Below are 144,179 nucleotides of genomic sequence, written 5' to 3'. Positions count from 1 at the left end.
CTCTACATCCCCCAGTGGACCCAGGATCCACTGATGGAGGAAAGAATTCCAGGTCAACAAACACCACCATTGTTGACTATTCAAAGAAACCCAGGAAATGTATGAATTGACTAATTCTCTCCCCAAAGCCATGTCATGAATCAGAACTGATGTTCTTCTATCAATTTAATCCCATAATCTTAGGATGTTGGGAGACTTTTCTGGCAGGTACTAAACTCTGAGAAGCCAGCTTTCCAAAGCCAGAAAGACTTAAGATCCTCCCAGGCATTTGTGTTTTCCCTATCTTTCCAACTTTATTAAAAACCCAATAGTTCAGGAATGGAATTCAGAGCTACCACTGGGCTGGCCTTTGTTTGGAGGACGGCACAGCTCGCTTCTACTCAGGCAGTTTGAATTCCACTGCAGTTGAGTGTAGTTCCATTTCACTTCCCAGGTTTATTAATGAGCTTTCAGGGCTTGGCGTCTGCTGTTTGGGATTTTTTTTCCCCCTTCTTAGTGTAAAGTCAGCACTCCTGATGAAAGAAACTGAAGAATGCATACTGAAGTATGCAGTGTTTTTATGAAAAGCATTGGGTGGGCTTACTTGAAGATGCAAACTGGTTGTGAAAATGTTTAAAAGCTTTTCAGAAAGTAAAGCAATGGTATCTGTAGAGATTTGGGCTTTTCCTGCACTTGGCTAATAGTCCGTTTCTTGAGATACTTTCTTTCAGTATCCTATCTTTTTGCCTTTTCATACTGTTCATGGGGTTCTCAAGGCAAGAATATTGACATGGTTTGCCATTCCCTTCTCCAGTGGACCACATTTTGTCAGAACTCTCCACCATGACCCATCCGTCTTGGGTGGCCCTGATGCTGGGAAAGATTGAAGGTGAGGGGAGAAGGGGGCGACAGAGGATGAGATGGTTGGATGACATCACCAACATGAGTTTGAGTAAACTCCAGGAGTTGGTGTGGACAGGGAAGCCTGGCATGCTGCAGTCCATGGGGTCACAAAGAGTCGGACACAACTGAGCAACTGACCTGAACTGAGATACTTTCTAGTTATTTGTTGCCTCATTCTCTTAAAAATGTGATAAGCCTAGACTCAGGCTGTGTCCCTGAGAAGAAAAATGAAGGTAAAGCTTCAGTTTTTTCAGAAAGTTGAGACCTCTGTATATCTCCCTTTGGAGAAAAACATTTTAGAGGATTTTCTGAGCTGACTTTCTATATTGATCTTAAAATTGTCCAGACTTGTTACAAAGAACCTGCATTTGGCTTCTGCATCATTATCTCTAGTCAGAAATCGTGTCATATCATCAGTAGTTTCATCATTTTCAAGAAAGTGAAACTTTACTCATCTATGTCTAACTGGAAATTCAGCTCCCAGATTTTATTTCCTAGTAGCTGCTACTACACTGAATTTTCACTTTTAATTTTCATCTTTTTTTCCACTAAGCACTACTCGTAAAACATAGTAGGAGCCAGTTCTTTCACTAACTTCCTATCTTGGTCTTTCTCCTAGCCCACTGGAAGTGGGTACATAGACACCCCATTTGTAGGTGGAAGACTAGGCATCAGGACAGAAATGATGCTTGCAGGCCTACCTACTACCACTCGCACGCTGAGCTCTCAGTGATATACCTGTCTCCTGGATCTCAGTCACCTTGTCTGTAAAGAGAGACCAGTATTGCCTGCCCCAGTCCCTTCATAGGGCTGTCAGGAAGATCAAATGTGAAGGTGGATTTACACACATCCTAGGAAGCCATTATTACTGTGATTCACTTTCCCCCATTTCAGGGGGGTAGGGGTGGGGGCTCATAATGTTTCTGTTAATGAAATTAGGTCCTATTAATCAGAAATTAACTGGAGTTCTCAAGAAACTCAACTCAGTCACAGCTTCTTTTGCACTCTGACTGACCTCTGGGCTCTTGACACATCAGATCAATTCCACCCCACTCTTTGCTGGCACCAGCTTGTCTCCACTGGTCTTAAGTACTTGAGAAATAGCCAGCTCTCACACATGAAGCCATTTCTGGTTTCTGTGGTGTCCTGGCTGCGTACTTCCTCCTCCCCAGGCAGAGTAACATTTGGAACCACTGACCCTGTCCCCTGCCTAGCCCACCTGAAAAAGGAAGAAATCATGAGCTCTGTACAATGGGATAGAACACCCAAAACTAGTGTCATTTAGGTCAGATCTTCATTTTGCAACTGAGTAAAATGGGGTCCAGAAAGGTAAAGTGACTTGCTCAAGGTCACCATAAAGCTGGTGAGTGGCCTGGCCCAGGTCAAGCTGTTGACCATACACCTGCTGTTCATTTTGCTCCATCACATCGTGAGGATCAACTAAGAAGGCAAACAGAGAACAGAGCCAATGGCCAGGTAGATGAAAGGTCAACAGTCCGAGGAGCCTGTGCCCACGAGAGAGGAGGCTTTGACAGAATTAAGACAGGGAAGGAGTATGGGGGAAAAAAGAGAATAATGGAGAGAAAAGACCAAGAGGGAAAGAGAGAGTGGTGGGGTTAAGACAGGAAGGATCCAGAGGCTCCAACAGCTGCCACAGGTGCTGGGTGCTGTATTTTATTTACACTGTGTGCCTGGAGTGCTTCCTGCAGTGCTGTCTCTGAAACCATTCAGATAGTAACAACTGCAACCCACCCAGGTCTTCATTCAGATAATCCTTACAGCAACAGCTCACCTGTTGCAGCGTTATTCTACAACAAACGGGAACTGTAAAACAAGGGGACAGTCATACCAATTTCTCCTTCATTTAAACTGAAAGAGAGGGAGGCCCCCAAACAGATGTGACTGTCACCCACACTGAAATAGATGCATTCAGAGAACACCCACATTTTCTAGTGCCCAGTTGTTGTTTTTTCCTGGCTCTATTAAGGGGTGAGCAACTCCTTTATAGGAAAGAAAGCGTATGTGATTTGCTAATTAAATTAGGGAAAAGAAAACTTTTAGGAGGAAAGGAAGTAATTTGATGAGATGAAAATGGCGTGGGGGGAGTAGAGAAAGAGAACCATCCAATGGAAAGCACCTTGGGAAGGGAAGAGATGCCCCGTACATAAGTCCCTTTCCCCTCACTGCCTCAGAGGCTGGCCAGCGACATACAAGCCCCCTGATTCAAGTCCCCTCCTAGGTCGCTTTTCTTTCAGTTAACACCACTCTAGACTGGTGAGCTGCCGTCTCTGGGGTCGCACAGAGTCGGACACGACTGAAGCGACTTAGCAGCAGCAGCAGCAGAATCTGAAAACCTTTGTCCAGAAAGGACCATAATGGCTATCTGGTCCAACCAGCACCTTGCGCTCGCAAACAGGCAGAGCGGCCAGGAGCCTCTATATGTCCACACCTCCCAGCTGGGGATGCCGAGGCTCCAAGCCACTAAGGGCAGTGCAATTTCAGGGTCCCGGCCCCCTGGATCAGATCCCGTCCCTCAAAGATCTCAACTGGCCTCGCACTCTCGCTTCCCTCTCCCAGCACCGCACCCCCCACCCCCCGGTGGGTCTCTCCGGATGACAAGCAGAGAAATCCGCGAGCCGCCAGAGGAAGAGCCCAGAGCTGGAGTCACAGGTACAAGAGAAAAGCGTGTGAGAAACTTGGGACGAGACGTCTCCGGCGCCTGTACCCGGTGCCCTCTCCGTCTTCTGCCCCAGGGCAGCGACAGGAGCGCGCGCCGCTTCTTAAAACTTATCCCAACTAACTTTCGCCGCCGGCTACCGGCGCGGTCCTGCCGCCCCGCGGCCCCGTGCTCGGGGGTGGGCAGGGCGACCTCCAGCGGCCGCGCCCGCGACCCCGGCTAGCCCATTCCTTCCCCATTCATTCCGTTCCGCCCCTGGGGCAGCCGCTCCGCGAGCCCCGGCCTCCGCGCGTCTCGGGAAAGCTGGGCTCGGGAGTAGCAAGTGCCCGCGCATCGAGCCAGGGATGGAGCCGGCTGGCGAGCCCGACTGGCTCGGCCACTCTGGGCACCCACCGATCTGAGAGCCCCTCGATCGCCCCTGGGGAGTAAGTAAACGCGAGAGCGGCGAGGAGCTGTGCTCCGACGCCAGCGGACGACCTCTCACTTGCCAGGAACATTTCGCGCCCCAAGTCAAAAGAGAAAGTTCTTTGCGAGAAAGTTTCTAAAGCGCGGAGGAGCAGCGGTGGCTGGGAGAGAGATTCAGCCAGAGTTCTTTCGAAGCTGGAGGCTGCCGGGCAAGTGCCGGGGGGGGTGGGCGCGGGGGTCGGGGACTGGTTACTAGAGGGGTGCAAAGATAATCAAAGCAAGCCACCCTCGCCGCGCTCACCTCCTGTATCCACTCGGGGCGGCCAGGGTCCGGAGGGCGGGCAGGGTCGGGGTGGGGTCGGGCTGGCTGGCTGGCTGCGGGGTCGGCCGGCGAGCACACGGGGGCTCACGACCGGCGCGCGGGCTGGCGGGTCCGCTGGGGCGGCGGCGCGGGGTGAACGCTGTGCAGTGCGCGCCCTGCGTGCGACTGTGGCTGGCAGCGCGTTGCATCACCCCTTTTATCGCACTCGGGCTGGCGGCGCGCCCGTATACTCTGGGTTACCAATCCCAGGCTGACGTAATGCTATTAATAGCTTCCCCGGGGAACCAGCAGAACTAGGCTGGGCCAGAGGGCGGGAGGGGAGAGCCGGGCGGGGGGAGGGGCCAAAGAGGAGGAGGGGAGAAGGGGGATCGGTGATGCAAGCTCGGGGAGGAGCCGGCAGCGGCGAGTTCTGGGACGCACGCACCCGCCCGCCCTCTCGCTCCATATCAGGACCGGAGCCGCCCGGGCTGGCCGCCAGATGTGCGTACTCCAGGCATGAGCCAATGGTGCCCAAGCCAGCGGCATGACTCCACCGCGCTGGCATCTCTCCCTCCGCTAGGCTGGGGAGGTTGAGGGGGTGGGGGGCGAGTGAGGTTGGAGAGGTGGGTCCTGGACGCTGCCCAGACTAGGTGAGACTGGGGAGCTAGAAACGACCTTTCTCTAAAATGCGTGGTCATTTTCTGGAGCTTCGGGAAAGTACACCCCCGCCTTCCGCTTCCCCGTCAAAAGCCTCCTTTTCAAGTAGGGGACGGGGTGCGAAGAGCTGTGTCATTTCCCCGGTGTGGGAGAAGAGCTCGGAGTCATCCTACGGTGAATCCGCACCGTTACCCGCCGGGGGTGACCCCTGCGGCCGGGACCGTGAGAAGACTTGTCAGCGATCTGCGGGCACGGTGCGCCCACGCCCGGGGCTCGCGCACACCCCACATGGGCGCACACGCGGAACCGCCTCCCGGCGGCTTGGGAACCCGACGCTGAGGCTAGGGCGAGCGGCAGGGAGAGAATTTTTTTTTAACAGCCGCAAAGCGTTTGAAATTGACAGTGAAACGAACAAGCCCATGAAAAGATGAGCGACCTGGAAAAATCAGAGTCAACTCAGAGAAGAGATAAAAGTAAGGTTGAAGCCTAGAGACTAGGAGGAAAAGTTAAGAGAAGGTGCTTTGGTCTCCGCGGGCCGGGCCGGGCGGGGGTCGCCCGGCTTTCTCGCAATGTTGCTGGAAAATACATCTTCGGTATTCGGATGTTTTCCTGCGCCCAGAGCGGGACCTGACCGCCCGGGCTGGAGACGCATTAACCGCATCGAGAATTAGGCTCCGCAACAGAAATCCTTTTCTCCCTAAAGTCGGGGGGCTGGAAGGGCGGGATCTCGCGGCCCAGACTGGAGCCGAGTCTTCATCAGAACTGGATCTGAATCTTAAAATCGAGTTTCCAGTTCTGATTCCCCGACCCCAGCTGTCTAGGACCAGAGACCTTCTCAACTGCTCATGGACGAATGTGGGTGGACGCGAATGTGGCCAGTTCTGTTTGGCACCTGCGGGAGAGGGAGACCCGCGCGCCCGTGGGGTTTAGGGGTACTTGCTTCCACCTGCCTTTAGGGAGAGAGGGACGGTCCAGGGTCCTAGTGTGGCAATTTGGGGTAGGAACTAGAAGGCTCTGGGAGCCCAGATCTCTCCCACAGCCCCGCCCCACTCGGCTGTTAACAGCCGTGATGGAAGGGCCTCTCTGTGTCTGTCTCCCTCCCTTACACACCCAGAGTCCCGCACCCTAGGGGGCTCGGCCCGTCTCCCCAGCCTCTCCGATTGCCCAGCAGCCTGGGATAGATACCTTCAGAGATATAGGTAAAGCTGAGTCCCCAGCACCCTGATTCCTCTCCCCAGAACCCGAGCCTCATCGGGACACACACCCGCCCCCCAAGCTTCGGGGCCCAGGACCCCGCGGAGAGCGGCCTTGGAAGTCGCCCCCCACCCCCAGCCCACCCCCACGCCTGGCCGGTCGGGTAGCCTGGAGGTCCTACGCAGGGTCCTAGGGGATGCCGCCTAGGACCTCAGCGAATTTCCAGCGAAGTCGCGCGGGAAGCTTGGGGCCGTTGTTTTTGCTTTACTTTTCACCCTGGTAACGGACTTCCCGGCCCCACCTCCACCCCCCACACCCCGCCCTCCTGCCTACGCACCGGCAGGTAGACACGGGACGGCCAGGTAAACCCCGGGCGTGTACTCACAACCCGTAGAACACCGCGAGAGCAGGAGGAAGGGCGTTTGCAAATTTATGAGAGTCATTTGAGCGTCTCTACATACCTTTTCTAGCTGCCCGTCCACTGCCCTCGAGTAAACGCCACCCTTATAAAGCGAAACAAGGAGATGGGGGAGAACACGTGAAATCTACCCGCTCCCCCCGTCCCCCAGCACCACTTTTTTTCCCCCTTTGTGAAATGTCTACAGAACTCCTTAACCAGTTTACATTTTAAACTAGGAATCCATTAATACACCCGAGCCAGATTTGTGGAGGTTTATGTCCTGTCGTTAAGAGGAAATGCAGCTTGGAGCGTAGGTAAACAGCCAGACCAGCCTCAGCAACACAATACCACAGAAGGGTAATTAAGCCAGAGAAGTCCACAACTCCTGGTCGGTTTATTTTTATTACCATGGTACCTCCCGCTTCTCTCGCTAAACCTGCTTCATTCTAATAATTCGTGGTTCTGAATACCCAAGTCACACCTGGGTAGAAACGCTGTCAGCTGTTCGCAGAAGTCTGAGCGTCGCCCTCCCACGGAAACTCGAAAAGCGATAACAATCTTGACAGAGAAGTCAGTCCAACCCCTTGTGAATGAAGCTCTTATCCAAGGAAAACAAAAACGACTGCTGCGTGCCTCCCTGCCCCCAGCCCCCAGGAGGACTGTGAAACCTGCCTGGTTGGAGAGAGACACTGGGGAAAGAGCCGCGGAAGGGGACAGCCTCAGGGTGTGTGCCCCGGTGGGGTGATCAATACCTGAGTTCTGTGCGTCCTCAGTTTACCGTGACTTTGAACCCCAACCCGTGTATCATCTAGGGGAGGGGCAGGAGAGGATTCCCAGACCACAGGGCTTCTCTGCACAAGGCAAAGAATGCCTGTCCCCTCCCTGAGAAGGAAGCCTGGTCAGAGTTATTTCAGGGGTTAATCCTCAATGAAAGAGGGTTAAGCAGAGACTTGAATACTGCTGAGGTTTTACGCTGGAGAACACGCCTGGGGAATCCACATTCAGAACCAGCCCCAGTATGTTTTGCTGAGTGAGATAAGAATTGGAAACTTCATGTTGGGACAAGTGCAAAAGGAAGGGGAAAAAGTTAAAAGGGGAGGGGATGGACTAGGCAGCTAAAAACAGCCCACTGTGGCAACCGAATCTAAACATCAAAACATTTGCAGGGAGCCAAAAGAGGGGGGGGGGGGAAGTTCAAGGGATATTTAAAGGTTTTAGCCATTTCTTTGGTCCAGGGAATAGTCCCTTCCCACTCCTTCCCCCACCCTCCATTATTCTTCTTCAAACCTCCAGATTATATCTGCTCACAGCTCTAGAGAGCCAAGTGAAACGCCAGGGAAAGAGCACTCGGAGCCCTCTCCTCCCGGCTCAGCCCACTTCTGCACCTCCAGAAGGGAGTTCCGTTCTTCTCTCTTCTGCTTTCCAAAACCCACACTTTTTATCAAGTGGATTTGCATGGAAAATTACTAATACAAGAGTCTTCTCCCTCAGGAAACACGAGGAGGCATCATATCGTGGGCTCTGAAATGTGGCAGGTGGCGCTTTGATTCGGGATTCAGCCCATCATCTTGTGACACGTCTTCAGCTGTGTCGTCTTGGATAAGTCATTTCACTCTCTGCCTAAGTTTCCTCAGCTGAAAAATGGCCCTCATAATGGCATCTAACACATAAGGATTCCCTGAGGATGGGACACACAGCCAGTAATGATACCAGTAGTGGCATCATTAATTACCAATCAAGGGAGGCATTCTGGGGGAACCCCCGAGTCTCTCCCAGAGTCCATTCTGTCTCCCTGTGTTGTGCGCTCAGTCGCTTCAGTCATGTCCGAGTCTTTGCTACCCCATGGGCTGTAGCCTGCCAGGCTCATCTGTCCATGGGATTCTACAGGCAAGAATACTGGAGTGGGTTGCCATGCCCTCCTCCGGGGGATCTTCCCGACCCAGGGATCGAACCTAGGTCTCAACATTGCAGGCAGGTTCTTTTACCATCTGAGCTACCAGGGAAGCTCAAGAATTCTGGAGAGGGTAGCCTATGCCTTCTCCAGGGGATCTTCGCGACCCAGGAATTGAACCGGGGTCTCTTGCCTTGCAGGCAGATTCTTTACCAGTTGAGCTACTAGGGAAGCCCTCTGCCTAGTCAGTGGCAGAATTGTGGATGAAGTTGAGCTACATCCAGGAATGACCATCTTCAGGGGAGCGGGAATAGGATGCCACAAAGAAAACAACGAGAGCAATGCCCACTTTCCATCGACACATTTTCCTTCCTTTCTCCTCCTCCTCCTTCTCTCTCTTAACATTTCCAAGGAGTATTTCCAAGGAGTTTTATTCATGGATTTGGTGCCTTGCTAGGTAGGAGGGGCTGTGAGAGGAGTATCCAAGGCAGAGATTGCATCTTTGGGGACCTTCTGGTATGTAGTCCATCTTCTGAGCCATGGACACCCACTTTGGACCACAGGACCAGAGCCTAGGTAGCAGCCTTTCGCACCTAAGAGTGGGGATCCTGGAGCCCCGGGACACCTGAGTCCCCAAAGTCAGGGGATTATCAGGACTTGGGAGACCTGGGACCCAGTCGAAGTTTCCCATCCAGCCAATGGTGTGACTTAGTGCAAGCCATAAACACTTCTTCCATGTTCCAGTCTATAAAATTTATTTCATATTTATTATCAGCTGAAGGAGGAAATGGCAACCCGCTCCAGTATTCTTGCTTGGAGAATCCCATGAACAGAGGAGCCTGGTGGGTTACAGTTTGTGGGGTAGCACAGAGTTGGACATGACTAAAGCGACTTAACACACACTCATTGACTCTTTAATATTGACTCCCTCCAAACTGTTGTAAGAAGCAGTAAGATAGGGCTTCTCTGGTGACACAGTGGTAAAGAATCCGCTTGCCAGTGCAGGAGACACGGGTTTGACCCCTGGGCCAGGAAGATCCCACATGCCGCAGGACAGCTGAGCCTATGTGCTGCAACTCCTGAAGCGTGGATGCTCTAGAACCTGTGCTTCGCAATCATAGAAGGCACCACAATGAGAAGCCCCTGCACCTCAACTAGAGAAAAGCCCACACAGCAGTGAAGACCCAGCACAGCCAAAAATAAATAAATATTTTACAAAAGAAACAGTGAGATAGTAGAGTGAAAGTCATTTGAAAATAATTTAAAAAATCGTACTTTAAAGATTCCTTTGGGGGATTTAGTATAATTTTTTTTTAATCATTAAGAAAATTTGGGAAATGAGCAACAGAAAAAGATTACCCATAATCTCAGCATTATTAGCATTTTGGTGTGTTTCCCTCTGGTCTTCTTTCTCATGCATATGATTTTTAAAAACAGAATTGTGATTGGGATTGCAAGCAATGTTGAAATTTGCTCTTTTGCTTATTACTCTGAATTGAATATGGTCTTTATTACCATAATTATTTCTTTTCAAAATTGTTGTTCATTTTGTTGTGAAATGTAGCACACATACAGATGATTATAGAACATATGTACTCATTTTAATAGTAAAACTTCAAGGACCTACCATTTGAGTAAAGAAGTAGCCCACCAGATCAAGTCCTTAGAAGCTCCTACGCCACCATTCCTGATTACGCCTGCCTCTCTCTACCTCCCAGAGGTCACTGCTATCTTGTTACCATGATGGTAACTCTTGTTACCATAATTTTTGATGGCCGGTGGTGGTGATATGATTTATTTAGTCATTCCTCTACCTTTAGCAGACTGCTGCTAGAGTGCTGTACACATTTAGCAGTAGATTTAAATCTTTATTACAGGAGGAGGCGTCAGATTCCATCATTGTCCAGGTTGCTTGCATGGAGTTAGAGAAGGGTCTTCATTTGTATCTTCAAGTGCTACACGGGGCGTAGTGGAAGATGGAAGGATCCCGAATGATCGTGATTACCAGTGCATTTTTCTTGGTTCTTAAGCATCCAAACAAAAAACTCCTGCAAGCACTTTTCCCATGAAGCATCTCCTTTAATCCTTCCACTCACTACTTGGGCTTCTCAGGTGGTACTTGTGGTAAAGAACCCAGCTGCCAATGCAGGAGACGTAAGAGATGCAGGTTCGATCCCTGGGTCGGGAAGATCCCCTGGAGGAGGGCATGGCAATCCACTCCAGTATTCTTGCCTGGAGAATCCCATGGACAGAGGAGCCTGGTGGGCTATGGTCCATGGGGTCATAAAGAGTCAGACATGACTGAGACGACTTGACACGCACGCACGCTCACTTCTTTGCCAGCCTCCTTTATTTTCTGCGTGTCCACCTTAGGATAGACAATCGGGTCTGTGGCACAGGTGAGTGGCACAGAGGCAGAACAGCTGGAGCAACTGTGCCTTCCTATGGCACAGATCGCACCTCAGCTCTGGCGTCTCTATGCCAGCTCGGCAGCATGGGAGACGTGGGTGATGCCAGGTAGGCAGCCACTGGAGCAGGTTCCTGGAGCCTGGCGGCACTGATTTTCTAAACTAAAAACACCAGTGCCAAAAAGACCTTGGAAATCATCTGCTTCCATCAAACTGGGCATGAGCTTGTTTGTGGCTTCACTGTTGGGCACCAGAGCCAGGCAGTAGATAGAGGGCATTTTGCTGGAGGGCATCTGTCTTAATTAATACGTGCCTTAAATATTGTTTTATATGAAACAAATGTGGGTACATTGAATTTAAATATGTTGCACAACAATTTTTAAGGAAAGGAAGGACATCAAATACATTTTGGGCTTGGGATAGGCTACCAAAAGTTAAACTCCTAGGACCCTGGGGGGAGGGGGGGGTTAGTTCCCTCTCTTAAGTGCCTTTAAATATAAAGTAATATGAGCAAAGGCTGTTGTGTAGCGCTCACAGTGTTCCGGGCTATGGGCTAAGCCCTTTACATGTAGTTAACGACTGTCATTCTCATAACAGCCCTATTAGGTAATTACTGTGGACATCTCCATTTTGTAGATGAGGAAACTGAAGCACAGAGAGGGTAAATAATTGACAGAGGCTGCACAGCTAGTGAGTGTAGAGCAGGATTTGAGCTCAAGTAGGCTGGCTCCCAGGTGGGCTTCCCTTGTGGCTCAGTTGATAAAGAATCTGCCTGCAATGCGGGAGACCTGGGTTGGATCCCTGGGTTGGGAAGATCCCCTGGAGAAGGGAAAGACTACCCACTCCAGTATTCTGGCCTGGAGAATTCCGTGGACTGTTTAGTCCATGGGTCACAAAGAGTCGGACACGACTGAACGACTTTCACTTAACTTAGGCTGGCTCCCAAGTCGGGATGCTTGACCATGACACCTACTGCCTCTCAGCAAATGCTCGCAGGCACACTTGGGGAGCTCTGACAAGGTTCAGTGCCCTGATTGGATGCGGTGGGATTTTGGACTCACAGAGGAAATGTGGCTCTCGTACGAACCATAGTTTTTATTTTATTGAAATATAGTTGATTTACAGTGTTGCGTGAATATCTGCTGTACAGCTGTGATCCAGTTATATATATTCTTTTTCATATTCTTTTCCATTATGGTTTACCACAGGACATTGAATGTAGTTCCCTGTGCTATACGGTGAAGTGAAAGTGAAAGTCCCTCAGTCGTGTCTGACTCTTTGCGATCCCATGGACTATAAAGTCCATGGAATTCTACAAACCAGAGTACTGGAGTGGGGAGCCGTTCCCTTCTCCAGGAGATCTTCCCAACCCAGGGATCAAACCCTGGTCTCCCACACTGCAGACGGATTCTTTTACCACCTGAGCCAACGTACAGTAGGACCTTGTTTATCCATCCTATATATAATAGTTTGACTCTGCTAATCCCTAAAGCCTCACCCTTCCCTACCCCCCCCACCCCCTCGGCAACCACAAGTCTATTCTCTGTGTCTGTGAGTCTGTTTCTGTTCCGTAGACATGTTCATTTGTGTCGTATTTTAGATTCCACATATAAGTGATATCATATGGCATTAGTCTTTCTCGGAATTATTTTACTTAGTGTGCAGAATCATAAATTCTTACACTGAAAGGAAGCTTAACAGAAGACCTTTGAGCTCCCCGTTTGCCCTTTGCCCCAGAAGATGCTCCATTTGCTAAGATGGGGTCAAGGTAAAGAACAGCTGCTTGTGAGAGGGATGGGCAACCTTTTGGGGGCATCCTGTGTGTGTGACTGACCACGTGCAACGTCCTTGGAGCTGAAAGGTGAGTGGCAGAGGGGTGGGAGGCAGGGATGGTGGAGAGAACCTTGGACCTGCACTGTTTTCCTTCCCTTGCCTTACTCTTGAAGCCTACACATCGTAAAGAACCCTGATACATCAGAAATGTCTAAAGCCCGATGAAAAATGCCATCTGTCGCGTCGACTTACTGACTGATTTTAAAGGAAATAAAAAATCAATGGGAGGCTAGGTCATATTTAGCAATTACTATATACTGAGCACATGCCACATGCCAGACACAATGGTAAGCACTTTAAAAAATACCCAGTATCTTATTTCATCCTTGTAATAACCCCATGAGGCAGGTATTATTTCAGTTTTATCGATGAGGAAACCAAAGCTCAGAAAGGTTGAATCTTAGGCACTTGACTCAAACACGGGTCTAATTCCCTTCAAAACTTTTATTAAGTTCCACTACCCCCACAATCTTAGAGAGTTTTAAAATATGTTCATTTTCCTTTAGCCTTGCCTCTCTTGTTGAAAAGCCTCCCCCACTGCTCCGCAAGTCTTGTTGAATGCCTGGAACCTTCTAGTGGTGACCTTACCGCACTCCTAAAGTCTCAGAAGTCTCCCATGTGACAAATTCCAGATCCCTGTGCTCTCGTGATACTATCCCGTCTGCCAAATTTGCAATTATTCCATAATTTGCTTTAACCACAAACATAAGCCCGGCTATTGACTGAGTAAACTGAGTAGGGCTTTTCGGACTTTTGTTCCGTTTCCCAAAATATGATGAACTGAAATCATCTGATGATGAACCTGTATTTGAAACTGGAGTGACTGAGGGTGGAGTGAGTCACTCCGGTGAGTTTTATACCTACCAGTCAATCCTTCAGATTCTGTCCTATTGCCAGATCATGTGCTCAGCAGTATGTTTAGACATCTTGGGATTACAAGGGCAATGCCAGAGTATCCTTTGCCCTTGAGGAGTTTAAAATCTTGTTTAGGTGGCAAACGAAGATGCCTGAAACAGTATCCAGCACATAGCGGTTGTTTATTTCAGCAGACGTTTAATGGGTACTTAACGATGTGCTGGGTGGTATGATGAGAGCTGCAGCTTCCCTGCGTGGAAGATGCTCACAGCTCATGGAAAGACAGACTTTGACAACAGGTAAAGCTGATGTCATAAGGGCTAAAGTGGGGCAGGAAAGCTCTGCCCAGGAGAGCTGGCAAAGGCTGATGGACAAAGTGACTTTTGAGCTCAGATGTTGAAGCTGAGCATTTTCTGGGCAGGCGAGGAGGGCAGCATTCCAGGCATAGAGAGAAGCATAGGCAGAGGCAGCGGGTGCCAGGAAGTCAGAGACTGTGCCCTGCTCATCTGTCTATTCATCCCCAGCTCCTTGCCTTGTTCCAGACACGGACTTGGCACACAATAGATGTGCATGCCATGAGTGAAAACACAGAATTGTGAAAACCCATAGCAGGTCTGGAGAATGGTGAAAGCAGCTGTTGAGCAGGCATGTGCGTGGAGGGGAAGGGGATTGGGAGCTAGTGGGTGGGGAACAGTGTGACCGGCTTGAAGGTTGTAATAATCAGTTCGGATTGTGTCCCAGGACAAAGCGGGAGAGGTGGGTCACGGGCTCGTTCGGCAGTGGATGGACATGGCAAATGCTGTTTAGGAAAACTGCTGGTACAAGACTGAGGGGGGACTGGATGGGCGAGGAGGCTGCAGGCAGAAGAGTCAGAAAGCCACAACTGGTCAGGATGGAAGGCCAGACGAACCAAGGAGATGGTGGCACCCCACTCTCACGTGTTGTTCATCCAAAATAAAAATTATCCGTGAACCATAATGTGCTCTTATGTGTACTGAAAGTGAAGTCACTGCTTGTCCCCTCTTTCCATTGCACAGTTGAAGTTCTTTCATTAATGTGGAGCTTATCCCATTTGGAATGGGCTTCCCTGGTAGCTCAGATGGTAAAGCGTCTGCCTACAATGTGGAAGACCTGGGTTCAATCCCTGGGTCGGGAAGATCCTCTGGAGAAGGCAATGGCACCCCACTCCAGTACTCTTGCCTGGAAAATCCCATGGACGGAGGAGCCTGGTAGGCTACAGTGCATGGTGTCCCAAAGAGTCGGACACGACTGAGAGGCATCACTTTCACTTTCACTATTCCATTTGGAGGGCTGTCCCTCACTTGCACGTGCTCAGCTGCCAAGTCCTGTCTGACTCTTTGTGACCCCATGGACTGTAGCCGCCAGGCTCCTCTGTCCAGGGGATTCTGTAGGCAAAAATACTGGAGGGAGTTGCCATTTCCTTCTCCAGGGGATCTTCCCCATCCAGGGACTGAACCCAGGTCTCTTACCTCACTTATATAAATATAGTGGTATAAATTTTGAATTTTTCCCTGGAGAAGGAAATGGCAACCCACTCCAGTATTCTTGCCTGGAAAAGTCCATGGACAGAGGAGCCTCGTGGGCTGCAGTCCATGGGGTTACATGACTGAGCATGCGTGCATGAGGGTGGAGGGAGATGGGTTGGTAGCAATAAACTGGTAGAACTAAAAAAAAAAAAAGTTTTGAATTTTTTTACGGTTCTTCAATTCTCTGATCTTAAGCTCTATGTCCACAGTCAATGATGATGATGACCACGATGGGGATGTGACACTTTAAAAGCCCCTTTTCTCCTTATGTCATTTTCTATTGACCGAGGATACTACGGAAGAGACACCTACCTGGCTGCATAAAAGTTAATCATCAAGGAAGCTCCATATTATCTCTGCCAGCCTGGGACACACCCCCGGCCCAGACAGATTATCTCTTTCCCTCAATTTCCAGCACATAGTCTCGGCCTCCGTTTTCTGACCTGAAAAGTTGCCACAGCCCCATAAGATTACTGTGGGCAATAAATTCACTGACTTATCCATCAAATATTTCTCAAACGCCTGCTTCATGCCATGTATTGTTCAAGGTGCTAGGAAGACAAGAAAGAACAAAGCAGACAAAGGCACCACATTTGGCACTTAGCAGATACCTGAACATTGATTTATCTTCTTACATTTAATTTAAATTAAAATAAGGCTGGTTTGGAAACTCAAAAGGATTCTCAGTTCAGAAGAACCAGTGTTGTCTCCATCACACTTTTTTAAAGCATTAGGCAACAAAATACTGACCTTTACCAGCTCATTGTCTATGTGTTGGAAGGAAGCCAACACCTTTTTTTCCCCTTTCCTTTTGGCCTCGAAAGGGGAGAGAGAGGCTGGGAGAATGTGGACCATGTACTTTCATTCTTCCATAGAAAGCTTTAGTTTTAATTTTCACATTCCCCACAGCGCACCTCTGCTTTGCTTCTGCTACATGTCCTGACATGTAGAACTAAAGGAAACACAGAATGAAAATGAAACAGTGTTCTACCTGAGTCACTGTCTGTGTTTCTCCTTTATCACCAAAGCAATGCACTCCCACACAATTGAGACTGGTTCTATTTAGGTTTAAAAACGTCATCTTTGTAATTAAAGCACACTATTATTGCTATAAAGTAAACAATTGGAAAACACGTTCTTAGAAACATCTCTCTGATTCATAAATACTTGGATCGTGAAGTCACAGAGGTGGAATGCTAACCTTGCTAACATGCTGATGATAAGGATCAGTAGATGCTAATATTACACAGTGAACTTAGCCTTAGTCTGGAGCAGAAGAATAAGGTGGAAAATTGGGCAGTTATTTTGTAAGGATCATTTGGAATAATATAGGTTTTAAAAATACTTTTTCTCTAAGGTTGCAATTCACTTGACCTGTATCTATTAATTCATTTAAGGAATACTTATTGAGTGCCAACCTCCTGACTTGCCACTCCAGGTCCTTCTCTGCCCCTCTTTCCAGCTCAGCTGGGGTCACTCCCACCAGCACTATCGGTCCCAACCACTTGAGGTGCTAGTAGTTTCAGCTTTTCACTGAGCCTTTCACATCACTACGTTGTTGCTTATGCTGACCCTTCTACCTGGAATTTCCTCCTTTTTCCCACAACCCAGCCCTCTCTGCCTGGAAAATTGCTATTGTGTTTTATCTTTCAAAATCCAGTTCCAAAGTCACTTTCTCATGTATGCATTTTTAGTCCCAACCAGGATGAGCTGTGAATTTATAATTTAAATGAAAGCATGAATCTCCTTGTTCAAAAATGAGTAAGAATTTCAAACTGTGGCAGCGGAGCTTTAAGCGTGGAAACTTTAAAGAGTGGTGTGGCAGATCACATATTCATGGAGCCAGTCCTGATAACATTTATTCTGTGTTCCCATAATTCTTAGTCGATATTGTTGTTTCTTGGCCATTCAACATCTATCCACCCCAATTTAGGTCTCCCAGTTTTCCTCTGGGAAAGCCACCATGGTGATTGGTCCAGGAACCCGCTCAGGACCCAATCAGAGCCAAGGAGCTGCTGGGAACAGTTGACTGAGGCAACTGGGGTCTCCCTCCCTTTCCTGCCAGACTTGAATGTATCAGTGAGGGGCGTGGGGGACTGCTGTGAGCCAGAGGTTGCTGGGGTTGTCACATGGAGCAGGAGATAGAGAATTTGAAAGGATTTGTTGCAAGGTGGGCCTGCAGTCACAGGTACCTAGCACTTTTCAGTTAACTGAGCCTATGAATCCCTCCTTTTTGCGTAAGCCATTTGGAATTGGGTTTTCTGACACCTGCAAACAAGAATCCCAGGGAAACACATCTATTTGATTCTTATACATTTTTGTATGTGTTCCCTCACTGTTTATGAGTTCCTTGGGAGCACGAAACTCGTTTGTTTCATCTTACCATCCGTAGGTGCTTGGGATAGTATTGAAATATCCTTTCAGCTTGAAACAAATAGAATGATTGTGATAGTGGATTGGGAAACAACAGTTGATCCCCTCATCTTTATTACTCTGATTTTTGTTGTGAAATCTAAGTGAAGTGAAAGTTGCTCGGTTGTGTCTAACTCTTTGCGAGTCCGTGGAATTCTCCAGACCAGAATATTGGAGTGGGTAGCCTTTCTCTTGTCCAGGGGATCTTCCCAACCGATGGATCGAATCCGGGTCTCCCACATTGCAGGCCAATTCTTTACCAGCTGAGCCACAAAGGAAGCCCAAGAATACTGGAGTGGGTAGCCTATCCCTTCTCCAGGGGATCTTCCTGACCCAGGGATTGAACTGGGGTCTCCTGCACTGCAGGCAGATTCTTTACCAACTGAGCTATCAGGGAAGCCTATGTTTGTGGCACTGCCACACTTCCACTCAGTTTAGTGCATGCTGGGTCCAGATGACCCAGTGATAGGTTGATGGGTTAATTCTGCTCACAAATGCAGACCACACTGTCTTCTTTCTCCTCAGGTGGGGACCTGTGAAGGACCTATGCCCATTAGCCCCTGTGTATCCCATAAAACCCTGGGAAGGGATCAGGGCAGGGAGAGTTATCTCCGTTGTACAGACTGGAAGTTGAAGGAAGAGTCTGGGCAGTTTTGTCAAAATCTAGAGCATCACTGTCCAATACGATAGCCACAAGTGGCTGTTGACCACTTTGAATGTGGCTAATTCAAATAAAGATGTACCAAAAGTGTAAAATGCCCACTGAGTTTTGAGGACTTCGGACACACACACACAAAAGAATGTAGAACAGCACATTAATTTTTACATTAATTGCATGTCAAAATGATACTTTAAATATATTGAGTGAAATTAAATGCATTGTTGAAATGAACGTAACTCATCTAATTTTACTTTTATTAATGTGGCTACTAGAAAATTAAAAATCATCTATGTGGCTCACATTCATGGTTCGTATTTTATTTCTTTTGGATAGCTGATCTAGAGCTAGCATCCTGGCTCCTGCTCTGTTTCTATCTATAGACCCAAGCTCTCCTCTTCCTTCTGGCCACCCTCATCTGAGGCTCATCTGCCCACTGTCTCTCCTCTGCCTTCTCCCTCCTTGATCCTCCATTCTTCCTCCCTAATGGGACAGAATGTGTGAGAGGCAGACTGACTCTTAAGCCTGATGCTTGTTGCTTTCTAATAATTTTTAAGGGCACAGAATAAGCACTACATCAACTTTGAAAGTTATCAAGGTTTGTTGTTTTTTTTTTTAGTTTAAGAATATTCTCTGGATATTTACTTTGAAAAAAATAACTTACCTGTATTTAATTTTAAAAGAAAAATAACAAATGCAAGCTGGGAAGTTACAATAAAACGTATTCTGATCCTTGCCATTCTTTCCTTAAATTTGTGAAGCATGTAGGCTACCTGCGATGGGTCTTAGCCCAGGGCATCATTTCCCCAGCTCCCGTCTGCAAGGTCTGCTGGCCACCTGCTCTTCAGTGCCACTGAGCCCTCAACTAGAGGAAACAGAATTCAACTCCGGGAAGAGGGCTAGAATAGACAGAAGGAATATTTACTCTCATGAGAGCTTGGCCATTAGAACAGACTATCAAGACGATTGAGAGAGGACTCCTTTCAGGTAGGTCTGTGTGGCTCTGAGTGGGTACCCATTTGTAGGCAACTCAAGGACTAACGGGAAATAGAGAGCTGTCTTGGGTGTAATCTGAGAGCTCAAGAGTTCCAGGAGTGGCTATTCAGTATCAGACTGAGCGGGACTATGGGGAGCTTTGAGAATCCACGGAACAAATAAACGACAGCTCTAGGCTGAGCCTGGTGACTAAAACTACATACTCAGAGAGACAAATACGCATGCTTAAGATCACTTACAAAGACTTGAGAACACTAACTTTTTTGAGAGGGAAACACTAATTTTTAAATGCCATATTATCAATGAGTGGGTCAGGCTGGCAGCACCTGAACCCACTGATCTTAGGGGTATCCCTCGAAGTGCGACCACCAGACACCACGGACCTCTTGCTGTGATGTACTAGGAAGCACACAGCACATTAAGGGAACTGAATGGGAATCTAATAATACCCTAGATCCTACCACTGGTTTTCAGGATAGGGGACAGAGGAAATGATTAAATGATGCTATGAGGATGCAATCAGCAAAATTCAGAATGGAGGAAATTCTATGAGTCAAATGACCTTGTTGCTTCAACAAATAAATAGCATAAAAAAAAACAAAGGAGGAATTATCATAGATTAAAAGAGACTGAAGAGACTTATCAGCAACATGTTGACTTTTTACTCCTGATTCAAACTGTAAACAACAGTTCAAGAGATAATTTTGGAACCAGGAACATAACACAGCCTAGCTCATCAGATGACTGTTAAAATCAGTGTTCATTTTGTTAGGTGTGTTGTGATTATTATTTTAAAAGTCCTCATCAGTCTGAAAAAGTAATGAAATTCTGATACATGTTATAGCATGGATGAACCCTGAAAACATTATGCTAAGTGAAATGAGCCAGACACAAAAGGACAAATACTGTTTGATTTCAATCATATGAGCTATGTAGAATAGGTAAATTCACAGGGACAAAAAGTAGAACAGAAGTTACCAGGGGCTCTGGAGAAGGGAGCATGAGCTGTTGTTTAATGGATGTGAAATTTCAGTGTAGGACGATAGTGTTCTGCAGATGGATGCTGGTGATGTTTCCACAGCAATGTGAATGCCAATGGATTGTCTGCTTAAAATGGATAACATGGCAAAGTTATGTGTTGTGTATTTTACCACACTTTTTAAAAAGTACTTATTTATTAAAGATATACCCTGAGGGATTTCCTTAGTGATCTAGTGTTTAACACCCAGTGCTTCAGCTGCAGGGGGTATGGGTTCCATCCCTGGTGGGGGAACCAAGATCCTACATGCCATGTGGCAGGTCCAAAAGATTAAAAAAAAAGATATATCCTGAGATACCCATGATTTGCTTTAAGATGCTCCTACTCTCCCCCTCCCCCATTAAAAACATGTGGAAGGGTGGATAAATAAGACTGGTAAAATATTAATCATTGTTAAAGCTGGGTAATGGGATGTATGAGGGTCTGTAAGTACATATTTGAAAAAATCCCACCATAAAATTTTTTTTAAATGTCTAGCTCTCAAGCGGAGAAGGCAATGGCAACCCACTCCAGTACTCTTGCCTGGAAAATCCCATGGACAGAGGAGCCTGGTAGGCTACAGTCCATGGGGTCGCTAAGAGTTGGACACGACTGAGCGACTTCACTTTCACTTTTCACTTTCATGCACTGGAGAAGGAAATGGCAACCCACTCCAGTGTTCTTGCCTGGAGAGTCCCAGGGACGGGGGAGCCTGGTGGGCTGCTGTCTATGGGGTTGCACAGAGTCGGACACGACTGAAGTGACTTAGCAGCAGCAGCAGCAGCAGCAGCAGCTCTCAAGAGTAAAAGAATACAGTGCAAATTTGTCAGCAAATGTAACTGGGCCCAGCTTGACTGGAAAGGCACCGGCCCCAGACCGGGAGCAGGGCTGTGGAAAGCCTCTTCTGCCAAATCCCCTGTGAGCCTCCATCGGCTATCGCTGTCTAAGGAGTGCTGGTTTTTTCAAGACTGCATCCCTCAGTGACACTGGTTTCCTGACCTCTGCCCTTGGGGGAACACCTAATACCTTTCTCAACCAGTTTGATGAGCTTCTAAATTCTATTTTTTCCAAAGCATAAGCCAAGATATTGCTTTAGATTTTTGCTTGCCATAGTGGCCTGGTGATAATTGCTGAGTATAAAGAACCTCTATTGAGCAACAGGATGCTGCTGCTGCTGCTAAGTCGCTTCAGTCGTGTCCGACTCTGTGCGACCCCATAGACAGCAGCCCACCAGGCTCCTCCGTCCCTGGGATTCTTCAGGCAAGAATACTGGAGTGGGTTGCCATTTCCTTCTCCAATGCATGAAAGTGAAAAGTGAAAGTGAAGTCACTCAGTCGTGTCCAACTCTTAGCGACCCCATGGACTGTAGCCTACCAGGCTCCTCCATCCATGGGATTGTCCAGGCAAGAGTACTGGAGTGGGGTGCCATTGCCTTCTCTGCAACAGGATGATACCAGCTGTTAAAAACACTTGGGAGGAGCCCTTGTTGCCTAAGGTCCCTGAAGAGGCTTCACGGGAGAGGTTGCCTTAAAGAAAATGAGTCTTGAAAACATACCCTTAAGACAATGGAGAAAGGCATTCCAGATAGAGGAATCAAGATCTACTAAGGCCTGGGGGCCCAAAGGAGAATGTCTCCAGGTGCAGGGACCCAGGAGGGAAGAAGAGGCTGCAAAAGCTAGCTGGCATCAGATGGTGGATGCTTTTATATGTCTTGCTAGGAATTTCATCCTTTCAATAAACTGAGAGCCTGCTAAGGGGCACATTCTTTGCAAAGACAAGCAGTGCCCCTTTCCTCCTAAGACGTTTGATTGAGAAGAAAGATGATGAAGGGAAGTGATTACCCACTGTACAACATGATACATCTGGCCGTAGGGTCCAGAGTGATATGTTACACATTGACTCTCTAATTCTCCTTCTCCCATCTTTGCAGGTATGGGTGGGATCAGGGCAAGTAAGAGACACCTGCTTAGGAATTAAAAGATTCCAGACTATAAATAGAGCTTGATACAAGGAACCAGGTTCATAATAAAGAGAAGTTTCTCACTCTGTGCAGCCTCTCCTTATATAAGTGGTCAGCTCTTGTAGCCAGAAGTAAGAGCAACGAAAATCATTATCCTGCTCCCTGAATGTTGCCCATAGCCAATGGCAGCTTCCTCAGCCTCTCAACAAGAGGCCCATTAAGCTTATATTACCATTTAAAGAAGTGCCTGGGAAGTGTGTGGTTTTTGAAGGAATAGTGACACATGGCCATTGCAAAATGAACGTTTGTAGTTTGGGCTCCTGTGTCCACACTGAATTCAACTTTTAAAAATGTGCGCTTCTTCCATTAAAAAGAATGAAATAGTGCCATTTGCAACAACATGGATGGAAAACCATGCTGTCATGCTGAATGAAGTAAGTCAGACAGAGAAGGAGAAATATCACATGACATCCCTTATATGTGGAATCTGAAAAGAAATGATACAAATGAACTTACAAAACAGAAACAGACTCACAGACTTAGAGAAGGAACTTATGGTTGCCTGGAGGGGAAGGATGGAGGGAAAAGATAGTTAGGGAGTTTGGAATGGATATGTACACTGCTGTATTTAAAACAGATAACCATCAAGAACCTACTGTATAGCACATGGAACTCTGCTAGATATTATGTGGTAGCCTGGATTGGAGGGGAGTTTGGGGGAGAATAGATACATGTAAATATATAGCTGAGTCCCTTAGCTGTTCACCTGAACCTATTACAACATTTTTAATCAGCTATACCCCAATATAAAATAAAAAGTTTAAAATCCTTAAAAAAAGGTGTACTTCTACAAGGCATTTCCCTCTTTTACATTTGTAACATTGAAGTAACATATGCACAATATGGAAAATTTTTCCAATAGTTTGGGAGCGTTTTTAAAGAAAAGCAACAGTGTTCACCCTGATATTCATGCCATTTTTCAGAGACTACTATTTTCACTTGCCTGTCTTAAAAATTATTTTTAAAAATCATTCAGATTTTTTAAAAAGCCAATTTCTTGGTCAGTTTAAGACACTGACTCTTGTTGACTCATCTCCATAAAATATGAGGACGTAAGCTTCCTACTCCCTGCCCCCCGCTTTCTGATTTATAATTTAATTCTATTGGTCCCCTTTGCACACTGATACATGCTTACTCCTCCAGTTTCTCTCCACCTATGCAGTACCTTTTAACTCTCTGCAGCGTAAGCTGAGAACATTAGCCCAGTTCCCGTCTTTCAGTCTCTCTCTTCTCCTTCCCATTATCTGCTATCTGTGCCTTTACCTTTACATGTGGAAGGAAAGCATCTGTAGTCAGCTCTGTCACCATCATAAGTCATCCTTGCCTTGTGAGTAGTTTGACTTCAAGAGTGAAAAGCTAATAGAGTTTGCATCATTGCAAGTATGTAAATTGGGATTACAGATCTTCCTCAATTTATGCTGGGGTTACATCCCAATAAACCCCATCATTAGTTTAAAATATCCTTAAGTCAAAACTGCATTTAATACACCTAACCTACCAAACATTGTAGCTTAGCCTCGCCACCCTTAAACACGATCAGAATGCATACATTAGCTTTCAGTTGGGCAAAATCATCTAACACAAAGCGAATTTTATAATCAAGGTTGAATATTTCATGTAATACAGTGAACACTGTACTGAAAGGGAAAAACGGAATGGTTTTAAGTGTATCAGCTGTTTACCCCGGTGATCACGTGGCTGAATAGGAGCTGCGGCTCACTGCCCCTCCCTAGCATTAGGACAGAGTATACGCTGTGTATCACTAGCTGGAGGAAAGATCATAGTTTAAACTTTGAAGTATGGTTTCTATGGAATGCATATTACTGTCAAACCATCATCAAGTTGAACGGTTGTTACATAGAACCATCATAAGCCGACACTGTCTGTACTGATGCCTAGGACCTGCTAGTATTATATTTCCTTCTCTGCCAGCTCAGAATCACCACCTCTCTGCCACTAAACGGAAAACATGCTTAGTCAAACCAGTCACCTGGGTTGTCTCTTTTGCTCAAAGTGATGCTATGTTTATCTGGCTTCAAGTTCAGACAATCACTTTCTTTTTAAAAAATATAACTATGTCTACACGCTTTTGAAAAGGAAGCTATCAATCAACTTTGAAGACAACTAAAATGTGGCATTATTTTGAGCATTTGAAGGAGGGATTATGCAGATGGTGGAGGAAGAGAGCCACATTCAAAATGTCCAGAGCTGGAATCAATACATAACGTCCCAAAACGGAAAAATAGGGAAGTTAGCAGCATAAGCATATTATTTATAAATACAGAGAAGAAATGGCTAAAAGAATGGAAAATAATTGCCTTTGGAGAATAGAAATCAAGGATGGGGCTTCCTGAGCTGGGAGACTCGCATTTTCCATTTTGGAGCCTTATAGTATTGTTGGACTTTTAAAACTTTGTACATGTATTACTTTGATAAGAATTACAATTAAACTTGAAAAAAGAGTAATTATCCCTCTCATCTCACTTTCAAAATACTCACCACTGACCCAATTTAGCAGGTGAGGGTGAGGTTCTATAAAGAGGATGTAGGGGCTCTTTTGTGTGGGGGTGAGCTGCATGGCCTGGTGGCGATGCCCCAAGGTGATGCGATGGGTTCTTCACTGGAAGACCTCAATGTTAGCAACCCTGTCTTTTCTCCGACTTCCCTCTGATGGGGGCTGTCTGTGAGCAGGGTAGGAAGTGGTACTGAGCATCCCGAAGTTCAGAATGTGCAGAGCCTCATTGAAGCTGCTAGTTTTCATCCAAGTCCACACCCTGCCTGGAATCTTCATGTCCTGAACCTCCTCAGTTTCTATTTTCCTTTAAAAGAAGCTTCTCAGGGTGGGAAGGTAGTCACCTGACTGCTGGGGGTAGGATAAGCTACTTAGGGGGTGATCCTCTTGATTCAGATTTGTAAGTTATCTCCCTGGTTTCAGCCTCACCCCTCACTCTTACTCCAGCTAACTGGTGCCCCCAGATGCTGAGCCCCACAGGGGTCTGTGGAGAGACCTCCACCCCCACACCCGCCACTCCCCCGTCACCCTCTACAATAAGCACCTCACTTGGGCTCCTTCTGCTCTGCTAAGTTAATTACCTGTGCCAAAAAAATGTCCCATCCCATGTCCCATCCCACGCCCACTTTCTGTCTTCCACAATTCTGCTGATATCTCTGTTGTTATCTATTATCCTGTCCTTTCTGTCCTTATAAGTTAATGCAATTTTTAAAAATCCCTTTGGTGTTATTTTTCAAAGCGTCTGTGGAGAGAGAATGGAGATTACCCCGTTATTTTTGAATGAGCAATGAGTGAATGAATGGTTAATGGTTAACTAAGTTGCAATTGACTTTAAAGCAGAAAGGCTGGGTTTTATTTGCCATTTTCCCACTCTCTGTTGTGAGTTTACATCCTAGAGTATCACCCTGTAAGCAATACTTTGTCCCTCAGCCAATGGCTACTTCCCTGAGCCGACCCCGTAGGCTTCTAAACGTGTGGGTTGGTCACAAGAAGCCCAGGCTAGAGACTGTGGTTTGTGTCATGTAACCCACCCCCATGGCAGCAACCCCAACTTCTGCAAAAATCCAGTTAAAGTCAGTTGTTTGGAATGCAAAACACATTTTTCTATAGAAACAATATAATAAAGGAATATTTTAGCTCCCAGGCCAGCTTTCTTAAGCTCATAGGTAAGAATATTCATTATTTATTAATGTACTCCTGCCCCAAATTTATTGAACACCAGTTATGTGTGATTTGAGAACTATATTATCATCATAAGATCTTGTAAAACACAGTCTTTTAAATATATCACTTTGTTCAATTTTTGGCTCTCACTGTCTTTAACTTCCAGATGGTCACCCCTTTCCCAAACAGAACCCTCTTCCTCTGTCCTTCCCCCAACTCACCCACCTCACCTTAAGAGAAAGAAGCAAAGCCGGAGTTAGAGTCAGTGCAAATGTTCATTTGTCAGATGGAAGGTCCCCAGCGATGCTCACTGCACCCAGAGGGCTCCTGTGCCCAGGGAGGGCCCTTCTAGAAAGTAATCATCATGCTTTCTCCAGGGTATTGCAGGGACTTGGGTGAAACTGGGAATCAGCTTTTTATCAGCTATCTTTGAGATTTCTGAGTCTGTAGCACTGACACGAACAAAGAGTCCATTTTTTTAAGGCTTATGGCTGATAACCGATGGTTATTTTTTGCCTTCCCATTAAATTCAAAGGTGACTGGAGCTTGTGGCCAGTGTGGCACTTTGCGTGTTTATTTCACTCCTGGCTCACAGAGAGCAGTGCTCTCACTCAGAAGGAGAGGGGACGGCCTCTTCGCAGGGGACATTTGAAACTCTCACCAAACTAAGTTCTTTGGCACTTTCTCCAAGGTTATTCTGGGCAGAAGTTATCCTCCAAGATAGAAAACTCACACTGATATGAGTACCATCTGAAACCTTGTACCACTAACTCTGTATCATCAACTCTGCACCATCAGCTATGTACCATGGCCCAAGAAGAATATTCCTGCCCACTGACCTCCCCCTACCCCAGATAAAGCTCTGCCAGCTTGGGACAGAAGAGAGAATCAGGAGAGGGAGAAATAAGGATGCTGCCTTGTGGGTCTCCTTCCATCTCCAGTCAGGTTCCAGGCTCAGCAAATCAGGGAAACCCAATGAAAAATTGGGTAACCTCAGAAGAGAGGAGACTTGTACTCCCTACCATAAGTAACTTCCCAGCGAAGCCTGTGTGTGAAGGTAAAAAGGTGTGGCTGAGTGATGCACACGGCATGGGCCCAGAACAGGCTCATGGCCTGGTGCAGAAAGAGTAGCCAAGACCCCCCTGCCCACAGGCAGGACCCAGGAGAGTTGAGAGAGGCTGGAGAACCAGGAAGTTTGGGAAAAGGAAGATGCCAGAGACCATGGGAGGCTACAACAAGACCTGGATCATTTGAGAGGAAGCCAGGGCGATGAATGTCAGTGATCAAAGGCTAAGGGGACCCTGCTGCTGCTACTGGTGCTAAGTCGCTTCAGTCGTGTCTGACTCTGTGCGACCCCATAGACATCAGCCCACCAGGCTTCCCCGTCCCTGGGATTCTCCAGGCAAGAACACTGGAGTGGGTTGCCATTTCCTTCTCCAATGCATGAAAGTGAAAAGTGAAAGTGAAATTGCTCAGTCATGTCCAACTCTTAGCGACCCCATGGACTGCAGCCTACCAGGCTCCTCCGTCCATGGGATTTTCCAGGCAAGAGTACTGGAGTGGGGTGTCATTACCTTCTCCAAAGGGGATCCTACACCTTAGCAAAATCAATATTTTGAGAAAGAGACACAAGGGTAGAATGCAAAATTTGACTGAATGGATAATCTGAAATTTTTCCATAGTCATTAAGCTGAGCAAGTTTATCCCAAGAAGACTAGATTATGTTTCTTATGACAAAGAAATTAATAATTACAAAATATAATTGGCTACATTTAACACCTATAAGTACGTAGCCTATACAATTTACTCCTGCTTCACAAACAAGTAGATTTTTAAAACCACACATCTTCATAAATTCTCCGGGGGAAACAAGTGGATAGTACAATGGAGGCTGAGAGGGAGCATCCGTGTTGCAGGGGGTGGGACGCTGAGGGCCCTTTAGAGAAGGCTCTCTCTAAGGTGAAGCGTGAAGGATGAGAAGGAGCCAGCCACACGGAAAGGTGTGAGAGTGCTCTAGGCAAAGGAAACAGCACCAACCAAGGTCCTGAGGCAGGAAAGAGGTTGGCTATGTGAGGAACCACAGGAAGTTCGGTGTGACCAGCATAGTGAGCAAGGGAGGGAGCAGAGGTGAGTTTGGAGTGGTGGAGAAGCAGGCGGATCCAGCTGGGCCTTCAAGTGCTTCTGTTGTTAGCAGCCCCAAAGCCACCGCAAACAGAAGTCCTTCTTCAGCCCATGGCTTCATTCAGAAGCCTCCTTCTCTCCCCACTCTGCTTGTGCTTATGCTTCACTTCAGAGGCCCTTCTCCCCTGTGCCTCTGGAGGCCTCCCTGGTCCTCAGAACAGACCTTCCCCTGGAGAGTTTTCTTCACCTCCCCTTGTTGGTATCTGGCAGGTCAGAGAGGGGACACCATTAGATGGGCAAAGGGCTTAAAAATGGGCCAATTCCTCAGTCTCCCTCCCAGGCATTCTCATGCAGGAGGCCTGGCTGGGCCCTGCAATCTGTACAATTAACAAACTCCTACAAGAGTTTGATGCAGGTGACCTGGAAGCTGCAGCTGGAGAAACTCCAGGTGAAAGACAGAGGTCAGATTTAGGCAGGAAGAAGACAGAGGGGCAACTTAAAGAATTTTTGACTCTAGAGCAATGAGATAGTTAATTTTCTGTGTCAACTTGACTGGGCTGCAAGGTGCCAAGATGTTTGGTCAAAACATTATTCTGGATGTTGTTGGATGAACTTAACATTTTAATCAACAGACTGAGTAAAGCAGATTGCTCTACTAATATGGGTGGGCCTTATCCAATCAGTTGAAATCCTTTGAGTTAAGACTTGAACAGAAACATCAGCTCTTCCTGGGTCTCAAGCCTATTGGCCTTTAGACTGGAACCATACCATCAGCTCTCCTGGGTCTTCAGCTTGTTGACTGTTGATCTGAGAACTTGCCAGTGTCCATAATTGCACAAGTCAATTCCTTATAATAAATCTTTCTCTCTTGCTCCCTCTCTCTCCCTCCTATAGGTTCTGTTTCACTAGAGAACCCCAACTAATACAGATAGTAATAGCTGTTTTCTCTTTTTAGGGTGCTCAGAACTTTGTAATACAGTGGGAAAAACTCGCCTGATGGTAAAAGTTGTTAATGCATTTTGTTGTGAGAAATTGAAAAGTATAATGTGACATGAGACTTGAAAAAATAATTACAGCTACTATTTATTTATGAGTACCCTCTGGTAATGTTTTATCTCCTCCCGCTTGTACTTATGTAACATCTGGCTTTCTTGTATGTATAATCGCCACGAGGGCAGAGATACTGTTTTGGTCACCACTGAGTCTGCGAGAGAAAGCCTGGCACACAGTAGGTGCTTGCTAAATACTTGTTGACTATGTCAGTCGATTTATTCCTCATCTTCACAACGCCACATGCTCAGGACTGCGATTTCCATTTTTAAAAAAGCAAACCGATGCTCAGCTTGAGCTCTCTGATTACAACACCCCACCCCCACCCCTTCCATCCATGTCCGCCTGCTCTGGGCCCAGTGAAGATGACCTCTACAGAGAGATAACCTGGGCTTCTGGCCAGAGAAGGAGAGGCCAAGGTTAGGACCTCTGTTCCAGAGTATAGTTCTGACAGTGACTGTGTCCTCCAGGGCCGGGGCTCCTGTCATGCGGCCCCACTATTTTATGGTCTCGACTTTCAACAGGATCCAGTAAACTCTTCCCTCCCTTGCCCTGCAGGCCTGGGTGGGGGAGGGGAGATCGGGCTCCCTGCTAGTACCCTTTCTCTGTCCTTCATCCTCCCCCGCTGGCTGCCTTAATGCTGCCAGGGCCTCAGGTAATATTGCCTCCATTAAACTCTCCTCAGTCAAACCCCTTGTCTGTGCACTCATTTCCCTGCTGGGATCCTGGCTGATGAAATTAGGTAACAAAACTAAAAGGTGGTGGAGGCAGGATTTGAACCCAGGTGTGTCTAGCTCAGAAGTCTGTTTTCATTTTGTTTTACCTCACAACTGCTACTCCCCTCTCAGAAATGGATTAGGGATGAGCCTACCCCATGACATCCTGTAATCTCTCCTAGAACAGTCTATGAACCTGGCATTCTTTAGACCTCCCTCTTCCCAGAGAGGAATACTGGTGGTGTGGAAATAGGGCTTAGCCTTCTGTGGCCCCAGAACCCTGAATTTGAATCCAAGCTCTGCTAGGAGCTATGTGACTCCGAGCAAGGGGGCTTCAGTTCTCTGAGCCTCTGTTTCCCAATTTGCAAAGTGGGGCCATGCACAGCAGGAGGGAGTGAGGAGTGAATCCACCTGTGTATTTACAACACCAGCTCAGTAAAGTAGGTGTCACCCACCTCTCCCCAGTCCCGGTCTTGTGGCAGTGTCTGAACACCTCCCTGAAATCACTCAGTCTCTTTTTTAGGTTAAAAAAAAAATGCGACTCAATCTCTGTTCAGGGAAGCTGTCAGGGGTCTTGACTGCCAACAGAATACGGGCCTGTTTCAGACGGAGGAGTCCAGAGACTCCGGCTCAGGAGACAGATCTTTTCTCCCAAGCTTTCTTTCAGGCATTTAGATTTGACTCTCTTGTGACATGGTCCAAGGTGAATCTCATGACCAGTGTGTTTCTTCTCCAGCGCTAATGACAGTGACTAAAATAGGGCGTTATGGGGCCAGCCCACACAGCCCTCCCCCTGGAGAAGTTCTAGAGGCTGCGTTGCTTTACAAGGGTGCAGTGGGTTTGAGACCCATTGGTTGGTGATCCTGTTCTCTTTATAAGCCTCACAATGTGTAATTGAAAACACATTCATGCACGCTCACTAGTATCGAGTATGGGGCAGAAGCTGGCCAACTGTCCTGGTGACAGTGCAGAATGAGGGTTAAAAGAAAGTGAGGTGAGGTGGGTAAGGCCTGCCAGGTAAAGTACAGGATGCCCAGGTAAGCCTGAATTTCAGATAAACAGCAAAAAAATTTTAGTATAAGTATATCCTATATGCTATGGCAACCCACTCCAGTATTCTTGCCTGGATAATCCCCATGGACAGAGGAGCCTGGCGGGCTGCAGTCCATGGAGTTGCAAAGAGTCAGACATGACTGAGCGACTCAGAACGCATACCTGCGCTATGTGGGATACACTAAAAAGTCTTCATTTGTATCTCAAATTCCCATTTACGTGGGCGTTGTGTATTTTTATTCACTAAATCAGGAAGCCCTATGGGGTGGGGAAGAGAGACGTTTCACTGGCCTAAGAGAACATTGTTTTCTGGCTCCTCATACACATTCTAGAAGTTCTCTTTTACTCAAAAATCACTGTGCTTTTTATAACTTGCTCCACTGAAAGATGACTCTATATAACATTTTATTAGCTGAGTATCTCAAATTCCCATTTGAGTATCTCAAAATTCCATAGAATTTTCCAGGCAAGAATACTGGAGTGGGTTGCCATTTCCTTCTCCAGGGGATCTTACCAACTCAGGGATGGAACCTCTATCTCTGGTGTCTTCTGCATTAGCAGGCAGATTCTTTACCACTGATCCACTTCGGAAGCCCATATAAGCAGAGAATCACAATGAGGAAGACTTTTGTGACTTGAACAGGAAAGCAGGCCACATTTTGTTTATGTTGGTTATTTCCCTTAAATCATTAACAATTATATCATGAAGTTTAATATTTATAACAGAGCAAACATCTGTGGAATCACAAGTACTTTTTGCCTTTTAAATTCAATGAGGCATGCTTCCATTGGTAAAAAGAACAACAGAGATAACAGCAAAGAAACAAAAATCCACCACACCCAGAAGAGACGCCTTGGGCAGTATACACTTTTCCCAGGGCACTGCTAAACCTTTTGTAGATATAGACTCAGAACTGAATTGTGTAGTCATTGTCCTTCTGCATTCTTAGCTTTCTTGTTTTCCACCTTGAGGGAACGTTGGGGAACAAGTTAGGAAGGTGGCTGGGTTTTTCACCCCAGGCCACACACCACCACCAGCAGCGTGAGTAGGAGCAGAAGCTCCCCAGGAACCCAGGACCAAGCATCACCCTCAGAGGGCATTTCCTGTCGGGGCCAGCAGACCCACACATTGTGTCGATCCCTGCTGGCATCACTGAGTCACCGAGGCATGTGATAATGTTGCAAGTCATCGTGCAAAAATTAAATTATGTTCAGGTCAAAAGTTTTGTCTTCCGTTTCCATGGAGAGCACCATGACACTTCTGAAAATAGTATTAGTGTCCTAAGGATTCTAGACAAATGTCACAGTTTTCTCAGAAAGTTGGAAGACTGCAACTGTGGGATAATTACTGGCTTTTAATGTGCCTGTCCTTAGTAGTGAAAATAAAGTACAATTATCATATTTACATACTACACTGAATATTGGGAAACAGTAGGGCATAAAAGAAGATCCTCCCCCAACAGTTCAAAATCTGTGGAGAGGAAGGATTCAGGTAAGTAATTATGTCATCGGGATAGCCTGGGTTACTTACGTAACAAACAACTCTAAACATCTCGGTGCCTTAAAAACAATTGATTTGTTTCTCATTCACACTCCATATCCATCAACTGCAGATCTGCTCTGTTCTTCTCACTCTGGAACCCAGGCTGACAAAGCTGGACACCAGCTGCACAGAGTGCTGCCATCCAACCATGGATGTTCATTTTATGAAAGAGGAATTCTGGGCTGAGGATGATTAACTGATTTAGCTAGGCAACGAGCAGAGGCATCCTGAAACCAAGGTCTTTAAACTCTTACACCAGTGTCCCTTCTCTTCTGTAGATGCAAGTTATCCTCTGTATTAGATTGACCATGCTCCAGGGGGGCTAGGGGTAAACAAAGTCCCAGGTTCAACTCCAAAATTTTAGTCATGTTTACAGTACACTGGGGCTTCCCCAGTGGCTAAGGGGTAAAGAATCTGCCTGCAATGCAGGAGCCACAGGCAGACATGGGTTCGATCCCTGGGCCAGGAAGATCCCCTGGAGAAGGACATGGCAACCCACTCCAGTATTCTTTCCTGGAGAATCCCATGGACAGAGGAGCCTGGCAGGCTACAGTCCATAGAGTCGCAAAGAGTAGGACACAACTGAAGTGACTTAGCATGCACACATGCATGACTTGTTAGTCATCATTCATTCAGCTTACCGTATGTTGGCATTATCTCACGCACTAGGTATACAGTGGTGATCAAAATATATACAGCCCCTCTCCTTATGGAGCTTATGATTTTATGATGGGAAGTACGTGGAGTCCCTGATGCTGGGAAAGATTGAGGGCAGAAGGAGAAGAAGGTGTCAGAGGATGAGAAGACTGGATGGCATCACCGATGCAATGGCCATGAACTTGGGCAAACACCCAGAGATGGTGAGGGACAGGGAGACCTGGCGTACGTGAGGTTGCAAAGAGTCAGACACAACTGGCGATTGAACAACAAGTACATGGAATTCAGTTTCCCAAACTTGGGAAGAGAGGCTGAGGTTGCAGGGAGTTGCCTGGGCTCTAAATGCTAGAAGTTGCAGGCCCAGGGGTGTAGGAGGATGCAGACACGGCCTGCTGCTTGGGAATGAGTCAGTGATTGGATCTGCTGTGTCCTCGTCACTGCCATATAGTAGTGACCCTGAAATGCCAGCAGAAGCTCTGGTTTGAAGTCGAGAAGTGGAGGACTGAGTGGGAGAACTGCGATCGTGGAAGAAAAGGGAGGGATGAGTGAGGAAGAGAGAGAAAGAAAATGCAAACAAAACAAATCTGACTTCCACCTGAAATGAGCCTGCACATTCAATTCCAAAATACATGGAGAAATTTAATGCTAAGAAAGACAGTCAATGAAGTCAATAATCAGGACAAGATTTTATTCCACATTGAAACTAACTTTATAAATCAGCCTAACAAAGACTTTAGAATAAGTACATCTAAGGTATCTAAAGAGAAGGATAAAAAATATTAGAAATTATAAAACAAACTAGATAAAAATACCAGGTTTTATTATTATTTCTAAAGACTCAACTAGAAATCTCAGAAATGAATAATGCAATCATTGAAATTTAAGATGCCCTGGATGAGAAAGTGTATGGTCTGAGTAAAGTTGAAGAGCACAGTAGTAAGGTGGAAAGGATGGCAGGAACACACCCAGAGTCCAGGCAGAGAAAGAGAAAGTATTCAGAGATGTGGAGGATTGATTTAGAGGCACTCATTGACCATTATCTAAGAGGAATTCTGAAGGAAGGGCAAGGAGAGGACAGTCAAGCAATATTTAAAGAGATCATTCTGAGACATTTTCAGACTTGAAGATTTCAAATCAAAATTACATTTGAGTACCAAGCATGGAAATAAGAATAAATTCATACCTAAACAGACGGTAGCAAAATTTCAGAACATTAAGGAAAAAAAGATAGTCTGAAGTTAATAGAGATAAAAGATGAATTACCTGCAAAGGAATGAAAATTAGTCTGATGGCAGCCTTCTAATGACAACAATAGATACTAGAAGACAACAAATATGTTCCAAGTGAAGAGAGAAAATAATTGTCAATTCAGAATTCAATATCCTGAGAAAGACATTTCAGACATGCCAAGACCAAGATCAATCACTGACTGTCACTAAAAGAACTGCTAAACTAAACTTTAGTAATATAGCCAGCTATTGATTGCAAAAAAAAAAAAACACCTTTTTTTAATATTTAAAAAGAGTGAAATTGCAACTCTGAAACAAAAATAACAAGATAGGAAGCAGGGTTCACCGGTTAACTAAAAAGTGCTGGGATATGAATGGAAATCTAGAAAGATGATACAGATGAGCCTGTTTGCCGGGCAGGAATAGAGACACAGACTCAGAGAATGGACGTGTGGACACAGAGAGGGAACAGGAGGGTGGGACAAATTGGGAGAGTAGGATTGACATATATACACTACCATGTGTAAAATAGCTGGTGGGAAGCTTCTGTATATATAGCACCAGGAGCTCAGCTCATCCCACCTAGAGGGTGGGATGGTGTGGGGATAGGTTCAAAGGAAGGAGCTGTGTGTATACATACAGCTGATTCATGTTGTTGTACAGAAGAAACTAACACAATATTGTAAAGCAATTATCCTCCAATTAAAAAAAAAGAGGAAAAAAAATGGTGCTGGGGTTTTGTTGTAGTCAAAAGAACAATGGATACATAATACCTTAAAAATATATTCAGTAAAATAAAGTGATCAACTTAAGAAAATAGGAACAGCAGAAAAACCTAAACTAGAAATATGAAAATCATAAATATAAGAGGAAAAACTGAATAAATATTTAGGGAGGATGAATAAAACCCAAAGTTGATTTCTTGAAAGAACTTACAGAAATAGACAAACCTTGAGCAAAATTGAAAAATGGGAAAAAAAAAAATCAAACCCCACAAACAGAAAATTGGAATAAAAAGAGGTTAGAAATAGATTCAGTGGAGATGGAGAAATACGTAAAAGAATGCTATTAAAAACTTGATGTCAATAAATATGGAAATGTGGAAGAAATGGGTAATTTTTAAGAAAGAACAAATAAATTTTGGTAATTTATGCAGATGAAATCAGAATAAAGCCTTAGCCAATAAATAAATTGTTAATCAAAAGGTCTCCTTCTTTCAAAGAAACAAGGCCCAAATAGTTTTACCAGATCTTCAAAAATATAAACACTGTTTAGAAACAAAAAAAATAAACTGTTTCAGAGAATGAGGAGAAAAAAGGAAGAGCATTATTTAACTTACTTTTGAGATACTAAAGTCAGACAAGTAAAGAAAAATTTATTTAATCTCACTTTTCATGTAGATTTAAAATCTTAAGGAAAACATCATGACCAAATAGGACTTAGTCTGAAATTGAAAGTATAATTTGAAATTACAAATCCCATTAAAGGTTAAAAGAGACAAAAAGCCTTTTCCTTTATTTTTCATATTTTAGTGTCGTTTTGATAAATGCAGAAAAGATATTTCATGGAATGCAGAATTCATTTGTGGTTAAAGAAAAATGTTTGCAAACCAGGTATAGAAGTTAACTTTCTTTACCTGACAAAGGCTATATATGAAAATTTTACAAATATTATACCAACTGGTTATATTTTAGAGGCATGTACACTAAGTCAGGAATAACATAAGGATACCAGTTATAAGCCTGTATTCAGCATAGTACTAAGGGTCTTGACTTATCTCCTTTGCAATAGCAAAGAAAGGAGGGAGACAGAGACCAAAAGAGAAAGAAAACTGTTCTTGTTTGTAGAAAATGTAATTGTCTACATAAAGAATTCAAGAAGATTCACAGAAAAATTCTTAGAGTTAAAAGTTGTTCAGCAAGGATACTAGATAAAAAGATCACAAAAAATTAATATCATTCTTAGCAGTAGTCACCAGTTAGAAAATATAATAGGAAAAAAAGAATTCTATCCACCATAGTAGAAATTATGTGACACTTAGCATTGAATTTATTAAAACAAGTGCAAGACCTCTGTGAAAAAAATTATAAAAGCATTCTTGAACAATATAAAGACCTAAATAAATTTAGAGAAACACCATGTTCATTGTTTAGAGTATTCAGTAACATAAAAATGTCAATTTTCTCCATATAGATTTATAGGCTTACAGCAATTTTAATTTTAAAAATCCTCAGAATGTGTGTGTATTTGTGTGTGATTCTTAATAATTCTGAAATTCTTGTGAAAGGGACAAGAAGAGTCAAGATAACTTTGAAGAAGAGGGTAGAGAGATTTGTCTTATTAGATATTTTGATATTTTTAAAGACCGTGATGGTATTGACCCAGGGGACAGATAAATAGATGAATGGAACAGAACAAAATCCCAGGAATAACCTATACACATGAGGAAACTCTCTGTACATCACAAGACAATGGGGGGAAACGGTGGGACTGAGAAAACTGGTTACCCATGTGGGAAAAAGGAGAAAACAGACTCCTACTCACCCAGCCATAAAGACTAAAGACTTAAATGTGAAAGCAAGCTTGCAACTTTGAGAAGAAAATATAGGAAAATACATTTATTATCACCAAGAAGGAAAGATTTCTTATATAATATACAACCATACAAACAACCAAATAAGAGGCATATACTTGATTACATTAAATCAAAAGATTATGCACAAGGAAAAAAGACATATAAACACAATAGAAAGAAATTATAAAACAGGAGAAGGTATTTGCAGTGCATACAATCATAAACAGGAGATAGTCTAAGAAGCAGTAATTACACAAGCTGAATTCTTTGATCACAGGGCAATAACACTATTAATAAATAGAAATTAAAACAAAATAACAATTAAAGTATAAGATCATGGCAGTTAGAAGATAATTAAAATAAGAACACACCATATTAAAATTTATGGAATGTTACTAAAGTATCCTGAAAGATGAAATCATGGTCTTCAAGTTTTCATTATCTTTAAGGAAAGGTAAAATGAAAGCTTTCAGTCCAAGGATTTAATAACAACAACAAAAATAAAATCCCTCAAAAGTCAAGAGAAAGGAAAAAATAACAACAAGATTAAATGAGTTAGAATATAGGAAAATTTATAAAATCAATTCGAGGGCTTATTTAAAAAACAATAAAAGAGACAAACTTTAGAGAAAGTAAAGAAAGGAAAAACTTGCAAATAATAAAATAGAAATATAAAGAAGGGATTCAACGTCAGATGAGGAAATAGTTTAAACATAAGATAACACTTAGCAAAATTGTAAGTTATGAATTTTAACTTAGATGAATCATCTTCTGTAAATATACATATTGCAAAAATTGGAAATATTAAGCCTAAATACATTAATCACACTGAAGAAACTAAGAGAAGAAAAGATGGAGAGAATTCCCTCCTGGGAAAAATCATGTAGGCCTAGAAAACTGTATAGGGAAAATCTTTCAGATCTTAAGGACTAGGTAATTACTATGCTTCAGTAATTATTTAAAAACACTGAAAGACTTGGAACGTGTATCTATTTGCTTCACAAAGATAACCCTGATGTCAAAACCTAAAAAAGACAGCTCAAAAAAAGAAAATAATGAATAGAGAACAAATCCAAACACAGGTAACAGAGTATCAAGAGAATAACCCCTAAAGGATTTAACTTTTAGAGTGAAAAGGTTTTATGTCTTCATATTTGAAAAATCCAACAGTATAATATATCACATCCACCAGTTTAAAAAGAAAATCCAAATGAGATTCTCAACAGACGCAGAAAAGACAACTAGTCCTTATTTTAAAATGATCAGAAATTTAAGAACTCCACAGCTAGTCCTTATTTTAAAATGACCAGAAATTTAAGAACTCCTTAACAATAACAAAATATTTATTTCAAACAGTCAAAACTACCCGTGAGAATCAAATACTAAGGTAATAGTATTAAAATCAGGAACAAAGCAGGGATACAACTCATTGCCAATTTTATTTGATTTTTAACTGGAAGGACGTTCTCACCAGTCCTAGCAGAAAACTGCTAAATACACAAAAGAGACACAGAAGCCATAGCTTTTCTACATAGAAATACTATCCAGTTAGAAGGTATAATTTTAAAAAATCAAACTACAGTAGTAAAAATGAGCAATGATGACATTGAAAACCTCTATTAAATTCCTTGGGATAGTTTTAATGAGAAAGTAAAGGATCTATATAATAAAAACTACAAAATGTTACTGACAAATACAGAAGAGAATTTGGATATTGTTCCATGGCAACAATGTCAGCATTTTTCAAATTAGTTTGTATCTCAATATACTTTCAATAAAAATTTCATAAGATTGTTTTCAGAATTGGATATTATCACTATAATGTTTACTGAAAGAATAACTAGGTATAAACACCAAAGAAAATGTTGAACGTGGAAAGGAATGATGAGACAGTGGCCCTATCATGTATTAAACAATTTTAAAAAGCAGGTGTAAATAAAATGGTGTGAAACTGACAAAAGAACAAATATATAAATGTATGAATCAATTGCACAGAATAGATATTCTGAAGCTATATTAACCACAAGAGCTTAATCTACAATAAACACAGCATTGCAAGTCAGTAGGGAAAAATTATTATTTAATAAACTATGCTGGGTTAACTATTAAGAAAAAATAAATATAGAGATTCAGATGGCTCAGTGGTGAAGAATCCACCTGCAAAGCAGGAGACATGGCAGAAGCCATGGGTTTGATCCCTGGATCAGGAAGATACCCTGGAGAAGGTAATAGCAACCCACTCCTGTAGTCTTGCCTGGGAAATCCCATGGACAGAGGGGCCTGGTGGGCTACAGTCCATGGAGCTGCAAAGAGTAGGGCACAACTTAGCAACTGAGCACATAATAAAAATAACATTAGCTGGATAAATAGGTGTAAATATATATAAATACAAAACCATTAAAACTAAAAAGACTAGAAACACGTAAAAAAACTTTAGTAATTTAAGTTACCAAGGAAATGTAAATTATAACTATAATAAGCCACCACTGCACGCTCAACAGAAAATGGCTAAAATGAAAAAGACTGACAACATCAAAAGTTGACGAGAATACGGAGAAACTGAAACTCTGATGCATTGTTGGTGGGAGTATAAAATGATACAACTACTTTGGAAAAAAGTCTGGCAGTTTCTTATAAAACTAAGTATATATATTTATTGTCCTCTGAGTCAGCAACTCCACCCCTAGGTATTTCCCGAAAAGAAATGAAAGCATATATTCACACTGTGTGCTGTGTTTGGTCACTCAGTCATGTCTGACTCTTTGTGATCCCATTGATTGTAATCCATCAGGCTCCTCTGTCCATGGAATTCTCCAGGCAAGATACTAGAGTGGGTTGCCATGCCCTCCTCCAGGGGATCTTCCCAACCCAGGAATTGAGCCCAGGTCTCCCACATCACAGGCAGATTCTTTACCATCTGAGCTACCAGGGAAGCCCATATTCACACTATGACTCAGCAATTCCACCTCTAGGTATTTCCCCAAAGGAAAGGAAAGCATATGCCCATAAAAGTGCATGTACAAGAATTTTCATAACGGCCTCAAACTGGAAATATTTCAGATGTCCATCAGTAGAGGATGGACACTCAAACTGTAATATAGACACATAATGAAATATTACTCTTGACAACCAAAAGAAACTCTTGGAACACACCAACACAGATGAATTTATTAAACATCATGTTGAGTGAAACAAACTTTACACAAAAGAGTTCATGCTGTATGATTCCATTTATATAAAGTTCTAAACCAGGCAAAACTAACTGACAGAGAAGAAACTAAACATTGTGGTTGCCTTTGGTGTAAAGTGGGAGTAAGGATTTATGGGGGAGGGACACTGGGGAACTTTCTGGGATGAAATTAATTTCTTTCTATACATATTTTAATAGTTTTATTTGGATAAAATTCACATGCCATACAATTCACCCATTTAAAGTGTACAATCCACTGATTAATATATTATGTGACTATGTTAATGATTAACATATATTCATCAATATGTGCAACCACCAGCTTAAAGAGAAATTGTACCCTTTGAATTTTTAAATCTTCGTAGATTTATGCATTTTCATTTGTCAAAATTCAATGAATAATCCACTTAAGATTTGAGAATTTCACTGTAAATATGTATGTAAACTTTATCTTTAAAACTTTTTTATTAGAGGGAAATATGAAATAAATTTCAAAGTTCTATCTGGAAAGGGTCATTCTTCAGAAAAGAAAATATTGATAGATCTGAGCCACTAGGGAAGCCCTGATTACTTTAAACCCCAAAATCTTTGTGTGTCAAAAATATATAAATATAACCAACACTAAATGCAAATATCAAGCCAGAGACTAATTATCTTTTTAAAAAATATTAGAAAAGGAGGGTTTTGTCTATATATTTGATATATGTGTAAACATTCTAAATCATTGCAAATATTAAGCTACCAACAGATATGAGGGCAAAGACTCTGAACACAAAGTTCATAAATTGTAAATAAAACTTAACTAACATGGGGGAAATTTCTTCTTGTTTACAGAAATTTAAAATTATATCAGGAGCAATATACACATCAAAGGCCCTAGGACTTGTATGCCTTTTGATTTATTTTCCTTTGAGAAATATATTTATTCTCCTTTGAGAAGAGCTATTTAATGTGAACCAGAACAGTTATGCACAAAGATTTAGCTACAAGAATGTTTATTGCAGCATCATTTGTAACACTGACAAATCTGGTGTTACACAACTGTTTAATACAGAGTGTTAATTAAATAAATTACAGTACAAGACATTAAAATAACTTAGCACTCCTGCACAACCATGTGAAATGATGTGGTAAAATACTTAACGATGTAGAAATATGTTTACACCTTGAGTTAGAAAAAAAGGAAAAAAGGCCAAAACTTCCTTGATCCTGTTAGGCTAACCCATTCCCTTGTATCCATACTGTGGACACACAGGCATTTGGCTCCTATCAACTTTCCTTGTTCCCCATTTCCCTTTGGAAGCTGTTCTGGGAAGAAGAAATAGGCTAGTCTCAGAATTGGGGGGAAAAAAGACACTTAAAAAAATAAAAAGAGAAAGTGTAAAATACTGTTTCAGTTAACCTTTTTTTTTTTTTTTTAATTGGGGAAAAGTATATAGCCACATGATCAGAAACTGAAACCGTCAAAAAGTGCATATGATGAAAATTCTCTGTCCAGTCCCAGGAGACTTAATTAGCTTCTCTTATCTTCTAGATATATATTTTTAGGAAGACATCTACTAAAAGGAACAAAGAAAACATAAGAAAGAGAAAAGAAGGAAGGGAGGGAAGGAAAGAAGGGGAAAAGATATAAAGGGAGAATATGGGGGGAAATTAGAATGAATTTATTCCATAAGGGGTCTAAACAGCCCAAGTTTATTTTAGAATATATGTTAAACATTTGGACCTCAAATGTTCAGCAACTTGCTACTAACTTAACAACACTACTACATGAACATTAAATCATTTACAAATATTTATAAAATATATCAAGATCAAAAGTGAAGATTCTTTTCACTTGAGAACCCTTAATGTATAGGGACTGTGTCATCCAACCCCACATTAGGGTTCCCAGCCTGGCAAGAACTAGTGTACCGAACAATGGAGTAGAAGGTGTGAAATCAAGACTGTCCTGGACATGTGGCTCTGATTGAAACAGCAGTGGGGGTTCAGAACCTTAGAAGCACCCCGCAACCTGGATTTACCCTGTTGGAGAGCATGCCTAAGGCAGCAAGCACCAAATGACAGGCACTGGGTTTCCTTCCTGGCATCATCTTCAGATGTTCGGGACAGGACCATATGTCCTGATCCTCTTTTACAACCATTTTTGGATTGATTTGTCATGAATAAATTGGTTTATATTTACTGCTTGAAGTAAGCCTAAGAATATTACTTCCATGGGTGGGGAGAAGAGAAATCAGTTAATGCAGATAGTCCACAAAAAACACAGCTGGGCCTCTCAGTTGAGGGCAGGTTAGGGTTCTTAGTGTGAGTTTCTCCCTGGGGGTCACCCCCTTTTATTCCATGATGCAAATGTAGAACATTCAAAGGTAGTGTAGTCAAGGGATGAGATTTGATAGAATTGATTTTTACTGCTTCATCAAAGATATTCCGAAGTGAACGGGAGCACTTCTGTGTATGATTAAGCTTGCTAGCTTAAAAATAATTAACAATTTATTTATATGTGAGCTTATAATTAGTTTAAGATGTGTTCTTTTTTACATTAAAAACAACAATAACAGCAACCTTTATTGACCACTCACCACGTGAATGACACTTGGTTAGAAACCCTTAGACATTTTAAAGGATGAGACTAAATGTTTTGGAGAAAAAGCAACATGGGAGCCAGAACAGAAGGAAAGAATTAACTGAAGGATGGCGACAAGGGGGAAAAGAAGGAGACAAGGCCAAGAAGCTGAAGCAGGAATGGAAAGAACAAGAGAACGAGCTATCCTTGAAGCCCGAACAGCATCTGGAGATCTGTTCTTGCCTTATGAACAGGCAAGTGAATGTTTTTCCCATTGGGGAAAAAAAATAGCAGAATTAATCTTTACTAAAAATTTCTTCTTTTATACCTTCAAGCATGTATCTGAGTGGAACTTGTATTTTCCAAGAGTTTATCCGGTCCAACTACGTATCTTTCACCTGCCATCACAATGCCTCAGACTAAGTTGGCTCCATTGTTCTTACGCCTGCAGTGATGACCTCAGTTCAAGATTCAGCAGGTGAAATTAAACCTGCGAGTTCTCCTGATACACGTCTAATGCAGAAACAAAATGACTGCCGTGTTTTTGAGAGAGCCTTTTTCAAAAGAGTTTCTGAGCGGAGTGTTGTACTTCCATCTGATTTTAGTGGGTAGCCCCGAGGATGTGAGCAGTTACTTTTCCTTATTAGTGCTAGTACCTCAGTAGACGAGTCTATTTGCTGAGCCCCCCAGCCCTGGGCAGAAGGAACTAAAGGCAGGAAGATCAAGGCAAGAAGGCCAAATAAACAGACGAGCAGAGCTCTGAGGTTGAAAGCTCTTATTCATTAACTCTGCAAACACTTACTGAGCACTTACTATGGGCAATTTCCCATCAGACATGGGGTGGGGGAGGGGGCACAGTAGACAGACCTTCCTGCCCTCCCGGAGCGCAGGGTTCATCCTCTCCAGAAGGCAGAACACCTGTTATTAACTTTCCCATTATGAGACCAGGAAACTGAGGCACAGGACAGACAGAGCTCTGGATCACAACTGGAGCTCAGCTTTTCTCTCCGAAGATCTAAACAGTTGGCTAATGGAACTCAACTGGCTGTCAAACTTTTCTCTTACTAATTACACAAAGCTGCTTTAAGAAAGTATTCACTTCACCACGGGCTTCTGGTCTGCATCTTTAACATTCAGGAAATGATTTGTGCCCCTATTCCTGTCTTAGAAGAACTAGCCTATTTTTCACCCAACTTTAGAACTGTTATTATTATTAACGCTGGTAATAAATCAGCTTTAAGAAATAATTTGCTGAAATCTTTAAATCCATCTTTCCCTAGAGTTGGTCATATGAAAACTAAGACTGTGAAAAAGCTTTTTTTAATTTTTAATACAAAATGATCAGGCATCCAGGTATTCGCATAAAAAATGCTCCATCTGGACCCTCCTTTGGGGGAACTCTGTGTTCACCTGCCTTTCAAGAAATCTGAATCCTTTCCAAGGAAGAGGAACCCAGAAAGAAAGGCTCTTTTTCCTGAGAGCATTTTCCTTATTCCTTTACTCCTTTCAGCTGTTAGCAGCAGCTGGTGCCCTCAGTGTGCTGAAGTGCTGCCTTGTAAACATTCTCTCTAATACCGCGCATTACTCATAGTTTGAAAATCACTTTGACTTCTGAAACGTAATTATGTTAATGTCAGATGAGTCAGCACGGGGACCACACGCTGCTCCTATGGCAGTCACGCTTCCTGCCAGCCTCTCAGCTCCTGAGGCTTGGGGGGGGGGGGTTGCGGAGGGGCAGAATTTAAAAAGCGAGAAACCCCCTCTCGGGGAGGAGAGAAGAGAAATGAATGCTTATGGCTCAAAGAACGGCTTCAAAGAGTGGCTGATTTCATTTTAGCTGCAACATGAAAGGGAGAGTCGGAATAAAATCGCTAACCCTAGGTTAATCCGTTTACGTGAAGAATAAACAAGAATTTGGCGAGTTTCCTCTAGACGAGCTGTGATTTTCCCGCCGGGATGGGTTGATACAGGTCACTCTGGTGAATACACAGTCATGATGGTATTTCCAGGGCTCCCCTGGGACCTGTTTTCACACCCGTAGGAGGTGATGCTGCGCAGCCCAGGAGGAGCACGGAGGACGCAGGACCATCATCACGGGGCAGCCAGAGGAAATCAGCGGCGGGGGGCTGATTCGCACCGGGACCCCGGGCACTGCCCGGCTCCCCTGGGCCTTTTAGCTTTGGCGATTGCCCACTGGGGAAGCGCGACCCCCCTCAGACTAGAGTTTGCAGCCACTCTCTTGGGCTGTGCTCAGCATCCCTTACAAACTCTCGATTGTTTCCCGTCCCCTAGCTGCTGGGAAATGAAGAGGAACCGAGTAGCACTGGGTTGGAGGTTTTTCGGGGTCTCGGTAACCACACTGCTACCTCCCCCTGCTCTAGTCCTGGTCACAGTCCAGCCCCACAGCAACCCCAGCCGTCCAGTCTCAGCCTGCCTTCCCCCTCCGAACTCAGGAAGTCATTTAAATACATGTTTATGGTGCCTCCCTCCCGAAAAGGCTTCCAGGTTCCTTATCTCACCCATGTCTCATGATAATGCCTATTATATAAGTGGGGAAACAGAGGTCAGGGAAGGGGTGTCCTTGTGCAAGGTCACACAGTGAGGGACAGAGTCACACACTCAGACCGTGGGGCCCTTTCTGCTCTGCCAACAGATAGCCGGGAGTCCATACCTAGAGGACTGGACAATGCCAGTTAGGGTTAAAGGACTCCAAGAGTATATATATTTTTATAGCCATTAAGATTCTTAGTTGGCTGTAATCTACAGAGAGGTAGTGACCTGCCCAAGGTCATGGGCTCAGAAAGTGACAGAAGCTGCCAAACAGGGTTTCCTGACCCCTGATCCAGGGCTTTTTCCCTCTGGCCTCATTATTTCCTCACTCTGGACTTACCCCAGGTTAGACATGGGAAGAGTCTGTTTTCCACAGTTAATCTAGGCATCTACACTGCTGATTAAACAAAAAAAGCATTCTATTGCCAAAGCACAAGGCCCCACAGGAGGCAGAGATGTTGAAGAGAATTTACTGGAAGGAAAGGGTTAACAGCAGTCAGTGGCTTCCCATCATGGTATGACTGATCAATACCCCTGATTAACTACAGCAGTGATCAGTGGTACCCTCAAACCGTGGCTTCATCCAGGCTCATTTCAAAGACATTTCAACATCACCTTCATTTGACCCCACTGTGGTTATGTAACCTATGAGGGGTAAAGTGCCCAATCCAACCTAGAGATTCTTCAGCACCCCCACTCTAGGCCCTCTGATCCCCTTACCCTTGGACCACTCCTTTGGGTGACGTAGAGGTATCACGGGGCTGGTGCATGGAACTCACTTTCCCACTCCTCTCCAGAGTGAGGCTGACCTTGGCCATGCTGGGTATGACCCCCTAGCTAGAGGTTTCCAGACCAAACACCTTTCTGCCATGGCATTTCCCCTGCTTGGCCCCAAAGACAAAGAAAAGTCAAGACTCACATTTTGAAGTGGGTGCCGAAAATCCTTAGGGAGCTGCGGAACACCCTGTTTAGAGGAGGAGTTCTCCTCGGCATGTCTCCCCTTCTGGTCCCATCCAATTTATCCTTGAGGCATGGTTGGTCGAGAAGAGCTAACTCCGCCCTCTGCCCCCCAAAGCAACCAACAGCTGTTACTATATTGAGTGGCAATATGATGTCATATCATAGGTGACTAACTCATCGAGCCTTCTCTGCGAGCCATCAGCTAAATATGACAGACTTCCATCATCCTGACCTTTTCACAGGAGAAAGCTGAGTGAGGGGCTCGAGACTGCCTCTCGGGGCTCAAGTCCATGCCTGGCACTCTGTGGCCAACATCTGTGACCGAGCATGTGAGCACACACATGTCCAGTCCCATACACAGGTGCCCTTCCTGGGAGAAAGTCACTTTCACCCCAGACGACTTTCCTCCACTGGCCTGACTTTGAAACTAGTAGCCATCAGGATGTTTAATAATCAGAGTCATTAAGCAAGGAATTGGAGAGGGGTTTGTATATATTTACTTGTATATCCTAAGTACTGAGTTAGACATTTTACATATAGTTTTTTATTTAATTTTCCAAATGCTCTGAGGAAGACAATACAATCCTGTGGAGTTAGAGAAACTGAGGTCAGAGGGGTTAAGAACTTTCCCAAAGTTGCAGAACTGATCGTGTTGGGGCTCAGACTCCAGCCCAAGTCTCTGTGACCCCAGGATGGACTGAACTCTACATACAGAAGAGTGTCATCAGCTCACTTGAATTTTTTTTAAAAAGACTTTATTTTGTAGAGCAGTTATAGATTTATAGCAAAACTGAGCAGAAAGTACAGAGTTTTTCCCATGTGCCCATTATCCACCCCCACCTACACTCTCCCCAACTTAGATGGACCAGAATGGTGTATTTGTTACAACTGACGAACCTACACTGACATATCATAATCCCCAAAGTCCAGTTTGCATTACAGTTCACTCTTGGGGATGCACATTCTGTGGGTTTGGACAAATGTATGATGACATGTATACATCACTGGATATCATAGAGTAGGTTCACTGCCTTAAAAATCCTCTGTGCTCCCCCAATTCACCTATCTCTCCCTTGTAACCCTTTGCAAGCACTCACATTTTTACTGCCTTCATAGCTTTGTCTTTTCCAGAATGTCATATGATTGGAATCACATAGTATGTAGCCTTTGCAGGTTGGCTCCTTTGACTTAGTGATATGCATTCACTGTTCCTCTGAGTCTTTTCATGGCTCTCTTTATTTATTTTTGGTGCTGAATAATATTCCATTGTCTGGAACTACCACCATTTATCTGTCCATTCACCTGCTGAATCAGTCAGTTCAGTTCAGTCGCTCAGTCGTGTCCGACTCTCTGCGACCCCATGAATTGCAGCACGCCAGGCCTCTCTGTCCATCACCAACTCCCGGAGTCTACCCAAACCCATGTTCATCGAGTCGGTGATGCCATCCAACCATCTCATCCTCTGTCGTCCCCTTCTCCTCTCGCCCCCAATCCTTCCCAGCATTAGGGTCTTTTCCAATGAGTCAACCCTTCGCATGAGGTGGCCAAAGTATTGGAGTTTCAGCTTCAACATCAGACCTTCCAATGAACACCCAGGATTGATCTCTTTTAGGATGGATTGATTGGATCTCCTTGCAGTCCAAGAAACTCTCAAGAGTCTTCTCCAACACCACAGTTCAAAAGCATCAATTCTGCGGCGCTCAGCTTTCTTCACCGTCCAACTCTCACATCCATACATGACCACTGGAAAAACCATAGTCTTGACTAGACGGACTTTTGTTGGCAAAGTAATGTCTCTGCTTTTAAACATGCTATCTAGGTTGGCCATAACCTTCCTTCCAAGTAGTAAGCGTCTTTTAATTTCATGGCTGCAGTCACCATCAGCAGTGATTCTGGAGCCCAAAAAAGTAAAGTCTGACACTGTTTCCACTGTTTCCCCATCTATTTCCCATGGAGTGATGGGACCAGATGCCATGATCCTGCTGAATCACCTAGCTTTTAAAATTTCATTCTACTATGTGTGCGTGCTTAGCCGCTCAGACTCTTTGCAACCCTTTGGACTATAGCCTGCCAGGCTCCTCTGTCCATGGGATTCTCCAGGAAAGACTACTGCAGTGGGTTGCCATTTCCTTCTCCACGGAATCATCTTGACCTAAAAATCGAACCCGAGTCTCCTGTGTCTCCCGTACTGCAGGCAGATTCTTTACCCGCTGAACCATTCATTCTGTTGTGGTTCACATTAAAAACAGAGATAGCCACAGAAATTGGTCATTCTCTCCTGGACCTCATACCTGCCTCCTCACTACTGCCACCCACATGGCACCTGTCGGGGGGTGCCACTTTGGTCTCCCTTGCTATGCATCATTTCCCAGCCTGGGAACCAGCTATTCCTCCAGAACAAGCACTAAGGCAATCCGCGGAGAGCTCATACATGCACATGGCCAAAGCATCTCACATTCCCTTTTCCCTCCAGGCCAGTGTTTACCCTCCAGCCCCCAACACAGTCATTCCTAACATGTCTCACCAGTTACCACATGGGTTTTCTTTTCTTTTTTTAATTCCAACCATCCAACCACCCAAAAGTATTTACTGAGCACCTCCTATATGTCGCTCTTAGATGGAAAGTCTCTAGAGGACACTGAATGTGTTTATGTAAATTTGCATGCAGTCACATCTATCACAGCACCCTCCATGAATAAAGACTTTTTGCTGGGGTGTGTTTGTGTGAGTGTGGAGACAAAAACAAAGGCAAACACAGTGACTAAAAATAAGCCTGTGAGACCATCTGAATTAGCATCATCCAATTATACTTATTACATTTAACATTATAATTAAAAAATTATTGGTATGATTACAATAGAAGCCCTTATATAGCACTTTCTGTGTTTTGGTGTGTTTTTGTTGTTGTTGTTGTTTAGTTGCTAAGTCGTGTCCGACTCATTTGTGACCCTGATGGACTGTAGCTCGCCAGGCTCCTCTGTCCATGAGATTTCCCAGGCAAGGATACTGGAGTGGGTTGCCATTTCCTTCTCCAAGGGGTTTTCCCGACCCACAGATTGAACCCATCTCTCCTGCATTGAGAGAAGGCGATGGCACCCCACTCCAGTACTCTTGCCTGGAAAATCCCATGGACGGAGAAGCCTGGTGGGCTGCAGTCCACAGGGTCGCTAAGAGTCAGACACGACTGAGTGACTTCACTTTCACTTTTCACTTGCACGCATTGGAGAGGGAAATGGCAACCCACTCCAGTGTTCCTGCCTGGAGAATCCCAGGGACGGCGGAGCCTGGTGGGCTGCCTTCTATGGGGTCGCACAGAGTCGGACACGACTGAAGTGACTTAGCCGCAGCAGCTCCTCCATTGGCAGGCGGATTCTTTACCACTGAACCACCAGGGAAGCCCTTTGGTGCTTTTACATAGATGGTAAACCTCCTTGTTACCTGAAAACGCTGTACAAGCTGAAATAAAAATAGATTAAAGAAAGTTTCAAATAAATTCCTGGAGGGCAGATCTATAACACGTTATTAAAGTGGAGTTAGGAATAACCAGGGTGCATTCTTAACGAATGAGGATGACATCACGAAGGGCAAGTGCCATAATCCCGCCCAACCATCTTAGTGGCTCCACTGGAGGCTGGTGCTCAAGTGAGACAGAGCTCAGGGTCAACCCTGCAGCCACTGCTAAGGGGTCATCGAGGACCTGGGTGTACCCAGAGACCCCTGGGCTTCCGCTCTGCTGGGAGCCTGCCAACGGCTCTCTACACCACTACCCCCACTTCCGCCAGGCAAGTAGCTGTGTGTGCCATTCTCTGTTTCTCCCCCACACAAAAGAAGCGCTTTGCTGTGTCTCATCCAGTGAGTCACCGGCACGGTTGGGAACAGACCCAGGATCCCTGCTCCTTTCTTTGCTGGGGCTGTCTGCTGGAGATCACAGTCCTTCCAGGTAAGTGGCCAATTACACTGATGGTTCTTAACAACATTTAATGGGATTTTGGGGGATAGGAAAATGACGGGAAGTAAAGGCTGGGAGATAAAATAATCAAAACCTGAAATGACACACAACATCTTGATTACCGAAGGTTTAAAAATGGCAGTCCAACTCACTGTTGTTCTCATTTCACTGGGAAATGCGCCTAAGTTGGCTCCAATGGTAAAGAATCTGCCTGCAGTGTGGGAGACCCAGATGTGATCCCCGGGTTGGGAAGGTCCGCATGCACATTTATGCTGTTTCACCTGAGACTCTTAACAGAGGTGTGATCTGTGAAAGAAGCAGTGAGCTGCTAATCAAGTGATGCTGCTGCTGCTGCTAAGTCGCTTCAGTCATGTCCGACTCTGTGTGACCCCACAGACGGCAGCCCACCAGGATCCCCCGTCCCTGGGATTCTCCAGGCGAGAAAACTGGAGTCGGTTGCCATTTCTTTCTCCAATGCATGAAAGTGAAAAGCGAAAGTGAAGTCGCTCAGTTGTGTTCGACTCTTAGCGACCCCATGGACTGCAGCCCACCAGGCTTCTCCGTCCATGGGATTTTCCAGGCAAGAGTACTGGAGTGGGGTGCCATTGCCTTCTCTGAATCAAGTGATGAGGACTCTCTAAATAATAGGCCACGTGGCCCCACGCAGGTCACTTCACCTGGACCTCAGTTCCCTAGTTGTAAAACAGGGGCTGGCCTGGTTGGCCTGAAGGTCCCCTACTGCTCTAAGCTTCCATGGCTGCGTGTCCAGCCCCAATACAGAGGGAGAGCCGCTGGCCACAGCTGAGGCTGCCTGTGGTTTTCTCCATCTTCTCCCAAGGCTGCCATGGGAGACACACAAGGTGTTTGGTCAGAGGCTCCAGAAAACCCGGAGAACAGGAAGAGCAGTGGGTAGTGATTCATTACCCTGATGGAGGGGCCAGGAGCAGGGCACACAAAGAAGAGAGCTTGGTGGTGGCTAGAGACTGGGTAAGAGGGGAGAGGGGTCAGTTCTAAACGTCTCTGGGGGGTGAGCCGGGGGAGGAAGGTACCCCTGATAGACTCGGCAGATGCGACCTGAGGAAGGGCTTGTGATGCTCAGCCAAGGACCAGTAACAGCGGCTCACCGCCCACTTTGACTTCCAGTACACAGGCAGCAGTATTTTGCTCAAAACTGTAAGAGGCTGTTTTCTCATTTCGTCTTATCATGATGATGCTGTTTCAATAGGAAATCGCTGCTTTACAAAGAGGAGATTATGATGCAGGAGAAATAAGGTATTTCTTCAGCACTGGGGCAGAACTGGACGCTGGTGTGCCAGACCAGGCAGCATTAAGCGGGATGCCCTCTCTAGTTTCCAGAGAGAAAACAGAAGCAAGGATAGGCAGGCAGGACTGGGACTAGGGTGTGGTGAGTGAGGTGCTAAGAGTGCAAACTTCAAGGAGGTGCCCGCTCTCGGGGCCCCGCAAGCACAGGAAGGGCACCCGAGAGGAAGCGCCTCTTCACTCACCTTACCCTCATCCAGGCCAGGCCCTGAGGGCTCGCCCTCCTGTATCCACAGGCTGGGGTTACTTGTGGGTTACCTGTTCAGAGGCACTGGAATTGCATTAAAGGGGAAAAACTACTCTCCAGGACTCAATACACCCAGAATAAAACATACCTATCACAGCCCGCCTTCATCACCAAAAACACTGACTTGGAGTCCAACTGACTTGGAAGTGACTTTCAGGTTGCTGTTCCTTAAGCTGTGTAACCTAGGGAAACATGCTTAATCCTGCGGTGCCTGGATTTCCTTCCTCATCCGTAAAATGGGGACAATAACAACCACCTCAGAGAGAAGAGCGAATTAGAGAGAGCGGAAGGAAGATAAGGAACAAACCTGCCACACGGTAAACCTCCGTGGACTGTTAGCCCGCTGTGAGATTGTGATCGAGCTCAACGTCGAAGCACGGGGCGGGGTTCCGGCCTCCGGGGCCGTCCACAGGCAACATTAGCCTAACGGAGGGTTGGATACCAGCTCACAAAGTTCACATCCAGAGAGTTTCTTGTTCCAGGTCACATACCTAACAAGAGAATTTGGATACAGTCAAGAAATACTGATAAAAGGGCCAAGGTGGCCCAAGTTGATGAATTATATACAGGCATTCAAACCACAGCCTTTCTCTGTCAGCAGAGGTGTAAGTGAAGGGGTAGGCAGTCAAGGGCCATGGAAAACTTCCTGACTTTTGGGTCAAGAGCAGATTCTGGTTAATCAAGGAGGGCTTCCAGGAGGAGGTTCTGGGGCTTCTGGGGGCCTCCAATGAGGCTCAGTTGCTTTCCTTTTTTTCATTCCTATCTCAGCAATCACCTTCTCTCAGTACAAAGGGATATAAAACGGGCTCCAACTCTACGGGTGGGTGGGCGGGGGTCATCGCCCCACATCTTTCACGATCCGAGGCTTGGTCCCTTTAAGGCATCGAAACTCAGTGAACGTTCTAGGCTGGCCCCGCGGCCTTCCTGAGGCGCGCTGACGTCACCCTTCGGGGAAGCGGCTGACGTCAGCGCGTCCTCTGCGGGTGGGGGCGGGGCCGTGACTCACTCGGGCCGCGCCCCTGGTCCCCGTGTGCCGGGTGCACGTGAGCGCGCCCCGCGCTCGCCTAATTTTAGCTCCGGCAGCCCCTGTGGGGTCGGGCGAGGTAAAGGCCGGCAGAGGGGACGCGGGGGGCTGGAGGCGCGGTTCTGCCGGTTTCTTGCTGCCCAGCCGTCGGTTCTTCTGGAGGGCCGGTCACGGCCCGAGCTGCTGGAGTGCGGGCGATTGCAAGCCCAGTCCTGAGCTTGGCGTAGGCGCTCAGTAAACAGAATCGGGGTTCCCTCCTGGATGCGACTCGGGACTTCCCATAGAGGGCCAGGGTTCTGGAAAGTTCCCTGGGGGCTGAAGTCAGAGCAGGAGCGGGGTTCGGGCGTCAGCCCTCGGTGACCGCCCCGGGCGATCGCCTGGCCTCTCTGAGTGGACCCTGGGATTGGCCGGTGCGGCCCACAGCTGGGGGCGGTCGGGGGGCGGTGCTCAGGGAGGGAAGGTGGCCGGGACTCTCAGTGACAGCGGTAGGGGCTGGTGCCCTCAGTGCTGTGGTGGCCGTCCAGCGGTTGGGCTAAGTACAGAGGCCTCAAGTTGAGGAGGCAGTGGAGATGCTCAAAAACCCAGACGCTCCATCCCGAGCCCCGGGAGTACCCAGGTGACCTTCCAGGAATCAGTTGAAAGCTTCATTTTAAAGAAAGCAGTGCCCGACACTTTGTGAAATTGATACTCTCCTGTTCTTTGGGAGGTGGGGGACCGACGTGATGGACATGAGTTTGAGTAAGCTCAGGAGTTCGTGATGGACAGGGAAGCCTGGCGTGCTGCAGTCCATGGGGTTGCAGAGTCGGACACGACTGAGGGACTGAACTGAACTGGGGGGTAGTTCTGGAAAGAGGCTCTGTCATCATAAAGTGAATAGCAATTTTGACTTTACCTAGTGGTCTGGCTGTTCCTCAGTGGACCTGCATTCTTGTTGGCGCGGCATCTGCAGATTTCACAGGGATTGTCTCTTGTTCAATCGCCAAGTCGCAAGTCGTGTCTGACTCTTTGAGACCCTGTGGACTGCAGCACGCCAGGCTTCCCTGCGTCCTTCACCATCTTCTGGAGTTTGTAGGAAGCTTGTAAAACAATATTCAAGGTTCCTTTGACCTTGTTAGGTGAAGGGTCTTAGATGTTACAAAAGAATATTAAATAGAATGATAAACTGGAAATGTCAAATGGTGGTAGTGGAACTTTTTCTAATTGTTGGATCATTCAAATTTACATATCAAGTTGTTGAATGCTATGACCTTAAAAAAAAAAACTTTGCATATGTCCTTTTCTTAGAAAGAAATGGTGGAAAGTTCAGTTCAGTCACTCGGTTGTGTCCGATTCTTTGCGACCCCATGAATTGCAGCACACCAGGCCTCCCTGTCCATCACCAACTCCCGGAGTTTACCCAAACCCATGTCCATCGAGTCGGTGATGCCCTCCAGCCATCTCATCCTCTGTCGTCCCCTTCTCCTCCTGCCCCCAATCCTTCCCAGCATTAGGGTCTTTTCCAGTGAGTCAACTCTTCACATGAGGTGGCCAAAGTATTGGAGTTTCAGCTTCAGCATCAGTCCTTCCAATGAACACCCAGGACTGATCTCCTTTAGGATGGACTGTTTGGATCTCCTTGCAGTCCAAGGGACTCAAGAGTCTTCTCCAACACCACAGTTCAAAAGCATCAATTCTTCGGCGCTCAGCTTTCTTCACCATCCAGCTCTCACATCCATACATGACCACTGGAAAAACCACAGCCTTGACTAGACGGACTTTTGTTGGCAGAGTAATGTCTCTGCTTTTCAATATGCTATCTAGGTTGGCCATAACCTTCCTTCCAAGGAGTAAGCGTCTTTTAATTTCATGGCTGCAATCACCATCTGCAGTGATTTTGGAGCCCCCAAAATTAAAGTCTGACACTGTTTCCACTGTTTCCCCATCTATTTCCCGTGAGGTGATGGGGCCAGATGCCATGATCTTAGTTTTCTGAATGTTGAGCTTTAAGCCAACTTTTTCACTCTCCTCTTTCACTTTCATCAAGAGGCTCTTTAGTTGTTCTTTGCTTTAGTTGTGAAATAAAGGTAGCCTTGAGGATTGTAACATGAATGAGTGACAAATCTGTAAATCAGATATGTAATTTTCATTTTTTCCCCCAAGAAATACCACATTGGCTTTGGTAAGTTGGAGATTTTTTCAGATATAAATATGGAAACTGCAAGAGTGTTTATTCCCATTCACTATCCATCTTAACAGTTTAGAAGGGACTAGCAGTTTACAGTCTTCACAACTGAATACATCCAGAAGTATGCATAGTGTTTTATATTGTTCTTCTAGCAACAGAAGGTTCTTTGTCCTAATTTTGGACGGCTGCTACCACATATTCCTCAATGGTGCCTATTTGGGACTTCAGTTGAGCAGGTGTCAGTGTTGATGAATCATGGTCTCAGACTGAGCTAATTTCCCTTTGTGTGAGGTTATTGTTGTGTGTGTATATAATATATAAGAACCTGAACGTCAAGTTTTTCATGTTCAGAAGTTAAGATTATTAGTCCAGAAACTGAGTTCTTGCTTTAAAAATACTTCACCTTGAAATGGGCCATGTGCATCCTGAAGACAGCCTGTTAGTGTTTCTCTGAGGTCTTCTTTGCCCCCACATTGTCCTTGCTTTCTTTGAGTCATCTGTTCTTCAGTTCCCTGTGCCCTGATTGTTCACTTACTGGTTTGATTCTCCTGCTAGACTAAACTCCTGGGCCCACGAAATAGTGTCTGTCTTTGTATCTCTGGCATCTAGAATAGGGCTGGCATGTAGTAAGACCTACATTGGTGGTGTTTTGTTTCACTGAACAAACGTGAGTTTTCCAAATCAAATTGCACATTTTGGGAAGGGAGAGTTTTGTTTTTTTAATAGCTGAGAGGATGTGGCGATGGACCTATATTGCTGTTGTAGAGCAATCAGCTCCTTTCTTTTCCAGGTCCGCTCTAACCTCTCCCCTAGTACCACCACCACCACCCATGAGCAAGAAGCCAAGGAAAATAAAACCAACAACCAGACTCTACATCATTTTGGGATCTCAATAGTTTGCTGTACTTTTAGAGTCATGATGATAGAACCTTGGCTGTCCTGGCCAGAATTAATCCACACACTGGCATTAGTCAGGTTCTTTTCACAGAGGAGTTGGGAATTTTAGGACCATCTTAAAAAAATGGGAATTTTAGGACCTCTGCTGTCACTGTGGACAGTTAAGACTGGTTGGTGAATGGAATGTTTACATTTGAAATAGAATGGGTTTCTGCACAATGATGTTTAATGCTTACCCCGAGAAAGGATTTAAGAATATAAAATGAAGATAATGTACTTATTCTCTTCCTTAAACTGGTCAAAGGGAGGGGATTTTTACAGTAAAGTTTTACTAGCCAAAACTCTTAGCAAACTGGAATTGATGTCAGACACTGAATTTTACAGAAGGCTGACGGCAAAATAAGTTGCTATCGGAGATTTCATTTTGAAAATACATACACAGTACATAACAGTGATTACTAATATTTTCTGTAATAACTCAGTACCTCAGCAACATTCGAAATCAGATGTTCCACACTTTTACACTGGCTATGTTTAAGTCAAGAAAGGGTGATGTATATTTGGAAGATTTTCTAACAAGATTTTAATTAGGGTTTTAGAAAGTGGTTCAGCTGAATTTTGCCATACAAAGAGTTACATGAGAGGGATGAAACAGAAAAGTAGCTTTTTGTTGAAAACAGAAGAGAAGAAGGGACTCTCTGCTGGCGACGAGGTAAAATTTTAACAGTTCCTACTCACTTTCCTACCATCCTTCTCACCGAGAATACATCTTCAGGCCCTGTTTTACCTGTATTTTTTCCTCAAAAGAGAGTCTTCTATAATAGTAATAAAAATAAAATGGACAACAGCTTTCAGTTACTGAGCACTGTGTGTCAGACACTGTGCTCAATGCTTCATGAAGTTCTTTCAGCTAATCTTTGTTACAATCCTGTGCTAAATGGATGTTTAATTATTTCCATTTTATAGGCTCAGGGACGTTAAAGGGCTTACTTAAGGTCATATAGCTATTAAGAAACAACTGTGATTTGAACCGAGGTTGTATTAGGGTTCTCTGAAGAAACAGAACCAATAGGATGTGTGTGTGTGTGTGTGTGTGTGTGTAAAATATATGTTGTTGGTCAGTTGGTGAGTCGTGTCCAACTCTTTGCAACCCATGGACTGCAGCACAGCAGGCTTCCCTGTCCTCCACTCACTCCCAGAGTTTGCTCATATTCATGTCCATTGAGTCGGATGCTGTCTAACCATCTCATCCTCTGCCACTCCCTTCTCCCTTTGACTTCAATCTTTCCCAGCATCAGGGTCTTTTCAATGAGTTGTCTCTTCGCATCAGGTGGCCAAAGTATCGGAGCTTCAGCATCAGTCCTTCCAACGAATATTCTGGGTTGATTTCCTTTAAGATTGACTGGTTTGAGCTCCTTGCAGTCTAAGGGACTCTCAAGAGTCTTCTCCAAACATACATGTGTAATATATATGCAGGTGCAGAGTCACTTCAGTTATGTTTGACTCTTTGCGACCCTTTGGACTGTATAGCCCGCCAGGCTCCTCTGTCCATGGGATTCTCCAGCTAAGAATACTGGAGTGGGTTGCCGTGTCCTTCTCCAGAGGATCTTCCCAAACCAGGGATCAAACCTGTGCCTCTTTATGTCTCCTGCATTGGCAGATGGGTTCTTTACCACTAGCGCCACCTGGGAAGCCCGGGTAATATATATATAACATATACATATATTGAGAGATTTAGTATAAGGATATAAGGAATTGGCTCATGGCAAGTCCCCAAATCTGCAGGGTGAGTTGGCAATCTGGAGACCCAAGAGAGCCAAAAGTATCATTCCATTCTGGGTCCAAAAGGCAGGAAAAAGCTGATGTTCCAGTTTGAAGGCCATGAGGCAGAAGAATTCCCTTTTACTCTGAAGCAAGTCAGCCTTTTTGTTTCTTCAGGCCTTCAACTGATTGAGGGCCATCTACATCACACAGGGCAATCTGCTTTACTCGTCTGCCAATTCAAGGGTTAATCTCTTCCCAAAGCCCCCTCAAAGAAACACCCAGGATAATATTTGATCAAATAGCTGGTTAATAAGTTGTTATTCAGATCCATTTGATTTCCAAAGCCCTTGCTTTTAATGTTATTTCACAATGTCTCCCTCCCGCTCTAGGTTTCACAAAGCTGCTTTAACCCTGAGTCTTTCCCCCCTCACCTGGAATCCCTGTCACAATCCCTGCCCCTCTTTACTAGATAAACACACCCAATTAGTGCAGGTGTTTGAATATCACTCACCAACTCAGAATCCTTTTCCGAAGAGCACGTGCGACACAACCATTTGCTTCCTTAGAAGAACTTCCCAGCCTTCAAATTACACTCCAAGCTTTCTGATTCTCTCTGCACGGAACCTTCAAACTAACTCCCACCACACTAGCAAGTCTTACCTGACTCCAGGTTCATCCTCTTCCCCGGCGTCTTTAAAGACACCAAGCCCTGGTGGTGCAGCCCAGCGAGCCCTTGAGCTTCCCTTCTCTCAGCCACCTCCTTCGGACCAACCTTTCTTATCGTTGACTCTTGTCTGCCGTCACTGTCACTGTCATTTTGGTTCTCTAACCTCTCTGCCTCTCCCCCCAAAAGAAGGCACCGTCACCGCAGGCGTTTCACTTGGTCAAATTCAGTCTTGTGAACCCACAGCCCGCAGATTGGATATTTAAAAGTATTTCCATGATCTATTATATGTACTTTTAATAAATACTGTTTATAAAATTTATCGTGCTGAAAAGAATAAAAACATTAATTTTGGCCTGATTGGCACTATTCTGCATCCTAGGACACTTTATACAGTTTTCATGGATATTGTTATGCTAGTTTTCCCTCACTTGTTCATGAATAGTCTTAGAAGCATTTGTGTTTGGCTTTTTTTAGTTTTGCATTAGCTTTATTCAAATATAATTCACATACCTTTCAACTTATCCACTTTCAAAGGGTAGGCATTACTAGTTTTAATACATTCATAGAGTTGAGCAACAGTCACCAGGATTCATTAATTTTAGTACATTTTCATCACTGTCTCAAAAAACCTTGCATCCATTCCCTCTAAACCCTCCATCTGTGGGCAGCTGTTTTCTAAAGTGGCTGTACTAGCTTATAATCCCACCAGAATTTTATGAGATTCTAATTTCTCCATGTCCTTACCAACACTTGCTAGTCAGAACATTTGTTTTTAGCAAGTTAATTGTCCTTTAATATACAGAGCATGGTCCTTCCTAAAAAGTAGTAGTTTCTCAGAGGTATTTATGCCGTATTTCATTGTTATTCAAGATAAAAACATTAGAACACATTTTTAATGGAAAAAATCAGATTTTTATTGATATTTAAGAGATATGGACAAGCCTGACAAGTTTTTAAAAACTGAAAATTTTAAGATAGATTTTGGAAGAAGAGCTTCTTTGAGAGAGGACACTTGTTAACAGATAGTTGTCACATATTTTCACTTAAGGGATATTTCATTCTTCCAAAAGTTAATTGACCAAGCACAATGCACTTAAAGGGTATTTTTATCAAAGCCACAAATAAAAATATTGATACATCCTTCTCCCATATTTGAAAAAAATCAAGTATGTATGTTTTGATTGACAAATGACATCTGCCACAAGTATATTACTTTAATCAAGGTAAGAGAATTCCTCTTCCTGTTACAGTCTATTCTAGGGTTTCCAGAGCTTGGAATTACATTACTCCTCCTAATTTAAATTGACTTGGTGGTCTTTGGTATGTCTGGGAGAATAAAAACAGAGGGTATTAAAGTAGGAATCATAAAACTCTGAGAAGTCTGATGTGTAGTTGTGTACTATTTCACAAGCAAATTCCAGTGGCAAGGGAATGACTTTGGTCTCTAAAGCAATTCTGAGGCTAGGTCCTTTGTAAATGGTTTCTTGGGTATATTTGTTTCTAGTGAAGCCTTAGTAAAGAAGAAACATCACTTATTTACCCTTTCTTGTGGGTTTTTTTTTTTTTTAATACTTATTTATTTAGTTGAGCCAAGTCTTAGTTACGGCACACGGGATCTTCAGTCTTCATTGCAGCATGCAGGATCTGCAGGCGCAGCATGTGGGCTCCAGTTCCCTGACCAGGGATTCAACCCCGGTCCCCTGCATTGGGAGCAGAGTCTTAGCCACTGGACCATCAGGGAAGTCCCTCCTGTGTTCTTAATAGTGTTTTGTTTTTGTGTTTTTCTTTTTAACCCAGTTTTGTTTGGAAATAATCATTTCTTTTTCTTTGCCTTTCTTGGAAGCTGAGCTACCATTATGTTTTAGAATGCAATTGAATCTATCAAGGAATGAAGCTAGCTGGTAATTCTTTGTCCTTAACTGTTATATGAGGGGTTTTCAGCATACTATGTAAGCAGAATTTATGGTAGTATTCTAGAAGTTTAAATCTTTGAAATTTTTAACAGACTTAGATTGTTATTTTCTGAGATTTTTTTTTTAATAGCATTGCTTTAACAGCATTATGGTTATAATAAATGTTTTGCAATCCAAATCCTTATTTCTTAAAATACAATATTTTAATATCCCATTTAAAAATATTGGTATATTTTTTGAATTATATTGGATTATTAGCATTATAAATAAATACCAAAAAGTTACTAGCCCTCCTTCATTTGTAAAATTGATTTTGTACCTATATTGTAGATTGTACTTTAAATTTTATTTTATTTTAGTTGGCTAGTTAAGAGTTCAACCTTTTTAAAAAATCAGGTGTACTTAGGTAATTTACATGCAGTAAAATTCATCCTTTTAGGTATAAAATTATAAGAATTTTGTAAAACACAGTTATTTAATCACTCCCACAATAAAGGCATAACATTTCCACTACTCTAGAAAGCTCACTTACGCCTCTTTGTAGTCAATCCTTTCCCTGAAAATAGAATTCTATATTAAATTAATGAAACAATACTTTAAAAAAACATACCTGGTACACTGGTTTGGGGGCCATTATTATTGTAACTGGATAATGACTTTAGTGGGAAGGAAGATGTAATTGGAATAAACCAAATTTTGAATATATGACTCTAAAGTGATTGGCTAGAAGTGTTCCAAACAAAACATAAAGCAAAAGATTGATTTTATTGTGTTTTATTCATCTCCCTGATATATGTTTACTTTTTTCACCCTATGTCCATCTCACCAAGTGTCTCAATATGCCGAAATCCTTAAGACATTTTCTTTTGCTAGCTTGGGTTTTAATCTATTCAGTGAATATTAGAAGTGGAATATTATTTCTGCTCTCCTGAAATAAACAACTTATTGGAAAGGACCGTGTCATTTTTATTTGTTCATTCCCATCTCTTCCATAGAAAAGAAGCTGAAATATTTGTTAAATAGTGAATGAAATTTTCCTTTAACTTGGATGATTTCAAGCTGAGCAGAGAGTGATCTGAGAATGACTTGGATTTTCTCAAGTAAATATTGAAAGTATTGTTAATACTAGGTTAAAATGTAAAACTCAGCTAAAGACATAGATGGTAGCGTTGGATCTAAATTTGAATACTGCCTTTATCATTTAATTGTGGAACTTCAGGCAAATTCATTTCTCATAATATCAGTTTTTCTATCTACAAAAATCACAATGAAAAATGAAACAAAATACATGTCTCATTAGAACTCTATGAGGAGGAACTTGAGATTAAAACCCTTGGCACAGTGTCTTGCTCATAGCCCAAGTCTTTAAAAAAGCTTTTTATGTAAATCAACTATGAAGTATAGTTGATTTACAAAATTGTGTCAGTTTCAGGTGTACAATGAGGGATTCAGCTCTCTCTCTCTCTATATATATATATATGTATAGATACAGCTTTCATATATATATATATATATATACGTATATATATGAAAAACTGAAAGATGCTCAGTCGTGTCTGACTATTTGCAATGGCATGGACTGTAGCCCGCCAGGCTCCTCTGTCCATGGCATTCCCCAGGCAGGAACACTGGAGTGGGTAGCCATTCCCTTCTTCAGGGTATCATTCTGACCCAGGGATCAAACCTGGGTCTCCTGCATTGCAGGTGGATTCTTTACCATCTGAGCCACCAGGGAAGCCAATATATATATACTTTTCAGATTCTTTTTCAAATTCTTTTCCATTATAGGTTATTACAAGATATTGAATACAGTTCCCTCTGCTATACAGTAGGTCTTTGTGGATTATCTATTTTATATGTAGTAGTATCTGTTATTCCCAAACTCCTCTAATTTATCCCTCACCCACCTTTCCCTGTGTAACCATGTTTGTTTTCTATGTGAGTCTATTTCTGTTTTTAAATAAGTTCGTTTGTATCATATTTTAAATTCCACATATAAGTGATATCATATGTTATTTGTCTTTGACTTAGTATGATTATCTCTAGGTTCATCCATGTTGCTGCAAATGGCACTATTTCATTATTTTTACAGCTGAGTCATATTCCATTGTGTATATGTGCATATAGTATTAGTCACTCAGTCATGTCTGACTCTTTGTGATCCCATAGACAGTAGCCTGTCAGGCTCCTCTGTCCATGGAATTTTCCAGGCAAGAATACTGGAATGGGTAGTCATTCCCTTCTTCAGGGAATCTTCCCAACCCAGGGGTTGAACCCAGGTCTCCCACACTAAAGGCAGATTCTTTACCATCTGGGCCACCAGGGAAGCCCCTGTGTGCATAGGTGTGTGTGTGTGTATATATATATATATATATCATGTCTTCTTTATCCATTCATCTGTTGATGGACATTTAGGCTGCTTCCATGTCTTGGCTATGAACATGGCTGCTATAAACATTGGGGGTACATGTATCTTTTCAAATTAGAGTTTTTGTCTTTTCTGGATATATGCTCAGGAGTAGGATTGCTGGATCATATAGTAAATCTAATTTTAGTTTTTTAATTAATCTCCATACGGTTTTCCATAGTGACTGCACCAACTTACATTCCCACCAACAGTGTAGAAGGGTCCCTTTTCTCCACACCCTCTCCAGGACTTACTGTTTGTAGACTTTTTGATGATGTCCATTCTGACTGGTGTGAGGTGATACCACACATAGTTTTGACTTGCATTTCTCTAATAATTAGCAATGTTGGGCCCACATGTAGAGGAGAGAATTGTCTTTAAGAACGCAGATGCAGGTGGCTGGAGCTGGCCTATGGGCTCGAGGGAATAATTAACTCTCCTAATTTGTCTTTTGCAAGCTTTAGGAGTTGGTGATGGACAGGGAAGCCTGGCATGCTGTGGTCCCTGGGGTCGCAAAGAGTCGGACACGACTGAGCGACTGAACTGAACTGACTGAATTTGTCTTTTGGTTAATTACAGGCCTTCATTTTTTTTTTTCTCAGAAGAAAGCCAAAGGGAAAACGTGCTCAGCTGCAAGTTGCATAATGTCTTTAAGATAAAAAAAGGAGTTGTCTCCCAAATGACTTGTTGCCGATCTTATGAAAGGATCCTTTGCTCTTAATTTTGCAATAGAGTACTGTGTTTCATGTGACTGTTTCTTATAGTATACCTATGGCTCCAAACAGTTATTAAATAAAGACAGTTCTGGAAGGACTAAATAATGTTTTCTGAGGTGAACCAAGGGCATGTGAACGGCTCGTCAGGTTACATTAATTGGTTCCCCATTAAATTTCCTAGGAGGCTAGGAGGAAGTTGGCAGGTTAGTTCGTTAGCTCTTTTATCCTGAACAATTTAACTCTTGGCCTGTACTGCCTCCTCGATGCAAAATACACTCTTTTAACTTCACTTACCCTCCTTCAGAGGCAGTTTAGCAAGTCTCTGGTTACTAGAGCACATTCATCTGGAGTTCATGTCCCACATCAAATGGTTCTTCAAAGTATGCCTTTTACCTTATTTTCTGAGCAAAATTTTGGTGAATACAATTTCCTCTAATGCATCACATTCCCAATAATGTCTTAGAACCTTTAGACTGGATCTTATGGCCTACTCATCAATCTGACTCTAAAGACAGTCTAGATAGAAAATTTTCTGATGGCCCTGTTCCTGCAACAGGTAATATTCAGGTTATTATATCTCTCAACCAATCTTCCATTTATTTATTTGAGCATTTATTTCCTGTAGTTGGGGCTTATATTAATAATTAAGATTGCATTTAGTTAGAAGCTACAAAGTTTGAACAGCTAACTAGAATTTTCAGTTATCTGTCACGTATTATCCCCTAACCGCTGCTGAGAATTTACTGTACCAACTCTATTGTTCTTGATTTGGAAAAATTTAACCCTTTATCTTTTCATTTGATATTATTTTCCATTAATGATCATTCTTAATGAAAAATCAAGTGCAATTTTTATAATGCATTGAGTGATTGCCAGTATTTTAAAAAGATTGTTTGTTTATTTTATTTTTGGTTGCACTGGGTCTTCTGTGCTCCACGAGGGATTTCTCTAGTTGTGGCGAGCACAGGCTTCTCATTGCGGTGACTTCTCTTGTTGCGGAGCACAGACTCTAGGCGCACAGGCTTTAGTTGTTGCAGCTCACAGGCTCAGTAGTGGAGGCATGTGGGCACTAGGGCGCTCAGACTTCACTAGTTGTGGCACATGGGCTTAGTTGCTCCATGGCACATGGAATCTTCCTGGACCAGGGATCGAACAGTGTCCCCTATGTTGGCAGGCAGACTCTTTACTGCTGAGCCACCAATTTCTTCCAGTCACTGGCAGATCCAGTGATTGCCTTTCTTTAACCTATAGTTCACTAGTTGTCGACTAAGCATTAGGAAGAAATATATTTTTTATTTATTTTATTTTATCTCTGTGCTCAGTCGTGTCTGACTCTTTGCTACCCCATGGACTGTATCTCGCCAGGCTCCTCTGTCCATGGAATTTTCCAGGCAAGAATATTGGACTGGCTTGCCATTTCTTACTCCAGGGGGATCTTCTCGACCCAGGGATCAAACCTGTGTCTCCTATACTGGCAGGTGGATTCTTTACCACTGTGCCACCTGGGAAGGCCCTAAAGTATAGTTAATTTACAATGTTGTGTTAGTTTCTGGTGGACAGCAAAATGATTCAGTTATATACACACACATATTCATAGATATACATGTATACATATTTTCTCTTTCATATTCTTTTGCTTTATAGTTTATTATAAGATATTGAATATAGTTCCCTGTGCTATACAGTAGGACCTCATTGTTTATTTTTACATAGTACTTTACATCTGCCCATCCAAAACTCCTAATATATCTCCTTTCCCCATTGGTAACCATAAATTTATTTTCTATGTCTATGAGTCAATTTCTGTTTTATACATAAGTTTATTTGTATCATATTTTAGATTTCCTGTTGTTGTTGTTGTTCAGTCTCTCAGTCATGTCTGACTCTTTGCTACTCCATGGACTGCAGCCCGCCAGGATTCCCTGTCCTTCACTGTCTCTCAGAGTTTGCTCAAACTTATGTCCATTGAGTCAATGATGCCATCCAATCATCTCATCCTCTGTCACCCCCTTCTCCATCTACTCTCAATCTTTCCTAGCATTAGGGTCTTTTCTAATGAGTCAACTCTTCACATCAGATGGCCAAAGAATTGGAGCTTCAACTTCAGCATCAGTCCTTCCAATGAGTATTCAGGATTGGTTTCCTTTAGGATTGACTGGTTTGATCTCCTTGCTGTCCAAGGGACTCTCAAAAGTCTCCAGCACGGACACGACGAATGATTTTCACTTTTCTTTGAGAAAGGAATGAAAACTGACATTTTCCAGTCCTGTGGCCACTGATGAGTTTTCCAAATTTGCTGGCATATTGAGTGCAGCACTCTAACAACATTGTCTTTTAGGATTTGAAATAGCTCAACTGGAATTCCATCACCTCTACTAGCTTTGTTTGTAGTGATGTTTCCTAAGGCCCACTTGGCTTCACATTCTAGGAAGTCTGATTCTAGGTGAGTGATCACACCATTGTGGTTATCCAGGTCATTAAGACCTTTTTTGTACAGTTCTTTTGTGTATTCTTGCCACCTCTTTTTAATCTCTTCTGCTTCTGTTAGGTCCTTACTGTTTCTGTCCTTTATTGAGCCCATTTTTGCATGAAATGTTCCCTTGGTATCTCTAATTTTCTTGAAGAGATCTCTAGTCTTTCCCCATTCTATTGTTTTCCTTTATTTCTTTGCATTGTTCACTGAGGAATTCTTTCTTATCCCTCCTTGCTATTCTTCCAGTTCAGCTCAGTCACTCAGTCGTGTCCAACTCTTTGTGACCCCATGGTATGCAGCATGCCAGGCTTCCCTGTCGATCACCAACTCCCGGAGCTTACTCAAACTCATGTCCATTGCATCGGTGATGCCATCCAACCGTCTCATCCTCTGGCGTCCCCTTCTCCTCCCGCCTTCATTCTTTCCCAGCATCAGGGCCTTTCCAAGGAGTCACTTCTTCGCATCAGGTGGCCAAAGTATTGGAGTTTCAGCTTCAGCATCAGTCCTTCCAATGTATATTCAGGACTGATTTCCTTTAGGATGGACTGGTTGGATCTCCTTGCAATCCAAGGGACTCTCAAAAGTCTTCTCCAACACCACAGTTCAAAAATATCAGTTCTTCAGTGCTCAGCTTTCTTTATAGTCCAACTCTTACATCCATACATGACTACTGGAAAAACCATAGCCTTGACTAGACAGACCTTTGTTGGCAAAGTAATGTCTCTGCTTTTTAATATGCTGTCTAGGTTGGTCATAACTTTTCTTCCAAGGAGTAAGTGTCTTTTAATTTCATGGCTGCAGTCACCATCTGCAGTGATTTTGGAGCCCAAAAAAATCAAGTTTCTCACTGTTTCCACTGTTTCCCCATCTATTTGCCATGAAGTGATGGGACCGGATGCCATGATCTTAGTTTTCTGAATGTTGAGTTTTAAGCCAACTTTTTTTTTTTTTTTTGCTATTCTTTGGAACTCTGCATTCAGATGGATATATCTTTCCCTTTTATCCCTTGCCTTTTGCTTCTCTTTTTTTCAACTATTTGTAAAGCCTCCTCAGACAACTGCTTTGTCTTCCTGCATTTCTTTTTCTTTGAGATGGTTTTGGCCACTACCTCCTGTACAGTGTTACAAACCTCCATCCATAGTTCTTCTGCCTCTATAATGGCTCACTGCAAAACAAGTGCTGAATGCTATTTTTACTTTTTATCTTTTTTTTTTTTTTTGGTAAAAATGAAAATGCCCTTTGGATTTCTTTAGGTTAGTAAAAAACAAGTACTAATGTAAGTCTTTAATAAAAGCAAAATTGTGTAAAGCAAATTTCAAAAAGTAGGGGATACTAGTATGTGGAAATTAAACAACACATTTTTGAACATCCATTTGGCCAAAGAAGAAATATAAAAAGGAAATTAGAAATACCCTAAGATAGAGACTTCCCTGAGGGATCCGGTGGTTAAGACACCATGCTCCCAATGCAGAGGGCATAGGTTTGATCCCTGGTTGAAGAGCTAACGTGCTGCAGTCCATGGGGTTTCAGAGACTTGGACACGACTGAGTGACTGAACTGAAGTGAACTGGGGCAGTAAGATCTCACATGCTTCACAGCATGGCCAAAAAAGAGAGAAAGAAATGCCCTAAGATAAAAATGAAAATAATATACGAAATCTTATGGGATGCAGCAAAATCAGTACTAAGAGAGAAATTCATAGCAACAAATACTTACATTAAAAAAGCAGAAAGATCTCAAATAAATGACCTAGCTTTACACTTCAAGGAGCCAGAAAGATAACAGACTAAGCCCAAAGTTAACATAAAGAAGGGACTGACAAAAATTTTAGCAGAAATAAACAAAATAGAAAATAGGAGAAAAGAGAAAAATCATGAAACTGAGGATTGAATTTTTTTTGAAGATAAAACTGATGAATCCTTAGACTAAAGGAAAAAAAATGGAAGTGAAAGTTGCTCAGTCATATCTGACTCTTTGCGGCCCCATGGACTATACAATCAATGCAATTCTCCAGGCCAGAATACTGGAGTGGATAGCCGTTCCCTTCTCCAGAGGATCTTCCCAACCTAGGGATCAAACCAGGTCTCCCACAATGCAGGCAGATTCTTGATCGTCTGAGCCTCCAGGGAAGCCCAGGAAGAAAAAAAAAAAGAGAAGACTCAAACAGATTTGTTTTTTAAAAAGATAAAATCAAAAATGAAAGAAATGTTACAACTGATGCTACAGAAATAAAAGAACTATGAGAAACTACTGTGGACAGTTATGTGCCAGCAAACTGGATTACCTAGAAGACATGGATAAATTCTGGAAATGGACAACATACCAAGACTACATCATGAATAGAAAGTCTGAACAAACTTATGAACTGTATGGAGATTGAATCAATAATCAAAAATCTCCTAAGAAGTTTGATTTCACTGGTGAATTCTACCAAACATTTAGAGAAATGAATACCAATCCTTTTCAAACTCTCCCAAAAACTGAAGGTTAGGGAACATTTCCAAACTCATTTTATGAGGTGAGCATTACCCTGATGCCAAAGCCAGATGAAGACACCACAAGAAAAACAAAACTAAATAAAAATTTCCTAATAAATATAGATGCAAAAATCCTCAATAAAATACTAGCAAATCAGATACAGCAGCGCAAAAACACATTGACACATATACAGTGAACTGAACTTTAACAAGAATGCCAAAAATAGACAATAGCAAAGGGATAGTCTCTTCAATAAATGATGCTGGGGAAACTGGATATCCACCTGTGAAATAATGAAACTAGACCTGTCTCTTACCCCATACACAGAAATCAACTCTAAGTTCAGTTGCTCAGTCGTGTCCGACTCTTTGCAACCCCATGGACTGTAGCATGCCAGGCCTGCCTGTCCATCACCAACTCCCGGAGTTTACTCAAACTCATCTCCATTGAGTCGGTGATGCCATCCAACCATCTCATCCTCTGGCGTCCCTTTCTCCTGCCCTCAATCTTTCCCAGCATCAGGGTCTTTTCAAATGATTCTGTTCTTCACATCAGGTAGTCAAAGTATTGGAGTTTCAGCTTCAACATCAGTCCTTCCAATGAACACCCAGGACTGATCTTCTTTAGGATGGACTGGTTGGATCTCCTTGTAGTCCAAGGAACTCTCAAGAGTCTTCTCCAACACCACAGTTCAAAAGCATCAATTCTTCCGCACTCAGCTTTCTTTATAGTCCAACTCTCACATCCATACATGACCACTGGAAAAACCATAGCTTTGACTAGATGGACCTTTGTTGGCAAAGTAATGTCTCTGCTTTTTAATATGCTGTCTAGGTTGGTCATAATTTTCCTTCCAAGGAGTAAGTGTCTTTTAATTTCATGGCTGCAGTCACCATCTGCAGTGATTTTGGAGCCCCCAAAAATAAAGTCAGCCACTGTTTCCATTGCTTCCCCATCTGTTTGCCATGAAGTGATGGGACCAGATGCCATCATCTTAGTTTTCTGAATGTTGAGTTTTAAGCCAACTTTTTCACTCTCCTCTTTCACTTTCATCAAGAGGCTCTTTAGTTCTTCTTCACTTTCTGCCATAAGGGTGGTGTCATCTGCATATCTGAGGTTATTGATATTTCTCCCAGCAATCTTGATTCCAGCTTGGGCTTCATCCAGCCCAGCGTTTCTCATGATGTACTCTGCATATAAGTTAAATAAGCAAGGTGACAATATACAGCCTTGACAGACTCCTTTTCCTATTTGGAACCAGTCTGTTGCTCCATGTCCAGTTCTAACTTTTGCTTCCTGACCTGCATACAGATTTCTCAAGAGGCAGATCAGGTGGTCTGGTATTCCCATCTCTTTCAGAATTTTCCACAGTTTATTATGATCCACACAGTCAAAGGCTTTGGCATAGTCAATAAAGCAGAAATAGATGTTTTTCTGGAACTCTCTTGCTTTTTTCATGATCCAGCAGATGTTGGCAATTTGATCTCTGGTTCCTCTGCCTTTTCTAAAACCAGCTTGAACATCTGGAAGTTCACAGTTCACGTATTGCTGAAGCCTGGCTTGGAGAATTTTGAGAATTACTTTGCTAGTGTGTGAGATGAGTGCAGTTGTGTGGCAGTTTGAGCATTCTTTGGCATTGACTTTCCTTGGGATTGGAATGAAAACTGACCTTTTCCAGTCCTGTGGCCACTGCTGAGTTTTCCAAATTTGCTGGCACATTGAGTGCAGCACTTTCACAGCATCATCTTTTAGGATTTGAAATAGCTCGGTGGCTGAGTGGTGCTGGAGCGGTGGGCGGCCGAGAGGAGCTACCCAACATCAACTCCAAAGGAAATAAATATGTAAACATAAGACTCTAAACGGTAAAACACCTAGAAGAAAACAGAGCAGGTAAGCTTGGTGACATCGGTCTTGGCAATGATTTCATGGATATGACACCAGAAGCACAGGCAGCAAAAACATACTTATATACAACTACATATATCAAACTAAAAAGCTTCTTCACAGCAAAGGAAACAATCAAGAGAGTAAAAAGGCAACCTACAGCATGGGGGAAAATATCTGCAAATCATACATCTGATAAGAGGTTAATCTGTAAAATATGTGTGATAGTTACTTGTGTCCACTTGACTGGGCTAAGAGATACCTAGATAACTGGTAAAATGTCATTTTCTGAGTGTGTCTGTGAGAGTGTTTCTGGGAGAAATTAGTATTAGAATCAGTAGAGTGAGTAAAGAAAATTCACCCTTACCAATCTGGGCAGGCATCATCCAAACCATGGAGGGCCTGATTAGATCAAAATATGGAGGAGTGACTTCTCTCTCTTCTTGAGCTGGGACACCCATTTTCTCCTGCCCTTTGACTTCAGAGCTCCTGGTTCTCAGACCTTTGGACTCAGAGTGAATTATACACCAGCTTACTGGTTCTCCAACTTGCAGATGGCAGATTGTGAGACTTCTTGGCTTCCATAACCATGTGAGTCAATTTGTGTAATAAATCTCCTCTTACATACATATCTTTATATCTATTGGTGCTGTTTCCTTGGAGAATTCTAATATAACATATAAAGAATTCCTAAAACTCAATGTTAAAAAAACTAATAACTTGATTAAAAAGTAGGCTAAGGATTTGGATAAACATTCTTCTAAGGAAGACATAAAAATAGCCAACAGATATGAAAAAATGCTCAATATCACTAACCATTAAGGAAACACAAATTGAAACTACAATAAGCTATCCCCTCACGCCTTTCTGAATGGTTATTATTTTTTTAAAAAAGACAAATGTTGGTGAGGGTGTGGGATAATTGGAACTCTTGCATATTGTTGGTAGGAGTGCCAAATGGTACAGCTGCTATGGAAAACAGCACGGAGGTTCCTCAAAAAATTCACAATAGAACTACCATATGATCCAGCAATCCCACCTCTGGGTCTCCTAAAGAACCGAAATTAGGATCTCAAAGAGCTATTAGTACTCTTACGTTCACTGGAGAACTATTCACAGTAACCAAGATGTGGAAACAACCTAACTTTGCTCACAGACAGATAAATGGATGAAGAAAATGTCACCCATATACATATGTAATGGAATACGGTTCAACCTTGAGAGGAATTTTCTGCAATCTGCAACAGCATGGATGAACCTTAAAACACTATGCTGAGTGAAATGTCAGTCACAGAAAGGCAAATACTGCATGACCTTCATTAATATGAGGTGTCTAAAATAGTCATACTTACAGAATCAAAGAGTGGAGTGATGCTTGCCAGCAGTTGGGGAAAGGGAAAGTGAGGAGTTATGTATCAACAGACATAAAGTTCGTTAAACAAGATGAATAGAATCTAGAGATCCACTGTCCAATAAAAAGAACTGACTCATTGGAAAAGACCCTGATGCTGGGAAAGATTGAAGGCAGGAGGAGAAGGGGACGACAGAGGATGAGATGGTTGGATGGCATCACCGACTCGATGGACATGAGTTTGAGTAAGCTCCGGGAGTTGGTGATGGACAGGGAGGCCTGGCGTGCTGCGGTCCATGGAGTTGCAAAGAGTTGGACATGACTGAGCTACTGAACTGACAGTACAGTACTGTGCCTATGCTGCTGCTGCTAAGTTGCTTCAGTTGTGTCCGACTCTGTGCGACCCCATAGACGGCAGCCCACCAGGCCCCCCCGTCCCTGGGATTCTCCAGGCAAGAACACTGGAGTGGATTGCCATTTCCTTCTCCAATGCATGCAAGTGAAAAGTGAAAGTGAAGTCGCTCAGTCGTGTCCGACTCTTCACGACCCTATGGACTGTAGCCTACCAGGCTCCTCCGTCCATGGGATTTTCCAGGCAAGAGTACTGGAGTGGGTTGCCATTGCCTCCTCCAACTGTGCCTATAGTCATTCATAATGTATGCTTAGACTTTTGTTAAGAGCATAAGTTTCATGTTGTGTTTTTACCACAATAAAAATGGTAAATGATCTTTTTTCTGGCTGTGCCAGGTCTTGTTGCCCCGTGAGGGCTTTCTCCAGCTGTGGTGAGAGGAGGCGCCTGTCTAGTTACAGTCTGAAGGCTGCTCACGGCGGTGGCGTCTCTTGTTGTGGAGCACAGGCTCTAGAGCCCAGGCTCAACAGTCGCGGCAAACAGGCTTAGCTGCTCTGAGGCACGTGGGATCCTCCCGACCCAGGGGTTGAACCCGCATCTCTTGCACTGGCAGACAAATTCTTTACCGCTGAGCTACCAGGGAAGCCCTAAACGACTTTTTAAATGTAATTTTCAGTTGTTGGAATCTTGTATTTTCTCAATCCGAAAGTTCTGAAGCTCTCTGCTATATAAGACTAGCACTAAAAACAGCGGAAAAGTAGTTAACTTGGATGTGAGGAGAAAAATCTATAGCCATAGGAGCTTACAGCTAATAACTGTGACTCATTGTTCTCCACAATTCCATCAAATTCAAAAGCATATATTAAAACTTCAGTTAAACTGGCTAAAGGCTCTCCTGTGTGTCATTAGAACCAATGTCTTTGTTGAACTGACTGATGCTTCTCAGTGTTATATTCATTTTGTGAATACAGTAAAAATAAAATACTCTTAAACACTTTAGAAACTGACAAATAGAAAAGCTGTTCAAGTCCAATGCTTTTTTTAGATCTTTGCTTTCTAAAAATCAACTGACCGGCTAACTGAAATGTTAGCATGTGAAACCAGTTCTGCCTGCTGCTTCTACTTCTCTTGCAGATTGTGAGCTCCATCAGTGAGAAAGGGTGTCATTTCCTATCTGACACCTTAGAGCTTACGAAACAAAGAGAGCACCTAATAAATTCTTGAATGAATTTGAATGACTAGCAAATAGATACAAAAGTGAATTATTATCACCAGTATTTTGGAGTCAGTCAAATAAGGTTGTCTACTCCTATCCTCTCTCCCACAATCTCTATTTCATACCCTTGAATAAGCGTGGTTTGATTTTGCCTATATGCTTGGTGTGTGTATGTAGCATGAATGTTTCCATGGGGTACGCACCTTACAAACTCACCTTCTCTTCCATCTCTAGTTTAGGGTCAGAAAGATGTAAAAGGCAGTCATAACTTTCCCGCTCCTTCCATAAAGGTAGTGTTTTACACAATTTATATGTCCATTAAATATTTTGCTCAGGATATATGATTCCTTTATATTGAATTTATAATTTCTTTCAATTAATTAGTAGATGGAAAAGATAAACATAAAAGTACTTTTAAAAGAGGGCATTGGCGGGACTCCCCTAGTGGTCCAGTGGTTAAGAATATACCTGCCAATGCAGGGGACACAGGTTCGATCCCTGGTCCAGGAAGATTCCACATTCTGCAGGGCATCTAAACCTGTACACCACAACTACTGAGTGTCCACGCCCAGAGCCTATGCTCTGCAGCAAGAGACACCACTGCAGTGAGAATCCCAAGCACTGCAACCAGAGAGTAGCCCTTGCTCACCGCAGACAGAAAGTCTGCAGGCAGTAAAGACCCAGCTCAGTCAAAAATAAAGAAATTAACATGATTTCTTAAAAAAAAAAGAAGGCAGTGGCATAGGATGGGCAAATATCAGACCACCAGCAATAAACATTCTACAGGAGTCGAGGCAGGAACACAACGTGAGCATGGACTTGGGAAACCTGGGTTCCAGGCCTGCTGCCCCTCTGACTAGTGGGGAGAACTATACTGGTCCCTGGGTCCTTGTTTGTGTCCTCATTTGGAAAATGAGGGGGCTCAGTGACCTTTAAGTTTCCTTCCAATTTTGTGGTTCCATGTGTCACGTGACTTTTAAATAACAGAGTACTTGAATTGCCAAAACTTAAGCCTTAAGCCTTTTTTGTTTTGTTCTATTGTGCCTTCACCACATCGTTGTGATGTAAACATGAGTTTTCAGAATTTCCATTTTTCAAATGGGAGTCTGAGCCGGGTGACTTTGGGTCATATGATAGATTGCCTAACCTCATTTTAGACAGCTTCCTTAGATCATCAGATGTTTAAGAGAAAAACAATCTAGTCTCTTCAAGACAAGAGAGCTTATTCTATATACCACTGTTATGTTGGTCTCATCAGTTATCCCCTAGTTTTTCCAGCCACATTAAATTGAGTAACCCCACTTTTCACAGTTCCCCTACCAGCCTCTGTTATTTGCAGTGATCTCTAGAACAACTGCCAAGTGAAAATCCCCGTGCATGCTTCATGGGATAAGTTCCTATCATAATCCCTTTTTTCCTTTATGAGGAACTCCCCAGTTTTGTCCCCTTGCCAATATTAGAGCACTCTTCTAGATTCTTAAAGTTTACCTACTTCTTCTCCACCCTGAATCCACCTGCAATGCAGGAGACACTGGTTCGATTCCTGGGTCAGGAAGATCCGCTGGAGAAGGGATAGGCTACCCATTCCAGTATTCTTGGGCTTCTCTTGTGGCTCAGCTGGTAAAGAATCCACCTGCAATGCAGAAGACCTGGGTTCCATCCCTGGATTGGGAAGATCCCCTGAAGAAGGGAAAGCCTACCCGCTCCAGTATTCCAGCCTGGAGAATTCCATGGGGTGTATAGACCATGGGTCTCAAAGAGTCAGACACAACTGAGCTACTTTCACTTTCACTTTCTCCACCCTAAACACTGGATCACTACTCCTTCCATTAGCATTTTAAAAGTTTTGAGGAGTGGACCATTCATGGGGTTCCCAAGGCAAGAGTACGGAAGTGGTTTGCCATTCTCTTCTCCAGTGGACCACGTTTTGTCAGAACTCTCCACCATGACCCGTCCATCTTGGGTGGCCCTACACGGCATGGCTCATAGGTTCACTGAGTTAGACAAGGCTGTGGTCCATGTGATCAGATTGGTTAGTTTTCTGTGATTGTGGTTTTCATTCTGTCTGCCCTCTGATGGAGAAGGATAATAGGCTTATGGAAGCTTCCTGATGGGAGAGACTGACTGAGGGGGAAACTGGGTCTTGTTCTGATGGGCGGGGCCTTGCTTAGTAAATCTTTAATCCAATTTTCTGTTGATGGGCAGGGCTGTGTTCCCTCCTGTTGTTTGACCTGAGACCAAACTATGGTGGAGGTAATGAGGATAATGGTGACCTCCTTCAAAAGGTCCCATGCATGCACTGCTACACTCAGTGCCCCCAACTCTGCAGCAGGCCACCACCGACCCACGCCTCCACTGGAGAATTCTGGACACTCATGGGCAAGTCTGGGTCAGTCTCTTGTGGGGTCACTGCTCCTTTCTCCTGGGTCCTGGTGCACACAAGCTTTTGTTTGTGCCCTCCAAGAGTCTGTTCCCCAGTCCTGTGTAAGTTCTGGCGGCTCTAATGTGAGGTTAATGGCGACCTCCTCCAAGAGGGGTTATGCCATATCCAAGTCTACTGCACCCAGAGCCCCTGCCCCTGCAGCAGGCCACTGCTGACCCGTACCTCCTCAGGAGACACTCAAACACAGTTCTGTCTCAGTCTCTGTGAGGTCTCTGGGTCCTGGCGCACACGAGGTTTGTTTGAATCCTCTGAGCATCTCTGGCAGGTATGGGGTTTGATTCTAAATGTGATTTTGCCACTCCTACCATCTTTCTGGGGCTTCTCCTTTGCTTTTGGACTTGAGGCATCTTCTTTTGGTGGGGCCCAACATTCTCCTGTCTATGGTTGTTCAGCAGTCAGTTGTAATTTTGGAGTTGTCACAGGAGAAGATGAACACACATCCTTCTACTCTGCCATCTTGGAGTCAACCACGTTGTGACAAAATGTGGTCCACTGAAAGAGGGCATGGCAAACCACTTCAGTATTCTTGCCATGAGAACCCCATGAACAGTATGAAAAGGCAAAACGATAGGACACTGTAAGATGAACTCCCCAGGTTGGTAGGTACCCAATATGCTATTGGAGATCAGTGGATAAATAACTCCAGAAAGAATGAAGAGATAGAGCCAAAGCAAAAACAACACCCAGTTGTGGATATGACTGGTGATGGAAATAAAATCTGATGCTGTAAAGAGCAATACTGCATAGGAATCTGGAATGCTAGGCCCATGAATCAAGGCAAATTGGAAGTGGTCAAACAGGAGATGACAAGAGTGAACATTGACATATTAGGAATCAGTGAACTAAAATGGACTGGAATGGGTGAATTTATCTCAGATGACTGTTATATCTACTACTGTGGGCAAGAATCCCTTAGAAGAAATGGAGTAGCCATTATAGTCAACAAAAGAGTCTGAAATGCAGTACTTGGATGCAATCTCAAAAACGACAGAATGATCTCTGTTCGTTTCCAAGGCAAACCATTCAATATCACGGTAATCCAAGTCTATGGCCCAACCAGTAACGCTGAAGAAGCTGAAGTTGAACGGTTCTATGAAGACCTACAAGACCTTCTAGAGCTAACACCCAAAAAAGATGTCCTTTTCATTATAGGGGACTGGAAAGCAAAAGTAGGAATTCAAGAAACACCTGGAGTAACAGGCAAATTTGGCCTTGGAGTACAAAATGAAGCAGGTCAAAGGCTATAGAGTTTTGCCAAGATAATGCACTGGTCATAGCAAACACCCTCTACCAACAACACAAGAGAAGACTCTACACATGGACATCACGAGATGGTCAATACCGAAATCAGATTGATTATATTCTTTGCAGCCAAAGATGAAGAAGCTCTACACAGTTAGCAAAACAAGACCAGGAGCAGACTGTGGCTCAGATCATGAACTCCTTATTGCCAAATTCGGACTTAAATTGAAGAAAGTAGGAAAAACCATTAGACGATTCAGATATGACCTAAATCAATTCCCTTATGATTATACAGTGGAAGTGACAAATAGATTCAAAGGATTAGATCTGATAGACAGAGTGCCTGAAGAACTATGGGCAGAGATTTGTGACATTATACAGGAGGCAGTGATCAAGACCATCCCCAAGAAAAAGAAATGCAAAAAGGCAAAATAGTTGTCTGAGGAGGCCTTACAAATAGCTGTGAAAAGAAGAAGCGAAAAGCAAAGGAGAAAAGGAAAGATACACCCATTTGAATGCGCAGTTTCAAAGAATAGCAAGGGGAAATAAGAAAGCCTTCCTCAGTGATCAATGCAAAGAAATAGAGGAAAACAATAGAATGGGAAAGACTAGAGATCTCCTCAAGAAAATTAGAGATACCAAGGGAACATTTCATGCAAAGATGGGCACAATAAAGGACAGAAATGATATGGACCTAACAGAAGCAGAAGATATTAAGAAGAGGTGGCAACAATACACAGAAGAACTGTACAAAAAAAATCTTCATGACCCAGATAACCATAATGGTGTGATCACTCACCTAGAGCCAGACATCCTGGAATGCAAACTCAAGTGGGCCTTAGGAAGCATCACTACAAACAAAGCTAGTGGAGGTGATGAAATTCCAGTTGAGCTATTTCAAATCCTAAAAGATGATGCTGTGATAGTGCTGCACTCAATATGCCAGCAAATTTGGAAAACTCAGCAGTGGCCACGGGACTGGAAAAGGTCAGTTTTCATTCCAATCCCAAAGAAGGGCAATGCCAAAGAATGCTCGAACTACCACACAATTGCACTCATCTCACATGCTAGCTAAGTAATGCTCAAACTTCTCCAAGCCAAGCTTCAACAGTACATGAACCGTGAACTTCCTGATGTTCAAGCTGGATTTAGAAAAGGCAGAGGAACCAGAGATCAAATTGCCAACATCTGCTGGATCATAGAAAAAGCAAGAGAGTTCCAGAAAAACATCTATTTCTGCTTTATTGACTATGCCAAAGCCTTTGACTGTGTGGATCACAACAAACTGTGGAAAATTCTTCAAGAGATGGAATACCAGACCACCTAACCTGTCACCTGAGAAATCTGTATGCAGGTCAAGAAGCAACAGTTAGAACTGGACATGGAACAACAAACTGGTTCCAAATCAGCAAAGGAGTCCATCAAGGCTGTATATTGTCACCCTGCTTATTTAACTTATATGCAGAGTACATCATGAGAAACGCTGGGCTAGAAGAAACACAAGCTGGAATCGAGATTGCTGGGAGAAATATCAATAACCTCATATATGCAGATGACACCACCATTATGGCAGAAAGTGAAGAAGAACTAAAGAGCCTCTTGATGAAAGTGAAAGAGGAGAATGAAAAAGTTGGCTTAAAGCTCAACATTCAAAAAACTAAGATCATGGCATCTGGTCCCATCACTTCATGGCAAATAGATGGGGAAGCAATGGAAACAGTGAGAGATTTAATTTGGGGGGGCTCCAAAATCACTGCAGATGGTGACTGCAGCCATGAAATTAAAAGATGCTTGCTCCTTGGAAGAAAGGCTATGACCAACTTAGACATCACATTAAAAAGTAGAGACATTACCTTGCCAACAAAGGTCCATCTAGTCAAAGCTACGGTTTTTCCAGTAGTCATGTATGGATCTGAGAGTTGGAGTATAAAGAAAGCTGAGCACCAAAGAATTGATGCTTTTGACCTGTGGTGTTGGAGAAGACTCTTGAGAGTCCCTTGGACTGCAAGGAGATGCAACCAGTCCATCCAAAAGGAAATCAGTCCTGAATATTCATTGGAAGGACTGATGCTAAAGCTGAAACTCCAATACTTTAGGCACCTGATGCAAAGAACTGACTCATTGGAAAAGACCCTGATGCTGGGAAAGATTGAAGGCGGGAGGAGAAAGGGACAACAGAAGATGAGATGGTTGGATGGCATCACAGACTCCATGGACATGAGTTTGAGTTAACTCCAGGAGTTGGCGATGGACAGGGAGGCCTGGCGTGCTGCAGTCCATGGGGTCGCAAAGAGTCAGACACTACTGAGTAACTGAACTGAAGTGAACTGAAGCCAATAATCCAAATACAGAGTTGTCTAAGAGATGTAGTATGTTACTACAGGTTTTGTTTTAAATAAAACTGCACTCCCCTCCTTAGTCCCAGCCAAGAGAGGCCTCCACCCTGGATCCTAGGTTTTAGAGGGTGTTGCAAACACACACTGTGCTATAGAATACCCGAGCACCTCTATCTTAATATCTGTTGCTCAGCATGACCTACTGTAGCCTATAACCCTACATATCTGCTCTAGTGACTAACACAATCCCAGGGAAACACCTCATCGCATCTCCTGCTAGAAATTTTGTAAGTTACACTGCCTCGAACATCGGAGTCAGATATTCAGTTGGATATGAGGAAGATTTGAGCGCAAGCAGTAAATTCATTAGGTAATAGAGAAGACAAGGAGAAGGCAACGGCATCCCACTCCAGTACTCTTGCCTGGGAAACCCCATGGACGGAGGAGCCTGGTAGGCTGCAGCCCTTGGGGTCGCGAAGAGTCGGACACGACTAAGCGACTTCACTTTCACTTTTCACTTTCATGCACTGGAGAAGGAAATGGCAACCCACTCCAGTACTCTTGCCTGGAGAATCCCAGGGACGGAGGAGCCTGGTGGGCTGCCGTCTATGGGGTCACACAGAGTCGGACACGACTGAAGCGACTTAGCAGCAGAGAAGACAAATTCACTTGTCGAATCCTTCTCAAATATCATGAATACAATAGTTTGTGGTTTTTTTGGCTGCACTGGGTCTTCGTTGTAGTACTAGGGCTTTCTCTAGTTGCAGTGCCCGGGCTCTAGAACACACAGACTCAGTAGTTTCAGCACACATGGGCTTAATTGCCCTGAGGCATGTGGAATCTTAGTTCCCTGACCAGGAGTCGAACCCGCAACCCCTGCATTGGACAGTGGATTCTTGATCATCAGAACACCAGGGAAGTCCCTACAATAGATTCTTGCAGAAGAAATGCTCCATCTTCCACTCCAGATCCTGAATCCTTCTTTCCAGAGGTAATGCTTTTGAATTTTTGCCACAATTCCTCTTTTTCATTTAAGCCATATACAGCCATTTACATAGCGTTTATATTGTAGTTATTATTATAAGTAATCTTGAGATGATGTAAAGAACATGGGAGGATATACATAGGTTGTATGCAAATACTACACCACACAATATCCACGAATTTTGGTATATACGGGCAGCCCTGGAACCAGTCAGCATGGATACTGAGGGATGAGTGTATTTCTTTATTACTCATCCAGCATTGTCAGCTCATCAACAGAATAACTAGGTGTACCCCTAATCAGGAAATTCTGTTGTCTTTCATACTTTGCCCATATGAAAACCACAGCTTTCACCTACTTTTTCAACTTGGATGTTGTATTAGTCAGCTTGGGTTGTCATAAGATACCACAGACTAGGTGGCTTAGACAACGTTTATCTTCTCCTGGTTTTGGAGGCTGAAAGTCTAAGGTCAAGGTGCCACGGAATTGGTTTCTGAGGAGGCTTCCGTTCTTGGTTTGCATAGAGCTGCCTTCTTGCTGTGTCCTCACGTGGCCTTTCTTCTGCGCCCTTGCAGAAAGATTTCTGGTGTCTCTTCCTCTTATAAGCACACCAGTCTTAGATTAGGACCTCATTCTTTTGACCTGTTTAATTACCTCCTTAAAGGCCCTATCTCCAAATACAGTCATACTGAGGGTTAGTGCTTCAAAATGTGAATTTAGTAGGGGACACAATTCAGTCCATTAGAGGTGTGATATATGAAGGTGCATTTGTCAAGCTAGAAACATAGAACATGATTTACTTAACAGTTTTTTAGCTTAATTTACATTTAGATACTTAGACATATGGCTTGTGGTTCTCCATTTGTACTTTTGACCTTGATCGTACAAATGTAAGGAACAGGCCTACAACAAAGAATATGCTACAATCTGTGGCTAAGAGTGGCTTTCATCAAACCCAAGGGGTATTTCCAGAAGAATTTGTCAATGAATAAAGCTGTCTTTCAATGGGATGAGCTATATTATGATATAGTAAACTCCTTGTTGGGGCTTCCTGGTAGCTCATCTACCTGCAATGTTGGAGGCCTGGGGTCATTCTCTGGATGGGAAGATCCCCGGAGAAGGGAATGGCAACCCACTCCAGTATTCTTGCCTGGAGAATTTCCATGGACAGAGGAGCCTGGAGAATTATAGCCAGTTATAGTTATGGGTGGCAAAGAGTTGAACATGACTGAGCGACTAACACCTTCACTTTCAAACTCCCTGTCATAGGACCTATTAAAGCAGACGATGGGAAAAGATGCTCAACATCACTCATTATTAGAGAAATGCAAATCAAAACCGCAATGAGGTACCATTTCACGCCAGTCAGAATGGCTGCTATACAAAAGTCTACAAGCAATAAATGCTGGAGAGGGTGTGGAGAAAAGGGAACCCTCTTACACTGTTGGTGGGAATGCAAACTAGTACAGCCACTATGGAGAACAGTGTGGAGATTCCTTAAAAAACTGGGAATAGAACTGCCATATGACCCAGCAATCCCACTGCTGGGCATACACACCGAGGAAACCAGAATTGAAAGAGACGCGTGTACCCCAATGTTCATCGCAGCACTGTTTACAATAGCCAGGACATGGAAGCAACCTAGATGTCCATCAGCAGACGAATGGATAAGGAAGCTGTGGTACATATACACAATGGAATATTACTCAGCCATTAAAAAAAAATACATTTGAATCGGTTCTATTGAGATGGATGAAACTGGAGCCCATTATACAGAGTGAAGTAAGCCACAAAGAAAAACACCAATACAGTATACTAATGCATATATATGGAATTTGAAAGATGGTAACGATAACCCTATATGCGAGACAGAATAAGAGACACAGATGCACAGAACAGTCTTATGGACTCTGAGGGAGAAGGTGAGAGTGGGACGTTCTGGGAGAATAGCATTGAAACATGTATATTATCATATGTGAAACAGAACACCATTCCATGTTCTATGCATGAGACAAATGCTCAGGGCTGGGGCAATGGGATGACCCAGAGGGATGGGATGGGGAGGGAGGTGAGAGGGAGGTTCAGGATGGGGAACACATGTAAACCTATGGCTGATTCATGTCAATGTATGGCAAAAACTACTACAATATTGTAAAGTAATTAGCCCCCAACTAAAATAAATAAATTTGTTAAAAAAAGAGAAGCCACTACAATGAGAAGCCCACATACCACTACGAAGAGTAGTCCCTACTTGCCGCAACTAGAGAAAGACCATGCTTAGGAGACTGAGCACAGCCAAAAATAAAATAAATAATTTTAAAATTTCATTTCTAAAATGAAAAACAATTTGATTATTTCAGCCAAAAATAGAGTAACTTATTTTCACTATTACCATAACTGTTTGACCCAAAGAGTGCTTAAAATTTGAATCATTAAAAGTTAAAATGCTAATAAATAAATAAATAAAGCAGACGATGGATGACTAAATGGCAGAAATATTGGGAACTGATGCCCACACAGAGTAGAAGGTTAACTAGTTGATTGCCAAGACCCCTCCCAACTTTAAAATCCTGCGCAGACTCTTTTTTCTAGAAATACAGGCTCTATATCTTTTCGAAAACATTAGCTTTCTAATGCTGAAATCAGAGAAGTTTTTCTACAGTTGCTAGTTTCTTCAGAACATTTGGCTTAATGTCAGCCACAGTTTTTGAGTTGCATGCCCTTTCAAAGACAAGAAGATTTTTGGCATCAAATATTTCAGATTAAGTAGTAAAAGTGTGGCTTAACAAAAACAGAACAAAATGCATTGCTTTGTGTAAGGGTAACTCAGATAGCTAACATCTAATTAAGGTATTTGCTTCTGATAAGTCACCATCATGAGAGGACATTACAACAGAAAATACCATTCTCCAGAAAATAGCTCATAAACACATATGTGGGGAACTTGACTGTATTATTTAGCAAGAACTAACTATGGAAAGGCTGGAATTACTGTCGGTCTTTGCTACCCCAGAGAGGTTTTTTTGTTAATGAGAATTTTCCTAATTTGTACAGGAAAGGGGAAAACAATTGTGTTGTACTAAGAACTGTAAAGTATGAAAAGACCTTAATGGTAGGTCCCCTAATCCTTTCAACTCATTGTACTAGTAAGAAAACATACTTGGAGAGGAGTCACACAGCTAGTTACTAGCGAAACCAAGACTAGATCGCTGGTCTCCTACTCCCAGTCCAGTATGTGTTCCATATATACCACCGCAGGCATGGCCAGTTCATAAACAATTTTGAACCTGAAGTGAAAGTGTTAGTCGCTCTGTCATGTCCGACTCTTTGTGACCCCATGGACTGTCGCCCACCAGGCTCCTCTGTCCATGGAATTCTCCAGGCAAGAATACTGGAGTAAGTTGCCATTTCCTTCTTCAGTGGATCTTCCCAACCCAGGGATGGAACCTGGGTCTCCTGCATTGCAGCCAGATTCTTTACCACTGAGCCACCAGGAAAGCCCATTTTGAACCTGGACTCCCAATATTAAGGATCAAAAGCATACCGGATAGAAAAATGGCCTTTTTTTTTCAGCAAAATAAAACAAAATTTACCTAACAAAGTACCTAATGTTGTGATGATCATTTCTGTTTCTGAGTTCTATTATTCTAGGTATTGAATCATATGATAGTCCAGAATTCTCTGACTAGAGGACCATCAATTTCTCTCTCTCTTTCAACAAGTTGATGTTCAAATTCTTCCATCCCTCTTCTTTCAGTCACTGTTCATTTTTTCTTTATAAAAACACAAAAGCAAAAAAAAACCTGTAGACATATATAACCCTTTCCAACAAAATGTTCTAATACATCACAGCACTTAAATCAGAAAATTCTGTTTGATGTTTAATATAGAGGGCTCCAAAGGAAATCCCTCGAAGATAAATATATATATATCCAAAAATATAGGAAAACTACAAAACTTCCAGTGAAAAAACAAGAGTTGGAAGCCATAAAAGGTAACTTCATTTGCGAAACACAGACTATGGAAGGAACCGAAACACAAAGGAAAAAGCACCAAAAACTGGAACTTAAGTTAAATCCTCCTAGAAGGGGAATGAGGCAGACCAATACTGAAGGCTCAGAGTGATAAAAGCAGAAAACCCCAAACAGGAAATGAAAGTCAAATGACAAAAGACAAAGGGAAATTGAGAATTCTTTATATAAGGAACTAGAGGAATAAAAGGAAAATATTACCTTATTCGGTGTTGGAGGGGGAAAACGCACACTCACTGTCCCATCAACACAGAGATTCCGAGGGAGTCAGTGCTGCTCCATGGGAACATGCCCGCCGCCAGGCTCCCAAGAGGCCTCCGGCCTGGCATTTGTTGCTCAAGGGGAATTATCTCCAAAAGCCCCAATTTCCTGAATTGTGAGTTGAAGTTAGTAACAGTGGTTCCTAAAAGATTAATTCAGACAATGTTCATAAAGCACTAAGCATAATACCGGTTCCTAGTAAATACTGGCTGTGTGGTAGCTGTTTTTAACATCATTCCAAACTTATTTCTCCAAATTTTACTCTTTCTTTATATGATTATTTATTATAGATAATAGTATGGTAGTTATAGGACCTTGAAATATATAGGTAACGACCCTCCCAGGTCATCATTCGTAATATGTTTTCATCAGCACCCTTGACAATGGACCATTGGTGACAAATTTTACTAACTCAGATTTATAATAACAAAACAGAAGCAGCTTAAGCAGTATTACCAACGTGATAACAGTAAACGAGCGACTTATCTGAAGAAAAGACCTACACTTCTGAGTCCTGTACTCTAGCCAGGATGTCCTGCTAAGACAAAATAGCTACTTAGTTATTTTACATTGTTATTTATAACTAATATCAACAGGCATAATCTTAACAATGATTTAGACTGATTTAATTTGTAGAAAGAAGTCTACATTTGCTTGTCAGTACTAAATACTTCTTAAAAGGAATGCCTAAAGCACCATTTATATTTGCAAACTGAGGATGACAAACATTGAAGGTACAGAATCCTTTAATAATTAATTATCACATATTATAACAAAAATATTACTATAAAAATTTCACAAGTTGATACACTCATTAGAAAAGCCTCCTGATCTTCCATACCCTACAAATGTATATGTTTTATTTATCTGGGCTTATTTTCTGCCCCTCCAATATACTAATATAAATACTAGTGATGTTAATAGCTAATCTTATTCCTTTTTCATTACACTTTCCCTTCCTTGCAAGTCTCTGGCTTTCAGTAATAAGACATTACATAGAAGAAGGATGTAAACTGGTGATGGGTCTACTGAATGAGCATCTATCTACCCCAAATACTATAGTGGAGACCAGAAAAGCCAGACAACTAAAGGTGATAAACATCCAGACTTGGGGTTCCCAGATTTAGGGTTCTGGGCTCAGTAAATTTTCAAAAAATTGAGGGAATGGGCATCAAGATGCTACCATCTAATCTGCCAAGTAAGGACATTTAAAACAACTCCTATCATATACTACCATTCTTTACTAAAAAACATGAACTTTAAGACACGTCTAGTAGGCAGGACAAAAACATCCGAGTCAAGGCAATCAACAAGAAATGATAAGTGACAACCTTAAAACTTCTCCTCATTTTGTTGGAGACCAGTAAAAAGGAACTGATCTAGTTCTGTGGACTGGTCTCTGAGAGCTGCTCCAGAGACTTCCCAAGAATCATTTTGGGGACAAATAAATGTAAAATAGCTTCCCCCGTGACTCAGCGGTAAAAGAATCCACCTGCAATACAGGAGATGTAGGAGACACAGGTTCGATCTCTAGGTCAGGAAGATCTCCTGGAGGAGGAAACGGCAACCCACTCCACTATTCTGGCCTGGAGAATCCCATGGACAGAGGAGCTTGGTGGGCTGTAGTCCATGGGGTTGCAAAGAGTTGGACACGACCGAAGCGACTGAGTACACGCGCACACACACACAAATGTAAAACACAAACCTAATCAGATGACACTTATTGAGAGGTCAATGTGCTCCAGGCCCTGTGCTAAGGAGAGATGACCTTCCGATGTCTGAGTAGAGGAGTGTGCCCGTGCTGCTTCTGAGTCTAACCACCATGAAAACCAGGACGACCAGAAAGATCTCACTGGTGAGCTGCTCTTTCCAAAAACGTGATCTCTGTATGAAATTTTAAAACTCCAATGTAACAAAGACTTGAGCAGCTCTTGGGAGGCCATTGTAGCAGGATCTAGCCACGACTAGGATTGTAAGTTCTTTCACAAAGGGACAGAAACTTACCCCATTTTTTTGCCACAAGCTTCTGTGCTGTGATAAAGCACTGCTTTGACCAATGTACCAGGCCTGGTCTGAGACCACAACAGCCAGACCGTTATGACAAACCAAAAATAGCCCCATAATCTAAATCAAGACACATGGAGAGTGACCCCCCTGAGTCACCCAGACCCATTTGTTACATACTTTATTTTTGGATAGCTTCAGTGGGTACTGAAAGTGTTTCATTTGCTGCTTTTTCCTCTCCAAATAAGAGGAGGAAGAAAGGAACTAAGTCATGTGGTTTTGTTTAACTTAGTATGAAGGTTGCAACCAGTATAGATGATGTGATTCCTCAGTTTTGGAAAGCCCACGGCTAATTGGTTGGGATGATGTGTCTCTCTGGCCTCAGCAAACTGCCAAAAAAGATCTCGGCTCACAATCTGTTGCATAAAAAGTTTTTGCTTCCAGGAATACATGTTTATCAGTCCAAGATTTTTGTTGCCACTCAGGGTGAGAAAGTACAAGTAAATGAGACTGTCAGTGTGGAACAGAATGTAGTGGAGAGCTTATTTGCCTTATTTAGGTTTATTTCAGATTTAGGATTTGAATTAGTTGTCTAAGTGTTTATAATTTGTCTTGTAAATCTTCAAAATGTTTCATTTTAGTGAATGTGTTATACTATTCTCTCAGATTGTAAAGCGTCTGCCTGCATACAGGAGACCCGGGTTCAATCCCCGTGTCAGGAAGATCCCCTGGAGAATGAAATGGCAACCCACTCCGGTACTCCTTCCTGGAAAATTCCATGGATGGAGGAGCCTGGTAGGCTACAGTCCATGGGGTCGCAAAGAGTCGGACATGACTGAGCAACTTCACTTTCATCCTTTAAAGTGATTTCCCTGATTCTTCACCATCGTCTGGTCCTCCTACCACTGCAGATGTATATCCTAGCATTCTCCTTCCATTCACTGCCCCTCAGCCTTCTCTTTGTTCTTCCAAAACATCAAGGTCCTTGTCACCTCAAAAACTTTGCATTTGCTATTTCCTCCACCAGCAGTACCCTCAGTATCATCGGTACATAGATGGCTCCTTGTCACTTAAGTCTCTATTCAATATTATTCCCTGGAGCAGCCTTCCCTGACCACCTTGGCTAAATAAACCCAGCCCTCTGAGTTACTCTCTAGTGCCTCACCTTGTCTTGCTGTCTTTACAGAATATCTGAAAAGATCTTGCTCACTATTTGTGAACTTACAGTTTACCTTCTCTATAATGAAAGCCCTGTGAGAACCGGGAGTCTGTCTTGTTCATTCCTACAGCCCAGCACTGAAACAGCGTCTGGCACAGAGCCGCACTCAGCAAATATTTGTTGAACAAATGGATGAATGAAAGGATAGAAGGATTCACCAGCGTTTCCATATTTTGTGACCCTTACCCCACAGAGTTCATGACAAGATGGCACAAAGGCTAAAGTACGTTCCTCGATTCTCTTGATAATTGTGTCAATAAATATAGGCCAAATGACTCATGACATAAGTTTTCTGGCATGGCTACCTGTGATTGCCACATCTCTACTTCACTGAAGTTATATCGCTCAGTCAGAGAGAGCAATCAGATAAGAACACAAATAAAATTTTAATATAAAAAGGAAAGGTTAGATGTAGTGATTTAGAATAGGATAAAGACTTCCTTTTTCCTTCTTCTATGTGGCACGTAGGATCTTAGTTCCCTGGCCAGGGACCGAATCCATGCCTCCTGCAGTGGAGGCTTGAAGTCCTAACCACTGGACCACCAGGGAATTCTCAAAACTTCTTAAAGTACAAATATCTAATTTAAATCGACAGCTAACCTGATTATTATTTGTAGGGGAAAAAAACCCACTAGAAGCAAAAGGCCCATCTTTTTTCATTTCTAAAATATTAATATGGAAGTTCCAACCAATTGGAAAGATAAGAAAAGGAAATAAATGATATAGCTGTTTTAAAGTAAAGACAAAACTATCTTTATAGATACTAATTATCTACCAGGAAAACTTAAGCTAATTTTCTAAAGGGAATAATAATGGAGTTCAGTTAGGTACAGTTAAGAAATTATAATCAGAAATACAGAAAACATGAAGGAAAAAAATAGCTAAAGAATGTTTTAGGTGCTAATAGATTATAGTTTTTTCCCTTTCCTAGTGTCCAAACATGGTATTAATCTTCGACTGTAGAATATGACTGTGGATTTTAATATAATATTGTGCTTTCCTATGAAAAAGCATAACATCACTTGTTCATTCTGCTAACATTTATACTTCTACTCTATTTATAATTCTGTAAATAAGAGTTTAAGAACTATGTAGAAAATAAAAAAAAGAAAGAAAATTTGGTCCCTGCTATTGAAGACTTTATAATCATGTTGAAAAGAAATAATGATGCATGTGAAATTATTAGAAAATTGCTTCTGGTAACATTTATTTAGTAAATACTCATTCAGCATCTGTAATGAAAAGATCTTTTTTCAAGTTGTATGTTGAACAGTGGGAAGACTTACCATAAATACAATTAGAACTCAATCATTGCCATCTTGCAAGCCATTAGGGGGAATAAGGCATAAATCTTTATATTGATAAAGCATTTAAGCTGAACCTGGAAAGAGAAAGGAAGGCTTTCAGTGAATAGAGATAGACCAGATGGCATTCCATAGTGGAGGGCATGACTTTGGGTAAGAAGAGAACGTTTAGGACATGTTTGTGAATGCTGAGCAGTCCTGCTTGACTGGAAGACAGCTATACAAGAAAGGGACTGGGAGGTAAGACCAGAAGGAGAGAGTGGAGCCCAGATTTCAGGATGGGGGCTGTTGCATTCACAATTGCAGAGTTTAGATTATAATTTTGAGCCTTCAAACATTTCAAAATAAGGGAGGATTGGGACTTCCCTGGTGGTGCAGTGATTAAGAATCCACCATGCAATGCAGGGGATGCAGGTTCAGTCCCTGGTCAGGGAACTGAGATGTCACATGCCATGGAGCAACTTAGTCCATGAGCTGCAGCTTCTGAGCCCTCATAGTCTGAAGCTCATGTGTTGCAACTACTGAAGCCCATTTACTCTGGAGCCCATGCATCACAACTATAGAGCCTGCATGCCACAACTAGAGAGTCTGTGCTCCACAACAAATACCCTGCATGCTGCAACTAAGACCTGATATATAAATAAATATTTAAAAAATAAAAAAGGACCTTATAGCTTAGTTTTAGCAATATTTGTCTGATGGCAGCATATGGGTTGAGTCGAAGCATGAAGAGACAGAGGATGGAGGGTCTGTTAGGAAACTTTGGAAAAATAAAAGAACAAACGAAATGTTCACATATAAAGGGAAAGTTAGTCATATGATTTAAGATAGGCAAACACATCTTTAAAGTATCTACTTTAAACTAACAGCTAGCGTGATAATTACTAGTAGGAAAAAAAAATACAATACCAAAGGCAAGAAACCCATTTTTCCCATTCGAAAAATATTGATCTGGAAGTTCTAACCAGACCCGAGTTAGTATGGAGTAGATTTGAGAGACACTACAACGGTAACATTGAAGGACTGTGGCACCCAGAACAGTGGCTGGCTTTTAATAGGTGTTCGATAAAAATTCAGCAAATGCAAGTTTTTCTGTCCTCCTATGTAAGTTCTCAGGAGTAAGACCAATCTCCTCTCCCCTTCCCTTCCCTTCCCTTCCTTTCCTTTTTCTCTCTCTCTCTCTTCCCCCTTTATTTTTTCCATACTACATCCCCAGACTCTGCCATTCAGTGAATGCCCCCTCATTAGGGATGTCACCTCATTAGAGCTGTGTCCTCAGTGAAAGTCACTTCACTGGGTGTGGGATTGAGAGAAAGAGAGGAGTGCAGAATTATTCACTTTTGAACTTTTTCCAGTGTTAGAGGCATGTTTTCTTTCACAAATATTCATAGGGAAGTTAGGAGACGGGGCTGGTTTGGGGGAGATGATTCACTTTTGAACGGAATTACAATGGTGTGATCCCGCACCTAGAGCCAGACACCCTGGAATGCAAACTCAAGTGGGCCTTAGGAAGCATCACTACAAACAAAGCTAGTGGAGGTGATGAAATTCCAGTTGAGCTATTTCAAATCCTAAAAGATGATGCTGTGAAAGTGCTGCACTCAATATGCCAGCATATTTGGAAAACTCAGCAGTGGCCATGGGACTGGAAAAGGTCAGTTTTCATTCCAACCCCAAAGAAAGGCAATGCCAAAGAATGTTCAAACTACCACACAATTTCACTCACCTCACACACTAGCAAAGTAATGCTCAAAATTCTCCAAGCCAGGCTTCAACAGTACGTGAACCATGAACTTCCCGATGTTCAAGCTGGATTTAGAAAAGGCAGAGGAACCAGAGATCAAATTGCCAACATCTGCTGGATCATCAAAAAAGCAAGAGAGTTCTAGAAAAACATCTACTTCTGCTTTATTGACTATGCCAAAGCCTTTGACTGTGTGGATCACAACAAACTGTGGAAAATTCTTCAAGAGATGGAATACCAGACCACCTGACCTGCCTCCTGAGAAATCTGTATGCCGGTCAAGAAGCAACAGTTAGAACTGGACATGGAACAACAAACTGGTTCCAAATCAGGAAAGGAGTCCGTCAAGGCTGTATATTGTCACCCTGCTTATTTAACTTATATGCAGAGTACATCATGAGAAATACTGGGCTGGATGAAGCCCAAGCTGGAATCAAGACTGCCGGATATATCAATTATATATCTGAGGTTAATATCAATAACCTTAGATATGCAGATGACACCGCCCTTATGGCAGAAAGTGAAGAAGAACTAAAGAGCCTCTTGATGAAAGTGAAAGAGCAGAGTGAAAAAGCTGGCTTAAAGTTCAACATTCAGAAAACTAAGATCATGGCATCTGGTCCCATCACTTCATGGCAAATAGATGGGGAAGCAATGGAAACAGTGAGAGACTTAATTTTGGGAAGCTCCAAAATCACTGCAGATGGCGACTGCAGCCATGAAATTAAAAGATGCTTGCTCCTTGGAAGAAAAGCTATGACCAACCTAGACAGCATATTAAAAAGCAGAGACATTACTTTGCCAACAAAGGTCCATCTAGTCAAAGCTATGGTTTTTCCAGTAGTCATGTATGGTGTGAGAGTTGGACTGTGAAGAAAGCTGAGTGCTGAAGAATTGATGCTTTTGAAGTGTGGTGTTGAAGAAGACTCTTGGGAGTCCCTTGGACTGCAAAGAGATGCAACCAGCTCATCCTGAAGGAAATCAGTCCTGAATATTCATTGGAAGGACTGATGTTGAAGCTGAAACTCCAATACTTTGGCCACCTGATGCGAAGAACTGACTCATTGGAAAGACCCTGATGCTGGGAAAGATTGAAGGTGGAAGGAGAAGGGGACAACAGAGGATGAGATGGTTGGATGGCATCACTGACTCTATGGACATGAGTTTGAGTAAACTCCGGGAGTTGGTGATGGACAGGGAAGCCTGGTGTGGTGCAGTCCCTGGGGTTGCAAAGAGTTGGACACAACTGAGCGACTGAACTGAACTGATACATTTGAAAGACTAGGAGAATTATCTACGTGATGCAGCCCACTAGATGGTTGAAAATATGAAGATAGAACTTTGTAGATAAGTTGGACTACGGGTAAAGATCTGGGACTATCTGCAAAGAGATGTTAATTGAAATACTAGGATAATCTGAGGCCACCAGAAAGGAAGAATAGAAAAGGAAGAGAAACTGAGTTGAGGAGGAATTTTGGGACATACCTGTGTTTTAAATGAGGCAAAAGAGGAGCCAACTGAGGAGACAGAAGTAAGTTAAAGTTGGGAGGCAAAGTATTCCAGTCATCCCAAATGGAAGGGAAGAAAATTTCCAAGGAAGTAGTTCAGAGCTGCATCAAATTCATTAGGAAGATAAGTGAGACTAGAATTCAAGGGAACCTATTACTGGGTTCGCCAATGAGTTCCCTCTGTATTTAAGTGAAAATAAAAGGTGCATTTTTTAAATTTTCACCAAGAACTTTATTGAACAGTGTATTCATCATTTTGTTTTACTAGCTTCTGCCATTTTTCAGGCAACCTCATAATTTATTCCTATAAGTTTTTATCTTTTTGAGCAAAGATCTGTTTCAGGTGTCTTCCAGGGAATTGAAATATTTTCCATTAAGAGAATTTTGTAAAGACCCAAGTAAATGGAAATCTGAAGCTGCAATGTCTGGTAAATATGGGGGATGAATCAGAACTTCCCAGCCAAGCTGTGACAGTTTTTGCCCAGTCATCAAAGAAACATGCAGTCTTGCATTATCCTGATGGAAGATTTTTCTGTTGACCGATTTTTCTGTTTTCCACTGACTAATTCTGGATGCTTTTTGTCGAGTGCTACTTTTAGTTGGTCTAACTGAGAGCAGTACTATTGGAATTAATCGTTTGGTTTTCTGAAAGCACTTTGTAATAGAGGACTCCCTTCCAATCCCACCATATACACAACATCACCTTCTTTGGATGAAGACCGGCCTTTGGTGTGGTTGGCAGTGGTTCATTTCATTTGCCCCATGATATCTTCCATCCCACATTACTCTACAGTATCCAGTTTTCATTGCCTGTCACAATTTGTTTTAAAAACAGAATGCTTTCATTACGTTTAAGTAGAGAATCACATGCAGAAATAGAGTCAAGGAGGGTTTTTTTTCACTTATGTGGAACCCAAACATCAAAGCAATTAATATAACCAAGCTGGTGCAAATGATTTTCAGTGCTGGATTTGGATATTCTGAGTATGTTGGTTATCTTCCGTGTGGTATAATATTGGTTGTTCTCTATTAATGTCTTGATTTGATCGCTGTCAACTTCAACAAGTCTACCCAACTGTGGAGCATTGTCCATTTAGAAATCTTCAGCCTGAAACTTCACAAACCACTTTTGACACATTCAATCAGGCATAGCACCTTCTCCATACACTGCACAAAACATTTTTTACATTTCAGTTGCATTCTTACCTTTCTTGAAATAATAAAGCATAATATGCCAAAAAGGTTGCTTTTTTCTTCCATCTTCAACATTCAAATGGCTACGGAATAATTCACCACTTTTGAGTTTTTAAAAAATGCACAATGATATGAAAACTGTCACAATGTGGTCTAACAAAATTGCTTCAAATGAAGTTAAAGACAGTTAAGTGCTACTAGAGCCATCTTATGGAAAAAAAACTGATGCATTGGCCAACCCAACGCATCTGGCAGTTAGAGTGAACATTTCGGAGTTTGCATATGTGTGGAGGGAGTGTAGGAAGGGAAGTCAGATTCGAATGGACATATGAGATAAAGGAAATAAAGGTTATTCTCTCAAGAAATTCAGTGGGAAAGGGAGGGAGGACCAAACTAGATGGCATATTAAAAAGCAGAGACATTACTTTGCCAACAAAGGTCCGTCTAGTTAAGGCTATAGTTTTTCCAGTAGTCATGTATGGATGTGAGAGTTGGACTATAAAGAAAGCTGAGCACTGAAGAATTGATGCTTTTGAACTGTTGTGTTGGAGAAGACTCTTGAGAGGCCCTTTGACTGCAAGGAGATCCAACCAGTCCATCCTAAAAGAGATCAGTCCTGGGTGTTCATTGGAAGGACTGATGCTGAAGCTGAAACTCCAATACTTTGGCCACCTGATGCGAAGAAGTGACTCCTTGGAAAAGACCCTGATGCTGGAAAAGATTGAAGGCAGAAGGAAAAGGGGACGACAGAGAATGAGATGGTTGGATGGCATCACCGACTCGATGGACATGAGTTTGAGCAAGCTGCAGGAGTTGGTAATGGACAGGGAAGCCTGGTGTGCTGCAGTCCATGGGGTTGCAAAGTGTTGGACATGACTGAGCGACTGAACTGAACTGGGAGGCAGAGAAAAGACAGAGGTGTCTGACTAGTATCTTTGTAGATGTCTCACCATTAAGTGGATAACTTGCCCAAATTTTCAAATTACACACCAGTGCTATTTGGGATCTGTCTATAAAGACTCGTGATATATTACATTGCCAACAAATAGTTCCTGCTGACCTCGTGAAGCAGCAGCATGGACTGGGTTCTGTGGAAGAATATGCAGAAGTGTAAATATAAGGACAGCAAGAGACAGCAGGTTGAGAGAAACTACTGTGAAACAGCAAAGAACCACACAAAGCGCAGAGCCAGAAGTAATCAGCTTGGTTCCTTGACATCATTGACCCCATGTTCTGTGCCAGCCATCGGAATCTGGTAAAGGTATGAATGTGGAGGGTGAGTATGGCCTCTGCTTCATGGTGAGATGTCTACTAATTGCTTCCAACCTGGAATATTGTGGGGCTGGAACAGCAGGATGTCCCCAACTGGCTGGCTTTTATGAGTCAGAGGGGGAAGAGAAGGCAGCCTTCAACCTGTGTGACACCAGCATAAGGATGGCCTTGCTGTGCGTGCGTGCCAAGTTGGTTCAGTCGTGTCCAACTCTTTGTGATCCTATGGGCTGTAGCCTTCCAGGCTTCTCTGTCCACGGGATTCTCCAGGCAAGAAGACTGGAGTGGGTTGCCATGCCCTCCTCCAGGGGATCTTCCCCACCCAGGGATCGAACCTATGTCTCTTATGTCTCCTGCATTGGCAGGCAGCCTCTTTACCACTAGCGCCAACCTGGGAAGCCTCCCTGTGGGCCAGCGTAATTCTCTCCTAACTACAGTGGATGTGGAGGGTTTAAGGGCGAATAAGATCACAAAAGTGATCCTGAAAGCTATTCATCAATCATGGAGGTAGCTACCCCTCCTTAAAGCCTGAAGAAAAAAAAAAATTTTTTTTCTGCTTGTTTTTTGGTCACTCCACCACTATTTCTCTGAGTTGAAAGCAGAACTATTCTTCTGTGTCATGATCACACCACTGATTAGGAAAAACATTTTCTGCCAAAATCAAAAATAAATACATGTTCCCAATCTCTGATTTTCACATGAAAGTCCCTCTCAAGACCAGGCAATGCTCAGCCACCACCTTTCTGGAACAGGAAGGAGGAAGAGCTCACCATAGTTATCAGAACCAACCCACTCTTTACCCACAGACTGCAAGGAGGACACAGCAGCCTCCCCAGATGCCCTGTCATCTTGTCATCTTTGTCATGAGACCAAGACGGTGCTTCTGGAAGAATCCATGTGATTCAGAAAAGCTGGTTGAACTTCACCCTTCTTAATACCACTTGATATCCGGCTTTTTTCTTAAAAGCCATTTCGTTTTTCATATCAGGGTTAATTAAGCAAAATAACCTGTAAGATCCCTTCTAAGTTTAAAAGATATTACAGGCTGAGAGTTAGCTGGTGAACTCTCTTGGGGGTGGGGAACACTATTAACTCACTTACTTCACTAAGGAAAGTCTCAAATACAGGGACATGAGGCTTCCAAGATTCAGGAGAACATGGTTGTAAGGAAGTGACAAGGAAGTGACAATATAATGTTCTACCACAGGCCCCTGTTTCCTCGGGATAAACGGGAAACAGCGATGTCCACTGAGACTGAAGGCTGCAGGTCTAGGCAGTAACTGAGTGAGCTCATGGGAGTTCTTCCATGTGTGGTATTCCAGAATGACATCCTTGAGTTTAATGCAATGTTTCACACATCTTCTTTGGTTAAAAGCTTACCAATAAACCCAAATTTTCTGGAAAGTTCTGAAGGCTTGGAAACTGTGGAATTAGTATGAGATACTCAGTGAAGAGTGGTAAAGAATCCTGTCATCCAGCGAGTCTTTAATATGCATAAAATGGATGTGCTAACAGCTGTTGTCAAGAAAATCACAGCCATCCCCATAAAGGTACTGGGTTAATGAGTTTGGAAGAATCTATGGTATGACATTTCTATTCCATATGGATCAGATAACTAACTTTTAGAATTTCTCCGGGGTCACCTGGGACTTTTAGTGTATAAACTCAAGGGGGTGGATTTTGGAAAAGACCTACTGCCCAGGAGCAAAAACAACACAATCTTCTTAGGCATCTGAGCTTAATTATCTCAACTCTGGAGAAGGGACCAGCTAGGTGAGTGTGTGTTTCTGGACTTCAAGTTTTACCTTAACATTTGTATCAAAGACTCAAAAGCAAATGGTGCCGTTGTGCTATGGTGATGAGCACCCCAGAGATAGACACAGAGAGAGATTTCTTTTGCCTTTGGTGTTTCTGGCAGCTCTGGGCTCATGGCTCAGGGATTCAGGTTGTTGTCAAAGAGACGAACCAAAACCATACACTTTCTGAAAAGCAGTCTCTGTTCCTGAGTAGCATCTAGATTCCCTTAGCAGAGGCTGAAGCCAGGAAGAACTCTCACTCTCACTTACAGTGGGGCGTTTCCTGGTCCCTTTACTTTTTTTCTTCCTTATTTTATGTCCTTTGGCCTCCTGATGCAAAGAGTCGAGTCACTGGAAAAAAATCCTGAAGCTGGGAAAGATTGGGGGCAGGGGGAGAAGGAGGTGATAGTGGATGAGATGGTTAGACGGCATCCTCGACTCAATGGACATGAGTCTGAGCAAACTCCGGGAGATAGTGAAGGACAGGGAACCCAGGAGTGCTGCAGTCCATGGGGTCGCAAAGAGTCGGACACGACTTAGAGACTGAGCAACAACAAAGCGATGGTGTAGAGACTAGAGCTCCCCCTCGCCGTGCGCTACAGGCTTCTCACCGGCTCTCTCTCCAGGCTTTACAGAGAAAGCAGTCGCCGCTTCGGACATTACCCCTCCCATTCCAGACTACCTGCTGATCTTTGTGTTGTTTCTTTTCTCCTCCATATTGGTACGTGAAGCTTATTTTAATTCAGTTTCACCTGGGTACAAATATTAACAGGACTAAAGCCCTATTTCTGGACTTGGGAACATGGGTCTTTCCCTCTGTCCAGATCTAGAAGGTGAGGACCAGTGGAGACGCAGCAGGGGGCGGCTTGCTCTGACTGAGCTTTCCCTAGCGACTCCCGGGTTTGCTCCGGCCACCTGATCTAGTCTGGAGTTCCAGGGTTTCACTTTGCCACCTATTTCAGCGTGAGTTTGATAAATCCACATGAATTCTGAGAGATGACTGTTTGTCTCAGGTATCCTGTTACTACCAGGATAAAAGGGGGGAATAATGTTCCTCTACTCTCAGAGTTGCTATGAGAATCACAAGCTGAGATATGGGAAAGTGCCTGACACAGTGCTTCTGAAGAGTTTGGCTTTTGTCAGCTTTCCTTTGAGCTGCTGAAAGCACTCTTTCTCCTGAAAAATGCCTAAGGATACAAGTTAGAGTGACACATTCTCTTAGTATCATGAGGAATACGATTAATGGGAAATGACTTCAGTTTACTTCATCTTCTAGTAATCCTGTGATGCCATCGCAAAACAAAAAGCACATGACTACTCGTAAGCCCGTGGTACCTGAAAAAGAAATTGGATTTGACTCAGAAAATCAGGCCGTATAGCTAATCGCTCTGATCCAATAATGCTGCCCTGCAGAATGGCATCATCAGCCCTGAGACACAGGGATGAGGAGGGGGAGGGCAAGCAGGGAGAGTGAGCCCTCAGGGAGACAGCTGCCCAGACACTCAAGCCAATGAAAAATTCATAAGGAGATGTTTTATAGCCAATGTCTGATCCCACTGCTGGGTCACAGGCTGGTCTGAGCCAATCAATAGTGTCCATCATCCCGAAAGGAACTAGTGATTGTATGTTTATGAGAACTGGGAGGTTTCCCGAGCCAAGACCAGTTTCTGGTTACTTGTTATGTGTCACCCTTAAAAACATAGAACTTATTTTGAAAATGGAACCCTAGACCTTTAAGAAATTATACAGAGAGGAGGCGGAGAGGTACTTTTCAAATCTGGGTGGGGGAAATGCTTGAATTCTTTTATAAGTCAAACTAAGGACTGGTTTTAAACTTGAAGCTACTTTTTTGGGTTACCATTCTTTGTATACAGTTTCTTTATACTTAGATCTAGAATTCTGAAAATAATACTTTCCCATACGTGTTAAACTCCTTCAAATACAAATGGAAATGTATGAAAATGAAACCATAAAAAGAAAAATAAGTGGAGTCAACTTTATCCTTACACATCACTGAGTTCCAGGTTGTCTTGATTTTAAAATGATTTTAAGGATCACAGAAACTTCAACTTCAGTTTGAGGGTTTGTTTTGTATACAGGCAATGGTGTAAAGGCAGAAGTATAAAGGTGTAGAGACAGCAAGAGGAGTCTTAAAGGTTATGTGCTCACAAGTCTGCTGAGGATTTCAGGGGAACCACACCACAGTCTGGTTAGATGGGAAACCCTCTAAGAAAAGCAGGGCTTCCAGGTGTGGCTAGATCAGAGCCCTCCCTGAGGTCTTCAAAGCAGTTCCCGCTGAATACCATCTCGCCCACCCTCACTCACAGGTGCATGAAACGTCAAGCGCTCACAAAGGAAAAGTCTCAGAAAATCAACCTGTGAAGTAGGAAGGCAGGAGAGGGAGAGGATCAGAATGGGATAAGGAGTTTCCTCCTCTCCCCGGTGATGGTGTCAGGAGAGAAGCTGCACTCTTGCATCCATGTAAAGAAAAAATGTTTCTTTTAATGGCCATGAAAGTAGCACCACATCATTGTAAAGCACAGAAAGTAAAAAATAAGAAAATAAAAATCGTCCATAATCCTGCCATCCTAAAGTGTCTATTTAACAAGATGGAGTATTTTCTTCCAGGGTGTTATATCTCTCTGCTGCTGCTGCTGCTGCTGCTGTGAAGTCGCTTCAGTCTCTCTAGATATAGACATAAAGATATAGTATGTTGGAATCTTACTGTAAAGCGTTTCATATCCTGAGTTTTCAGTGTATGTTTATTTTGTAATCATTTCACATGTCAGAATTTTCAGTTGTGGTATTTTATTGTTCTGTTGTTTAGTGGCTCAGTCATGTCCGACTCTTTGCGACCCCATGGACTGTGGCCCGCCAGTCTCCCCTTCCATGGGATTCTCCAGGCAAGAACACTGGAGTGGGTTGTCATTTCCTTCTCCAATTGTTCTGTTAGAAATCTGTTAAAAGTAAGTGCCATTCTTCTATTTTTTAATTTGATTTTTTAAAATTGGAGTGTAATTGCTTTACAACGTTGTATTAGTTTCTGCTGGGCAACAATGTGAGTTAGCTATATGTATACATATACCCCCTCCCTGTCGAGCTTCCCTTCCACCCCTGCCCCATTCCACCCCTCAGTCATTCCTCTGTTGACAGATGGGTCATGCACTCTCAAGTCTCTGGAGTTAGTTCCTGCAGGTGTATACAGCCTGTCCATCGATGTGCACTGAACCCTTACTTTACTGTTTAGCTCCAATACCACCAATGCTGAAGCCAGCCCCTCTCCCCACTTATGCTTAATCCCTCCCAGGAGGCAGAGTGGCAGAGTGGGAAGAGTTTGGGCTTTTGGGTCTGCCAACCTGGGCTCCATGTGTGGGCTATGACCCAGTATTGCTTACCATGTGACCCCGGGAAGCTTGTTAACTAAGCTTCAGTCTCCTCACCTATAAACTGAGAATAACTTTATAGAGTGTTAAGATAACGATAGAATAAAAGCATGTATGTGTCAGTCTCCTCCCCTCTGTCCTTTTTCGGTTATCTAGCTTCTCCCAGAAGCAGCTATAGTGTTTAAGAGCCTGAGTAAGTGATCTCGCCTCTCTGTGCCTCAACTTCTTCATATGTGTTTTGGGAATAATGGTACCGATCGCTGCAGCTGTAGGTTTTTAGGGAGGATTCACTCCCTTTTAGGGAGGCACTTCCTACCTGCACAAGTAGGAGCACAATAAATGTTGGTTCTTCTTCTGTTATAATCTTTCAGGACCTGCCACGAACGTCACTTCATTGTTTTCACCAGAGCATGAGCTCCCCTATGGCGTCACAGGGGATGCTAAGTTCGCCCTGTTAGCTGCCTCTTTGAGTCACTGTCTGGTGAGCCTCCCAACAGCCCAGCACCAGGCCTGGGCCCCGCCTCACTGCAGCCACACCCTGCAGTGGGCTCTGGCCCCCAGACACCCCTAGCAATCTCCGCGTGACCAGTACTGGAACCGAGGAGCCTTGGAGTGAGTGGCCTGAGAGGGAGAGAATACCTTAGCCACAGCTTGGCATCCAGGTATCAGTCAGAGGGAAGAAAGTTGGGCTGTGAGAGAACTTCCTCAGAACTGAGTCAATTTTCAGAAAAAAGGCCCTGAGGGAGAGAGAGACTCAGGGAAAGACCAACAAGACCTTGTTCCTATCTTGGGCCTTTCTTGGGAAAGCCTCTCCTTTTTACAGGAAGTGGTAACATTCTTGCCCTGGTGCCACCATGCAGGATTACAATGAGGATAGAATTCACCCAGAAACCAGGGTGTAGTAGCCGTCTTGGAGCATGTCTGCCCTGCCCCCAGCCCGTCCGCTGTACTCCAGCTGCTGCTGCTGCTGCTGCTGCTGAGTTGCTTCAGTCATGTCCGACTCTGTGCGACCCCATAGACGGCAGCCCACCAGGCTCCGCTGTCCCTGGGATTCTCCAGGCAAGAACACTGGAGTGTATTGCCATTTCCTTCTCCAATGCGTGAAAGTGAAAAGTGAAAGTGAAGTCGCTCAGTCGTGTCCGACTCTCACTGACCCCTGGACTGCAGCCCACCAGGCTCCTCCATCCATGGGATTTTTCAGGCAAGAGTACTGGAGTGGGGTGCCACTGCCTTCTCCGTGTACTCCAGCAGAGGGTCTCAAAGCGTGGTCCCTGGACCACCAGCATCAGCATCACCTGGGAACACAGGAGGAATGCAAGCTCTCAGTCCCACCCCAGATCTACTCAGTCAGAATCTGGGGGATGGGCTTCCCAGAAATCAGAGTTTTCATGCGTGGTTTGTCCCTCAGAATTCAGCCCAATGAAAAGATCAAGCATGGGCACAAATATTTATGTATTATCACAAAGATGTTCATCTCAGTATTATTTATATAGGACAAAACAGAAGAGTGGAACAACCCAAACAGCCAAGAGTATAGGTTGAACAAATCATGGTATATCCACATAATGGAATATTATACAGCCACAGAAAATGACATTTTAATAAAACACTCGGTGTCAAGGGGGAAATGGTACCAAATAATGTTAAGTGATAAAAGATGAATACAAAACAGTATGTACAGATTAAACCCATATGTGTGCATAGAAAAAAAATCTAGAAGTAAACACAAAATGTTAGCAGTGGTTATCATCTCTGGGTAATAGTACTGGCTGCTGCTGCTGCTAAGTCGCTTCAGTCATGTCCGACTCTGTGTGACCCCATAGACGGCAGCCCACCAGGCTCCCCTGTCCCTGGGATTCTCCAGGCAAGAACACTGGAGAGTGTTTTTATTTTTTATTTTTCTTTGTACTATTTGGTATTTTCAAATATTCCACAATGAACATGTATTACTTTTACAAAAAAGAAAAAAAAAATGTAATGACAGTATGTGAACTTGGATGGTCATTTTACTTCTCCAAGTCTCCGTTTCTTGTACCTCCAATGGCACCTGCATAGGCCCCCTTCTTCCGAGCCCAGTGAAGAGAGTGTGATCATTGGCAGCTCCTCCCTAACAAAATATATTCTCCTGTGATCTCCACTTTCACCATATTGTTTATCATGAATCAGAAGGATCTAAGGGCTGTTTCATTTATTTCCCATCCTCTGACAGCCTGACTTTGGGCACAGCAGTGACTAAGATGTCATAACTGGAACAGGCTCAGAGGTGACCATGCCAATCTCAAACTGCAAACAGATCTGGCAGAAGATGACAAGAAGCAGGCCATGAGGGGCCCATTAATGTGCAGGGGAAATGGAGAGGGGTTCAGCTGTGCACTGGGGCTGGTCTGAGTTGGCCACAGGCAGCTCTGCCATGGTGCGCTGAGGACAGAGCAGGCTATGGCAGCCAGTGATCCTTGGAGGACAGCAGGCCTGGCTATGGGCTGTGGGCAGATTCAGGAAAACAGAAAATAACACCACAGCCCAGCGCCATGCCTGGCAGATACGGGATACTCAATAAACATCTGTTGAGTGGAGGAATAAATGAAACTTCATCATGGTCTCTTTCAAGACCCTCTATCATAGATGCCTTCAGGGCCTGGGGTCCAGGCACAGAAGAGCTTGCAGGGAATGGGGCTCGGGGAGAGAGCTCAGCTGAGTGTAGAGAAATGGTGTCAGTGGGGAAGGCAGGAGCCTTGGAGTCCAACCCAGGTTTGAATCCCACCTCTATCACTAAGTGACGAGGTGATCCAGGGGAGTTTGCCTAACCTTCCTGGCCTCACTTCATCTCTGGCTTCCTGGGGAGGACTCCTGCACCTTGAAGGGCTGTTTCCGGATGTTTCCATGAGATGATGGAAGGCCTGTGAAGGACAGTTACAGGTCTGCTCCCGTGGTTGGCGGCAGCATGAACACAGATCCCAGGCAGGTCTCCGGCACCGGCATCAGCTCTGGTTGGCAACAGAGGCTGCGGCCTCTGCACCGCCTGGCTCAGAGGCTGGTCAGTGCAGTCTGGAGAAGGATCCAGCGATGGGCTGAGGGAGACAGAAGCTGGGAAGTGAAGGGTGGGGGGAGCTGGCTTCCGAGGCCCAGAGGGGTAGGAAGCTGGAGTAAGGTGAGGGTGTAGCCACCCAACAGGATCCTCAAGGCCGAGGATATAAATTTGGGTTTCTCCTTCTCAAGGGCGGGTTTGGGATCTCATTTACTTGAGGTGACCTGTCTCTGTGAGGAGTTGGTGCAGCTCTTTGCTGGGTGCGCTCAAAGGCTCCTCAGACCTCCTCCCTCACACACACCGTTTTCAGAATGGCTTCCTAATGGCGTCGCAATGACCTGAGGCAACTCATCTTCAGAGATGAGACAATGACCTGAGGCAACTCATCTTCAGAGATGAGAGGCCCTTACCCCTACACAGGCATGCCTCCTTCTCACACCCTCTGGCTCTTCTTCCTGGAGCTTTCTCGTGGCCAAGCCCTACCCTCATATCTCTGGGTTTACCTTTACTTGGAAAGCACACTGTACTCATTGTTACAAGGATAACCCACCACCCTGTCATTCCCATGCGCGTCTTGGGCGAGATTTGCTGGCAAAGCACTCTCCACCCTCTCCTGACTGCCTCTGACATAATCACCTCTGTGTCGTGTCAGCCCGGGGCCACACTGTGAGCTTACCTGGCGTGGGGGTTGCGTCTCACCGTCCATCTGCTCTCTGCAGATTCTAGCAGAGGCACTTGATAGCTACTGGGTGAAAATAAGGAGGGGGGGGGTGTAGCAGACACTGTGGATTGGCCGCCCACATGCGTTTTGTGATCTCCCCTTCTTTTCTTCCACTGGGGAGTTAGAAATAAAATACATACTCAATTTTCCCAGCTACTCTTACAGCTACAGGTGGCCAAGTGAAACAGTTCAATGAGGTGTAAGGGCAAGTCTTCAAGGAAGACTTTCCCAGATAAGAAGCACACCTCTCTAAGAGAAAGCCTTTGATCCTTTTGCCCTTCCGTTTTCTTCCTACCTGGAAAGAAGACATGATGCCTGGAGACTCAATAGCCATCTTGCAACCATGAGGCAACAAGCCAACAAGCAACAGTCAGAATGGCCAAGTGAAAAAGAATAAAGTACTGTGTGGTTCTTGATGGTATTGTTATGGGAAACACATTGACTGAAACCACCCACCCTGGTCAGGCACCATGTTAACCATTTGCGTGAGTTATCTTACAACAGGAGGTCCTGAGAAGGAACATGGAACTGACAAGCCACCACCAACTGGAAGAGTTCAGGAAACATCAAAAGGAGATGCCAGGTGTCCTTCCACCTCCCAGAGTCCTCCTCGCTGGCATCCATCTTGGCTGAACAATGCGTGCACCACCACCAGGAAGGACCCTGAGTCAGAATGATTGGCCAAAGACAACCCAGAAACTAATTCCATCACCATAAAACTTAGGGCTGCAAGCCACATGAAGACTGCAAGCCACATGAGAGAACAGTTCTCCTGGATTCCCTTACCCTCCTGTTCTCCTCTTGGACGCCCCTTCCCAATAAAGTCTCTTGCTTTGTCAGCACATATGTCTCCTCAGACAATTCATTTCCACATGTTAGACAAAAGCCCACTCTTGGGCCCTGAAAGGGGTCCCCTTTCCTGCAACAACAGCATCACTGATGACCATTATTCCGGAGTGGACCAACCTCATGACTTGTTTAGGACCAAGAAGTATCTAGAAATGCAGGACTTTTGACGCTGAAACAGAAATGGTCCTGGACAAATATGGACTTTGGTCACCTATCCTATTCTATCTGAGCCCTGAACTGCTTATTTCCAGAGATTTCTTACTATACAGTGAGAAAAGTAAGTCCTGTTTACCTCAGACATTGTAGTCAAGTTTTTCTGTTATTTGAGTGTATTAGTCACTTGGTCGTGTCTGACTCTTTGTGACCCCACGAACTGTAGCCCTCCAGGCTCCTCCGTCCGCGAGATTTTCCAGGCAAGAATACTGGAGTGGTTTGCCATTTCCTTCTCCGGGGGATCTTCCTGACCCAGGGATTGAACCTGCGTCTCACGCATTGTGTGCGGACTCTTTACCGTAGCCACCATTTGTAGTCGAAAGTGTTCCTGTAGATGCATGTAAAATTTGGTATTTCTAAGATTCAGCAGATAGACATACAGAGTTGCAGGTCATTGAGTGCTAGTGTTAGAGCAGGAGGCGGGTAGCTAGGCATGAGCAGAGAAATGGGGCAAGGACCAGATAGCAGGAAATCAGGCAGCTTGTAAACAGCGGGGGTCCCTAGGCAGACAAAGGAAAGCAGACACCTTCAGACCAGCAGGAAACTACACATTTTGGGTGATAAGGGTCTGAGCAGCAGACAAAGAAAGTTGGAGGAAGGAGGGAATCTCCGGTGTCCAAATGTAACCTTTTGCTCATTGTGCTCTCATTAGATAAGATTAGTCTTAGGGATAAGAAGTACTCCACAATGCTCTGATGCGAGACACTTCTGATATGAGCTAAATGGGGACAGAAATCCCTGGTCCCCTCGGCAAAATGGAGCTGGGATGAAAATCAGGAAAGTCAACCCCCAAACTCCTCCTTCCCCAGTGAATATTCCAGCGCTTCATTTGTTGTTGTTCAGTCGCTCAGTCATGTCCCAGTCTTTATGACCCTGTGGACTGTAGCACACCAGGCTTCCCTGTCCTTCACCATCTCCCAGAGTTTGCTCAAACTCATGTCCATTGGGCTCAGTGATGCATATCCCTCATACCCGGCTAGCCAAAGAAGCTCAGCAGGGCAGCTCTTCACCTGCCTGCCACCTGCTCTCCCTCCCTCTGAGAGTGTATCATTGCTTAAATAAACTTTCACTTTATTTTCTTAACCTCTCTGCTTTGTCTCCGAATTCCTTTGCATCGGAAGAAAAAAACCTCAAATTCATCGGCAACACTACCTGCCTTCACAGAGCTTATCTTTATTGAGTTTTATAATGATCGTTCATGGTAGGTTTTGTTATACCCATTTTAGAGATGAAAAAACTGAGGCATCTGGTAGCTCAGATGGTAAACTGTCTGCCTGCAATGCAGGAGACCCGGGTTTGATCCCTGGGTTTGGAAGATCCCCTGGAGAAGGAACTGGCAACCCACTCCAGTATTCTTGCCTGGAAAATCCCATGGACAGAGGAGCCTGGCAGGCTAGAGTCAATGGGGTTGCAAAGAGTTGGACACGACTGAGCAATTAACACAACTAACACCAAGAAGTTTAGCCCAACTGGAATCCACGTCCTGTACATTAATGTCATATGTCCTTTTCCCCCATAGCCACTCTAGCTCATTTTCTTTTAACTCAGTTTGTGATCACTTAATGTTATTCAGGAGTGGGCAACATTCTTTCTGAATGAATGAGGTCACTGTGCATTGCCTTCTCTTTACGGTTTCTTTCTGGACAAGTCAAAAAATCCTGGCGATTTGACTTATTTCTCCATCACTACTGTTAATGGATAAGAGAGAATTGGTTTACGTAGATTAAAAGATGTTGTTTAAGTTATTGTTGAATGACTCAAAAGGTACAAAGGGGAATGTCGTAAAAAGTCTCCTTTCCACCTATGTTGCTTTATAGATGAATATTAGAAAAGCTTCCATCAGTTTTAAATTGATGGTTTTCAATGTGGACCATAATGAATAGCCCCTTAAATTTGTATTCAGCTTTAGAAATTACAAAATACTTTCAAAGGCACTGTCTCTCTCTCTCTCTTTTTTTTTTCTTTCCAGCTGATTGGGGGAGTTTTCTTTAGATTCCATTCATAGTCACAGCTCTTGGCAGATCTTACCTTCCCCCAACCCTACCCACACCCTTCCCCTTTCCCAGAGCCCAAGACTTCCCTCTGGGTCCCTCACTCCCTGGCTGGTACTGAGTCTCCTGAGTCCTCCTGGGTACAACCGTAGGCTCTTCATCTATTCTTTGTATCACTCGGTGCACCAGGAAAAAGTCTTTCCCAGACAGATGCTCTGAAGATGCTGTTGATGGGCCCACTGGCTGGCCAACCTCCTCTTGCACATGTGTGGCCTATGAAATACTTTCTTCAATCAGCACATCTGACTCATTTTCTCTGATGGTTTGCATATCTATTAATAATTTGTCCCTTACTAAAAGTTTTGCCTACAAAGAGTCTGTAATATAATGGGAAGATATTATCATACTCATTGAAAAAACATAATATATCTATATCTGTGTACACCTACATCTTTGTGTACCATATAATGAAGACTCTCATTACAAAATCTATGTATAGAGCAATTTCTGGAAATAACTCATTATTTCCTTTCTCTCTTAGCTCAATTGCACCTCTCCCCCAAGGTTTCCTCATCTCAGTTCGGATGCATCAGTTTGCCAAGCCAGGTTCCTCAGCGTTCTCGTCCTCCACTCTTTTTGCTCCAGCCCCACCACCAGCACAGCTGGCTGCCTGTCAATCCCAGGTGTCAGTAAGTCCTGTCTATTCTTCTCTTTAGCTCTCTCACATCTCCTTGCTTTTCTCCATCCCCTCAGCCACCTCCCTAGTTTAGCCCCCACCGTCTGATATCCAGGTGGGGCTAGTGGTGAAGAACCCACCTGCTAGTGCAGGCGACATAAGAGACCTGGATTCGATCCCTGGGTCTGGAAGATGCCCTGGAGGAGGGCATGAGAGCCTGTCTTTGACCCTTGGCAGGGCAGTGCTTCCTCTTCATGGCACTGACCATGTGACTTGATGATGTGTTTGTGAGTCTATGTTCTCCACCCCATCACAACCCTTGAGGACAGGGTCCAGAATACCCACTCCAGTATTCTTGCCTGGAGAATCCCATGGATGGAGGAGCCTGGTAGGCTACAGCCCATAGGGTCACATAGAGTCGGACTGAAGTGACTTACCACATACCACCACACATCTCACGCCCAAATTTTGGTAACATCCTTACAAACAGGCTCCCACCTTCTCTGTCTTGCTCTACCATGATCCATTCTCTACATTTCAGCAAAGGTCCTTTTGCTTTAAAAAGGGGAGAAAAAAAAGTCTTGCAACACACCCCGCTTACAGGTCTACTTGTGTTCCATTATCCTCAGGAAGTTGTTGAATTCCCTTCTCAGCCTGGCTCCGGCTCTTCTCCACCCACTCTCGCCTTTGCAGACACTGCGCATCACCCACGAGCTGTTCCTGAGCCCCTCACCTCCTGGCCCCACCTCCAGGCCTCACGGGGCTGTTCTGGGCACCAGGCGCCCTCCCCTGCACTGACTCCTGCTGGTCCTTCAGGTCTCAGCCTCACTAACGTTCAACAAATAAGGTTAAGAGGTAGAAAGTCAACCTAGTTAGCTGTATAATGATCCTGGGTTTTCCTCATCATGTATATATGACCTGGTCACTCCATCAGCCATTCATCCACTGAAGAATCATTCATTCTGCTCAGATTTATGAGACATAGTACATCTACAAGCCCAGGGCAGCCCTGGTCCTAGGTGTCAGCGAATACGTCTCTCTCTGAAGATTCGTTCACGCAGTCAGTCTGCACATCCATCTCTCATTTGTCTTTACTCAACGGATGGCCGTGAAAAAATGAACAGAAGAGAGGCCCTGTCCTCAAGGGTTGTGATGGGGTGGAGAACATAGACTCACGAACACATCACCATGTCACACGGTCAGTGCCGTGGGGAGGAAGGTCTGCCCTGCCAGGGATCAAAGACAGGTTCACAGCAGAAGTGAGGTTGAACCGACAGGTGCTGACAGGTAAACAGGGCACCAGAGATCAGGAGACAAGGAAGCAGGAAAGGGAGGTTCTTTCTGGAAGAGGAAATAGTGCATACAAGTCTTCGAGATTCACTAAAACCTGACTATACCAGGACCCAGGTAATGTGCCCAGAATGACCAGGGTGCTGGGAACACACACCCCCGCATTCTGCCTGCTGCTCATACCTCATCCTCCGCCAGAAGTAAACTCTTTCCCCTTACTCCTTCTCTCAGTCCTACGCATTCTCAACCCACTCGAGACCTGCTTCCTTCACAAAGCCTTCTGGGATTATAAACTGAACAGACAGGGACTGATTTCCATCCTGTTTTTGTACATTGCCATTCAAAGATTCCATAATAGATCTCAGCTTCCTACCAAATTGTAAAGTCCTGGAAGACAGGGATTATGATTTACACTTACTTTGAAATTTCTCTGGGCATCTGGGCAAGACACCTGGGGCTGCTCCATGAATGCATGTTGAAGCAACGTTCGAGGCCTGGAAAGGCAGTGCCCGTATCCCTAACCTCAAATCATCCCCAGTGAGTCTCTTAATATATCTCTTCCATCTTCATTCATCATCTGCTATGGTATCAGCTTACAGTCTTGTGCTGAGAACAAATTAGATGCTATTAGCTTGGGTTTATGATTCTCGGAGAAGAGGTAAGTTATGATGCTACCAGGAATGTAAGGGGATTCCCATTAGAAGTCTCTAGTTCTAATCAACCTTTGAATTTACTGTTAATTAACTTCTCACCCGTAGAAAGTAAAAAATGTCATCTGTGAAGCCCCCTGAACTTGTAGATAGAAGAAGCCAGTCTTTGTTTCATTTCTACCATGGATCAGCCTTATGATGTTGGACAAGTCACCTACACATTTTCTAAACCTCAGTTTCCCCATCTTTAAAATGGTAATGATAATACATCACAGGATTACAACTGCTCTCACAGGGCTACTGTAAGGATTAAAGGGGGTCATGAATGTGAACTTGATTGGTAATATGTGAAGTGCCATTTAAAACTCAGAGAGCACTTTTAACTTTACTACAAATGAAAGTTCTCGCCCTTCTGTTTCATTCTCAGCAGTCACAATCCAGACACAAGCTCTCCACAAGAACGTGAACTGTATGATTTTAAGAAGAGAGTGTGTCCTTCATCTCCTGTCTAGGAGATCTGTTGCAACTACCTTCTCAGACCCCCATAGATGTTGGGATAGTCATGTCTACCTCTCTCAGGACTGCAGGTCCTCAGGCAGGCATGCTGTGTGCCATGGGAGCTGCCCCATCATGCTCAGAGCCCAGGGAATGGCACCCACTGAGGAAGCTGCCCAGGCTCAGCTCCTGCCCAGGCTCAGCTCTTTCCAGGGAGAATGACCTATTGCTGGCTGTCCTCTTCAGAGAGCTCTGCTTAGATTTGTCAGGGAAGGTGGTTACAAAATGCAAACAATGAAAGCGGGCCCTGAACCCAAGATCTTAAAAGAGAAAGGGAGAAGGGGACTCTGGTAGGAGAGACAATCATGTCTACACAACCGGCAAGAATCTCACCAGTTAACAGAGTCCATCTGTGCTAAGTTACTTCAGTCGTGTCCAACTCTGTGACTCTATGGAGTCCACCAGGCTCCTCTGCCCTTGGGATTCTCCAGGCAAGAATCCTGGAGTGGGTTGCCGTGCCATCTTCCAGAGGATCTTCCCAACCCAGGGATCAAACCTGCCTCTCTTACATTTCCTGCATTAGCAGGCAGGTTCTTTACCACTAGTGCCCCCTGGGAAGCCCAGTAATCAGAGGCCTTGATTCAAAGCCTGTCTCTGCTACAAACTGGCTGTGTGACTTGGAGAAACTCACCCAACCTCTCTGAGTCTCTAAAATTACATCTTGTAACATGAGTATAGTAATGTCTATATTTTGATGTTATTTAAGGATTAAGTTTGTATGAACTTTACCAAAGGGAGAGTGCCAAGTGACTGTGAACCAACCATAAATGTATCTGTCTAAAGGAATTGTTCATAATAGCCCAGATGAATTGTGCATCTACTCCATGGGGTTGTCCATTAAGAGACTTTAAAAGCGATTCCAAGAATCACCTCAAGGTGTGAGAAGGCATCTCCTGCAGGTGAGGGGTATGCCAGGAGCGCCAGTTGGTTTCCACAGGTACCCAAAGGTCACCCCCGCTGCCTTGGTTCCCTATGCACCCCCTGTCCCTGAGAGGGCCCAGTGGCATCCCCCCAGGCCTAGATGCACTCCAGGCTTTGTGGTTCCCAAGGCCCTTCTACTCTTTTATCCTCCCAGTAAACCTGTTAGGCTAGCAGAACAGGTAAACCTTCCTTCACCCACACACGCATTTTATGGATGACTCGCCTAAGGCCACAAAGCTCAGAAAAACTGTTCCTCTGCAGCCTGGAACCACCAGCCTGAAGGGTTAGCTGGGATTTGAACCCAGGTTTCTAACATCCTTGCTGCCCACAGCCCAGGCCATGAGCCCAAGCTTAACGAAGTCCCTCTGGGCTGCAGTCTTGCAAGTACACAGACCCTCCTCCCCTGCATTGACACAGAACTCCTTGGCAACCCCGGCTAGACCTGGGTACCTGTTTCTACCCACGGGTTTTTATGTTCTTGCATTTGTTTCCAAGGGGACCAGTAGGCACTTGCGCTCCCCTCTTTGGTCCCCTTGCCCCATGGAATTTGGCAGCTCCCTGTTGGCCTCGCGCCGTGATGAATGGGCTTCCTCGGGCAAGTGGGCAGTGACTGAAACCTTGCCAGCCTGTGGGCCCTCATCTGCAACAGCACACTCAGATGCGATTAGCCCAAGTGTCACAATGCTTGGCAACGGTTCTGGGAGGCAGCGAGGGCCTTTGTTCATGCCACCATCCTGTCAACTGGCTGTAGTTCATTTGGCTGCCAGCCTGCTTGGCCTTTTGCATCATCCCCACTCCCTCCTCCCTCAGCTAGTGGTTAGTCCATCATCCCAGATTTTTCAGGGAAGATTTGGGGTGTGTGGGTCAGGTTGCTGTGTCTTTTCCTAAAGCAGCTCTGGCACTATCTAGACATGAACAAATGCTGCATGGTTTAAGAGGGCTGCTCCCAGGGGAATCTCTCCTGTTAGTTGGTGCAGAGGAGAAGGACCATGTGTGGCAGAATTTGGCCTAACACCCAGGCACTTGGGTCTGTCCCAGAAAGTGTTGTATTTGGGGTGGGGGGGAGGTTTCAGCATTTGTTGCTTCAACACTTTCTAATGGAACACATATTATGTGCCTGCACTCTTCTCAGTTCCATTCAGTCACTCAGTCACGCCCAACTCTTTGCGACCCCATGGACTGCAGCACACCAGGCTTCCCTATCCATCACCAACTCCCAGAGCTTGCTCAAACTCATGTCCATCGAGTTGGTGATGCCATCCAACTATCTCATCCTCTGTCATCCCCTTCTCCTCCTGCCTTTAATCTTTCCCAGCTTCTTTTCCAATGAGTCGGTTCTTCGCATCAGGTGGATAAAGTATAGGAGTTTCAGCTTCAGCATCAGTCCTTCCAATGAATATTCAGGACTGATTTCCTTTAGGATTGACTGGTTTGATCTCTTTGCAGTCCAAGGGACTCTCAAGAATTTTCTCCAACACCACAGTTCAAAAGTATCAATTCTAGCACAAAGCCTTGGGATCTGGGTCCCTCTGGCCATACTCCACACCACTGCGGTCTCTACCTTTTACTTCAGCCAAGCCCAACAGTTTGCACCAGCCTATATCCACTCTGCATTGAATGTCCTGGGCCTTTGCTTAGGCTACTCCAACTGTCTGGAATGCTCTCCCTGCTGGCCTCGCTGTTACCAAGTCCAAGCTCGCTCTGCTTGCCACAAGACAAATCAGTGAATCCGAGATGCTGGGATCAGGAAGGGACTTAACTCAGGAGCTGGCGAATGGAGAAGATGGCAGGCTAGTGCCTCAAAATAACCATCTTGTTAGGTTTCCAGGTTTTTTTCATGGATCCGAGATGGGGTGGGAGAGTGGGGAGGTGAGGAAATCAAGTTCAAAGACTATTCAGTCCTTGCAAATGTCCCTTAGAAGGGCGAGCCTCAGACAGGGGGATGTATCAGTTTCCCCTCCTTACAGTCCTTCACAGGTGGGCAGCTCAGGTTATCTCCCTGAGGCAGGCCATTAGGTATGTTTATAAAAACAAAAAAGGGTGAGAGGCACAGAAGCAGATCCAGTGTAAATTGAAAATGAACCCTTCCCAGTTACAGTGCCTGGCTCACTGTGTCCTTCTTCACGGTGCACTTGGAGGGGCTTCCCTGGTGGCTCAGATGGTGAAGACTGTACTTGGGGGTCACTCCCTGCAGGAAGCCTTCCCTGATGTCCAGACAGGACTGAGAACCCACTTTGCTCACGAGCTCCCTTTGCACCTGACGCTTAGGCCTTCCCTCCTAGACAGGACCTGAAGCCCTCTAGCCCAACCAGTCCTATAGTGTCAGTAATTTGGGGTTATGGGCCCACTTCTCCCACTTGACCTTTAAGGCAGAGACTCTGTGTTTTCATCTCCAGAACCTAGCAAAGTGCCTGATACAGAGTCGATGCTTCATAGACGGCGAAACGAATGGACAAGTGAACAGAGCACAGAGATGGATGAGATTCAGAGTGAGCACAAGAGAACACCGGCTTGGAGGAGGAACAGAATCAAGGGGGAATCGTGTTTCTACAACAGAGGAGGGAATGATTAAGCGGCCTGCCCTTCATTCCTCTTCCCTTCAGGCTAAATACTTCAATTGCCTTAACCTTTCATCCCACATCCATCTCATTTCCCAGCCCTCTAATCATCTTTGTCGTTCACATTCCTCCATGCCTTCCTCGTGATTTCCAGGGGCCGCTTTTGCGTTTGATGTGCGGTGTTCAGAGCAGCAGGAACGAGAGCCTGGTTCCCCCCAGAGCATCACTTCCACCTAATTAGCTCGGGATTCCACAATTCCCGAAACCTCACCACTGCTGGGCCTGTTGGCTTCGGGAGAAGCCCTACCTCCGGGCACCAGCAAATGATTTTCACAGAGAAGTGAGGAGAGACAATTGAACTGGTGATTATGCTAATGATTTCCTTTTCTGTGTCTGGACTGCTCCACGGGGAGGCGGGGCTTCTAGGACCGGAGGATGGGCCAGGTTGAGGTGCAGGATGTGGAGGAGCAGGTACCAGGACTGGAGAGGCTCGGTGCTCTGGGCTGGGATGTGGACAGTTCAGGCTAGAGGAGGCACCGAGGGACGTGGCGCCTTGGCGGAGTTACCGCCTTCAGCTGTGACGGTCGGGGGCAGAGCAGGGTCCAGGGCCTTCTCAGATTCAAGCCTCTCGGATCCACCACTGTCCTGGGGAGCTGCGATAGACAGACGGAGGGACAGGCCCGGGGTCACCGGGAGTGGCTCGCAGAGAGATTCCAAACCCAGATCTTGTAACTCCCAGTCCGGAGGGCTCCGGGACCCCACAGCCCCTTCTCCTGGGTCAGAGACAGAGGAGGCAGTGCTGGGGACAGGAGCCCTTTAGCGGCCTGATGTCTCATGACACAGGCCCAGTGTGTGGCCAGGCAGCCCTCGACTCCCAGACCGCCACTCCCGTTAACAGCAGCCTCAGCCAGTTTGAAACCGTGCTTTCTGGAGTCCCTCTCATGCTCCTTCAGTCCAGCCCGCCTCAGCTCTCCACACGGTGGCCACCCAGGGAGCCCTGTGAACCCCGTCAGCCTTCAGTGGCCCAGCAAGTTCCTGCCACACTGGCTCCTGTTTATCGCTGGGGAAGGCTGGTTTTCGTCCATCAGACCGTCACCGGTCAGTCAGCAAAGGCCTGTTGAGGGCCGGGCACTGTTCCGGGTGATGGAGATGCAGAGGTGAAGGAGGCAGGGCTCCACTCTTGGGGGGCTTGCTCCTGTCCTCTTGGGGTGGCCCAAGCAGTTTACTGCAGAAAGAGGCAGGGGACCCCGGGGCTCCAAGGGTGCCTCGCTCTTTAATCAAGTCCAGCTCCACCGCAGACACTCCACCACAGTCCAGCTTCAAGGGAGCCATCCTGAGGAGGCTGCCTAGCCAATGCCACCTCTGTCCCCTGCTGCCCCCCGGGGGGCATGGAAACAGCAGGAGTTGCCCCTCACTCACACTCACACATCCATCCATCCACACATATACACACTCACACATCCATACACTACACACTCATGCACACACATCCATACACACTCATGCACATACACACACACATCCATACATCCACATGCACACATCCATACACACACATGCACACATCCATACACACACACACACACACTCAGGGATGCTTAGTGAGAGGCCTGGGGACTCCTGAAGGAACACAGGGCCCACCATTCCTGCCCCTGGTGGTGGGTTGAGGTCTTTAGCCGGGATGTGGTTTCCAAAATTGACTGCTCTGGTCGAACTTTGTGCCACACTGATGGGAGGCCCCGGGTGGAGAGATGCAGCACAGCAGGACACCCAGGTGCAGGCTGTGAAGCAGGGACTGCACCAGGCCTGGCTCACAGGAGCGGGCGCGCATCAAAGATGCACCCTGTCAGCGCGGAGGGCACAGGGCAAGGGCTCGGTAAACTGCAGCTCCGTTGCCCCCCTGCCGCCGCCACAGGAAGTCTTCCTTCTGCCTTGTCTCGCACACCTCCTTGGCGACTGTCCAGAGTCCGAAGAGTGAGCTGCCTGGGAAGAATGCAGTGACAGAAATACTCGGCCGTGTCCGAGCGTCCCTGCTGGCAGCTGCTCTCGGGTCCTGGGCCTCCCTCCCCCAAGAGCTGCTGGGCCGTGTGTTGCCCGCTCTGCCGCGCCCCTAGTGGTGGGCTTGGGGAAGTCACCTGAACTCGCCCAGCCTCAGCTTCCAACCTCTGTTAACGGGGGATGAGAAGACCTCCCTCGAATACCAGTTGAGAGTATTAAGGGAGGAGTGGCCACCTTTCTTCATTCTAAAGAAAGAATGAGGGACTTCCCTGGTGGTCCAGAGGCTAAGACTCTGCACTCGCCACACAGGGGGCCGCGGACTCGATCCCCGGTCAGGGAACAAGATCCCTCATGCTGCGACTAAAGAGTCCGCAAGTCACAGTGAAGATGGAAGACCCGTGAGTGGCAACTAAAGCCGGCACAGTCAAATAAATAAATATAAATATGGGGGGGGAGAAATTTAAAAAGAAAAGAATGAGAGGACCGAGTGCCAAAGGAGAGAACGGCAGGAAGCCAGGCGGAGGTGGTGGTGGGCTGAGGGAGGCGCGTGGCACCTGGCCCGGGTCGGCCCAGAATCCTAACAGCCGCAGCCCGCACTGCCTGCTGGCTGTTCTTAAAGCTCTGAACCCAACCCGCCTCACCGAACCTTCACAAAAGCCTCTTGAGTCAAGTAGTATCCCATTTCACAGATGAGGAAAAGAGAGGCCAGAGAGATGAAGGAAGCTGCCTAAGGTCATTGCCCAGCTTGGAATAGACAGAGGTGAGATTCACCCCCCTCCACTGTGGTCCTCCACCTGCGGGAGCCTCCACCTCCACCAGCCTCCCCAGGGCTGCCTGAGGGCCTGAGTCACTCCAGCCCTCATCTGTGAAGTGGGTGTGAGCATTCCAGCTCTAAATGGAATGTGTGACATTGACTGGAGGGTCCTTGCCCCTCTCCAGCCCTGAGAGGGAAACACTTTATAAACAGGGGATTACCTATTGGCCCCACTGCCCTGAGCCAGATCTCCGGTCCTGCCAAATTGTTGGAATGGTTCAGTGACAAGTGTGTTCTTAGGAAGAAATTTATGGTGCCTTATTCAGAGTGAGTCACCAAATCCCTGCGGTGAGAGGCACGGGGGAAGGGCTGTCTGCAGACACAGGCTAACTCACCCCGGTCCCAGCTGCCCTGGGCCTGGCGGCCTCCCCGGGGCCCAACCAGAGGCTGAGTGCTGTCCAGTGAGCTTGTGAGCAGGGGCAGAGGGAGACAGCCTTCAGCCGGGCAAAGCTGATGCCCTATGGTGAATCTGTACATGCCCCAAAGGGCTCCAGAATTCACTTTCTGCCTGCCACCAAATTTCCTAGGGTGTTGCTGAGAGTCAGGGTCCGGCTCACTCCCTGAGTCCTTTCCAAGGGCCTTGAATAACCCTCTTAGAACTGGATCAGCCAGAGAATATTTCAGTTTGGGTGAATCCTCTTCTCTGCCTTTGAATTCTAAGAGAAGAAAGGTAATTAAAAAATTAAACTTGAGAGGAAGATTTAGCTTAGTGATTTCAGTTCTGTTGGGATTGGGTTTTTTTTTTTCCTTTAAAGACTACACACAGCCATGTTCATGAGGGAAGTCCCACCCTTAAACGTCGACGTTTTTGGTTGTACATGCGACTGTTAGAAGGACCAGGATGAGAAAACGTCCGTCGAGGAATAGCAGGTGATCTCCCTAGACAGATGTCACTAGAGGTCACCAGACAAGGCTGACCCTCCCCTGTCTGCTCCTGGGGGCAGCGTGAGAATTTCTCTGATGCACCCAAACCCACAGGTTAGGATAGGGCATCACACAGGGCCCAGGATCCATGGTGTGCAGACCCGGCATGGACCCAGCATGAAGTGAAAACCAGCTCACTTCACGGGTGGCCACTTGCGTAGTCATCCAGATTTTGCAAACAGCTAAAGGCCAGGATGCAAAAGCAGACCACCGGGCAGCAAACAGCGGAGTCCATGGGGTTGTTCATCCTAAAGCTCATCCCCTCTGCAAAAGGACAGCCCACCAGGCCTTTTCAGGTACTGTTGACTCCTACTTTAATCGTAATGCTAACATGGTACACACGTTTATCTCTCAACCCAAACCGTATGAGGAGGAGATCAACTGGAAGGACAGGAGAGCCTCTAGAGCTGAGATGTTCCGTATTTTGAGGGGGAGTGACCTCTCTGAGGATCTAATCTGTGAACGCTCACCCCAGAGAGGCTTTCACACCCCATGTACTCTGTACCTTATCAGGTGGCTCTTAGTCCCTGAGGCTCAACCTCAACACCCAGATTAAGATCTCCCCCCCCACCAAAGAGACTGGGCAGATCTGTGAGCTGACCGCTCGGACCCTGGAGAGCAGACACAGCGACTTTAACCCGCTGCCAGCCCCTACCTGATGGAACAAAGGCCCCCGTCCCTGACAGGTGGGGATGGTCCTCCCAGTGGCCCTGACAGAGCCCAGGTATGCTTGACACGTCCACCGAAGCAAGCTGGGATGCACGTAAACACTGGTTGAGCACAGTAACTGCTATCAAAGGGTTTACAAATGATGCGTCAGGCACTCTTCTGGTGCTTTGTTTTAATACATTGAATCCTTGCAAAAGCCCTGGAAGGTGTTTCTGTAAGAGCCTGGACTTAAGCTCTGTTTCTCAAATTCCATCTCCAGTGGTTGAATTACTAGAAATGTAATATTTTCCCAGAAAAAAACACCCACCGGTACTATTGAACACTTGCTTTGTGTCAAGCATTGTGCTAAGGATGGGTTTCCCATGTATTCATTTATTTTACACAAACCATACTGTACAGATGAGGTTCAGAGAGACTAAGTGATGTGCCTGAGGTAACAGGGCTGCAAGCTGTGGAACTGGGATTTGATCCAAGTTTCTCCATTTCTAAACCCTTTGATAGCAGTTATTGTACTCTATGGGGCTCCCAGGTGGAGCTAGTCGTAAACAATCTGCCTGCCAATGCAGGAGATGTGGGTTCAATCTCTGGGTCGGGAAGATCCCCTGAAGGAGGAAAACAGCAACCCAATCCAGTATTCTTGCCTGCAGAATCCCCATGGACAGAGGAGCCTGGCAGGCAACAGTCTACAGAGTCACAAAGAATTGAATACAACTGAGGACATTGTGCACTACTCCTCTCTGCAGGTTGGGATTACAGTGTACATATTCACATATACCTAGAACAATGGAGGTTTGGTTAGCAAAGTTCTGAAAAGATCTTATGTTTATGCCCAGGACACAGACCCTGCTGGTGTGGGTGATATTTGTATCACTTCCAGTTAAACACGGACGCTTGATCTCCTCCATTTATTTTTCTCTCCCTTGATCATAGATTTTTTTCCTCTTGTAAAGATGGCTACAACAATTTTTTATTCCTGAATCCATGTCCCTTTACAATACAACTTTGCTACTCTTCTCATCAAGAGAAAAGGTCTTGAATCTGGGTTGACTTGTTTTGACCAGTAGAATTTGGTGGAATTCTACATGACTTCTAAAACTTGGCCTTAGGAGACCTTGCAGCTTCTGCCTTGAATCTTTTGGAACATTGCCCTGAGATCAAGAGGGAGGGGATATGTGTATACATATAGCTGATGCACTTTGTTGTACAGAATATAACACATCATTGTAAAGCAACCATACCTCAATAATTTTTTTTAATGAAAAGAAAAGAAAACCCCAGAAAGAGAAAAACCCCTAACAGACAAAGGAGTGGTAATTAGAAGGGCATCAAAATTCTCTCCAGATACACTGAATAGAACATAAAGAAAAATGCCTTTACAACTCTGAAGGAAAATGATTTTCCACCCAGAATTCTATAATCACCTGAATGATCAATCAAATGTGAGGAAAATAAAGATGTTTTTAGACAAGCAGCTCTCAAAACCTGGGCTCATGATGAAAGAGGGAGCCGTGGCACCCAGGAACAGGCATGAACGCGTGCTCAGTTGTGGCTGACTCTTCCCGACTCCATGGACTGTAGCCCACCAGGCTCCTCTGTCCATGGACTTCTCCAGGCAAGAATACTGGAGTGGGCTGCCATTTCCTTCTCCAGGGGATCTTGCTAACCCAGGAATCAAACCCATGTCTCCTGCATTGGCCGGGGGGTTCTTTACTGCTGAGCCACCAGCGAAGCCCAAGGCTCCAGCAAAGGAAAAGACAGAGAGAAGTCGCAGCACCAAGAGCAAGGAGCCAGCTCAGGCTGAGCCGTGGAAACTGCACAGGGAAAGGAAGTTTCCAGAGTGAGGGACACAGGGCAAGGACTGGCTATACAGCACTGTTGAGCAGCAGGCAAATTACTGCTAGGGCCTGATAGAGCCACTGAAGGAACCGGGGGAAGTTGGAATAAGTAGAAGAAACTGAGAAATGGGGGATTTTTTATCCTTTCTTTAAAAAATATTTTATTTACTTATTTGGCTGCTTGGATCTTAGTTGCAGCACGTGGGACCTAGTTCGCTGACCAGGAAAGGAAACTGGGCCCCCTGCATTAGGAGCATGGAGTCTTAGCCACTGGACCACCAGAGAAGTCCTAGAATATTTATTCTTGAAAAATGAAAATGTGTTATAAAAAAGGCATTTAGGTGAACATTTTAATCTAGAGTAAAGAGAAGGAAAAAAAGCAGCTACTGAGTTGGGGCGGGGCGCAGTGCTTCCCAGGTGGCTCAGTGATAAACAATCTACTTGCCAATGCAGGAGATGCCAGAGACGCAGGTTCGATCCCTGGGTCGGGACGATCCCCTGGAGAAGGAAATGGCTACCCACTCTAGTATTCTTGCCTGGAGAATTTCACGGACAGAGAAGCCTACAGTCTATGGGGTCACAAAGAGTCAGACATGCCTGAGCATGAAGGCGCTGTGCACTGAGCTGGAGAGCAGGGCAGAGCAATAGAGAGGGGTGAGCTATGGGCCCCTGGATTTCACTATCCCTTTTAGCCCTATTTGATTTAACTATGGGAATAGGTCACTTTAATAAAAATTACTTTTTATGCAAAACTAAACAGCATGGGCTCTAGAGTCCGATTACCCAGGTTCAGATCTCTGTTTATTACTGGTGGCAGGGCCTGGTTCGAGCCACTGGCTTTCCTGTTCCCTATCTATCTTGTAAAATTGAGGTAAGGGTTAAACATACTTTCTGTAAAGGGCCTGGCACAGAACATATGCTCAATAAATCACAGCCAGTATGATTTTTAAGACTGCTGAGAAATTCTATGGTAGAGTGAAAGCAAACTCCGCTGCCCCAGATGTGGGAGGAATTGAGAAAGCCTGAACAATACCACCCTTGCATTTGCCAGTAAGTTCTCCAGCCGTTGTAAAGCCGCTCCCACCCCCCCACCCCCTCCCTATCTTGGTCATTAGCGATGTCCTAGTCTACCTTGCAGAGTGACTTAGGAGGCGCTGGACACGCAGCAGAGAGTGGCTTTTCACATAAAGGCCCAATTCATTTCCAGGGGCCTGCTTGCAGGTTTTCCTTCTGATGCAATCGTCCCACACAAGCTGTAGGAGGGGTCACAAAGCAGCTCCGGGATGGGGCATTGGTGCAGGGCAGGGAGAAGGCAGCTCCAGGCTCGGCTGGGGGAGGGGAGCACATTGCATCAAGCAGAAAGTCCAGCCCCTGGCCTGCCAGGGTCCCGGGCTCAGAACCTCCACAGTGATCGGGGCCCTGCCCAAATAAGGGGGCCTCCAAAGAGGGCTTGGGGATGAGGATGCTGACTCCTTGGCCCAAATATATACACACACTTATTTAAACAAGCATATGAATGGGGCGAATTCCAGAGAGAGACAGGTACCCTAACATGGTAACCAGAGTTCTCTCTGAATGGTGGGATTTGAAGTGATTTTCATTTCTTCTTGCTTATCTATATGTTTCAACTTTGGTAAAAAAAAAAAAAGATCATACATTCCCTTTGTAGTTTTAATTAATAATGATGATAATGAAGAACGAGGTGATGAATCCCTGAAAGGGAGTGGGTACATGAGGAGGGAAATTCCATGGCTCCTAAAACTGAGGACCGAGGGCCTTCAGCCAGAGAGACTGGGTAACAGTGGAAAAGTGCCGGTCCTCTGCCAGTCACTGTTCCAAGAATTCAGAGACCTCCATTTGGGAGAAGTGCCGATGTCGGGGCGGGGGTGGGGGCGGTAGAAAACACCTAAAACTTCAGTAAGCTGCAACGTGTGCCAGGTGCTGTCTATGCTAGAACTCACTGAATCCCCAGAGAGGCCTCATGAGATAGGGTTGCTTGTCATCCAAGCTGAGTTTCTCCAGTCAAACAGCAAGATTTTCTGTCTCCCGTACATGACCTTTGGTTTCCATTTCCTTGGAATTTTGTCTCCATGCCTTCTTTCAAGTTCTTTCCTCTTCCTAATTGCTTTAATGTGTGTGTGTGTGTGCGCACGCGCACACGTACTCAGTTGCATCCAAATCTGTGCGACCCCATAGACTATAGGGACTGGGGGCTCTGAGCCCAGGACCCTGGCAGGCCAGGGGCTTTCAGGAATTCATCACCTCATTCTTTATTATCATCATTATTAATTAATACTACAAAGGGAATGTATGATCTTTTTACTAAATTTGAAACATATAGATAAGCAAGAAGAAATGAAAATCACTTCAAATCCCACCATTCAGTGACCCCAGGCTCCTCTGTCCATGGGATTTTCAAGGCAAGAATACTGGAGCGGGTTGCCATTTCCTCTTCCAGGGGATATTCCCGATCCAGGGATTGATATGTCTTATGTCGCCTGCGTAGGCAGGCATATTCTTTACCACTGAGCCACCTGGAAAGCCCATGTTAATATATATAAAATGCTAAGCAAAGTAGTGTGCAGTGGAAGTGCCTAGCAGTAGTAAAACAAGAGCTCCCGCACTGGGCTATGTGCAGGCTCACTGAAAAAGGACCTGTGGGCTGGCTGGGAGTGTGTGAAGGTCAGAGTCTGTCTAGGATGCTTGTCCTCAAGGCCAGGGATCCCCACACCTTAGCTGCTTCCAGAGCTGGTTCTGTTAGATCCTAGAGATCCCAGGAAAAATGCAGACTTGGCCATTACCTCTGGGCAGCCAAGAAAGAAATGTTTTTCAAGTTCCCAAGAGATAACTGGAGGATGACAGAGATGTCAACTAGGGACCACGCTCCCCTTTCTCAAAATCATGTGTGTCATTAGTATTTCAAGCACTTATTCCCCTGTTAGCATTTATGACAGAGGAAAGTTAAGCTTCTCTTTGCCCACAGAAGGAAAACCAGTGGGAGAAGAAAGCCAGCCACCACCTCTCCAGCCCAGTGAGGACCTCTGGGCCTCCTCCTTCCCTGGGCGGGGCCTGCAGAAGGCTTGCTGGGGCAGGGCTGACAGCCTCCCCAGCCCCACCCTGCACTGGGACCAGCTGCCTCAGGCCACCTGCAGAAGACCCCATGCCAGTGGCAGCTCAGGTAGGAGCCTGGATTCCACGTGCATCCTGGACAAGAGCTGGGATAGGGTTTCCTGCTGCGATCCGAGCGCAGCTCCATTCTGCATCTTATAAGCACAGGTACCAGAGTGGTGGGCTTCCCAGGTGGCTCAGTGGTAAAGAATCCGCTTGCCAAGCAGGAGATGCAGCTCCATCCCTGGGTCCGGAAGATCTCCTGGAGAAGGACATGGCAATCCACTCCAGTATTCTTTGCCTGGAGAATCCCATGGACAGAGGATCCTGGCTGGCTATAGTCCATGGGCTCTCAAAAGAGTCGGACGTGACTGAGTGACAACAATAAATCAACCTCCAGACTCATACTCAATTGCCCACTCAGCTCCTCTACTGGGCTGTCTAATGGGCATCTCTCTCCTCACGGGTCCAAAACTAATAAGTTCTTCATCTTTTCTCCTCCTATAGTCTTCTTCACTTGAATTCATGAATGAATTCATGGATTCATGATGAATCCATCATTGTTCAAGCTAAAACCCTTGGAGTCACTCCTGACTTCTGTCTCTCTCATACTCGCACCCACTCCATCAGCAAACCCTTCCACACACGTGCAGAGTCGGACTGCTTCTCCCCATGTCTCCCTCACCCTGCTCCAAGCCCCCGTCAGCCCTTGCCTGGTTTGCAGTAGTCTCCTCGATGGTCTCTCTGCCTCCACTCTTGTACCCTGTAGTCTGTTGAGAACATCCCAGGAGGTAGACTATCCCATGAAAATAGAGGTCAGGGAAGTGCCCTTCATCGAGGTCCCATCCTATCTGGAGCCATGGTCCATACTACCTTTCCACCTGCACTCCTAAGGTTCACCTCTGCACTCACCCCCCTCCAGCCACAGTGGCCTCAAACTCACCAGGCACGCTCCCAACCTGAGGGCTTGATGTTTGCAGCCCCTCTGCCTGGACACCTTTCCAAGTTTCCACGTGCTCACTGCCTCTCTTCCTGGGCACAGCCTCATTCCTGTCTTTGTACAAAAACCTCCTTTTCAGTGAGGTCTTCCCCAGCCTCCTTGTACCACCCTCCTCCAATTTCTGTCCTGTGTTTACTTTCTTTTTCTGCATGATACCTATCACCAAACATACTATAATATTTATTTATTTTATTTTTATTAATTTTTAAATATTTTTATATCTTTATTTTTTAATAAGAGTCTTTATTGAATTTGTTACAATGTTATTTCTGGTCTCTATTTTTGGTCCCAAGGTATGTGGGGTCTTAGCTCCCCGACCAGGGATCGAACTCTTACCTCCTGCATTGGAAGGCGGAGTCTTAACCACTGGACCACCGGGGAAGCTCTATAATCTTTATTTATGTGGTTTACTATTTGTCACCCCTACTGGGTAATCAGTATTAAAGAATCAGCCTGCAATGCAGGAGATACAGGAGACACGGGTTTTATCCCTGGGTCAGGAAGATCCCCTGGAGAAGGAAATGGCAATGCACTCCAGTATTCTTGCCTGGAAAACTCCATGGAGAGAGGAGCCTGGAGGACTATAGTCCGGGGGATCTCAAAAAGTCAGAGGAGACTGAGCACGAATGGGAATTCAAGTCCCTAAGGTTAGAGATTTTTATCAGACACACAGTTAAGTGCTCAACAAATACTTGTCAACTGAGTGAATAAACAGGAATCAATTGTTCTGGTGTGTCTGTGTTAGCTTTTGCACTTAGCCAATGAAAGGAAGAGCAAGAAAACAACTTAGACCGTCAAGTTCAGGTCTTCCTTCAGTTGAAGGACACTGAGCTCTAGCAAGGAGGCGGATATTCCGAACATCACAGCACACTGGCTTTAGAGCTGGACTGGGAATGGATGCCCTCAGCTCTCAAACAGAGCCTGTCCTCTGGCCCTCCCACCACCCATGGAGGACACTCCATTCTGACAGCAATTTCCAGTCTCCTGAGCTGTAAAATTAGAACAAGGAACCTACAGAAAACAAAGAAATGAGCTATGGGGCAGGGGTATTTTTAGGCCCGCTGGTTTCTAAGTGCACACATATAGAAAGGTCTGCCCATATGGCTATATATAGTGGCCAAATCAGGAAGTCAGTTGAGTGGTGGGTCAGCTTTTCTGGGGGTGGCTGAGTGGGGCTGTTGCCACACGATCAGTTTCCAGCCCGAGTGGCTGATTCCAAGGAAACTGACCCTGTTGAGTCATCTGGAATCTGCATACCTCACGTGGGGTGCTCAGAAAGACTCTGAGGAGTCAGATCCTCCTTTTTCTTCTCCTCAATCAGCCAGAAGTTACCAGTGAAACTCCAAGGCCCACCTGGCATCTTATGGTCAAAGTCTCCCCAGGTCTGGCTTGCTATCTTGGGGGCTGATGAGGATTCTGAAGGGGGAGACTGAGCAGTAACCTGGAGCCTCTGTGTGCCCAGTTGACCGCAGAGGCCTCCTGGGCTCTGGTCCATTTGTCCACCAAGGACTTCCTAAGACCTCAGACCAGTCTAAAAGATGAGACCTGGATTAGCATAAAGCACTTCCTAATGGTCAAACATTCTGTTCGTCATGTATGGATCTCATTTTATACAACTTACTAGGGAGGTACTCGTAAAATTGTCTCCAGTCAAAAAAAAAAAAAAAAAAATTGTCTCCTTTTTACAGTTGGAGAAACTGAGGTAAAGTGTGGGTAAGTGATATACCACCCAGGTCTCAGCTTAAGTGGTGGAGCCAAGCCATCTAGTTCCACAGCCCTCAAGCTAAGCTGCACTGTCTGGAGGGCAGGAAACCTGGGTGTGGGGAGAGCACTTCTGGGGCTTTGAGATTCATGGCTGGATCTAGGTATTGATGCTGCAGACCTTTGACTGGACTTTGAGCTAAGTGATGAACGTGTAGCAAGCACATCAGTTGCTTATGAAAAGGAATGAGGGTAAGTCTGTTCCTCTTATCTAGGACAAGCCAAGGGATGGATCCAGAACCTTCATGGAACATGCTGGAAACTGGGGTTTTATACTAGCTGCAACGGGAAACTGCTTGACAGGGTGACATGCTGTGGACATAGGGGCTAGTGTCCCTCTGCAAGGACCAAACACTGGAGCTGGGGTAGATCCTCGCCCTCACACAGCTTATGTTGTACTGGAGGGGCACGGACGATGACCACAAACAAGTGAGATAACTAAGATGGTTATAAAGGGGCTAACCAAAATAAAACGAGGCAATGCAATGGTTACCGATTGAGCTGTGTTCCCCCAAAAGCTATTGAAGTCCTAAGCCCCAGAGTATGACCTTATTTGGAGGTAGAGTCTTTATGGAGGTAATTGAGTTAAAAAGAGATCATTAGGATGGGCTCTAATCCAGTATGACTGGTATTCTTATAAAAGAGAAAATGTGGAGACAGGCACACCGGGAGCATGCCACGTGAAGAGGAAGAGAGCTCAGAGTCAAGAACACCGAAGTCAAGAACACCAAAGATGGCCCCATCCTCTGGAAGCTAGGAGAGAGCATGGAGCAAGTTCTCCCCAGAGCCCTCAGAAGGAACCGACCCTGCCGGCACCTTGATCTTAGACACTTCTAGCCTCCAGAATAGGAGACAGTAAATCTCTGCTGTTTAAGCCGCTGATCTGTGGTGCTTTGGAAGCAACAGTTAGAACTGGACATGGAACAACAGACTGGTTCCAAATAGGAAAAGGAGTACGTCAAGGCTGTATATTGTCCCCCTGCTTATTTAATTTATATGCAGAGTACATCATGAGAAACCCTGGGCTGGAAGAAACACAAGCTGGAATCAAGATTGCCGGGAGAAATATCAATAACCTCAGATATGTGGATGACACTACCCTTATGGCAGAAAGTGAAGAAAAACTAAAGAGCCTCTTGATGAAAGTGAAAGAGGAGAGTGAAAAAGTTGGCTTAAAGCTTAACATTCAGAAAACTAAGATCATGGCATCTGGTCCCATCACTTCATGGCAAATAGATGCGGAAACAGTGGAAACAGTGGCTGACTTTATTTTTTGGGGCTCCAAAATCACTGCAGATGGTGATTGCAGCCATGAAATTAAAAGACGCTTACTCCTTGGAAGGAAAGTTATGACCAACCTAGATAGTGTATTTAAAAGCAGAGACATTACTTTGCCTACAAAGGTCCGTCTAGTCAAGGCTATGGTTTTTCCAGTAGTCATGTATGGATGTGAGAGTTGGACGGTGAAGAAAGATGAGCGCTGAAGAATTGATGCTTTTGAACTGTGGTGTTGGAGAAGACTCTTGAGAGTCCCTTGGACTGCAAGGAGATCCAACCAGTCCATCCTAAAGAAGATCAGTCCTGGGTGTTCATTGGAAGGACTGATGTTGAAGCTGAAACTCCAATACTTTGGCCACCTCATGCGAAGACTTGACTCACTGGAAAAGACCCTAATGCTGGGAAGGATTGGGGGCAGGAGGAGAAGGGGATGACAGAGGATAAGATGGTTGGATGGCATCACCGACTCGATGGACAAGGGTTTGGGTAGACTCTGGGAGTTGGTGATGGAGAGGGAGGCCTGGCGTGCTGCAATTCATGGGATTGCAAAGAGTCGGACACAACTGAGCAACTGAACTGACTGAACTGAACAAACTAATGGGCTTCCCTGGTGGCTCGGATGGTAAGGAGTGCAATAATTACTGCCTGCAATAAAACAAGATAAGGAAATGGGAGACGCACCCCAGGTCAGGAAGATTCCCTGGAGGAGGAAAATGGCAAGCCACCCCAGTATTCTTGCCTGGAGAATCCCATGGACCGAGGAGCCTGGTGGGCTACAGTCCATGAGGTCTCAAAGAGTTGGACAGGACTGAGTGACTAACACTTCACTTTCCATAAGCTTAACATGCAAAGAGGATTAATTTAGCTAATAGATTGGGCTAGGTCTATCTGAGGAGGTGATAACTGGGCTGAAGCCTGAATGTTGAGAAGGAAAAGCGGCAGAAGATCCACACCCCAGACGTGGGAACTAACTCAGCATATCTATGGAAAGGCCTAAGTGGCTGCAGCAGGGCGAGTGAGGGCAGAGAGGATAGAACTTTCATGGAACATGCTGGAAATTGGGGTTTTACACCAACTGCAATGGGAAACCACACGATGGAGTGACGTGAGGCCCAACTTTTCCCTTTAAAAGATGCCTCTGGCTACTCTGTGGAAAACAAGCTTGAGGATCGGGTAAGGGGAGACCAGTTAGGAGAATGAGGTTCACATTCAGAGGAGAAATGAGAACCCCTGGCTGAGAGCACTGGCAGAGGAGAGGGGAGAAGTGCTCTGGTTCATGATGAACTTTGGAGAATTCCAACAGGACTTGCTAGTCCTGGGGCGAGAGAAAAAGGGAGGTATGGAAGACGACCCCGGGACTTTGGCGTCCAAGCAGCTGAAAGGACCGTGGTGCTTTTTACAGGTGGGAGTGGATAGAGGAGGGAGTTTCCTGATGAGAAATAGCCAGTCAGCTCCCACCCAAATAAGATTTATAAGATGAGGCCCAAGCAAAGATTAATGAGACATAGACCCCCTCCTAGAACTCAGGGCTTGAAGGAGGCAGACACATAAATAAATCATACGTATACACCACGTTCAGCAGCTGGCTACGCACAGCTAGGAGTGACTGGGGAAGTCGGCCAAAGGAGGAAAATGTTTCTGTTTTACTTTTTCAGAATAACTTCAGACTTCTATAAACATTGCCAAAACAGTACAAAGAATTCCCAAATACCCTTCACCTGGTTTCCACACATGTTAACACTGTACAAATCTACGATACAGTCATCCAAACCAGGAAATTAGCATTAGCTACAAACCTCATTCAGATTTCATCAAGTTCCCCATCTGGTCCAGGAGCCAATCCAGGATCCCCCATCGCACTCAGTTGTCATGCTTCCTTAGCCCCTCCAGCTGGGACAGCACCTTCATCTTACTCGGTCGTGGCCTCCATGCTCTTGAGGAGTGCTAGCCAGCTGTTTGGAGAATGTGCCTCCATGGGAGCTGCTCTGCTGTGTCCTCACGTTGTGCTTTTTTTTTCAAATTTATTTATTTTTAATTTTTGGTTGCGCTGGATCTTTTTGCTGCACGGGCTTTTCTCTCATTGCGGCGAACGGGGTCTACTCTCTAGTTACAATGTGCGGGCTTCTCATTGCAGTGGCTTCTCTTGTTTGCCCTAGAGCTCACAGTCTTCAAGAGTTGCAGCATTCAGGCTCAGCAGTTGTGGGCACATGGGCTCAGTTGCTGCGAGGCACGTGGGATCTTCCCAGACCAGGGATCAAAGCCATGTCTTCTGCATTAGCAGGCTAAATTCTTTACCACTGAGCCACCAGGGAAGCCCCAGGTTGCGCATTTTGACAAGAACACCGCAGAAGTGATGCTGTGCCCTTCTCAGTATGTCATATCAGGCAGCACACGAGGCCAATAAGCTGTTACCTGTTGATTCTGATCACCCGAGTCAGCTGGGGTCTGCAGGTTTTTCAACTGTAAAGTTATTCTTTTCCCCTTTGAGTTAACAGGCATCTCATGGGGAACTACTTTGTGATGATGTAAACATCCTGTTTCTCATCTTATTTTCACCCGCAAATGTTTGTTTCCGCTGATGAGTCTTGCTTAAAACAATCAAGACCGTGGGTGTCTGTCAAGAAGTGGTTTTCTATTTCCTTCACGCCTTCAAACGTTCAACAGTTGGAATTTTTTCTGTAAGAAGGCTGTCCCTTTTCCCTTATTTGTTTACTCAAATATTTACTATATCAGTACAGACGCATTATTTCCTATTTTTTCCTCTTATTCTATAAGTTATAATCTATTCTGATCATTTTTGTTGTTGTTGCTCAATCTCAAGTTTGGGAGTCAGGAGCCCCTCCACGTTGGCTTCTGTGTTCAAGAGGAAAATTTTGGAGCAAAACTTAGGACAAAGTTATGATGGGGAGGCAGAGGGAGAGGAGAGAGAGGAGAGGCTTCCCGGCCTGGAGGGCAACCATGGGCTCCACACCCAGTCCTCTCTGAGGATGCTGGCCAGCCTCCGGGCTGGCTGTTCCTGACCAGGAGGGCCAGGAAGATGCAGCCACACAGCTTACTCGGGGGAGAGCCCTCCACTGAAGGTTCCCTGCCTCTAGCAGGACCTCCCCAGGGACCAACCAACAGGCTGCAGCACTTGGGCTGTTAAGGCATCTGTCTGCTCGAGAGGAGCCTTCCACCGTGTGTACTGACACCATCCTCCCAGTAGCCACTTCCTGCCTGACGCTGCTTTGTCAGAAAAGCCACCACCCAGAGCTCTGGGGGTCCCCACTACTCAGCCCGTGACTGAAGGGTGTTCCTTTGACCTCCCCGCCTGAAGGGATTGTATCCGGGGAGGTGGTTTGGCCCTCAGAGCTATGGAGTGACGAAAACACTTGGCCCGGAGACCATCTAAGCGAGACTGGCTCTTGTTGGGACTGGCTTGCTGTGGTTTTTTTCAACCCAGGGCCTTGGTAAAGTCTCGCGGGGATGCCCAATAGGGGAGTAGGTGGGAGCAGGCGAAGAAGGTGGGGGAATGGCAGTTGGATTTCCATCAGTCTGGCCTAGGCCCCTGTTGACAGAGATGGAGCTGGGCCCCAAAGGGAAACGGTTTATCTAAGGTCACGGGGGCAGTGGGTGGCTAGGCAGGACCAGGACTCAGTGTCCGAAATCCTTGTGTCCTTCTCACCGCTGCATGTTCCCAATCCACTGGTTTCTTGTTTATCGATGACTGATGAGGCCACAGCCTGGGTTTCCTTGTCCATTTCCCTTGTTCTCAGGGCAGGCAAAGAGACAGAGACCAGTCTTCCAGGCCCTTCTGTGGCAGGGCCTCTTGGCATGTGAGCAGGACTGACCCGTCACCCCCAGGGAAGGGGAGCTGTCCCGGGTGGTTTAGCAAGTCAAGGCCAAACTCACCTGACAGTCTCTCCTGGCTGGAGGCCCGTGACCTCACCCAGACCCATCGCTAAAGGGCTAGAATCTGGGTACCATTTCTTCCTTCCCTCCCTTCTCTTCCTTCAGGATGGGAAGTATCCTTTTTTCCTCTTTTAAATTTCAAATTAAAAGCTTTAAGATAGGTTAAACATTCACATGACTCAAAATTCAAAAACTACAAAATTATACTGTAAGAAGTCTCCTTTCCAATTCTGCCCTTTGGACTTCCCTCCCCTGGGCAGTCACTGTGGTTCATTTCTTGTGCAACTTTCCAGAGACCTATGTCAGGTTAGCAAACTTTTTTTGTAAAGGATCAGATAGTAAAATATCTTTGGCTTTGCAGGTCATAGGGTCTCTTTCAACTCTGCCATTTGTGGGAAAGCAGACACAGATTACACAGAAATGAATAAACGTGGCTGTGTTCCCATGAAGCTTCATTTATGGACCCTGAAATTTGAATATCATGTAATTTTCACATATCACAAAATATTATTCTCCGTTTTTTCCAAACATTTAGAAACGTGTAAACCATATCACCTCACACGCAATACAAAAATGTGGTATTTCAATGTTCAGATAAACCGTAACACATTCAAACACTATCCTGTTGGTGGACTTTCGGCCTAGTTCCAGGCCTTTGCTATCACAGAAAATACTGCAGGTAGACACCTGCCCATACATCATGCCACATACAGGTGATGTCTCTGTAGGATACATCTGGGGACAAGTTTGATCAAATCTGAACAGGCTTTCTTCTCCTCCCAGGCTCCTCCACCCCTTCCTCTCTTTAAAGTCTTCATCTTGCTCCCTGAGTACTAATCGGTTAACATCACATACACTCAGAGCTTCACAAGCTTGAGCCCTTGCATGTTTCTGTAGAGATGCTCTAACCACCTGGCCCCGCCCCAGGCCAATCCCTGAAGTAGTTCTCACCTGACCTCTGTACTCCTAGTGGGATCCTGACTTGACTCTCTCCTTGCTCTAGCCCTTCCTCAGGGAGGCCCGGGGGGATGCATCAAAGTCACCAGACTATTTCTGATGACTTCTTGTTGGCTTCTCCAAGGGAGGCCAGCATTCACTGCGCAAGAAAAGCCACAACCCTTAGAGGGGCATTTAAGACCACCACCCCACCCATGGTCTGACCCTTCCTATGACAGCTTCCCTAGTGGCTCAGATGGTAAAGAATATGCCTGCAATGCAAGAGACCTGGGTTCAGTTCCTAGGTCTGGAAGATCCCCCGGAGAAGGGCATGGCAACCCACTCCAGTATTCTTGCCTGGAGAATCCCCATGGACAGAGGAGCCTGGAGGGCTGCAGCCCATGGGGTCACAGAGTCAGACACAACCGAGCGACTAAGGACCGCACCGGACGACAGCTTAGCAGCTAAGAGAGTAGACCATGGAGCCAAACTGGGCTCTATCCTGGCTCTTCTCAGAGGTCTGACTTTGAGAAACAAACTTGTCCTTGGTGAAACCTCAGTTTCCTGATCGGTGAAATGGGCAGAGCAATAGTCCTCACCTTCGAGGGCAGTTGTGAATTAATCCGCAGAAAGCACTTAGAACCGTGGCTGGCACATATTACACACACAGTGTGGGCTGTGTCATTGTTTTATTTTTAAACTCGATCACAGCTTTCTCTCCCACACTCAGCACCCACGTTTCACCTCAGGCTCCCGCCTCTGTACCCCTACTAGATTGTGGCCATTTTGAACTCACCCCACGCCCAGTGACCTTTCTGCATTTTATCCCTGCTGCTCCTTCAGGCTGGGCAAGCCCTCCCCACTCTGCTCCCTGCTGAAATGCTACTGTTTTTCCAAAGCCCAGCTCAGATGCATTTTCCTTTCAAGGCCTCAGTCTCCTCCTCTCTTGTATTTCCCCTTCCTTCTCAACATGTATGATTGCCTTTTCACAGCCTCCTGCATTTGTGTGAGAATCGTATATGCTTTTGCCATCCCTCAAACTCAACTGCCAACTGCCTGAGGGCAAAGCTAGGATCTTATTCATCTCCGAGTTCCCTGTAGCACTTAACACAGAAACTTGCATGTGGGAGTACATAAATGCCTTTAAATTTAATTGCAAACTTGAACTCATTGGGGATGCAGAATGTGGACATATGAAGAAATACTTACGCTGCCCAAGGTAGGACTCATTACTTCTCCATGGTCTAGAAGTCACACTCATATAATCAGAAGGCATCAAGTTTTCCCCAAACCCCACAGGCAGGTTGGAGACCTGTAGGCTTCTGCTCACTCATTCCCTGTCATTCTGCCTTTGATTCAACAGATCCTATAGTTCTGCAAGGGCTTTCCTGGTGGCTCAGTGGTAAAGAATCTGCCTGCCAATGCTAGAGATGCGGGTTTGATTTCTGATCCGGGAAGATCCCCTGGAGGAGGAAATGGCAACCTACTCCAGTATTCCTGCCTGGGAAATTCCATGGACAGAGGAGCCTGGCAGGCTATTGTCCATGGGGTCACAAAAGAGTGGGACATGACTTAGTAACTGACCAACAACCATTAAACAACAGTCCTGCAAACAGTGTTTGCTTTGCAATCAGCATCCAACTGTCTTTCATTCCTCCCATAAGATAAGGACCAGGTGAAAGAGACCCAAGCTGCATGCAGGACCTCATTAGCTTTGGGGTGCAGATACCAGACATGAATCAGAAACTTTCTACTCCTCATATAATGGGGCTCCAAAAAAATCTAGATTGGTAGGCTACTTTGCTTATAACCAAAAATCTCTCTGAATACAGTTGTGACCGTGTGTGTGACTGGAGCTCAGAGAAGAGATCAAGGTCACCAAGCCACATATCTATGGGGACCATGTTGGGTTACATGTAATAGAAATCCTATATACCTGGTTTCTTCTCCCCTTACGTAACATAAATCCTGAAGTCTTGTGGACCATGCCCTCCGTGGCCCAGGCTCTTTCTGCTCTCCTGCTCTGCCATAAGATGTGACTTCCATCTTTAAGGTTGCCATATGGTCATAACATGATCACTGTGGCTCCAGATATCATACTCACTCCAGACAAGAGAAAGGAGAAAGGGTGCAAGGGGCAAAATGGCACAGTTGAGTCAACTTCCTTTAAAAAGCTTTCTCAGAGCCCCTTCAAGCAACTTTACTTATTGGGCTGCCCAAAAAGTTCTTGTTTTTTGGTAAGATGGCTCTAGTAGCATTTAGTTGTCTTTAACTTCATTCGGACAGAGAAGGCAAGTGGCACCCCACTCCAGTACTCTTGCCTGGAAAATCCCATGGACAGAAGAGCCTGGTAGGCTGCAGTCTATGGGGTCGCGAAGAGCCGGACATGACTGAGCAACTTCACTTTCATTTTTCACTTTCATGCATTGGAGAAGGAAATGGCAACCCACTCCAGTGTTCTTGCCTGGAGAATCCCAGGGACGGGAGAGCCTGGTGGGCTGCCGTCTATGGGGTCGCACAGAGTCGGACACGACTGAAGCGACTTAGCAGCAGCAGCAGCAGCAACTTCATTCAGAACAATTTTGTTATATTGTGATAGCTTTCATATTAGCATGCATTTAAAAAAATCAACATTGGTCAATTTTTGTGTAGCCATTTTAATACTGAAGATGGAAGAAAAACAACATTTTTGGCATATTATCTTTATTACTTCAAGAATGGTAAAAATGCAATGGAAATGCAAAAAAATTTGTTCAGTGTATGGAGAATGTACTGTAACTCATCAAAAGTGTCAGAAGTGATTTGCAAAGTTTCATGCTGAAGTTTTCTTGCTGGATGATGCTCCACAGTCTGGTAGACCCGCTGGAGTTGACAGTAATCAAATCGAGGCATTAGTTGAAAACAGTCAACCACAATACACCCCGAGGGAGATAGCCAACATACTCAGAATATCCAAATCAAGTACTGAAAATCATTTACACCAGCTTGGTTATATTAATTGCTTTAATATTTGGAGTCAACATAAGCAAAAAAAAGCTTCTTGATTGTGTTTCCACATGCAATTCTCTACTTAAACGTAACAAAAACATTCCATTTTTAAAACAAATTGTGATGAGCGATGAGAAGTGGATACTGTATAATAATGTGGAATAGAAGAGATCATGAAGCAAGTGAAATGAACCACTACCAACCACACCAAAGTCCGGTCTTCATCCAGTTAAGGTGATGTTGTGTATATGGTGGGATTGGAAGGCAGTCCTCAATTATGAGCTCCTTCTGGAAAACCAAATGATTGATTCCAACAAGCACCACTCCCGATCAGACCAACTGAAAGCAGTACTCAATGACAAGCACCCAGAATTAGCCAACAGAAAACAATCTTCCACCAGGATAATGCAAGGCCGTATGTTTCTTTGATGACCAGGCAAAAACTGTCACAGCTTGGCTGGGAAGTTCTGATTCATCCCGTGTATTTACCAACCATTGCACCCTCAAATACGACATTTATTTTGGTCTTTACAAAGTTCTCTTAATGGAAAAAATTTCAATCCCCTGGAAGATTGTAAAAGGCACCTAGGAACACTTCGTTGCTCAAAAAAAGATAAAAAGTTTTGGGAAGATGGAATTATGAAACTGCCTGGAAAATGGCAGAAGGTAGTGTAACAAAATGGTGAATACATTGTTCAATAAAGTTCTTGGTGAAAAAGAAAAAAAATGTGTCTTTTATTTTTCTTTAAAACTGAAGAAAGTTTTTGGCCAACCCAATACATCTCCTTGGCCATACCTGTGTCCCATGTATACCACAAAACGTTGTTTCTTAGCTAGGAAATGTAGTTTCTTAGCTGGGCACTTTGCTTCCCCAAATAAACTTGGGGTTTTGTTAGTAATGGAAAAGGGGGGAGTAGAGATGGGGTTGGGAGTTAGCTCTCTCTGCCAAAATTGGGACAATCAAGGAAGACTTCCTGGAAGAAATAGGCCACAGTAGGATCCAATAAGAACTTACCTCATGCCAGGCACTTCAAGTACAGGTGGGGGAGGGGAGGCTTCTGTTATCTTCCCGTGGGAGGGAGCAGTTCCAGTTTCCCTTTTAGAGATAAGAAAAATGAAAGCTAAAGCTGTTCAATAACTCATCCAGGGTCATGGAAATGGCAGTTCAGACTCAAAATCCAGAATCCGCCAGGCTCCCTTGTCCCTGCCAGGCTCCGTGCGGATGCGAGAGGAAGGCAAACAGAGGGTTCAGGGATGGGGAGGCTCTCGGTGTTTTTCCAGAACAGAACTCTGACGGGGTTAGGAGGAAAAGGGAGTAGAGAGGCCCAGATTGCTCCAATTGGGTATTTCCAAACAGAGGGGTTATCTTACTTATCTATGGGCTAATTGCCAGAATAGTTGAATCTGTTTTACACTTAAAAAAAAAAAAAGCATTAGCATGAAATAAAAATAAAAAATCAAATGGAAGACTGAGGAGACACGTGAGAGATGCAAGCACCTTTCGATGCGATCCCAGAGACGGGGTGGGGGGTGGGGTGACCAGCGGGGCGAGGGGTCTCCGCTCTTGCCAAGTTCCTCCTGCCACCCGCCAGGTGCTGGGGAGGTGAGTCCTGGCAACATTCTCGCCTGGGGCTGGCAGCCAGCAGTGAAGCACTGGGAGCCCTCCTCCCGGGGCCTCGTTCCTGTCCCCCCAGTCCCTGCAAGGCTCAACAAGTGGAAAGGGAACTCGACCATCCCCTCTTCCACAGAGGTGTCTCTAGACCAGGCAGTGACTGTGCTTGAGCGCCCCCTCTGGGCAGAACCTAGGACTGCAGGCAGGGTGAAGGGGTCAGATGTGTCTGGGCTCCTTAGGAGCTGGGTGGCCTGAAGAAAATTACTTGACTACTCTGACTCTCACCTTCTGCATCTGAGAACCAAAATAATCCTACCTTGCTGGACTTAAGGGAGGAAAAAGACAAGGTGTTGTATCAATACATAGCCTTGTATCAACACACATGTAACCTGCTTATTTCATTAACGTAATTGTTATTATTGCTTTTGTCATGTTGTCTCGGAGAAGGCAATGGCACCCCACTCCAGTACTTGTGCCTGGAAAATCCCATGGACGGAGGAGCCTGGTAGGCTACAGTCCATGGGGTCGCTAAGAGTCGGACACGACTGAGCGACTTCACTTTCACTTTTCCCTTTCATGCACTGGAGAAGGAAATGGCAACCCACTCCAGTATTCTTGCCTGGAAAATCCCATGGACGGAGGAGCTGGTAGGCTACAGTCCATGGGGTCGCTAAGAGTCGGACACGACTGAGCGACTTCACTTTCACTTTTCCCTTTCATGCGCTGGAGAAGGAAATGGCAACCCACTCCAGTGTTCTTGCCTGGAGAATCCCAGGGACGGCGGAGCCTGGTGGGCTACAGTCCATGGGGTCGCAAAGAGTCAGACACGACTGAAGCGACTTAGCAGCAGTAGCAGCAGCAGCAGCAGCAGCAGCAGCAGCATTTACACTTTTTCTAGGTAGTCTTTCACTGTCAGCCTTTCGTGCATTGATTTTCCCTTCTCTTTTTGAGCCTCCCTCTAGTGCTTTCACTTTATTGCTTTTAATCTTCTCTAAGTTTGGAGACCAGGCACAAATGGTTCATCTTTCACAGTTCATCCCAGTCCAGGTATGAGAAATATTACAATTTATCAAATACCTACTATGGGACTTGTATAGCCACCCAGGTGGCTTAGTGATAAAGAATCCGCCAATGCAGGAGACACAGGAGAGGCAGGTTCAATCCCTGGGTCAAGAAGACCCCCTGGAGGATGGCAACCCAATCCAGTATTCTTGCCTGGAAAATCCCATGGGTAGAGGAGCCTGGTCACAACGAGTCAAACACAACCTAGTGACTGAGCACTATGTGGTGAGCATTTTACCAGCTGTTTTGCAGCCATTATTTCATTTTTCACAACAGCTCTGTGAGTTGGACATTTTTATCTCCATTTTATAGATGTGTGGACTGGGGCTCAGAGAATGTAAGCAACTTGCCCAAGGTCACACTGCGGCAGGTGAGTGACCAGGTTAGAATTCAGATGCAGTATGTTCGACACAGGGACCATCCAAACAGTTCCTGCTATGCGTCACTGCACTATGTCTGTGGTAAATCACATGCTGTTGCCTGTCGCTTGTTATTTTGTTGGGCTATGACAGCTTTGTCTTCCTAAGTAGAACATGAGCCCCTTGAGGGCAGTGACCTGGCTGCCCACTTAGTGCCCGTACCATTGCCTAGTGCCAGGATCCAGGTGGTCAACAGTTGCTTTGCAAAGAGCAGGAGCCTGGAAGACAGGACAAGAGAAGGAAGCAGGCTGTTGCCCCTTGGCAAGCAACCCCTCATACCTCCCTGTGGCCTAAAAATTCAATTTGCCCCAGGCATTCACTCAGCCTCTGTGGGCCACTCTGTGGTGGGAGGGAGGAGAGGCTGCCCAGGCCGCTGGCGTCTCCCTGGGGACTGACCGACCGACGACTCGGAGGCTGAGCCGGGGTGAGACACCCCGCGGAGGGGGCCGTCCAGTAGGCAGGTGTTGGGTCCAGGGTTTCTGCTAAAGAAATTCTAGAGCAGGTGCCTCTGGGGAAACTTTCTTACACAGCTTCTTTCCTGAAAGGAGAGTGAGTGGAATTCCAGTGGACCCAGGTTTCCAGCCCGAGCAAACCAGGCCAGCACCCCAGCAGGGCCCGATTTTGCTAAGTAACGCTGGCTCTGAATCTTCGCTTCTGTGACTCCAACTTTGAGGCGGAAAAACAGCCCCATCACATGACTTACGGATTTCATTCGCCCTGACAGGACACTTTCTGTTCGTGTTTTGGTTCCCTGGCGGTGGCTCTGAGCTCAGAGGGGAGCCCCTCCCCACACCACCCCGCCGTGTGACCGGGGCGCACGGGCCGTGTCACGTGACCGCGGCTGCCCCGCGAGCCAAGCATTTCTCCAGGTGACATCATGGCCATGCTGATTGCCCAGGTGTTTCAGGGCCTCCCGGGGCTGACACGGAATTTGCATCACTTCTGATGCTTGGCTCCCGATTTGTTTGTCTTTGGTTAATGGCAAATCTGGATTGGGGTCGAGGGAAGTTGTTGAGACGACCAGACGGTAAACACGTCTCACAAAAGCCGGGACCTCTGGCCCCCCGCCCCTCCCCCACGCCGGGAGTCATCGCGGGTCTTCCCGGCCCTGCCTGAGGCCCAGAGATTGTGATTGGGACACTGTGGCACTGTCCTGGGACTTAACTGCAGTTTGGGGACCTCTGTGCACCAGCCTCCCAGACCCAGAGCCAGGTGTTTCTGAGCCCTAGGCTTTTCCATGGCTCTTTCCTCACTTCCCCCTGGGTGTCTCTCCTCTCTGCTCAGGCCTTTTACCTGGAACCCCCCCTCCCATTAACCTTGGGCAATCCATGGGCAATCCCTTCAGACCAGCGGAGGGCCAGGGCTGAGGGAATCTGCACTGACCCCTACCCTCATTACCTTATGGGGGAGGAGACCCAGGCTAGAGGGCTTCTTAATCCATTTTTCTCACCCACCCATTTCCAGCAACTTTCACCTCGCTGGCCTCAGTTTGCCCATCAGCTGAGGACTGGGAAACAAGCCCCGTTCTTCCAACCAGAAAATGAAGACCAGGACGAGCTGGATTTGCAAGAGGACCTGTTACCCCATCGCTCCAGAGCTTCCCAGACTTGAATGTGCATCCGCACTCCCAGAGGGCTTGAAGACAGAGAGCTGTTCCTTCCCTCTACCCCAGGGATTCCAAGTCAGTAGGTAGGTCTGGGATGAGTTCAGAAAATTTGCACATTTTTAGACAAAGCCGATTCAGCTGGTTCAGGGACCACACTCGGAGAAGCACTGCTCTAAATCTCCAGAACTCACCCAAAAGAGAGGCCATATGTGTGGAGGGACTTCCCTGGTGGCTCAGACAGTAAAGAATCTGCCTACAGTGCAGGAGACCTGAGTTCGATCCCTGGGTTGGGAAGATGCCCTGGAGAATGGAATGGCAACCCACTCCAGTATTTCTTGCCTGGAGAATTCCATGGACAGAGGAGCCTGGTGGACTACAGTCCATGGGGTCGCAAAGAGTCAGACACAGCTGAGTAACACACACATGTGTGGGAGCCTTCAAACCGGCTGAGGAAGCTGGCAGCTTGAAAGCAGCCATGATGGGAGTAAATGCTACAAACCAGAGCATTTTTTTTTTTTTTTTTTGACAGGGATCTGGTTGGTAAACATTTACCGAGGCACCACTGGGTAAGAGGGCAGTCTTTCTCCTCCTCCTTGCTCCAAGACTGGCATGCTGTGACTCAGGACCAGGACAGGAAAACTCAATTAGAATTCTTTGTGCCTCCCTTTCATTTTCTGTAAACTGGAAATAACAGCGTCTATCTCATTGGGTCATAAGAATGAAGCAAGAAACCTCGACTCACTTAGCAAAGTCCTCAGCATAGAGTAAGTGCTCAAAACATTAGCTATTATTATTGTTACAATCCTTTGGATTATAGGGAATCTGTCCTTTGTCCCTACAAGGTTATTAACTTCTATATAACTATACACCCGGGAGGGGTGGAAACTGTGCCATTCGGGACCTCACAGGCTTGGGGGGCCTGCTGGCAAACAGTTCTCCTTCTCTGGGGACCCCCCCACATTGCACACGGTGAGCCCCACCCAGCCCCTGGCTTTGTGCATGCGACACCCTTGGCCACGGCTTCTTATAACAGAAGTGCTCTTTCTTGGGAACTTGGACCTGGAACCCAGAGCTGGCCCATAACTCACCACCTCAAAATCAGTGGGGCAAGCAGGCAGTGCCAGCAGCCAGAGGGCCCAAGGAAGGGCTGCAGAGAGGAGGGTGGAGCAGGTGGGAGGAGGCAGGCACGGGAGTGAGGTGGGGAAAGAGTCCTGGGGACGTCTGCCTCTGAACCAGGGCTGCTCTGCAAGTTCTCTCAGCCTGCGCTGAGCCTGTATCCTCTCAGTCAAGGTCCACTGTAGCTTAAATCAGATCAAGGTGGCTTCTGTTAGTTGAACCTGAGAGTCGCAACTTCTCCCCTCACCGCCCTCTCTGTATGCCCCCACCTGCCCCACACAGGGCCAGCTCGCCCCTGCCCACCACGGGCCCTGGGCAGAGCTCAAGGCCTTTCTTCTTCCATCTATTCATTGCATGTGAACCTGGGCGGGAGCAAGCCTCCTTCTGAATTTTCCACATTATGTAAATAGAAATGAATATTCCTGGCGACACCTACTCAGTCGGATTACCTATTCATCCCCTGCTCAAGACCCTTCAGCACCTTCAGGGGCTCGTCCAGCCGCCTTTTCTGCCCTGGAGCCCTGGAGCCGCTGCCTGTGGCTCCCAGGCCCACCTCCACTCTCACCCCTGGACGCTGAGTGGTAAGACCTGCTGGCAGTTCCCTAAGACCCCCATGTTCTCTCTGACTTCCTTCTGCATAAAACAGAATTTCCCCAAGGCTACGGCCAACTACCCACCGTTCTTCAAGTCCCCTGCCCCTCTGATGTCGCTTCCCCTGGGCCATCATTCCCCTTGCGACCCTGGCTGCCCGCCCCGCCCCGGGCCTCTCAGCCTCGTTCACCTCCCGAGCGTCGCAGCCCTCGCAATGGCCTGCTGGCGTGCCCACCTCCTCCGCCACCCCGCAAGTTCCCAAGTGCAGACGCCAGGGGCCAGCCCCTCTGTGTCCCCAGCTTCCACACTGTACGTGCTCGGCGGGTATTTCAGTTCATGTGGTGTCCTGCAGAGAGTGGGCTTCAGAAACTCAGGGGCCATCACCGTTGTCCGTGGTGCCCCTCCAGAAAAGCAAATTTTCCAGAAGGGAGGAGAGCAGAGGAAGAGGGCAAGGCAGCCCTGAAATGGGTCAGGCAGAGGTCGCTGAGGAATCTGCCTGTGAGGCAATCAGATAGAGAGCTCTCTCTCCCGGAAGAGAAGCTGCAGGTTGAAGAAAAGGAAGTCGGCAGGAAGGAGACAATGTGAGGGGTAGGGGTAGAAGCACAGCATCTGGAGGGGACAGAGGAACATGAGCCCTGGGCCCTGGACTCCCCTTCCTAGACCCTGGGCTCACGCCATGAGTGCTCCCTGGCGTCTCGGACCCCAGCGCTCGCGGACTTGCTGGCGGCTCAGCCACATGATGGACACATGTGTCTAACTTGAAGGAAGTCCCCCATAACCTAACCTAAGGAAAGCTGCTGGCAAGTTGCTGCAAATACTGTTCTCCAGGGGCTCCCCTGCCCTACTCGGCCTGCTACATAAGGTGCGTGCGTGCTAAGTCACTTCAGTCATGTCCAACTCTGTGCCACCCTATGGACTGTAACCCACCAGGCTGAAAATTCTGTCCATGGAATTTTCCAGGCAATAATACTGGAGAAGTTGCCATTTCTTCCTCCAGGGAATCTTCCCAACCAGGGATCAAACCTGTATTTCTTACATCTCCAGCATTGGCAGACAGGTTCGTTACCACTAGCTCCACCTTGGACTTCCCTGGTGGCTTAGACAGTAGAGTCCACCTGCAATGAAGGAGACCTGGGTTCGATCCGTGGGTGAGGAACATCCCCTGCAGAAGGGAATGGCTACCCACTGCAGTATTCTTGCCTGGAGAATTCCATGGACAGAGGAGCCTGGCGGGCTATAATCCATGAGGTCACAAAGAGTTGGACACGACTGAGTGACTTGCATCTCACTTCACGTCTCAGCTTGGTAAAGCCCCTCTCTAAAGCCAGCCCCACTTGAAGGCCCTGGAGAGGGAATGGTCACGGTGCCCAGTGCCGGCAGGATGTCACAAGGCCCTTGGCTTTGCCCCCTGGCTCCAGGCAGGCTCCTCTGCAAAGCCAGCCAGAGGGCCGGGTGGCTCACCTCCCTTGGGCACGGGTCCCATCACAGCATTGCTCCAGGCACAGACGTCATTCCCCGGTGACCGCAAAGTCAGGCTACAATTTCTCCTACAGTGTGGAAACCCTAGTCTCTCTAACCCCTGGGGAAGCTCTCCCAACCAGCTGGACTGAATGCTGAAGTTGGGCCGCTAGTCCATTAAATTCCCAGTCCAGGAAGCCTACAGTGTGAGGCTTCCGTGTAATCTGTGATCTATTCTCAGGGCTGCCCAAGAAAGATTGTTTATCGGTTAGACATTAGGACTTTAATAGATGATTCTACTGAAGTTGGGTATACAAGAAGCTACCAGAGTTTAGAGACAGCCTACACTCACCTGCCTTCTCCAGCGACTTAAGAACTAGTTTTACCGTTGAGAGCTTATCATCTAGGTGGGCAAAGAAAATGGATGTGCATTAAATAAAATTGTGGAGGACAATTAAACATTAACTGGTGCGGTGCATGCTGATTGCAACAGGACTATAATGTAGCTCACGGAGCCAGTTCTTCGTCAGAGACGTCATGGAGTAGGGAGACCAGGGCAGAGCCTGCAGTGGGGAGGATTCGGGTCAGTGAAAAAGAGCAGGGAAGTGCTCGGGGAAGGGGAATTGCAGCCGTAATTGCCTGTCAAGTACGCAGAACAGGAGGCCTGGATCAACCAGAGACTGTACGTTAAAGACAGGAATATAAGATTCGAGACAGGGTCAGGGGTGTGTGTATCAGGAGGCAGAAGTGGGGGCAGTTAGGAGGCATCTGTGTGCCCAGCTCCAGGAATTTGGGCTGATGGAAATGATGGAATGAAGGCATGGTGAGGGAGGCAGAGGACTGAGGGGCCGGGAGGCAACTGAGGAAATTTCCAGCCATTGCTGGCCACCAGCAGGCCTGGGAGGCTGATTGGAAGCCTGAGGGAGCACTCTTCCCTCTGGGGCCGCATCCTGCTGTGGTGGCAGGCACCCCAGCAGCCCCGCTAATCTGGGAGGCAGACAGGTCACCTGCTGCCCTGTGTGCCCGAGGTGACAGCCTGTGGGAGCCACTGCAGGGCTTTGCACAGGGAATCGCGAGTTTCAGCACTTCCACAACGTCCTGAGGATCGCTGCTAGTTGCAGAGCACCTCTGGGGAACAGAGACAAGTGAGGTGGGCTTCCTGCCCTCCAGGGACCCCGTGCAGGGGAAGAAAACAGGATGTGGTGAACAGCACTGAAGGAAGGCTAGGGTGGGCTGCGTTCAGGGGCTGTGGGGGAAGCAGGGAGTTCTGTCCTGACTGGAGAAGTCACCTCCCAGGAGGGGCAGAGGTTTGCACACCTCAGAGAGTGAATAAGAGGCGTTCGCTGCCTGGTAGAGAAGACGGGCAAGAGGACAGACAGGGAGGGAGAGACTCCGGTCAGAGAGCAAAGGGAGGTCAGGCAAGGGGGAGCAGACCTTCCCACCTTCCCACAGGAGGGTCCAGGGAGGCTGGGGATGGGACCGGGGGTTGAGGCAGATGCTGGGCCAGGTCGGGGAAAGTAGGGCTGTGCGCACCCAGCTGGAGCCAGATGTCAGGGCACAAAGGGGAGCTGCGGGCCCGCGGACAAGGCTGCAAACGGGAACCTCTGCTCCCAGTGTGGAGCATGCTCCAACTCTGTGGGTGCACAGGGGAGGGCGTGGTGAACTCTGCCCCGGGACCTGGGGTGCAGGGTGTTGGGAAGATATGTAGGCTCAGCTGGGCACCTTGGGGAGGCATGGGGGTTCCCTTGGTTGAGGAAGAGGGGCTTTCAGGCTGAGGAGCCAGCATGATGCAGAGGTCGAAGCTGGGAAAGAGCCAGGCACGGGGAACAGCAGGTGGTGTAGCCAGAGCTGTGGGCTGTGTGTGTGTGAAAGACAGACAGACACAGAGAGGGAGGGAGGGGAAGAGGCAGGGAAATACAGAGAGCTTGGAGGTGAGGCCGAAAAGGAAGACTGGGGACCAGACTTGGGAGGCCTTCACCCACCCTCCCAGGGGACCCGGGCATCACTCTTGGGCAGTGAGGAGACCACGCAGGACATGAAGAGCTGTGTGTTAGAAAGTGAATTCTGACCCCTGCCTGGAGGAGGA

General features: G+C 45.3%; 2 protein-coding genes across 6 annotated transcripts in view; both read right to left on the bottom strand.

Moving 5' to 3' along the window:
* ATF3 (activating transcription factor 3) overlaps positions 1-4,455 on the bottom strand; it is a 12,965-nt gene extending 8,510 nt beyond the window's left edge. Inside the window, exon 1 of the mRNA XM_081489791.1 lies at positions 4,266-4,455. The gene's annotated coding sequence lies outside the window, so the exon portion shown is untranslated. The remainder of the gene's footprint in view (positions 1-4,265) is intronic.
* Positions 4,456-47,274: 42,819 nt separating this feature from the next.
* On the bottom strand, positions 47,275-128,936 carry LOC145506083 (uncharacterized). Of its 5 annotated transcripts, XR_014053527.1 has the most exons (6): positions 109,882-110,989; positions 108,762-108,949; positions 104,466-104,714; positions 103,280-103,348; positions 102,384-102,475; positions 101,014-101,685 (listed from the first exon to the last, which is right to left on the bottom strand). XR_014053527.1 is itself a non-coding variant. In XM_081489796.1 (4 exons), the coding sequence occupies exons 1-3, from the start codon at positions 128,213-128,215 to the stop codon at positions 102,394-102,396; spliced, it is 324 nt and encodes a 107-aa protein (XP_081345922.1). In that variant the 5' UTR covers positions 128,216-128,788; the 3' UTR covers positions 101,462-101,685; positions 102,384-102,393. The 5 variants fall into 5 exon arrangements, 2 of the variants coding, with proteins under 2 accessions (XP_081345921.1, XP_081345922.1); XR_014053528.1 differs by lacking the exons at positions 101,014-101,685; positions 102,384-102,475; positions 103,280-103,348; ... (1 more) ...; positions 108,762-108,949; positions 109,882-110,989 and adding exons at positions 47,275-47,932; positions 51,864-52,047; positions 84,098-84,299; positions 128,211-128,936; XM_081489796.1 differs by lacking the exons at positions 104,466-104,714; positions 108,762-108,949; positions 109,882-110,989 and adding an exon at positions 128,211-128,788 and having other exon boundaries at positions 101,462-101,685; positions 102,384-102,646; positions 103,280-103,345.
* Positions 128,937-144,179: the final 15,243 nt, after the last annotated feature.

The sequence above is a fragment of the Giraffa tippelskirchi genome, chromosome 5, assembly GCF_054371585.1.
Source record: "Giraffa tippelskirchi isolate mGirTip1 chromosome 5, T2T-mGirTip1v1.2.pri, whole genome shotgun sequence".
Taxonomy (NCBI): domain Eukaryota; kingdom Metazoa; phylum Chordata; class Mammalia; order Artiodactyla; family Giraffidae; genus Giraffa; species Giraffa tippelskirchi.
Note: the sequence above shows the minus strand (reverse complement) of the source record. Positions and strands in the feature narration are given on the sequence as shown.

What these genes read in the sequence shown, in the direction of transcription:
- LOC145506083 (XM_081489795.1), bottom strand. An exon ending in AGACGCAACCCCCACGCCAG is followed by an intron (nt 102,647 to 103,279) that starts GTAAGCTCACAG and finishes TGTCTCCCTCAG; the next exon opens with CCCATCGCTGGATCCTTCTC.